We start from the raw sequence: 126,317 nt of genomic DNA on the forward strand, positions 1-126,317 counted from the left end.
AGGTATTTTATTCTTTTTGGTACAATTGTAAGTGGAATTGTTTTCTTCTTTTCTCTTTCTGCTACTTCATTATTAGTGTATAGAAATGCAAGAGATTTCTTCTTTTCAAATACTAACACTTACTTTACAAATATTTCTTTTTGAGAGAGAGAGAGTGCATGAGTGGGGGGAGGGCAGAGAGAAAGAGTAACAGGGGATCTGAAGCAGCCTCTGTGCTGACAGCATCAAGCCCAATGTGGGGCTCAAACTCATGAACCATGAGTTCATGACCTGAGCTGAAGTTGGATACTCAACCGACTGAGCCACCCAGGTGCCCTGCAAGATATTTCTGTATATTAATTTAGTATCCTGCAACTTTACTGGCTTTATTTATTATTTCAAATATTTTCTATGGTGGAGTCCTTAGGATTTTCTATGTATAGTATCATGTCTTATGCAAATAGTGACAGTTTTATTTCTTCCTTACCAATTTGAATGCCTTTTATTTATTTTCCTTGTCTGACTGATACAGCTAAGACTTCTAGATTATGTTGAATAAAGGTGGCAAGAGTGGACACCCTTATCTTGTTCCTGATCTTAGAGGAAAAGCTTTCGGTTTTTCACCATTGAGTATGATAGCAGCTGTGGGTTTTCAATATAAGGCCTTTATTATGTTGATGTATGTTCCCTCTAAACCCATTTTGTTGAGAGTTTTTATTACAAATGGATGTTGAATTTCGTTGAATGCTTTTTCTGCATCTATGGAGATGATCATTTGATTTTTATTCTTCATTTTGTTTATGTGGTGCATCACAGTGATTGATTTATGGAGATTGAACCATTCTTGCATTCCCAGAATGAGTCCCATTGATTATGGTGAATGATACTTTTAATGTATTGTTCAATGCAATTTGCTAATATTTTGTTGAGGGTTTTTACATCTATGGTCATCAGGATATTCACCTGTAGTTTTCTATTTTTATAGTGTGTTAGATTTGAGTAGTAGGGTAATGTTGGCCTTAAAGAATGCTTTGGAAGCTTTCCTTCCTCTTCTACATTTTTGGAATAATTTGAGGAGAATCAGTGTTAATTCTTCCTTATATGTTTCATACAATCCACCTGCCTGCAAATCCTTCTGGTCCTGGGCTTTTGTTTGTTGAGAGTTTTTTGATTACCAATTTTGTTACCAGCAATCAGTCTGTTCAAATTTTCTATTTCTTCCTTATTAGGTTTTAAAAGATTCTATGTTTCTAGAAATTTATCCATTTCTTCTAGGTTGTCCAATTTGTTGGCATGTAATTTTTCATAGTACTTTCATAATCTTTTGTATTTCTGTGGTGTCTGTCGGTTGTTACTTCTCTTTCATTTCTGATTGTATTTATTTGGGTTCACTCTAACTAAGCTTTCCATTGACTAAATTAACTAATTTGACTAAGGCTTTTTGTTTTGGGAAGAGAGACCAGAGCAGAGCAAGTAGAAACATGGAAAGTCACCCACAAAAAGTCATGTCACCAAAGATGTTGGCCTTTTACCTTCACCAAGACATCTATCAGGCTGGCATGGATGTTTGGCTTTAGCCACACCCATGTAAGCTACAAATATTCAGCCTGTGTTCTAGCCTGCATCAGTAACTACTTGCTGACATATAAGTGTCCCAAATATGTCTCATCAAGCATCTTATTAATGGACATCCAACCAGTTATCCAGCACATGCATTGCCACCAAACAGCAGTGGTCTCAAAGTGCCATGCCATACTAGCCAAGGCTTTTTTAGCTTTCCTAATTACAGTCCTGTTGTCTGTAGCACCTGGCATTACCAGAATTCAAACTGAATTTCCCTGGTTCAGTTGCCTGAACTTACAGTACATAGAAATATTTCTGGAGCTATAAATACCAAACTGCTTATAGTATTATCTCATGAGGTAGAGATTGGGAGCTTAAAAGGGATCTTTCCCATTTTAGTTTATACTATGTTTGTACTGTTGAAAATTTGACAACAAGTATGCATGTCTTTTGTAATTTAAAATAACTTACTCTGTGAATGTAGAATTGGTGCCAGTTTAAACTGTTGAAGAAGGAAGATAGGCTTAGACCATAAGACATCTGAGAGGGAGAGGTGCCAAGAGCACTTAAATTTCTGAACTAGGGATTCGTGTGGTCAGCCTGAAGCAAAGCAATGAGGACTCTTCCCAGGTTGGGCTGGGTCTAGGAGTTGCAGCTGACTCCTAGGAGCACTGATGGACTTGTTTCACCATCACCAACATACTCCCACCATCTCCAGAAACAAGAAAATCAAAGCAATGAGTGGTTGAGACAGAGTTGCAATGGGTTGAACTGTAAGCAAAGAGAATGAGGAAATCTATCTCCCGCCCCTTTTCCCCTAGCTCAAAACCTACACTTAAAGCTATTTTATACTCAGAGGACTTAAGGGGCAGAAGACTCTTTAAATGTTCTTTTTTTCTCTCTTATTTATTCAAAAGGCAGCCTCAGCTACTACCCACCACCCACCCTCTCTGCCACCCCACTCCCCACTGCCTTTAAAAGCTCAGGATCCTTCTGGCAGCATGGACTGGTCACTCTCATCTGAAGCATTAGCCAATGACTGTGCAGTCAATTCATTTGAAAGTTTGGGGGAAAGCAGATTTGTTTTCATATTTCACCAAAGTAACCATGCCAGCTTGCGATCCCTAAAGGCATGCCCAGGTGATGAATGGAAAATGAATAAGAATCTTTGTATATACAGACTATAGCACCTTTCACATAAATTTAATTCAGGGACTTCATCAACAGCTTGTTGTTTAGCTGTATTGGATTTGGGTTTGGGTGGGTAGACACCCACCTGGAGGACACTGAGATATCTAGTGACTTCTGATGACTCGTTCAGTGTATGCCCATGACAAGCCACAGGAGGGTGGAACAAGATGCCAGGAAAGAGTTGAACTGCTTACTTCCTTGAGTCTAGTCATTATAGGCCATCTAAAAGACTGATGACTGGGGCGCCTGGGTGGCGCAGTCGGTTAAGCGTCCGACTTCAGTCAGGTCATGATCTCGTGGTCCGTGAGTTCAAGCCCCGCGTCAGGCTCTGGGCTGATGGCTTAGAGCCTGGAGCCTGTTTCCGATTCTGTGTCTCCCTCTCTCTCTGCCCCTCCCCCGTTCATGCTCTGTCTCTCTCTGTCCCAAAAAAATAAATAAAAAACGTTGAAAAAAAATTAAAAAAAAATAAAATAAAATAAAAGACTGATGACTGACCAAATTCTGAAGGATTAAGGGGTGTCTAGCCTGGTTCATGAGATGGCTGAACTGAATATGTCCTTGCTTTCAATACCTGTTTCAAATATGCAACTCACTCTAAGGGCCAGTGAAAGTTTTGGCAAAGAGAATCAATTTGGATTCTGACTTCAGTTAGACTGGTCTTTTTGGCCTTTGGGCATGCTCTTTTAAGGATTACGGCCAACTAGCCCCATTAACTAGTAGCTTATTTGCCCCAGGGTCTTATCTTCATTTAGAAATATGAGAAGACAACACGATGTTTGCATGAGATGGAACCAGTGAAAATGGCTTCTGCTGCAGAACACCTGACCTCGATAGTCTGGAAAGAAACATGCACATATCTCATAGCTTCTATTTTTCCAAGGACTTCCATATATATTATTTCTTTTGAATCTCATAACATCTCCATTAATGAGATAAAGAAGAAACAAATAATCTCATTTGCATAGTGAGTAAACTAAAGTCCAGAAAGGTAACATGATTTGTCCCAGACTGCAACAAGCTAATAACAGAGTTTAGACTAAATCTCAAGTTTTCTAAATCTAGAGTTATATTCTTTGGACTGTGCCATATTATCTTATGTAATGTTTCCTTTTTTTCCAAATATTTATTAAACACCTACCACATGCCAGGCACTATATTAAGAACTAGGGATAAGGCAGTGAGCAAAACAGTCTTTGCTCTCATGGAACTGACATTCCAGTGGGGGAAAACAATCAGTAAACAATTAAACAAAGGTATAACTTGTCAAATGATGTTGGACGTTATAAAAAATTTAAAAGATGTTTAAAGTGTTATGGGTGATGTTTTTGATAAGATAATCATGGAAAACATTCTCCATTAAGGTGATATTTGAGCAGACACCTGAAAAAGGGAAGAGCAAATTATGTGAAGGCAATGTATTCCAGGCAGAGGGAATGGCATGTGTCATAGCTAAAACTGAGGCAAGAATATACATGGTGTGTTTGAAGAACAGTAAGAAGGTCAGTGCATATTTTATAATGACATCCACAGACATTCTATTGTGTATGAAAGCAGACAACAGTCTTCCACCTTAGTCTATTGCTTATGCTTTCAGAATTTGGGTGGGTTTATGGGTAATATGACCCAGGAAGCAACACAGGAGTTACTCAGTTAAGACAGAGCTGAGCTCTCCAAACAGAGCAGGGCTCTAACTCTGGAAGCTCAGTGGCATCATCAATCAAGAACTGAAATTGACTGGATTACAAATATATCAATTCAATTCAAATTTAATATTAAGATTATTTTGAAGTTCTGTGTTATTTTGGGTTAAATCACTTTAGAAAATGCCCAACATTGGGTCTAGTTTGAATCAATTCATCATATGTTAGGAAAACAACAATAACACAGTTTGTTTTTTTAAGTTTTAATTTTTACTCCAGTTAGTTAACATACCATGCTATATTAGTTTCAGGTACCATATAGTAATTTAACACTTCTATTCATCACCTTGTACTCATTGCAACAATTGCACTCCTTAATCCCTGTCACCTATTTAACCCATCCCCCCACCCACTTCCCTTCTGGTAACCATAAGTTTGTTCTCTATAGTTAAGAGTCTGTTTCTTGGTTTGACTCTTTTTTTTTTCACCTATGTTCATTTGTTTAGTTTCTTAAATTCCACATATAAGTGAAATGATATGGTATTTGTCTTTTGCTGACTTATTTCGCTTAGCATAATACTCTCTAGCTCCATCTACGTCATTGCAAATGGCAAAAATTCATTCTTTTTGATGCTGAGTAATATTCCATTGCATATCTCTATATACCACATCTTCCTTATCCATTCATCAGTCAATGGACACTTGGGTTGTTTCCATAGTTGGGCTATTGTAGATAATGTTACTATAAAGATCAGGGTGGATGCATCCCTTTGAATTTGTATTTTTGTATTCTTTGGGTAGATACCTAGCAGTGCAATTGCTAGATCATAGGGTAGTTCTATTTTTAACTTTTTGAGGAACCTCCATACTGTTTTCTAGAGTGGCTACACCAGTTAGCATTCCCAATGACAGTGCAAGAGGATTCCCCTTTCTCCACATCCTTGCCAACACCTGTTGTTTCTTGTGCTGTTGATTTTAGCCATTGTGACTGGTGTGAGGTGATATCTCGTTGTAGTTTTTATTTGTATTTCCCTACTGATCAGTGATGTTGAGAATTTTTTCATGTGTTTATTGGCCACCTGTATGTCTTCCTTGGAAAAAAGCCTATTGATGTCTTCTTCCCATTTTTTAATTGGATCATTCATTTTTTGGGTGTTGAGTTTTATAAGTTCTTTATAGATTTTGGATACTAACCCTTTGTCAGATATGTCATTTGCAAATATCTTCTCCCATTCAGTAGGTTGCCTTTTACTTTTGTTGATTGTTTCCTTCTCTGTGCAGAAGCTTTCTATTTTGATGAAGTCTAGTAGTTTATTTTTGCTTTTATTTCCCTTGTCTAAAGAGACATATATAGATAGAAGTTGCTATAGCCTATGTCAAAGAGATTACTGCCTATGCTCTTCTCTAAGGTTTTGATGGTTTAGGTCTTTAATCCATTTTGAATTTATTTTTGTGTTTGGTGTAAGAAAGTGGTCCAGTTTCACTCTTTTGGATAAACAACACACCTCAGTTCAGATTACAGTTCAGTGAGAATATTTGGCTTCAATTGGTAAAGTGCAGCTTAGCAAATGGGTATGGCAAGTCCTAGCATTTTGTTTTTGGTTTGGTTCTATCCAAATTCCAGTATTCAATATCCATCAGAGACCCCTTCTGTAAGCAGAGGTAGAGCTTCTTGAAGCTTCTTGAAGCTTCTACACCCAACTTGGGGCTCACAACCCCAAGATCAAAGAGCACATGCTTTCCTGTCTGAGCTAGCCAGGCACCTCTATATGACAGGGGTTTTTTTAATGGTTCAGTAAACAGTTTTTCCTAGGTTAAATGTTTTGAAACAATACATCTACGAGGCTGGAACTTCAGGTAACAACAATGTGATTTAATGGTTTGTATTTGCCTTTTTCATTTCACACTTTGGGGAAACTTATTTCCACTTACCTGGCCAGACAGAACCCAGGGAGCACACACTCTGACTCTGGTTTGCCTAATATACTTGCTCCCCCCCCCCATGTTCTCCAGTATCTGCCTCATCCATCAAGTGTCTGTTGAATTAAGCCTCAAAGCTAGGAAACTGTTCCCTCAAGTGGGGGTAAAAATTCCCAGAATTTAGAATTCCGAGTAGTTTAGTGCCTTGCAAAGTCTGCAGTGAAAATGTTATTTTGGTCTCCTTGGATAATTTCACATCATGTGAGTACAATAGAATGTGAATGGGCTTTGGAATCAAGATGAACTGGTTTTGATTTTGCTTGCCACTTATGTTTGTGGCCTTGGGTAATATGCTTAACACTTCTGAGCCTCAGTTTCTTCATTTGTAAATAATAGTTAAGGGGCGCCTGGGTGGCGCAGTCGGTTGAGCGTCCGACTTCAGCCAGGTCACGATCTCGCGGTCCGTGAGTTCGAGCCCCGCGTCGGGCTCTGGGCTGATGGCTCAGAGCCTGGAGCCTGTTTCCCATTCTGTGTCTCCCTCTCTCTCTGCCCCTCCCCCGTTCATGCTCTGTCTCTCTCTGTCCCAAAAATAAATAAACGTTGAAAAAAAAATATTTAAAAAAAATAGTTAATTTGTTAATAATAGTACCTGCTTCCCAGGACCATTGTGAGGACCGGAAAAGATCATGTGTATACAGTTTCTAGCACACAGTAGGTACATAGTGATAGTGCTAATGACAGTGATAAGATTTTCTGCTAAAAGGAATAGATTAGCAATTTCTGGATTTGAAAATGGTATGTTGTTAACTGGCTCTTCAGTAAACTAATGATGCCTGGAATTAATAGCCACAGTTGATGTTTACTCCAAGGATGATGAGCTTGAAAATTCCATAGTGACTCGATTTCTCATAAATAGACAGCCCAGATCATTTCAGCATCCCTACCACAAACAAAAATCCACTTTGGAGACCATTTATCTGGTTTGGCTGCTTCTGTGGTTCTGATTAAAAGGTTATTTGCCAGATTTATTTGCCATATTTGTCAAGCTTACCTTGATTCTTTGGCTCAGAAATGGATTGGAAGAGAAGCAGAAAAGACACTACAACTATTACCCATTTGGCACTACCTCTTTGACACTGTAATAAAAAATGACTGGAGGAACTTCCAAGCACATGCCCAGGATTGCCAGGCTGTATGAATACCCAGCTGATGTCACAAGATGTAGATTAACCAATGAGTTACTTTAATGAAGACGACCTTGGACAGACTCTAGAAGACAGCTTATCCAAATTGTTCCATGGTAATCAGGTATATGGATAGTATATGAGACTTCTCAGTAATAGTCTGTTTCACCAATTAACATTCAACATATTAAATTGTCCTTTGGAAACTAAGTTTATCTCTATGTCACTGACCAGAGAGAGGGACAGGGAGGACAAGCCAGAATTGCAGTTCCACTGAACTTAATGTTACCACTGCCTACAACTGACTTTGAATAAATTCAATTCTCTTTTTCCCAAGATAGAGAATATCACTCTAGTGAGTGTCATAAATAGCTGAATTAGCATTCACTAGCATACGTACAAGACAGAATTTTAAAATCAGTTAACTTACCATCACAAAAGCATTATTTTAAGAAGTTAGTCTGAAAAACTGTTACCTAGATCTGGCATCTGTTAGCAGATTCTTATTCTAGTTGTAATTCTAGTTGTATTCTAGTGAAAAGTCACAGTCAGAAGATTTGGGTGAGAGGATTTGGAAACTAACCAGTTGACATGTGATCCTAAACTGATCCATAGATTGGCAATTTCAAATCTTTCTCCCATGGTGGGGAAAAAAGCTGAATAAATGTATTATTCACATAAGCATGATTTACTTCCTTGTAAAGTCTAAAGACTAAGTCCATTTAGAAAGTATAAGTCAGGAAATTCTTACGAGTGTAGACTAAATAATCAAAAGTCGAGGCTTTTCCTTTCTACTGATGTGATATAACTAACCAACTGAACTCGTCCAAAAAATAGTTTGTGTAGCTTTTTCAGTCAGTGCCAAAGAGGAAGACAGAAAATGCAAGATCATGGAGCATACTAGAAATTATATTGCAACACAAAGACCTAATCAATTGCTAATGATTCATTGGCTTCATAATGAAAGGGATCAGAATTAATTTATTTTTTAAATACAATTTACTGTCAAATTGGTTTCCATACAACACCCTGTACTCATCCCAACAAGTGCCCTCCTCAATGCCCATCACCCACTTTCCCCTCTCCCCCACCCCCCATCTACCCTTAGTTTACTGCCAGTCATTAAGAGTCTCTTATGGCTTGCCTCTCTCCCTCTGTGTAACCATTTTTCCCCCTTACCCTCTCCCATGGTCTTCTGTTAAGTTTCTCAAGATCCACGTGTGAATGAAAACATATGGTATTTGTCTTTCTCTGACTGACTTATTTCACTTAGCATAATACCCCCCAGTTCCATCCACATTGCTGCAAATGGCATGATTTCATTCTTTCTCGTTGCCAAGTACTATTCCATTGTTTATATAAACCACATCTTCTTTATCCATTCATCAGTTGATGGACATTTAGGCTCTTTCCATAATTTGGCTATTGTTGAGAGTGATGCTATAAACATTGGGGTACAAGTGCCCATATGCATCAGCCCTCCTGTATCCCTTGAGTAAATTCCTAGCAGTACTATTGCTGGGTTGTAGGGTAGTTCTATTTTTAATTTTCTGAGGAATCTCCACTCTGTTTTTCAGAGTGGCTGTACCAGTTTGCGTTCCCACCAGCAGTCCAAGAGGTTCCCGTTTCTCCACATCCTCTCCAGCATCTAGAGTCTCCTGATTTGTTCATTTTGGCCACTCTGACTGGCGTGAGGTGGTATGTCATTGTGGTTTTGATTTGTATTTCCCTGATGATGAGTGACGCTGAGCATCTTTTCATGTGTCTGTTGGCCATCTGGATGTCTTCTTTGGAAAAGTGTCTATTCATGTCTTCTGCCCATTTCTTCACTGGATTATTTGCTTTTCTGGTGTGGAGTTTGGTGAGTTCTTTATAGATTTTGGATACTAGCCCTTTATCCTATATGTCTTTTGCAAATATCTTTTCCCATTCCATCGGTTGCCTTTCAGTTTTGTTGCTGTTTCCTTTGCAGTGCAGAAGCTCAGAATTTATTGAACTGAAGCACAGAAGTTATTATGGACACTTAGTGCCTTTCAATAGCATATACTCTGCTGATAGCCAATGTTTGAATTTAATAGTAACTATGCACCTGAAGCAGAAAGGAAGTTCTAGTCCCAGCTTTGCCACTAACCAGCTGTGCAAATTTGGAGAAGATAATTTCTTCTCTGGAATTAGTTTTCCAGTCTGTGAAATAAGAAAGTTGAACTAAATGATATTTGAGGTCCCTTTACAGCTTTAAAATTCTATAAATCTATTTATTGGGAACACAAAAAGGAATAAGAAGATGCAAAAACTGTCTATTTGGGGTCCTGTAGGTGGTATATTTAGGTAGATGATAAAGAATGTATATCATTGTCACCAACCATCAAGCTTGACCTGCATTTTTATTAATGCATGTGAAAGCCTTTGCTAAGCTCTTGAGACATTGTGTCAACACTGCCATGAATCATTGAGTTATTCTCATTGCTATGTTTATGCCAACTACTACTTTCATATGTATAATCAGACTGCAAATCCTATCTGCTATCAAAATCCCATGACTTACATGAGATAGTAAGGTTAGAAAGACCACTGAAATGATTTACCTTGTTAATCTGTGAGAATCTTGGAGAGATCTAGAAATTTAGACACACTAAATTTAGCCTTTACCTTTTCTATAATCTATAGAAACTGGCATTTCTTTTTTTTAAGTTTATTTATTTTGAGAGAGACAGATAGGGCGAGTGGGGGAGGAGCAGAGAGAGAGGGAGAGAAAGAATTCAATGCAGGCTCCATGCTGCCAGCACAGAGCCTGATGTGGGGCTTGAACTCACAAACTGTGAGATCATGACCTGAGCCAAAACCAAGAGTCAGACGCTCAACCAACTGAGCCACCCAAGCACCCCAGAAGCTGACATTTCTTTACTTCTACAGGTAGTGTTAAGGCCATAAATGAGAGGATAAAGATGTTTTCTTCATGCCTTTAAAGTGTTTTTATTTCAATTTTCTATCTCTTAGCCAAAATTTGTGTCAATAGAGAAGAATGGTAAGATTGGTTACTGAAATATTTACATTTGGCTTTAGAATTTGGGGTTGGATTTTGTTTTAAGAGGTATTCCTCATGCTTAGGGACTTCACACCACAAGCCAAATATTGAAGCTGCATGCAAAGGGCAGATGTAGAAAGCACTGGGAAGTTTAGCCAGCCCCTCTTTGCTCCTATGTATGCTGAAGATGGCATCTCTCAGAATGATGTATAGAACTAGTCCAAGAAGGGCTTCAGCCTTCTGCCAGCCTTACTGCCTTTCCTGACCATATCCACCAGCAGGTTTTGCTATAACTATTGTTTCCAAATGTTTTTTTCCAACTCTTGTGGGAAAGTCTATTCTATAAGTTGGAGTAGAAAGGAGAGAGATTGGCTTAATAACAAAAGGGAGTGAAATTGATTCTGGTAATCTATTTGTCCGTAATGGAGAATTGACTAAACTTCCATATCATGGTGTAATGGGATGAAAATATTAACTTAAAAAATTAAGGAGAATTAATTAATTAATTAGTTAATAATTATATATGTTAACAACTTTCTCCATGTCTCAGTGCATCAAGGAGAGGTTGGTTTTTGTTTTCTTAGATTTTTACCACTCCAAACTCTTCTTCCTGTGTTTGGAAAATTGATTTTTGGCCTTTTGTGATGAAGAATCAAGAAGAGAGACAGCAGGAATACAGGAGAGACAGGAGGAAAGGATTTAGGCTGACTTCTAAGTCAATGTACGTAATAAAGTGCTTGGAGGAAGGGGAATATTGAGAAAAGATAATTGTTCTGCCTGAAGGTCCAGAAAAAGTTGGAGGGGGTGATGAATTAAAGAGAAAGACCCTACATACCTGTGGAATATGATGGGAAAAAAACACAGGAGAAAAAGTGGGATTTCAATGAGTTTCTCTGAATCCCCTTCGTGGTTTTTGATTAGTGTGAGAATATGAATTATTCTGAAATTACTGTTGTTTGCTAGACTCTGTCTTTGACCAAGACACTACTCTGACACTGGTCAACACGGGTCTTTACTCCATAAAAGTTTCATTAATTTCATAAAATCATCTTTCTCTGACGTTGAATGCCTTGCCCCTGTAGATATGCAATGACACTTCATAGCAGATCTGACAAATTGGCTATTCCCAGTAGCTAACCATCAAAGCCCTCCCTGAGGCCTAGGCCCTCGTGAGATGCAGTCTGATAGCAATAGCATTATCCCTCATCCCTGACATTTGGTTAGAAATTGTAACTTTGCACAGTGCTTTGACATCAATTTTCTCTTCTTCCATCTTCACGGCATCCCTATGAGGTAGGTAGGACCAGGATGCATATCTCTACTGTCCTTTGCCAGCAAGTAACTGGCAGAGACCACAAATCCTTAGGCTCCTAGTCTCTATTTTTTTTTTAATACCTTCCTCAGGGAATTTAACAATAAATTGTCTGCAATCCAAAGGATAACTTGATACAGGAGATACTTGAGAGCAGATAAAGATCATGTTAACTGTCCATTCTTTTAGGTTCTCTGTGCCAGGTCTCTATATTAAGCCTAATCAACAGAAAGCAATTTATCTTAACTATAACATCTTAGCTTTCTGAGGGAAAAAGACTCTTACTGGCTTAAGAAGTGACATTTTACGGTCTTTTTTTTCCTTTTTCTTTCGAAGGGGAAGGAAAGACATTTTCATTTGAAGATTATACCTATATCTCTTGTAAAACCATATTGCCCGTTATAATAAACATTACCTATTATACAAGGAATTACATGATAAATTCCTTCTAGAATTCAGTGGCAGGGAAAAAAATCTGTCTAGGCAGATGAACTCATAGGTGTTTTTCTTTTTTGCTTAATAGGCAATCATGTGACTCAATTTTGTTGTTTTCCTCCCTTTTTACCTTAACTGCCAAGAAACTCAGGAGTAAAATTTCATGGTCAAGTACAGTGATTTATCATGGGGCTATCTCAAGCTTTTAATTCTGTTTTTTTTTTAAGTTTATTTATTTATTTTGAGAAAGAGACAGTGTGCATGCACGAGCGGGTGAGGGGCAGAGAGAGGAGGGAGAGAATCCCAAGGAGGCTCCTCACTGTAGCCCAACGCCGAGCTCAATCCCACGACCATGAAATCATGACCTAAGCTGATATCAAGAGTCAGATACTTAACTGACTGAGTCACCCAGGCGCCCCTCTAATTCTGTTTATTATAACTCCTTGTCTACTTTTAACTTGAATTAATCTGATCTGTTTTTATGTGTTCTTAACATTTGAAAATTGCTTAAGTCTATCTTAAGGAGGCATGTTAGGAAATCATAGAACCAAAGACTTGAGTGGGAAGGAATCTCAAAAGATCATTTATCCCAATCCTCCATACAATGGTAGAAATATCAGCTACTCTTCCCCAGAACATGACCATTCAGCCTCTGTTTGAATACCCCCAGTAACAGAGAACTCACTATCTTTGAGATCCAAACATTCATTTTTGGACATTTTTGATTACTAGAGTTGTTCCTTATGTTGACCTTAGGCTTCCAGCTTCCATCATTTGATCCAGATTCTATCTCTGGAGGCCACATAAAACAAAGTGAAACCCTGCTCCCCATGGTATCTTTTCACAGATATCAAGAAAACGATCATGGCCCCTCTTAGTCCCTTAGTCTTAGTATGCAGAGAGGCATAGAAACATTCATTTATTTATTCAACAAATATTGAGTGCCTTCTATATGTGTCAAGCATTTTTCAGAGTACAAAGATGACTCAAACATGATTCCTGCTCTCAAGAGGCTTGTAACATGTATTATTTTCTCCAGACCAAAGTATAACAGAGACAAGTACACAAACGGCTATAAAACAAATTAATATTATATAAACATTAAAGAAGTATAGGTAAAATTATTATAGAAATTCAGAAATATGGACATATCACTAGAGAGAACAAGGAAATCTTAATGGATGAAGCAGTATTTGACTAGAGTTTCAAGGAAGGGTTGAATTTGGGCCTCTGGTGGTGGGAAGCAGGGGAGCAATTTCAGGTAGAGGGAAAAGTACAAAAAAGGCATGGCATCCGGAAAGGTCAGGGGAAAGAACAAATAATAGGCTTGGGCTAGAGCATAAACTGTAAGAAGGATAGAGAAAGTTAGATTGGAACCTAACTAAGGAATTTATAAAAGTGTAGAAACATTAAAACTTTTAGAACAGGAAAATTATAAGTCCTGAACTTTAATCACAGAAAAGTGCACTGCAATACAGAGATACAAACAGGGGAAAAAATAACTTCCCAGAAGTAACAAAACCATTTTATCACACTCTTTTGGAATACTATCACTATAAACCATTCAAATAATATTGTATGTTCAAATTATAGGCATAAATGAGGATATTCCATATTAATGTTTGTCCTGTGGGGTCAGTACCTAAGCCAACCCAAATCTGACCAATGGGGCAGGTTCTACAGACTCACAATCATCTCAAGAAATTGACTCTAGATTGCTCCTGGACCGAGGAATACCCAAAAGAACAAGTATGTCTTGCTTCTTAACCACACTAAAAATGTCCCTCATGAAGTTAATATACTGCCATTTATAAAGAACTTAACTCCATCAGCTAGCCCCCTAAACAGCTCCCAGAAATTGCTTGGAGCAACTGCTTTTCCTTTGATTTCTCATTCTCGGAAGGCATAGTCATGGGAAGTTTACCTTGGACTATTCCACATGATGGGCTCAGTTACCCCTGAAAACAGCTGAAGTCAGTGAACACAGGAGCAAAGTACCTATCTAGCTATCCTATACTCACTGGGTATACAACTGTCCCCACAACTCAGATTTCATGGCTCTGGAGGATAAAGGTGGTGTCAACAATAGTAATCTAAATTAGTTCTAAATTCTAATCTTGCTTTGAAGTTTGTGAGCTTAGTTCTCCTCTGACTTCTCTCACTATATACTGGAGCTCTTATTTGGATGATGGGCAACAGTGAAAATATTCTTAAGATATCCTCTGAAGTTAGGCCTCTTCTCAGGTATTTCTGAGACTAAATTGATAAATGGAACTAAGACCATGTGTTATAAACTATAAGTGAATCCATAAGCCTGGGAATAATTGGAGGTTTGTTTTCCATACATTTGGGCTAAATCAACTTGGGAATATTTATAGCTATGGATAAGATCCTGTTTGGTAGAGGTGATCTAGTGACCAAGGAACCTGCAATCTTTTCTCTCTCTCTCTGGATTGTGATGTCACAGTCACCTAGCTCAAAACACTGTAAACCAAAATATGCCTGCCAAGCTTGTGCCCACATGCATGGTTAGAGGTCTTATCCCAGGATCTCTAAGAAGAAGTGTTCCTAGGTGTCAGGGGTTGTCCTTGATAATTCAGATCTCTTTTTGACTTTGGTAAGAGCAGTTCCTCTTCTAACTAGATGGTGATCATAAGAAGATGACTTCTCTTCTCTGGACCCCAATACCCTACCTTTCAACAGGGTTGATGATCTCCAAGCCCTTCCAGCTCTATGATTCTATGTGCAGATTTATTTGCTTGGAATTAGATCACCTTTGAAAAATTCTTAATGGCATCTGGAGCCACTCTAATTTGCAGTGAGGCAAAGTGAGAATATAAATTAATGGCCACCTCTATTCTCAATGCCTCTTTGGAAAAGGTCCATTACTGCTTGCTTGCAGTAAATCTGAACTGGAAAAGAGGTGAGATAGCAGTGTTTTTTACAAACCACTCCAGAGAAACCCAAGCAATACACAAACAACAGATATATGATGTATTATTTAAGGTAACTTATGTCTGTGTCTGTGGTCTACTTATCAATTATCTTGACCTGAAAAGATGGCACAGACCAGAGAAGGGGTAAGAGAGAAATCTATTACAGAGTTTCCACTATTTTAATGGGCCAGAAGCAACCAACCAGATGGGAAATGTGCTTGATTAGGTCAACCAGCTTTAACTGGAAAATAAAATGGTCAATCCATTGTGGCCTTTCATCTAATTAATGCTTACTTGATTCAACCAGGTTTTTAAGTTACATCCAATTGTTTGATGTCACATAGATGTGACCTCCCAGTGCATGAAGTATTACCATTTGGCTGTTTGCCACATCCCACTCCTTGCAAGTTGATTCCACTTGGATTAGAGACAGGAATGTGGTGAGATGAGTAGCTTGGTAATAAAGTTGTTTATACTAAGACTAAGACAAGGTAGACAGAATGGGAGTCCTTGGAACAACACTTTTTGGTAGAGTAGCTTTATGTAGTAAACCAAGTTATGGCTCTCTGATGAGGTAGAACCATCTGCTATCTCCTCCTACTTACCTATGCCAAGTGAAATAAGGAACAAGTGGATCACTGAAAGCTGCCCAAATTTGAAACTGATTCAGCCTCTACACCAAAAGTATGGATTAACAAGGCCAGCAATAAAAGTATAATGGACTAATTTGAGAATCAGCTGACTTAAGGTATCATTTGGCTGAGTGGATGTTATAACATGCAGTAATGTATGAAGTTGAGCCCAAACAAGGAAAAATTAGAATAAAAGAGCTAAAGAGAATTTGAGCAATTTAAATTTCCTATAAACCTTTCTGTGTTTTCTAAATTTTCTGCAATGAACCTGTATTGCCATTGAGATCAGGAAGAAAAAAATCTAAAGGGACTTAAACAATGCCTCATGGGATGATCAAATTGTTAAATTACATGGTAAAGTACAGAAAAACCTCAAATAAGCACAACCCAGTTTGCAATTCATTAGCATTTGTCTTTCTTTTTCCAATAATCTATTTTGAAAAGCGGAAAATCACAAGAAAACGAGATATAATGAAACAAATTCAAATCTGTTTCAAAAAATACATTGTTTAAATTGTTTTCTAAATATTTTGTTTTGTACAAGGAATATAAGCTAGAAAAGAGCTGTGAGGGAAAAAATCATTTAGGTCCCTCTTAACCACCAACTCAAGCCATTGTGCTAGTAGCAACAGGTGAAGAGAGAAATAATCAGTAGTATATAAGAAGTAGGCTTGACTCCACTAAGTCAAATGGATCATGGGAGTAGAGAGTGTTTATCTTCTCCACAGATAATTAAAATGCTAAGGCAGATTAAAGGAAGCTTAGTTTTGGTCAATGCAGAAGGCTTTAATGAAACAGAATCTGGGAAAGGATGGAGTGGTTTTAGATAGGGGTTCATGACAGAATCAAACAAAGGAAGACGTGATTGTGCATGAGACAGGATTAGTAGGCTATAAAAGGTAGGTTTGGTTGACACACCGGACTTGTGAAATACCAAAGAGGGAAATAGGGGACAGGATCAGAGAGCTAATGGATCACCCTCAGTGGGTCTTGTTGCTCAATATTTTGCAGGCCTAGGCCTGGGACTATAGTTCCTGGGCTAAAGGATTGGACTGTGTTTGGGAGAATCCTGATCCTTGAAGCCTATACGTGCAGCCCCATTCCCCTCCCTCATCCTCAATGATCCTTCTATTCATACTAGAGGGCAGTGCCACCTCCTCTAAGAGAAGTGAAGTCCTGTTTTTGAGTTGGTATTTTTCTTGGAAACTTCCCTTAGACCTTGTCTCTCTAAAATCCTTAAATGCTCAGCCTTTGACTGAGACCTTTGCCACAGGTAGAGGATGATATTTCAGGTCTCCCTCTGCCATGTCTAGAAAAAGGAATTAGAAACTCTGATCAAGGAAGCTGAAAGGCACCTTCAGCCTTTTCTGCATCCTTTTGAACAGCTTTAGCATAGTAAATAGACTACCTTAGGGTGAGAGAGGTTAAGCTCCTGTGAAGAGTCCAAGGGTGCTTTGACTGAAAGTGGAGGGGAAACTGCTGGGAAGAACTTTTGACTTTAAGCCTAGATTCAGGGTGAGTTGATAATGGAAAAAATTAAATATGAGTGAGAAAGGTATCAAATTATACCTCAGGCATTTCTTAAAAAAAGGCTTGTTCTAAAAGAATTAACTGCTTTACTGGCTGATATGTTTGAGTTCAGCTGTTTTAATAGATTATTTTTTACAATAAAAGGGAGGAAAAGTTTGCTTAACTATTTTAAACATGCCTGTGACTTAAGTCTTATTGCTTTGGTCCATGTGATTGTGGCAAGCCATTGCCAATAACCCCTTGAAAGTAGAATTTGGAAAACTAAAAGCACAAAGTAAAAACAAATGTTCAAAGGGATTTATTTTAGGGGCCAGGGTAGGGGCTTGAAAGGCAGGGTGGACAGGGGAAGGGAGAAAAAGAACAAAACAAACGGAATTGCTCAATTCAATCCACTACTTCTATATCTTTCATCCTGACAATATCTCCTACATCTCTTCCTTTCACATTCAGAATATAACCCTGAGGCCCAGTAAGATGCTCACCTATCTAGCAAGGACAATTCAATTATGTTCCTTAAACTCCCCTTACTTAGACAGGAAAAGAGACCATGACAATTGTGGAAAGAGTTTGAATAATAAGCAATAAGAAAACAAAAGAACTTCTTCTTAGCCCTGAATTATTCAAACAACACAATTAACCAGACTCTTCTCCTCCCCCCTATTCCCTAGGCATTCCAGTCAACTGAGGTCACAGTAGACTGTGGATTCAGATGTATGTTTGCTGGAAGATTTTTTTTTCCTGGCACTAATCTCATAGTATCCGAGTTATAAATTATGCTCATTAAATACTTTCTAGAGATTCGAATGAAATGAAAAAGAAAACAAAGTGCCTCCTACTTTTTTTTCTGTGAAAATAGAGACCTTCTTATCTTAGTCCAAGTTGGGCCTGTTATTTTGGAATGACTAAACTTGGAGGTAGGTGGTTCTCTCCCCTTCCTTAAGGTTCACATCCATTGCAGTTTACATTCAAGTGGCCTTTTTGGTGATAGCTGTGTAATGAACAAAACTTATTAAATTTACTTCCCAGGAGCCCCCCCTCACACTGGAGTTAGGCTTAAATAACCCTGTAGACTGGTCATCCTCAGAGATATAGTCATTCACTAATTTCTTGCCCAGGAAGAACAATTTGTTGAACTGGAGTGAGCTCTTCCATTGCCTCACCAAGAGAAGATTCTAATCTTGCAGCCCATCACTTCTGGGTGGGAGAAAGAGAAAACAGTAAGTATACCTTCTCCATCCTAGGCCTTTCACAGGATTTCAATATGAATGATTCTAAGCCACACAACGCCACTCTACAAGAAGAGCTTACAAATTGCTAAACTTTCCTGGATCACTGAAAAAATAAACATTATTATATTTGTCAGGTTTGCCTAACTAGATGTTGCTATTTATAAGGGTTTTTTTTTTTTTTTACAAATTTAACAAAAAAAGGGGGCATGTTAATATATAAGTAATCTTCAACTTACTGATGAGATGTGTCCTGAACATTTATAAGTCAATGGTTTGGAACTTGGAATGCCTTGCTCCATAGAAACTGTGTTATATATGTGGTGGTCAAGTTTCTGGGCCAGTCTACAAAGGCTGATTTAACCCACATGGAGCAGTTACATTAGAGCTCTGGCAGAGGTCCTAGATCCTGAGAGCAGAAGGAAAAGCATGCTTTCTTCCTATTATTTGGGTCCAAAGAAAACCCAGAGCAAAGGTTTAAAAGTGGGGTAATCTAAACTGACTTTTCCACTCTCATACTTGTTTTCACTCTTCTCCCATCTCCCAGGGATCCATTGCTCTTGTCCCAAAACCTCCACTATGACCTTCCTTCTTTTCTTCATAACTGCCAAACTTCCTCATTTCTCCTGGTCCCAACCAAAATGAAAGTTCCAAGTTCTCCTGAACATCCAGCTCAGTTCACTTCCACTCTGATATGAGTGATTAGTCCTCCCTTGCCCTCCAAAAGGTACATCTATGATTGAAAGACTCATTAACCCCAAATGAAGCCCAGTTGGTGAAATTTTAGGGAAAGTAACCAGATGAAGTGATAACCTTTAGGAAGGTTTGGAAAGTGGTGGATATTTGGGGACATGAGGAAGGAGATACTGGGTAGACATCAGGGCCCTGCCTGAGAGGCAGCCACTGCAGTCAGTTCACCAAAGCTGTGTCCCTGTCACAGCATCTCTTTTTCCTTCCTGTATGACCCCAGAGGGCTCTCTAAAGGTTTCAAATTTTCCCCTAACAGCTCCCATGACAGCAACAGCATATGAGAGATAGTCATTGGTGTTGTGGGTCTTTCGCAAGTTGGATCTGTCTCATTATGAGTCAGCCTAAAAATTCATAGAACATTAGCAACATTGTGGAATAGGTGATGTTACTGGATGACATCAACATAGGACATTTAATGAGAGATGTGAGATGTCTGAGAGCTCTTGGAATTAGGGCAAGCCTTCTGAAATTTTCAAGGGTACTCTTCTTGAGGATTTTTGCGATTTGCAAAGCCTGCCAAGGCCACTGTGGTCAATTAACATGTTGATTAAAGTATAAGTGCTAATGAGGCTAAGACCAGAGGTCAAATCCACTTTGGGGCCAATTGGCTTCAATCTGTTCCATATACTCACAGTCCACAGAAGCTTGCCCTCTGTCAAGGGGGTCCAGATGAGTGTGTATAAATTGCCTAAGTCACATCCATCTGCAGTGCTGGGGAAGCATTAGAAAGCACACAGCCAATGATGGTGAGTCAGCTGCAGTGTCTTCTGCAAATTCCAACACATTCTTAGGAATGGATAGGTTCTTACACAGTACTTGCAATGCCTATGCCACCCTACCAAAGGGGAAACTCTTCAAGAGCTTCCAAAAATTCGCCTGCTGTGAGAGAAAGATAGAAAGACAGAGAAAGAGACTGTGTGTCTATGTGTATTTGTGTGTTTCCTTCCCTACAGGAAAGAACGTTCCTGGAAATTAGGTGAATGTGTGTCCCAGCTGCCTATCTACTTGTATTTACCAATAGGAAAAAATAGAGCCAAGCTCCAGGATTGCAGGATTGCAGGATCCTCTATTTTGCAGGATTGCAAGGGGTGTTACAGGGAGCTTCAGGGGAGCCACATACTCAGTACAGAAGCCTTTCTGGAGCATTATGACTTATAGAGGGTACCTGCGATAGTTGCAGAAATGAAGATGCACTGGGTTTCCTTGGGAGAGAAAGAGTTATAGAGATCTGACAAAGTCAATAGAGGCTAATGGGAAAATAGGAGGTATGTGGATGCATTTGGTAGTTGCTGCTACAATTGTGATTATTCTGAAACATGCTAAGAAACAAGGGAGCAGGAATGTGTGGAGATGCCCTAATGTTTACTTTAGAAGCTTGTGATTTCCAAAAATATGTGGAGGGAGAAATGAGTACTAGGGTCAAAGTCTCCATAAAAGAGAAAATAAGAAAGAACGATAGAGAAGGGATGCTGATAGGAGCCCCAGAAGGCAACAGATTCCTCAAAGATAAATATATGGGGAGAATTCTTGATAATTAGTCTGTTGTTGCTACTGGAATCATACCGTTCTAGTAGGGGAGGAGGGATGGGGGAAATAGTCCTGAATTCAAGCCAGGCAGTCAAGGTGTAACCAGTCTTATTTTGGTTGGCAATGCCAACCTCAGAAGCGCTCAAGCATGCCACCAGAGGAAATGACATAACATCCCTTCAAAGATGGCCTCGCCAATGGATCCTGGGGAAATAAGATCATCATAATATTGCTGTGTTGCTTAGATAGATGTGAATCTACAAAGACCTGAAGTGGCTCATCATGTGGTCCAGGTACTCAACAATGAAACAGACAGGTGCACCTGCCTGATTAACTGGATAACAAGGCCAGCCTTGTTTGACATTCAAATGTGTTATCAGTGCGGGAGGCAAAGGTCTCTGTCAGGAACAGGGCAGCTGACCTCCCTCAGATGCAGCTTGCTCTGCAACAGGCCTCCCGACTAGGTTTTTGCTCAACTCAGTGGAGCTTGGAAATTCACCAACTCCATCACACTCTGCCAACCGAGTGTAGGCTGAGACTGGCACCCATGCCAAAGGGAGCCCCAGCGTTGAAAATTTGGCAAGCTCCCGTGCTCTGTTTTCCTGCTGGCCATTACCTTATGGCTTGTTTCTCACCAGCTGCCTTTCTGCTTTTCTTCTTTGGAAGGCTGCAATCTCCACTGGTTGCAGGCCATGGCCTACTTGCCTGTGGGGCAGGAGAGACACAAAAATAGTGAAGAGAGTGAAGCAGAGCCAGCATGGGAAGACTCTAATTAAGCCAAAACTCTACTTACCCATCTTTGCCCACTGGTGGGGGAACAGGAAGAGGTTTTGTGAAGCCTTTTTTTCCAACCAGCCAGAAGGTCTCTTCTGTGCCTTTGCCCTTATTATAGAAAATACACAAAATCTTAAACACACTATAACTGATTTTCCTAAAGATGTCCTTATAGTCAATGGGGTAGAAGCACTTAGTTTGGCTCAGAAATTGCCTCTGCTTTCCCCTGTCACCACTCCCTGGAGTCTTCCTTCCTACACAGCTTCCTTGCTATTTATACCTGAGGCTCAGGCATGCTCCATAAGCTGACAGAGCATGCAGGTGAAAAGTGAACACCACTACAAGCTGTCATCCAGATGTTTTGTCTACCCACTGCCACATAGCTCCATCTTTGGGATGTGTGGCTCTTTGGCTTCATAGTAACCAAACTTCTGAATGCTGAATTCACGATTTTGTTTCTCATTTCTGCCATTATGTTTTGGCATTAGGCATCCTGTTGTCTTTCATATCTAGAGTATGTATACTCAGAGTCTACCTCCCCAAAGTACTCGCCATCCAAAGGCTCTCACAAAACCCCAAAAATGGAATAGAAATGGAAAGCAGGATGTGCAACTTTAAAGACCAGGGCATCCTGGCTGCTATGAGAAGTCTACATTTCTGTAGTGTTCTTTTCTTGCGAAAGCATTCTTACAGGTAGAGAGAGACCCCAGGGAGGCTTCCATCTACAGCCCAATTCCTTGGTTGTCAAGAACCATGGGTCTGAGAAGAGAAAGAGAGTGTAAACTCCAGCTGATCACCCGAGAGCCTATGTGATGACCTCAGAGGAGCCAAATTTTCTGCCTCTGCTTTGCCCTCTCCTCTTTCCAATAAACCCTCCTCTCTGTGTTTCACTCTCCTCCTTTCAATTCTCTTTTGTCTGTTTTCTCATTGCCTCCAATCCATAAGAAAAAAAATGTGTTTACTAAGACTGAGAAAAGTAATGGGATGTGTTTCCAACTCATTAATCTGAAATATGGTCTCACTCTTGGCTGATCTCATTTGGCACAGTTCTAAATTGTTTAACTTAGAAATTCCAATTAAGTTTTCCCCCCTTTAAATATCAAATCCATTGTTCTCTATTTTACATCACATATATTCATTCCTTAACAATAATGACAACAACCATAATAATAATAAGCATGTTAATGGGAGAATCTCAAAGCATTTTGGAGATATTTGGTTCAAGGCTCTGAACAAGGTCAGTATAGGAAAGTAGGAAGAGAATACCACAACAGTCCAAGTTGGCAACCAACTCACCCTAAACCTCAAACAATTGGGCTGTTTGGAGCCACTCTGTTTTCAGAAGAAATGAACAACTTTAAAATATACTCATATCACTCATTCTTACATTTATTCCATCCTTACTGTACCAGGTCTGGAAATACAGAGATGGGTCTGTCCTTCAGGAGCTCACAGTGTAGTTAAAAACACTGTCAGGTCATGCTGTGGGCTCTAAATACAAGCCCAACTCTTCTGCCTCCTAAGCTGTCTTCCTCACAGTACCTAGTACAGTGTCTCATACAGAATAGTTGCTCAGTAAATAGACTGTTCAATTAACTAAAAAACTCAACCCTTGAGCACTTGGAATACTCAAGGTGTCATTTGACCTCTTTGAGCTAAAGCATGCTTTTAAAGCTCAAACTTGAGGATCCCAACCCCCAAGCATATTTGGCTGTTTTTCTTGAGATCTAGAGGCTATCAGGACAGCATGCCAATCCCCAAGGGAGCTTTGTAGATGCCAGGATCATCCAGATATTTGGGTGAGTCCTGCGACACACTGGGATGCCAAAACTAATGCTTGCAAAAGAGAATGGGAGTGTTATGGACTCAGGCAAGCTTCCAAATGAAAGAGTATGCAGTGGAGCCCCAGGGGCTCTCTGAGGTTTTGGAGCCCATCCAGGAAAATTCTTAGAATCCTAGCTCTGTTTACCCACCCTACTTCCAAAATTCTGCTGAAGAGAGAGAAAGGTGGGGGACAGGGGACAAGTATGCAACAACCAAAACCTAAAGAAAACCCTTTGACTTGGTATCAATCCCTAGGCAGTCACAGAGACCCTGTCTCCTAAATAATAGCATCTTATTTTTGGCCTGACACCTTTAAGACACTGTGGCATCTCCTGTGTTTTTTTAATTCTTACAAAAACTCTGGAAGGTGGGTTTATTATTAACCTCATTCTGCAAATAAGGACACTAAGTTTTGTGGAAATTGAATGACTTGTCAATAAGTAAACATAGGTAGAACTTGAAACCAATTTTACTAGACTCCAAGTTTTATTTATTTTCTTTTTACTACTACTTAGCTATTTTTTATTGAGGTATAAATGACACATAACATTATACTAGTTTCAGGTGCACAATATGATTCAATATTATAAAATGATCATCGCAGTAAGTCTAGTTAACGTCTTAGACTCCAAATTTTAAGTGCTCTTCCTTCTATACCATAGAGCTTTTCCAACACACTGGAGTCAAGGGACAGGTCTAGAGGCCAAAAAGCAACCGTTAGGAATTTTAAACCTTGTGATTAATGAGCTTCCCGATAATCACACACAAAAAAGAGGCCTCTATGTGAAGAAATGAAAGCACAGAGAAGATAAAGTCCAATGTCACACATTGAGTCATTGATGGGACAAGAATTACAGCCCAGACCTTCTGACCTTTGTGACTATGTCAATACAATCTCATTACTTCTTAGCTTGATGGCTGGTGTGTGTGTGTGTGTGTGTGTGTGTACGTATATGTGTGCATGTGCTTACACATGTGTATACTTGTGTATGTGTGTGTAAGGGGTTGAGGGTGGGGTGAAAGAGGTTGGGGGGAAAAAAAGAAATCACAAGTAAAACAAGACTACTGCTTAGGGGTCTGAGAATCAAATACTATTTAGCCCCAGAATTCAGAGACAAGGTCACAGGTGTCCACCTCCAGCAAGGACAAACTGGCTGAGAACAACCATTTGGGAAAGTCTTTTTAGAATGTAAATCTACTTAAGAAGCCCTAGTAAACACATCTGATAAGTCTAGATATATACAAGGTCTCAGCAAGAAGCTTCCAACTTGTCAGAAAAATGGTAACTGAAACAGGAATCATGTAAGAAAAGAGGTAATAAGATGACATATCACCAGGCCATTAGGAGAGAAATATTGAAAAAGCAGAATTGGCCAGTTAAGCACTCATGATTTGTTGCCAGTACAGGACTAGAGGGAGTTGGAGTGGGCAGTAAGACAACTCCCCAGAAAGGCTGAGCTTGTCACCTCTAAATGAGTCCTCCCCCAATCTACCTCAGTTTCCTCATTCTGACAGCTTTCTTTGTAACCCCCACCCACCGAATTGCTCAACTATACTATGTTTTCTTCTCTCACCCAATCCAATCTACACCTTTGATTCTACTAAGGGAAACAACTTAAAGTGTCATCATTCCAATGAAGGAGATGGAATGGGAAAAGAGTGTTGTTGATCCAATCCTTGAGCCCAAGAGAAGAGGCTCTGATGGAAGAATTTCAAACTTCAACCAGCTGGAAGGAGAGGATGCTTTCAGCCATCATCTTTGCCATCACACCTGGTGGTCTATCAAGTGTGGTCCTTCTGACCCATGTACTAAAGCATTCCTTGCTTTCCAGCAACACAGACTGAATGAGGGATGGAAATATTGGCGCAGAATTTGTGAAGTGTGCTGGTGATATGGTCTTATTGGGGATATATTGCATACCCCCAAGGGACAAGGAATCTCCTGTCCCCCAGTCCCTACTATGTAATGTCCAATACCTGCCTCTGGTGGGGGACCGGGGTACAGAGGCAGAAAGGAGCTCCCATTTTCTCCCTTCCTTCTTTGGGTCTTACTTCCTATTCTCTTCTTTCTTCTCATTGTTCCTTCCTTTCCCCTGGGGCCCTCTCTCTTCTCTCTTAGTATCTCCCTCTCAATCAGGAAGCCTCTACCACCTTAATAAGCAAGACCTGACATGGCCTTAGGGGAAGTCTCTCCCTGCCTCTTCCTCCAACTTGCTGTGGTACATTCCCAAATTCCCTGGGCTAAGGGAAAATATGGAGCTAGAAAGGGCCCTTTTGACGTAGTCTTGCTTTTGTACTCAAAACACCCAGTGATGCAATTATTTCTGACTGGAATTTGGGGTACAATAAAAACCATAAAGGTGGGGGTATATTTTTTCTTTTCAGTTGCAAAAGTGTTACCTCTTCAGCTCTTCAGCTTTTAAATGAGGGAATCTTTTCCCAGCAATACAGAGAGGAAAGTGCCACAGGAGATAAAGCTGCCTTTGTCCTCCTCTACTGAGAAATGACAATATATAGAGGGATCACAAAAGCCTTGGGTGATTTGATTCACTGTTCAAGTAATATTGCCACTCCTATCCTCTCACTGAGTTCTCTGCAGAAGTGGGAAAGGAACCTCTGTCCCCTCATAAATGACCTGCTAGAAGATATTAGGATCTATTGGAGGAGACAAACTAGAACTAGCCAGAAAAGGAATTGATCAACTAGAATCAAGCCTTCCAACCTTTAACTTCTGAAATCCTTTCACATGTAAATCGCTGCCATTTGAGGAAGGCATGCCAATGACAGAAACAAATTGTGCATCACTCAGGACCCAGGTGTGGCTTTGCCCAAATATAATCATTGAGAAAATAATTTTCCTGTGCAATGGTATCATAGAAAGGGTACTGAGTGGGAATTCAGGCTTCCTGGGTTTTGGCCTGATTCTGCCATCAAATGACTGTGTGACCCTGATCAAATTACTTCACCTCTCTGGGCCTTGATTCTTCAGCTCAAAATGAAGAAGTTAGATGATCAGATATATACAGTCTCTTATAAATGGGGCAGCCAGGGGCTCTGGGGTTATCCAGAGGAAGATGAAAAGAATCCAGTGGAGATGGGATGGGAAAGAAAGAAAGAAAGAAAGAAAGAAAGAAAGAAAGAAAGAAAGAGGAAGGAAGGAAGGAAGGAAGGAAGGAAGGAAGGAAGGAAGGAAAATGGAGGGAGGGAGGGAAGGAAAATGGGAGGGAAGGCGGATGGAAGAAAGGGAGGAAGGAGGGGGGAAATTATTCTAATCCTGAATCCCAGATCAATTGATAGTCCTAACAGAGAGAAAATGTGCTACAAAATGTTTGTCTTTCATAGGAACTGACTTTATTCCTCCTGGTCCTTGGGGAAAGTCATAAAGCCTCTCTGTAAATGGAAGGTTAATGGTGTGAATGAAAAATTAGAAAGGGTGGCCACTGAGAAGGCAAATAGAAAGCCCAAACTCACTAATAACTTTAGCTTATTGAACAATGTCTAGAACTGCCAAAGAATAAACAAAATGGAAGTTAGAAAATGTAAATAATAGTGCAGATCATTGAAAAACCAAATTCAAGGCAATTCTTTAAGAGAGAAAGATACAGCTCATAGTCTGAAAAATTCAGGAGTCTTAATCCCCATTATTGTAGCCATACTTAAAGAGAAGAAAACCGAGGAAAAAAGGAACAATCTCTTGGGAACTGAAAATAGGGCTGGATATTCTACCCAAATTATAGCTCTAAGTCTCAGACATCCAGGTAAACTCTTTCAGCAGACCATGACCTCTCCAGAAGCAGGTGTGTCCAAGTGGTTTGATTTTAAAAAAACAAAAGGACATTATACCCTGAGCTCTGTCCTTCCTCGAAGCTCCACTTCATAGCCCTCACTTAGAGCTTGAAGAATTGTCACGGTGCTGTGACTGACATGAATGCGATAAGCTGTAAAAAGAAAGACAGAAATGACTCTGGATCCTTTCAGGTAAAATCAATGAGAAAAATATTAATGTAATAAATACCCCTGCTTCTAAATGAATGAGACCCTAAGAAAAGTGCCTGAGAGAGAGCTTCAGTTAGGGTTTCACAGGAGGAGGAACAAGGAGTGATGGCCTTCCTCAACAAACCCAGATAAGGTGTTAGGTGTAGCACCTATCAGCCTCCTGCACACTATCTGAGATGAAAGGTCATGCAATAGAAAGGTGTTAATTTAATTCGAGGGTTGTGATTGAGAAACCAGCTACCACTACTGTTCTCCCAGCTGAAACGTGACCTCCTCAGAGGGAAGTTCGGCTTCAGCAGCTTCTTTCACAGGCTGCTGCTAAAGCAGAGCTCCCAAGGTCTACATATCCTACTTAAGAGACAAAAAGGTGTCTTTCTTCATACACATCTATACAACTATCTTTCAGTATTGCTGCACTTAAAATAAAACATCACTGAAAAATGTCCCAAGACCTCTGTCAACATTCTGTGGCAATTGTGCATTTATAGCTTTCCTTTGGATGGATACATCTAACTGTGTATACACACAAATGTATTATTTTCCAATTAATGAGTCCAACCTGGGATAAGAGTGTTCTACATGGAGAATTACAACTAAAAATTTTATGTAGAAACCAAGTATAATTCTTTGGTGACGAACAATCATTTATAAACTGAGGTAGAATCCTTGACTTTCCTGAAAACTATTATCCTATGAAGTAAAACCTTGTTCAAGTTGGGTCTTAAATAAAAGCCCAAGACATTCACAAACACACTTGAGAAAATAATTCATTTAGAAGCTGAGAGCAATCAAAGCCGGAAGGCATGGCTAGAAAGAACTGCAAGAAATTTCTGCTTTGTGTACTTAAAATAATTTTCCTTCTTTTGACAGTTCAGTATTGTTTGTGTCTTCCTCACTAACTCATGGTCACCCAAAACCTCTGCTCAAAAAGGGTCCCTAAAAGCCACATGTTCATCTGGGTGTCCCTAGCCAGCACTATGTGTGCCATTCAACTAGCATCTGGTCGTCAGTCATAATCCTACTAGTGGGGAATACCCAGGTCAAAAGAGAGAGATAGCTCATTCCAACAAGCATCCAGTTGTGTGGCAAGGAGAATCACACCATGACTGGGTCACTAGTTACTTCCATTCCAGAGCCAGTTAATTCAACTGGGCATAAAGGAGACGTTGATGAAATTAATTTTTCAATAGACCTATGACATGTCCTGATCTCATATCCAACATGAAGCTACCTCTTTATAAATCTTCAATCAGGTGTGGAGCTTACTGCCATATTTCACAGCTCCTTTAATACTGTGACTACATGTATATGTTTCTTTGTAACCCTCACAATGTCTTCCTTGCACAGTCAGTGCTTAATAAACACCTGCTATGCATAATTCACTCCATTTTCTTCTTTCTAGCTGATCACTGGACAAGGTGCTGCTTAAATCTGAAAATTTAATTTCTTCTCTCAGCTCTGTATTTCCAATGTGTAATGAGTGGAGTCTCCCTGGTGCAGACCAGAATATGACTTCAGTCTTCTAGAAGCTTACATCAGTCCAGAATACCGTGCCAAATCTGCATTGAGGTTCCATGATCAATTTCACTTCATCTTGGGTTGCACTTCAAGAACAAAGTCATATGCATGCAGCGTTTCCTGGATGACTACTTCCATGGCTTCTGCCATGTCTGTGGAGTTCGAAGACTTTCCCAGATGCCAGAAAATTTATTCTGACAACAGCTTCTAAGTTCCGTGCTGCCTCCTTAATCATGGCTGCACAGGCTAGATTGACTAAGACTGGACCCATTGTGCAAACCTGTTTCTGAACATGAGTGATGAGGAGTGGGGTCAGACAGGGCACCACCCACTGTGATATAGGCCACCATATCATCAGGGACTAGTTTGTGTATACTGCTGGAGTTTGGGAAGAGCTTGTCTTGCCCAGTAGCAGCCAGAGCCAGGGTTGCTAAGAGCTTAAGTGCTTTTAAAACATATAATCCATGTAAACTGTATATAGAACCTATTATTGTTTTCTACACTTTTCCTATATTAGCATAAACAAATTGCTTTGCTCAACCATGATAAAGTTAAAAGCACATTGTGATTCTGACATTGCCTTAGTAGTGGCAGTAAATAACCAATAAAGAGGCACCAGCAACAGACAGATGGCATAATGGTTTGTACAGTTTTATTCCCAAAGAAGGGGGGAAGAAATGGTATCTTTGATACCATGCCTGTTTTAATAGAAACTAAAGGTTTCATATATAGGCAAATTGGAATTAATTATTTCAGATTTCCACATTCCTTAGGTTGAGGGATTATTGCTAGCTCAATTCAAGGGGAGGGGGCGCTATTTGATAAAATCAGAACTCCTGGGATCCTGACTAGTTCAGAAAGAGGACTAGAGCATCAAACAACGGCACTGTAGGAGGCAGCTTAGTCTGGGTATGTCTCCACAAACTAGTTGAAAAACTAAAAACCCCAGTCCCTTACTTATTTCTCTTTTCAACATGACTTCCCCAAACCCACCCGGCTGGCCAATTTTTTTCTTTACCCAAAGGACACTTTTAGTTGCTTTGAGAAAATTGACTATTTCAGTGTCACTTAGCTACAGCTTCATTTCTAGAACAAGAAAGGTACATGTTTAATCCAACATCACCCCCTACTGGCTTGCGATTAGAGACCAGGAAATATGTGTATAGAATCTCCTTAATCTTCTCAAATTATGTTTTATTAAAAAAAAAAAAAAACATTAAAATCCCAAGTACCCTGCTCTCCTTCCCCCTCTCAAAGAATAATCACTTTTCCAATCCGATCCCATCACTTAGGTACTCACGTAACCCTGTTGATTCCATCCGAGAAGCTGTGTTCACAGTGTCTCCAAACAGGCAGTATCTGGGCATGGTGAGACCCACCACTCCTGCAACAACGGGCCCTGTAGAGTAGCAGTCGGTTGGGGTTACAGTCAACAGGTATACATCCAGTGTTAATAGAGGAACACTGCCAAGGGAAGGAATGCTGCTGCATAAAAGAACAAAGTTGCCGCCAAATAGCTCTGGGAATCTGAAGGAAGTGCTATAATGAGTACTAAACCCTTTGCCCTACAAGAAAGCACATTTATAATGATGCAAACATGACTACCTTTCTGATTTACGCTCTTGTTCCAAATAACAGTTACACCCAAGGTGCTTGTATCTGTCAACAGGGACAAAAAAGCATAAAACCCAAGCCAGAAAGGCCTGGGCAGGGACTTGGGATCCAAGCATGTTTGTTACAATGAAAAAATGTAACCCTTTCATATGTCTTAGGATTAGAAGGAGGGATCTCATGGGGCTTATTTCCCAAGAGAATTATTGTTAAGACAATTGGAAAATCTAAAAAGAAGTAGAATTGACTTTCAATCATTTGTATTAGGGGCATAGACAAGCAGTATATATAGATAATCCAAGAATATTTTCTATTTGTCCTTAGAATGTTTTTATTTATACCTCTCAATATGCCCATATTAGGTATTCAGATAGTGAACATTACGTGAAAAAAAGCCCAGCCACCATACTGAAGTCCTAATTCAGGAGTATCTAAAAAGTTCTCCATACTTACTTTTCTGGCCTGTGCTCTGTTTCTATTTAAAATTGTTCAGTATAGGGGTGCCTGGGTGCCTGAGTTGTTGGGTGACCAACTGTTGGTTTTGGCTCATGTCATGATCTCATGGTTTGTGAGATCAAGCCCTGTGTTGGGCTCAGCACTGACAGCACAGAGTCTGCTTGGGATTCTCTCTCTCTCTCTCTCTCTCTCTCTCTCTCTCCCCCTCTCTCCCTCAAAATAAATAAATAAATAAACTTTAAAAATAAAATAAAATTATTCAGCATTACCTTTTTGCTATTTCCTTAATTAAATAAAGTAATTTTTTTTTGCTTCAAAGAGTTCTTTCTTTAATTTATAAGGATAAAAATCAGTAAGAACTACAAAACTTACATCTTTCATTTTAATTCATTTCTCACCCATTCATATACATTCACTGAGCACTGAGCTAGGCACCAAGGGGAATAAAAAAATAAATGTAACACATGGTCTCTGTTCTTTAGGAGTTTATATCTAATTGAAGAGAAAAAGCTACTGAACAAGAAGGAATTAAGCAACAACCCAAAACAATGTATGGTTGAGGTAAGATAAATGGTACAGGCAAAAATACTATAATAGTTTAGAAAATGGGAGGGGGGATGCTTTGGGGGACATGGTTCAGTCAAGAAGGGTCTAATGGAGAAGGTAGGATTTTATTTGGCTCTTGATGGGTAGGTAGGATTTGAATAGGAAAAAAGGGACATGAATCACTGGTCTGTGGTTTGGATTGAGCATGGAATTTTGGGAAGTTCTTTGAGAAAACAATCTGCCTAGTTCAGGGGGTAGGGAAAAACTGGAGACAAGATTGAATATTGGGTTGTTCAAGATGGAGGAACTTGAACCACTAGAAAATTTTGAGCAGAGTATTACATGATGAAAATGACTTTTCTTTTTTATTCTCAGATCAGTGTACAGAATGCACTGAAAGGGGAAAAATCACGAAAACCTGTTAGGCGGCTATTGCTGTAATGCAAGCAAAAGGTTATGAGTACTGGAAAGGAGGAGATGATGGGGAGGCAGAAAGGGGAGATAAAAGAGAGATGTTATGAAAGGAGAACCAACAGACTTGCTGGCTGTCTGACAACCATGAGGAAATTGGCATGGGCTTATGGTTTGTGGAAAAAGACGACTTGAGGGGCACCTGGGTGGCTCAGTCGGTTAAGCATCAACTTTGGCTCAGGTCATGATCTCGTGGTTCATGAGTTCAAGCTCCATGTCAGGCTCTGTGCTGTCAGCTCGGAGCCTGGAGCCTGCTTCGGATTCTGTGTCTCCCTCTCCCTCTGCCCTTCCCCCACTTGCACTCTGTCTCTCTCTCAAAAATGAATAAAACAGTAAAAAATTTTTTAAAAAATAAAAAAAGATGACTTAAAGCTTTAGATATGTTGAATTCAGAATAATGGTGAATCATCTAAGAAGAGATGTGCTAAGGAGGGTTGGAGATATGAAACTGAAGCACAGATGAGAGATGAGGGCTTTTCTTTAAAAGAAAAATACTGAACACTTGCTGTGTGCTAAGCATTCAGGATGCAAACATGAGTAAGATATGGTTCCTGCCATCAAAAAGCTTATAGCGTAGGGGCACCTGGTTGGCTCCATCAGTAGAGCATGTGATCTCAGGGTCATGAGTTCAGGCCCCATATTGGGTGTAGAGATTAATGTAAAAAATTTTTTTAAAGAAATGAATAGTCTAATGGAAGGTGAGACAAGTCAACACAGATTATACTGATGACTACGAGAAGGATGGATAGAAAGAAGCAAGAGTACAAGCAAGGAAATGTTACTGCAGTGACTCAGATAAGAGATGCTTGTGGCCTAGACTTGAGCAGTGAGAGTTGAGTAGAGACAAGACAGATTCAAGAAATATTTAAAAGGTAAATTGCACTACTAGGTATTTATCCAAGGGATACAGGTATGCTGTTTCAAAGGGGCACATGCACCCCAATGTTTATAGCAGCACTAACTACAATAACCAAAGTATGGAAAGAGCCCAAATGTCCATCAGTGGATGAATGGATAAAGAAGATGTGGCATATATATATAATGGAGTATTACTCGGCAATCAAAAAGGATGAAATCTTGCCATTTGCAATTATATGGATGGAACTAGAGGGTATCATGCTAACCTTAATCAGCCAGAGAAAGACAAATATCATATGACTTCACTCATATGAGGACTTTAAGAGACAAAACAGATGAACATAAGGGAAGGGAAACAAAAATAATATAAAAACAGGGAGGGGGACAAAGCATAAGAGACTCTTAAATATGGAGAACAGAGGGTTACTGGAGGGGTTGTGGGAGGGGGGATGGGTAAGAGGCATTAAGGAATCTACTCCTGAAACCATTGTTGCACTATATGCTAACTAACTTGGATGTAAATTTAAAAATAAATTAAATAAAATTTTTTAATACACACACACACATAAAAATAAAAGGTAAACTGCCCAAGACTTGGTAAATGGTTGAATGGTGAAAGTCAGGGTGAGGGAGGAGTCAAGGAGGATCACTCCCAAGGCTAACTGGAATAACTAGGTGAGTGATAGTACCACCAACTGAAATAGAGAATAAATACCAGAAGAGGAGGAAGCTTATGTAGGAAGAAAGCGATTCTGTTTTGGATTTGAGTCTAATGTCCATGGAAAGGATTTCCATGGGACATTCAGGAGGAGATTTCAGCAGCAAGCTTGAAAGACAAAACTGAAGCTTAAGAGGGAACACTTGTGCTGAAGGTGTGGGGCCAGAAGCCATCAGTGTACAAGTGGTAGTTAAGTCATAGACGTGAATGAGAAAAGAGTACGTGAGGAGAGAAAAACAGTGGATGAAAGACCGAACCTTGAGGAATATCAACATTTAAGGAACAGAAAGAGACGGAAGAGATTATCAGACAATGGTAGGAAATGAAAGCCAGGTTGGAGTGGGTTGCAAAACTGAAATCAAGATGTTCAGAGAGCAAGGAGACCACAACTCAGAACACTGCAGAAAATGGGGGAGCAGCCACAATTAGAGAGCAGGAATTCCTAAAAGAACCAGTAAATCACAAGGAGAAAAGGCATTCAGTGAGGAGTATGTCATAAAAGTGAATTGAGGGAAGTGTTAGGCATAAAGTAATCAGGGGTGTACTACCCTTTTTCTAATCTTCCCTTGTGGTACATAGGAAATGTTGGCTCTAACAAGAACGGTAGACTGAAAGGGTTTGGGACCTAGGACAAGGACTGCTGCCCACTGGGATAGTGCAGGTGCTGGCGAGAGAGTAAAACTTGGGTAGGCATAAAGAAACTATGCAGCGCTAGATACATGGGTAAACCAGCTGCTAGTAATCAAGGAAGCAATACCCTCCCCCACCTTTCTACCCTTCTCTTGAAGCACATGGGAATGTCTTTTCTTACTTTAGCTGGCTGTTACCTGAATGCAGGCCTATTCGAATCCGGACTGGGACCTCTGGCATGTGTCGCATCTTGAAGGTACCGACGGAGCTCAGGATATCTAGGGACATGTTTGCAATCTCAGCTGCATGCCTACTGCCATTCCTCTTTGGGAGGCCTGAGGCCACCATGTAAGCATCTCCAATGGTCTCTACCTGGGAATTATGGGAAATAGAATTAGCAGGCAAATAACGTGTGTGTTGTATGCATGTGTGTGTACACACATGTGGATGTGTCTATGTTTCACAGAGCTTAAAGAATATGATGGAGGCCTACTTCTTGTAAAGGGAGGAAGACAGAGCAAGGCTTTCAGTGGTTCAAGGTCTGGCTGCACATTAGAATCATTTAAGGAGCTTTATGGGAAAAAAGTACTGATGTATAGGTCCCACACCCAGAGATTCTAAAATAGGTGCAGCTACTTTGCAGATTCCTGCCATTCCTAGAGAACTATCAGTCTCCAAGTAATTCCTGGAGAAAGGGGAAGGGAAGATTTCTGGGACCTCCCATGGGTTTCCATGGAAGAGACCCCTAGCTGAAAGTGCATATGGCACTCTTCTAACAAAGCATTTCTCTAGATGATTTCAGGTAAATGAGCTGGGGCAGCCTTAAGGCAAATATAGAGAAAGGGAGAGGAAGGAGGTAGAAGAGATTGTCCCTTCTGCTTTGCCTTGGGTCTGAGAACTGGGTCTTTTTCCACCAGCTACCTCCTCCTCTCCTGGTGCTACCTATCTAAGGAGGAGCAGTACGTGCCCTCAACTGCTTTTCAGGGGGCAGTTAGAGCTGGATACTTGTAAAGAAAGGCAATCTATGTTCCTCATCTTCCCAACAGAACTGTCCTCACTCTTAGGTGACTAGTAAATTGAAGCTTTTCAAGTAAATCCAAAAGATAAGTAAGCTGAAAGGATTTCCATGAAATGTGCCAGTCAGGCTCTGCTAGGATAAGTTTGGATCAAGTTAAAATCCATGTTCTTCTAGACAACTGCACTCACAGAGTGCAATAGTTAAGACCATGAAATTCTGATGTCATACCACCTTGGTTAGAATCCCAGATACACCATTTACAGACTGCATGGCTTTGGGAAGCCACTTAACTTCTCTGTGCTTTAGTATCCTTATTTGTAAAATAGGATAATGGCAGTACCTACCTTACAGAGTTTTCTAAGGACTAAATAACTTAATATATGCCAAAGCACTTAAAACCTGTCTGGTAGATGATAAGGGCAAGCTATCAGCAGCAGCAGCCATCATCATCATCATCATCATCACCAAACTGATATGTCTTGACATAAACCATGGGATGGTGGCTATGACTCAGCTCCAGAGAAAGTTTAGTAATCAGCAATAGGCCCTCATCATGCCTTTCTATATAGGCAATAACAATAATGCTTTGAATCCATGGGACTTTGTACCTCACCATGCTTCCATCCAGGGCCTCCCTTACCTGGTGCAATTTGAGAAGAGGATCCTTGCCCTCAAATATGTATGCCTGCCTGCACAGAAGAAGGCAATGGTTATGATGCAAATGTTACATGGGAGGGAGAGACTCACTGGCTGGCCATTATCAAAGAATAGTGGTTGACTCTTCCCCCAAATGATTCAGTCACCCAGGGGTCCCCACCAGTATGGATGAAGATATTAGAAGGCAGGGAGCATGGGCACTGCCTAGTCTTGGTGTGAGACTGCTGTGGGGAATTGTGGGTGGTGTATGCCAGCATAAGAACACACAAAAAAGCAGAGGATGTATAGAAGGAGGTCTGGTTGAGATTGGGTGGTGGCAGGACAATTGAAACTGTAAACAAAGCACCAACTTCATAATTCTGAAGTAACCTTCTTACTTTCATTTCAGATTATCAAGTGCCAGGGGAGGTGATTCCAATTTTATAGGTAAAGAAAATGAAAACACAAACAGGTTTGGTGAGTCACTTCTGGTTTAATTTTTATTTACTTCGCACTGTTGCTTTTAATAAACAGCAGTGAAAGGTTAGATTTCATTTTTGTATTTGTATAGCCCTGTTTTTTCCTGGAAACAGCCTACTAACTCCCTTCTGCAGCCATAAAGTACCAAAAGATCTTATGGCCTCAGCCCTAAGACTTCCAACAATTGTCTGAACAGTATCAGCTTCATTGATTAAACCAGTGGCTGTGTTACTGCCCATACTGAATTATCTTTGATTTTAGTTTCAATTGAATTAGCTTTTGGTGATTTGTTTTTCTCTTCAAGCTGCTTGAGCTGAACAAGTTAAGACAGGTAGTCTGATTCCATGGATTTTTCCTGCACTGTGGTTTCCATGTGTGCTTCTTGATTAGTTTGTACTCCTGCTGATTGACAGGTATGATGTCTATTTCTGAGCCCTATTTAGGTAGCGTGGCCTACCCCTCAGGCTCCGTACCTGACCTGAAAGGGCCCTGCCTAATCTGAGATAAACACACTGCCCTGTGTGTGATTTGAGAGTTGGAACATTTCAGACTAATGTGAAGGATCCAATGAATGGAGGTACTCATTCCACAGCTCTACCTTGGTTCCTGAGACAGAGGAACTGTCTGAAGTTTGGGATGCCTGGGGCATATTTCTCCATCAATAAGACAAGTATCCATGTTGCAGACAACATGGAAATGGCATTGCACAGCTGTAAGATTTTTAGTCATTTTCTGCCTCAATAAAGACACATAAAATCAAGGGTAAGGAAGCATGGCACCTGAAATGAGTGAATGTAGTCATCTGTTCTCTGCTCATCTTCTGCAACCTTGATAGGAAGAGTGGAAATTGACAGCTGGAGGGGCGGGGGGGGGGGGGAGGAAGGTGGGGGCAGGTGTTTGCAACCTCACAATTAATGACTTCCCTAGACCTCAGACTACTAAATAGGCTCTTGGTTACCCAGTAGCAATCCCAAAGAGCCTCAGGTCTAATAGTTCTTTGACATATGTAATGCCAGAGTTCCCCCCTGTATAAAAACATTACCTAAGGGAGGAAACCAAATTTTAGCAGCATGTATTACATCTACACAAGCTTTACCAAGAGGAACTCTGTAGCAGTCATCAACTAGGGGCAAAACATCAATGCTTCTTCCCCTTCCCCTTCAGTACCTAGCATGATAGTGCCTACAGTGTGGTTACTTAGCCACTGAAACACAATAAGCCTTTTTTGCTCTTCTTAGTCTCAGTTCTAGAAAATAGCTCAAAGGAAATCTAACTAGCAATCTCTTGCTGGGTTCATACTGTTACTTTGTAAAGTGTGAAATTGTATGCATTCTATCCGGCCTTCATTTCTAATAAGGTACCAATGGAAGTGGTATACTATTTAAATTTTACTTCCTAACTAACCACATTCAGTAAAATCCTACCTTTTAGTTTTGGAATGCATACCAATAAGCCTCATACAAAAATTTTCTTTCTAGAATATATATGTCTCTGCTAAGTAACTTACCTTGTAGACATCATGACTGCCAATGATGGCATCAAAGAGTGTGTACAGGTCATTGAGAAGATCCACCACCTCAATGGGCTCACTCATGGCGGAAATGGTGGTGAAGCCCACAATGTCACTGAAGTACAAGGTGACCAAGTCAAAGCCCTCAGGTTCAACCGTGCAGCCCTTTTTGAGGGATTCAGCAACTGACCTGAAAAGCAGACACAACTATTCCTCAGAGAATATAGGCCTCCCTGCATGTCACACACACATCTGCTAGAGCACAGTTTCTCCAAAAATCACTGCCAAGTAAATGATGAGTAAGTAGATGTCATCTGGATGAAAACATTAATTATTTAATTTATTCTATAAATATATATTGAGTGTTTATGATGTGCCAGGCACTGTTCCAGATGCTGGAATACAGCACTGAACAGACAGCCTTTGTCTGTGTTTTTGTGTTTTTTCAGCAAGCTATCCTTCTTCCTCAGATGTCCCTTCACTCGGGGAATGTTCCTAGGTGGCTGCTTTGCATGAGACTAGTTTCCCCTATTGTCTCCTAGAAGATTACCTTATGACATGATAAGGTGCCTTGGAAATTTTGGAAACTGTATCAACAGATAAGGCTGTGAACTAAGGAAGAAAAAACCTAGAAGAACAACTCTGCTACTTTCTTCTAGGAGCTCAAAGAACTGCCTCCTTTTAATTGGTCAACTTCCAGGCAAAGTCATGAAGTGACACATAGAAAAACTGAAGCACCAAAAACTTAAATGACCAGCATGATCCACAGGTAGTGGGAAATTAGGAAGTGTGCTCTTCTCCCTTGGTTTCCAATTCATCTTTGATTTGAAGGTGTGACTCAAACCTACTGGGAGTAAAGAGGGTACGGGACAGGGGGAGGGAGCAGTTAGTTGATGGGTAATTTTTTTTCTATTTTTAATAGAACACACTGTTACAAGGATTCACACTCCTCAGGTGTTCACACATACGGTGGTAGCATCTGTGTTAGAAGCTTTTCCGTTTTCTGTTTTTCAATTTCCAGCTCTTCAGTCCGTTCCCGGATCAAATCTTCCAAGTTGCTAGAATATTGTTCCAACATCCGAAGCATGGAATCAATGATATTGGTCTTCTTCCCTTTATTGAAAGTTTTAAACTGGAGGTAAAACAGAAAAAGGAGCCAGGGAATTCTTAACCCACAAACTCAGAGATGATGGCTAGGACACCTTATCAAAAATCCCTTCCTCCAAAATGCCAGGGCATGAGAAGTAAACCTAGGTATAAGTAGGAAAAGTCACCACTCAACTTCATTGTTACCTGGCCCATTCACAAGACTCTTTTCCCCTGAGCACTTCTTCCCCTACCCTTCTGGTTCTTTGAAATCTGAGCAAAGGTGTTCTGGGAAGGATTCTTCAGTTCCCAGATGCTGTCACATGAATAGTAGCCACTTCAAAGACAATAGGATCTGGTCTTGAGCTCTGGCCATTTGTGAGTGGGATAAGAGGAAAGAGAGAAGGAAGCACAGTTTTACCCTTCTAGATAATCAGCCTATGAAATCATCCTTACTTCTAATGCCACTGTGTTATCAGTTCTTGGACAGAGGGAGGTTCCTTGACCTCTTAAGTATGACCCAAGAGCTACATGGTAAAATCTACCCCTATTTCTTACCATGGGGTCCAGGAATAATGATGTGCCCTACCACCTGCCCTTCATGTCAGTCAGGGTCATGTAGAAATTCAACTGGTCTTGAGCCATTCTATGCCCTGATCCTTTAGAGGTGGGTGCATGCCGCAGCTTTTTCATGAGCCCTCCTGAGACTCTGTCCATCTACAGAGACAGGGAGAGTGGCATAGCATTGGAATCACAAGAGTGTAGCCCCTCCTTGCTGATGTGGTCAGCATGCACAAGGCTGTGTTTACAATAAAAGACTGGTGGTAGTTTTGCTGAGCAGACGTCTAGGAACCTATCCCAATGAACCCTTTTTATGCAGCTGGGCCACACATGCTCCCCTTAGCACTCAGTGTCCCAAGGCTGATACTAGGAGTCCCTTTCTGAGCCTGGTCCACATCTACATGTCTACCAAAGTCCTACAGGTAATCTCAGTAGCCAGTTCAATTGTTTAAGTGCCCCCCCCCTTGCCTAACCCAGGGAGCCTCCCTCTCTTCCTCTTTCCATTTAAGTTTTATTAGCTGCAGGAAGTTGGCAGGCTATCCTTGTCTTTCAGTACCGAAGCATTTCAGTAAAGGCAGTCCCACCAATGTCTTGTTTGAAGGCCGTATGATGTGCACTCCTTCTATCATCAGCTTCTCTGCTGCCTTCTGAAATAACATCTGTAGCATCAACACAAGAGCAAATGCTTTTCTCCTGCCTCATGGTAAGTTTTCAGAAATGTGACCTTCATGGTCCTTTGCCTTTTCCATACTATTGAACACATGTTTGAGTGTCCTCAGGAAACCCAGCCAGGCTAATGGAGGCATTGTTAGCTGGGGACATGGATGACTTCATATGCAGGGCCCCTCAGGCTTTCCATCCAACTCTTTCTTTTTTCTGCCTCAGATACCTGCCACTCACAAAGCATCTCAGTGCTGTACTCCAGCCAGGCTCAAAAGCTTCTCCACCAGAGCTGACACAGCACTCACAGAAAGCACCCTCAGTTTCGGTATCCTGTAGTTTCAACAAAGCCCTAAGCAGCATGTTCCTACATAGGAACTGCACTTTAACTCCCTTAGCAGGGCTTTCTCTGTCCTTACCTCATTTCCCCTTTTTCATCCCCAACTATAGGAAAAGAATCAAACTCTTTAGAAATTCAATATCTTAAGGAGAGAAGTTATCATTTTCCGTGCACTCTATTGCCTCAAGGAGTTCCCTAGGAACCTAAAAAGGCTTTACTACTCCCCATTTGTACTTTCTTCCATCATGAGCACACTTTCAAACACCATTTATCTTTTCTGACCCTCCAAAACCATCTGGCATCACTTAAATGGTATACTCAGCAGAGTTCTCTGGGATCTCCAAAGCAAACATAGCTCTATGAAGGTCCACATCTCTTCCATGATACCCATCTTTTAACAGTCTCAATGCCATTGCCTTGCAAATGCCCAGTGGTTCAATTTTATTTCTGAAAGGTTGGTTAGGTCAGATTGTGGATGGTCTGGAACAGAGGTTCATATACCAAAGAACATTAAAACCAACCATTGCTCTCTTGGAGGATGTGCTAGGAATGCTCCAGGATCAAAAGCCTCCAACTAGCCACCCCATGCTACTTCCCCAAGAGGAGTGATTTTCTCTCTTGCAAGAGATTCCTTTCACAATATGATGAGAACCCAAATACTTAGTTTTGGGTAGGCCAGCTTTGGGATAACTTCTGGGCAATGCTAAGATTCAGAGAGTACTTACCTGATTAAATATTTCATCAAAAGTTGGTCGCTGTTCTGCAGCTTCAGCCCAGCACTGCTTCATTAGCTGGAGACATTCTGCAGGGGCATACTCAGGAGGAACCACTGGTCTGTACACAGGAGGAGGCTTCTTAAGTCTGTCTATGATTTCTGTCCAGAAACAAGAACAAAAAGTCTTAGAAATCGTAGAAAAAGCACTAGGATTTGGCAAAGATCAGAGTTTTAGCCAAGAAAGGGGTTAATCAGGAAAAATCACAGAAAGCCATCTCCTTTGCTTTCTCCTTAGGTGGCTTGAATATAAATTGTATCTGAGCAAAGGATGTGTCATTCAATTGATGAGGGGACAAGAAAATAATCAGTTGGGCTATTAGTATCATTTAGGTACAGCTTTATCCTGCTTCTACTAGGTTTTAGATGTGGCCTATCTGACATTGATTCTAACACTACACACCTCCAATGATCTGGCTCCCTTCACTCACCACCAAATCATCTAAACTTTTCAGTCTCCACAGTAGACCCACTTAGCCCTCCCTGAAGGCCCAGGCCCAGCCCAGATCCATGCTGTGAGCCCTGCCTGGCCCCTAGGGAAAGAGGATTAAGAACTCCAGTCAATAGTTCAAGACCTCATCTGGATCCTCCTGACTGCTTGTCCTTAAACTTCACTTTCAGTGGAAAATTTACTACATATCAGACTATGGACTAACCACACTGAATGCATTCTTTCATTAGATTCTGACTACAAACAGATGAGGTAGGAATCCTTATTTTTATTTTACAGAAGGAGAAAATGAGGGACAGAAAGGAAGTAAATTGCTCAAAGTCACAAGGCTAGTAAGTAACAGAATTTGAATTTGACCCCAGGCAGTCTTGCTTCCAAATGCCTCAGACTTCAAGTAGGAGTTCCAAAACTCCCTGTTCAAGACCCAAAAACCATTAGTGAGCAAAGATCTAGATCAGGGAGACTGAAAGAACTCCCTGGAAGTAGGAGAAAATAGCCTCCAATGTCCTCAGCAACCCACACTCAAACTGGACCAGCCTAGCCTTCTGCCAAACATTCTTAAAACACGAATCTGGCCATGTCACTTTCTTGCTTAAAACCCTTTCACGACTTCTCATAACGCAGAGGGTAAAATCCAAGCCCTATCTCTTGAGCTCATTTCTTATCCCTAAATACCTCCCAACACCCCCAACTCCAATATTCTTATCATGAACCAAACCTTGCTTGCCCCACCAGTGTGCCCTCCCCACCCTTACATTGGCTATAACACTCCAACAGTGTTGCTTCATACCATAGTAAGTGTCCCCTTGTTTCTATGAAAGAATTTCAGCTGTTGCCTCTGACTTCTCAGTGCCTTGTCACATCACACTTCTGCTCCTTTAGCCCAGGTTGGCCTATACCAGGAATAGTTTCTCTACTGCAGCACCCTGCCCTCAGTGTAATAGATTCCATGTGAACCAATCCCTTGGGGTGTGACTGCCCTCATCTGCTCTCTGGTAAAGGGAGTCCTTATCCTTTTACCAGAATACCACTGAGTTGAATGGGTTACCTCTCTGCTGAGGTTCAGCATAATTCATACCCTTCAGGACTTAATAGTCCAATTGAGGAAATAAACAATGACCAATAATATAAGCCTTCTAGCAGACATATACACAGGGATGCACAGAGGGGGCACCTCGCCCACACGAAAGAAGTTATAAAAGGTTTTCCAGGGCAGATGGTAAAAATTGGATGATGCAAAGTGGGGAGGTGAGGGCATTCCAGGGACTGTGAACAGCACTCTTGAAGGCACAAAGATAAGAGACCAAGGTGCATCCAGTCATGTGGTTTCGCTGGTGTGCAGGGGGTGACAGAAGACAAGCTTAGATACGTGGCTAGGGGCCAGATTATGAAGAGCCTTGTATGTCATGTGAGGAATCTGGGCTTCATTTGACAAATGATGGGAAACACTTAGAGAGTTTTGAGTAGAGGAATGATATGGGACTCTGAGTAGGGCAAAGGATAGTTAAGTACTTGGGGTTTCTTTGTTTTGTTTTATTTGCATTTTTTAATTTTTATCTTGAAATGAATTTAGACTTCCAGGAAAGTTGTAAAAGTAGTATAATAATTCCCTGTATACCCTTCACTCAGCTTCCCTAATGTTAATAGCTTATATAACCATAGTACAAAGGAAATGAACATTTGGTACAATACTAATACTACTGTTCTAGTCTTTATTTGAATTTCATCGATTTTATTCCTAATATCCCTTCTCTATCCCACAATCTTGAATCCAATTCAAGATCCCAATCTGCAGTTAATTATTGTGTCTCAGTCTCCTTCAATCCATGATGGTTCCTTATTCTGTCACTGTTTCATGACTTTTGATGAGTATTGGACAGTTATTTTGCAGAATGTCTCTCACTTAGGGGTGTGTCTGATGTTTTCTCATGGTTAGATTCAGGTTATGCATTTTTTGCAAAAATTCCACAAGGGTGATATTGTGCCCTTCTTGGTGTATCACTTCAAGGGGTACATGAGGTCAACATGCCTTGATCACTTGGTTAAGGTAGTGTCTGCAGGATCCTCTGTTAGTAAACGTATTATTTTTCCACCTGTAATTTGTAAGTATCTAGAGGGTTTACACTCTTAGAATATGCAAATATCCTGTTTCCCCTCAAACTTTTGCCCACTGATTTTACCATTCATTGATGGATTGTGCCTGGTAGTCAAACATTTTCATGAAAGATGAGGATGAAAGCCTATGGTATGAAAATATGGAAGGACCTTGCCTTTCACCAGCATCATGAGGGGTACTGAAATACCTGGCATGGAGTGTCTCAAAGTAGAGGAGGCTCCTAAAAAGAAAAAAAAAAAAAAAAAGGACCAACATAGGTCCTGTAGGTCCTTGGCTTGCATCGCAGTTTGGGAAAATCCAGCTTCTTGGGTTACGGAATTTCTTCCAAATGCCTAAATCTGTTTGGCTCCAAGTCCCACCTGTACACAACTCGAGTTATTTGCAGACTAGCAGGCAGTTAGCACAGACAGATAAGAGTGTTCACTCTTGTGGCAAATTACAACAGCCTGGGTTAGGCTGATGATCTGGGTCATGGTGGCCCCCAGTGCCCTTTTCTCACCTCTTGCTTACCTTTGGCAGGCAGATCCACCATGCAGAATGGGGTGCCCCGGACCATCACTTCTTGCATGATGATGGCAAAGCTATAGACATCTCCTGCAAAAGAACCTAACCTGCTGCCCTTTGGAGCTCTCAACAGTTCAGGGGCCGTCCATAGCAACTCTGAAAAGAAAGCATTGTGTAATAAATGCAGGAAGGATTAACTGACAGCATCTGCAATGCCCTCAAGGGTTCCAAGGGTGCTGTTTCATTGACTGCTTTATATTTTTATTAGATAGAATGGCATGCTAGTGCCCCCCAGGGTCCAAATCTATGAATCTAAGAAATTACGCACAGAGAAAGCATACTACTCTCCCCACTCCAGGACCATGCAGGCAGACACAGCAGAGGTGTGGGGAAGGGCAGAGAAGCTCAAAGTAGCAAAACTATCTGGCACTTTCTTTTTTGCTCTCTTGAACCTGCAAGTAGCAATTGGCAGGCTGCCAGGGAAAGGCAAGTGCACAACCACTCTAGTTGCCATGGATTTGCTGTTTGCTGAGATCTATATGTGCCTGGTAATTTGATTGTGTTGGAGCTCAGGGATTCACAAGTTGCTTTCTCCAGGTCTTCTCTAAGAGGATTAGAGGATCTCCAGGCTCCCTCTATTCCTCACAGAGCAAAAAGGTGCAACAGTCCCTTCAAGTCAGTTCTACAACTATTTATTGAGGGTCTACTATGTACGAGGCACTATGCTAGGTACAGGGATGGTGCCAGAGATGAATTTGACCTTGCCTCTGCCCTTGTAGAGTTCACAGACCAGTGGGCAAGACAGACCTGTGAACCCCTGACTGCAATACACGGCAGGGCCACTTAAGTAATGTAGAAAGAAATACACATTAATAATATAAATGGACTAGTCAAAAGTTGGAGGCAGCCTTTTACATTGAATCATATGAAATTGCCATTTCTGTGGGTCAAAAATGGTTGAATATTGGCAATTCCATGAAGTTCAAACTAGAAAAAGAGAAAACAGCTGGTCAAATTAATCCAGGAAGGCTTCCTGGAAAAAGTTAAATCTTAAAGGAGTTTGTTCAAAAGGTCAGGATGCAGTTTCCTAGAGCTGAGAGGGTAAGGGCTTTGCAGGGAGAAATAACAGTACGTGCAAAAGAATGAGAAGTAGAAAGGAGCAAATTGCAGATGGGGGTGGTGGTAAGCAGATTAGCTTGGCTGAAGAGAAGGGCTCTGTTAAGGAATAATGAGAAATGAGAAATGGGCTTGATGAAGTGGGGGAGGGAGAGTGGCTGGAAGAATGAGGGCAGAAGGTGAGAGGCCCTGAGAGCCAAATGAAGGCATTTGGAGTGAATACAAAAGGCAGTAGGGGTGCGGGAGCTGGAAAGGGATTTGATGAAAGCTGTGTTTGGAAGATTAATCTGGCAACCTGCACAAACTGGATTGAAGAAGGAGAGAGGCTGGAGTCAGGGAGACCAGCTAGGAAGTTATTACAGTAAGAGCCGGAGGCGAGGGGAAGGGGGCCTGAATGGGGGATGGGGGATGGGGGCAGCAGCAGCAGGACAGGGAACCAGATACACAGGAAGGCTATAACGAAGGTAGTGACTGGGCTGGAGATGGGATTCATGTGCTCCTTGGAGGGGAGATGTTTGGAGTAAACAAGGGGTTGAAGTCCAGGAAGGCAGACTGGAGAAGAGTGTCTGCTGAGGGTGAGGGTGAGTGCAGGGGGAAAGTGCTGGCTAACTTTTCATCTCTATAAATTTGGGGTATTGGGAAGGGATCCCATGGGACTAGCCCATGGGAAGCAGGCCGGAGGATGGAAAGGTCAGAGGTTATTTTGATTTGTTAGTGAAACCCGGGAAAGAGAAACTCGCCCTGGAAATTCCTATTTTGAGCCAATCCTGATCAAAATGGTGGAACAGGGAATTCTAGCCTCACCCCCAATCATGTACTCACTTTCTCCCTTTGTCTCCCAGATGTCCCCAGCCTTTGTCCCACACCCCTACATTCTCCCACCCTCATGACATTCTCTGATATTTTTACTATAATGATTTTACCATTATATCTTCTTGTCTAGGAGGATTTGTATTTGCAAATAACCAAAAGATTGAACATTACTTTGGTGAAAAGAATACATTTCTGACTGTGGGATTTCAGGAATACATTTCTGATATGGTTTGGAGGGGCGGTGGGGGGTGTATCTTGGAGCAAGAAAAACGCAGCTGCTTCTTCTGTTACCCTCTCTCCTGCACATTTAAAAGCACAAGAAGGGAAAAGAGGGCAAAACTCTCTGGTAAAAAGCGGGGTGATTAAATACAATCATTACCAAATAGTATTTTCAAAGAGCACTTACATGTATGTTGTTAATGGCTAAAATGAGGCTTTATCTGCACTATACTTACATAATTGAAAGTGGACAGTAATGAATACACTTACAACCTACCCCCATTTCCCCATCCCCACTCCAGAGCCAAGTAAGAGCCACTACCTGCCATTAGACTTGAACTCTCAGGAAAACTAGAAAAATTACTTTGGCTTGTTTTGTATCTGCTGATGCCAGTACTAACTCTGAGCCTTGCTATGGTGATAAAAATCAACTGTGGAGAGCCAGCGTGGTGAAGTGCAAAAGAAAGTAGAGCTGAAAGTCAAGAGACAGGGGTTCACAATCTTAGCTTGGTCACCTTACCAAACCTCAGCTTCCCCATCTGTAAAATGGAAGTTGAGCCAGATGATTTGCAAGGGCCTCCTAATTATAAGATTCTATTAGCCCTGTCATCTAAGAGGGAAGCAGTAAGGTTCATTATTTCATTTTATTCGATCAATTCACTGATTCAACAAACATTTGTTTTGCCAGATGCTGTGAAAGGCACTGAGGGAGGCAAGCCTGTTTCTTGCCTTTGCAGAGCTTATAGGTTGGGAAGGGAGAGAAGACAGCATGCCATATCAACAAAGTATGATATTACAACTGGAACACCTGGGTGGCTCAGTCAGTTGAGCGTCCGACTTTGGCTCAGGTCAGGATCTCACAGTTTGTGAGTTCGAGCCGCGTGTTGGGCTCTGTGCTGACAGCTCAGAGCCTGGAGCCTGTTTCAGATTCTGTGTCTCCCTCTCTCTGCCCCTTCCCCGCTCATGCTGTGTCTCTCAAAAATGAATAAACATTTTTAAAAAATGTTTTTAAAGTATGCTATTACAACAAAGTTCAGGGGCACCTGCTTGGTTCAGGGTTAAGCATCTGACTTCGGTTCAGGTCATGATCTCATGGTTCACAAGTTGGAGCCCCACGATGGACTCTATACTGACAGCTCAGAGCCTGGAGCCTGCTTCAGATTCAGTGTCTCCCTCTCTCTTTGCTCCTCCCCTGCTTGCGTTCTGTCTCTCTCCCTCTCAAAAAATAAATAAACATTTTTAAATGTTTAATATAAAAAAACAACAAAGTTTAAAGCCCTAAGGATCATAAAGAGAGGAGCTTAGCTGAGCAAAGGGGGTCATGGAAAGTCTCTTAAATCAGTGGTATTAAAGTTAAGCCCTGAAGAAAGAGTAGAATTTAACCAGACTCAGAGGAGTGTATAACAGACTGGGAAGGGAAGAGTATCCCAAGGAATGGGCACAGCATGTGTGAAGACCTGCAAGTAAGAGAGAGCCTGAGGTAAACAACTGGAAGGAACTCAGTACTGCTAGAGCACAGATGTGGAGAGGGAGTGATTAAGCACAAGAGGTCCACAAGGCCCAAACCACACAGGGCTCATAAGCCATGTAAAGGAATTTGAACTTTATCCTAGGAGCAATGGGAAGCCATTCATGAGTTTTGGCACAGCTGTAACATGATCAGATTTGCAGTTGAGAAAACTCCCCTCTGGCTGCAGTGCGTGAAGAGTGGATTTGAGCATCCAGACTGCCATTGCAATTTGGAGAGTGAAATGAAGCAGTAAGAGGGAGAGACAGCAAGAGACAGACCGGATCCATACACACACACACACACACACACACACACACACACACACGCACTATCCTTTCCCCACTCTAATACCAGAGCTTCTTAAGTTTGCAAGTTGCCAACCTGTGAATTAAGTGGAACTCTGGGAGGCTGGTCATTGTGTTTTATCTTTTATAGATGACTCATAGTGACAGGAAGCTAAGTACTTGCCAATCTGCAGCCGTTGTCCTCAACATCCTCAGCATTAACACCAGGCAACTATTCAAGATTTCAAATTGGAATTAGCCAAACAATAACCATAAGACTAAGTTGGCAACAAGAACAGGTCCACAGAAAGGGGGTGGAGGGCGGAGAGAGAAAGAGAGAATATCACATGGTTTTTACTGTGATTACCAGGAGCTTCAAGTCCTCCAAAGTATGGATGGGCAGAGAAAGGAAAATGTTATTATAAGCCATAATTTAGCTAGATGTAGGGGCCAGTCTTCCAAAAACCTGAATTGAATTCCTGGCACTGCTGCTAAGTAGCTGCAGGACTTGGGCAAACCTTGAGTCTCAGTGATCTCATCTGTAAAATGAGAAATTTGGACTAGATGCTCCCTAAAGTTCAGTATTCCATAAGTTTTATAGAGCACGAAGATGATGCCACTGATGGCTGAGCTGTCTGTCTGTCTGTCTGTATGCATGTGTCCTCCCTGTGTCTTTCAGTTTTCGTTTCTCTTATGTAGTAAAATCTGCAGTGTGAAAAGTTCCAATGCCACAGAGTCTTAAGAATATGAGTATATGTTGTAATCTTGATATGTCCCTCTGTCTGCCTTTTTGGGGTTGTCGGTTTCTCTGTGTTTTTATGTCACTCTCTTCTTCACCCTTGCAGTGCTGGTCAAAACCTTTAATGCCCAAGTTTCCTATATGTATTTAACTCAGTTCATTCTCTCCTTCTCTACTCTTTCTCTTTCTTCCTTCTTCTCTTCCATCAGTACATTCCCTCCTATTTTTCACTCACCCACTCCCAATTCCCCATCTCAGATTTCTCCTTTTTCTTTGATCTGTTATGACCCCTACAGGCATTGTTTGGTGCTGCCACCGGGGCCCTAAACAGAAGACAAAAACACAAAACGGGAGTTTACAGGCATGCCTACTTATTTACTAGAAGGCCATACTTCTGTCTGAAGCCATCCCACACAACCCACAGGTATTTACTTGTTAGGAGCCCCCTCCTTGCTTCTTTCTCTCAGACTGAGACAGAGGGTAGGCTCTAGTGACATCCCATTCCAGCATGTGCTTCGTGGGGGTCCAGCTACCAAATTACCTTCCATTCAACTTGACAGGTATTTATTGAGCACCTACTGTGTGCCTATAGCTCAGCAAGTTCCTCCAGAGACTCCTGGGGTCTCCAAACAATACCGCCTAATCCTGCCACAGCAGGAACTCAACATTATTGCACTGGCTTTGTTCTGAAGGGTAGGCTGTGCTGAGATTACAGCCGGCAGACTTCATTCAACTCCTTTGGCTTGGAAATGAGGCTGAATTTTCAACAAAAGTGGGTAGTTGAATCCGCCTGAGGCTTTAATTCAGTGCGTATTCTCATTTGAATTTTGGAGTTACCTTGTATGCATCAGAAGGGCATAATACATTGCTTACCTTCTGCAGAAGGTTCCTCTTGGGAGAGTCTTAGTGTTTCCAAGATATCATTAAAGCCGTAATCTGTCACTTTTAGTACAAAACGCCCATCAACCACACAGTTCCGAGACTTCAGCCTCCCATGAGCAAACTCTCTGTGGTGTAAGTACTTCATGCCCTGCAGATGATACAAACAGGATTTATTTAGTAACTAATTTAACTATTTTGTGCTTTTAGAAGCCAGTGTCTGAGCTTGTTAATGGTATGAGCTATTATAGTCAAGAATTCAGCCCTTTTTTCTTATATGCAGGCAAAGCAAAATTTTGACAAGAATTATTTCCAGGTCCCTTCCAGCTCTAAAATTTTATGCTTTGATGAATAAATGTATCTTGTATGTATAGAGAAGTGTCTGTTATTGGGAGATTTATTGACATTTCAAACATAGGATAGATCCATGCATACATAATTTCCAAGAATTGAAAGATTCTGATTTCCCCCCAAAAGGTCTAGCCCAACTTTCATCCGCCATTGGCAGGAATGAAAATTGGTTCACCTTTTTGGTGGGCAATTTGGCAACAGGTATCAAAATTGAAAGCATGCATACCCTGTGACCTAAGGATTCTGCTTCTCCTCTAAAGAAATGCTTGTACATCTGCACAAGGAGACATACACCAGAATGCTCAAGGCAGCTCTGCTTTATAATATTATATCATTAAAACTATAGTAAATATGTATCAAGAAGGAACTGTCCAAATTGTGGTGCATCCCAACTGTGGAATATTCTCCAGCAGTTAACAGCAATAAAATAGATCCGTATGTATGAACAGGGAATCATCTCTAAGCCATAAAGTAAGTGAAAAATACTAAGATGCAAAACTATGTGACAGCATATATTTTTAAAAACAACCAAATCTATAATGTATGTAAATACACATGAAATGAATTGCAAGGTTAATCATCAAATTGTCATCAGTGGTTAACTTTGGGGGAAGATGTGAAAGAGGGTTGAGTAAATGTCAATGTATTCCCATATATATTTATATCATGTGATTTTAAATTTCATTTAATACGGTATTTTTGTAATTAAAAATATAACATGAAAGCTGAATACTGCTGATTTTTGCAGCTTGCTGGGCAACTTTATATGACATTCAAATGTAATCCACCAGGACTCTATCAGATGGGTTTATTCATTCACATATAAATGCAATTCATATTCTAGTGCAATCATCTCAGAACTGTTTATGCTGAGCCCTTTTAAGTACGTTGCTCTATTTTGTGGCCTGACACTCCTTTGTATTTGTATGCTTTACATCCTGTGCCCTCAGAAAATCTGCAGTCCCCAGTACTTCCAAGCCAAGTCTGCAGTGGGTGAGATTTCCCCCAGGGTTGTCTAATGCTTGGCTTTCATTTATCATGGGCCTGAGAGGACCATCATTTAGAAGATTCTCCCTTAACTCACGGGACCTTGCTTATAGGATGAGTGGAAAGAGTACTAGAATTGAAATCAGGAGATTTGGATTCTATTATCAGCTCTGCCACTTAATAGTTGGCTGATAAATATTTATTGAGCACTTACTATGTATGGCAGACACTATATAACAAAGTATACCTCATTTAGCTTCTCTGAACCTCCGTAAAAGGAGGCTAATCACACTTATTTTATGGACAATTGGAATGCGATAATGTCTATAAAACTACCTTGAAAAAGGTTAGGCCACAATAGAAAGATCAAGACTAGTCAATATGCAGGAAGCTCAACAAATCATTGATTAAGCAGTTCAGCTCCATAAAAATGCATGTAGATAAAATTTGCATATTATTCCAAGGAGTTTAAGGACTGCACTAAAGCCAATACATAGACCCATCCATGAACCCCCTTAGCTGTCAATAGTCCTTGCCTCAGAGAATGGAGTTGCTGCCCAATAGACCCTATGGTCTTTTGGCTTTCTGGTCATGCTGAGTTTTATATTTACACCAATGGTATGTAAAGACCTGTCACCTACTTCTAGACTGAAGCACCTTTTAGAAGGCGAACCAGGAGATGAAGCTAAGCAGCACCAAAGGATCTGGGAATGAGTACTTTTCCACATCCAGAATGCAGAGAAACAGGATGGAAGAAAGTATTGCTTAAGGCAAAGAGTGCTCAATGGCAACAGGAAGTAAAGACAAATCTGGCCCTCAAATTGAGGAACAGGGGTGGGAAGAGTAAAGCTTTTCTATATCAGTACCTTATAATAGATATGGACAAAGGGACTACGAGAAGGGATGGGGGCAGACCATGGGTAGGAAGGTGGAAGAGTGAGATCATCACAATGACCCAAGGAAAATAAAACATCCCCAAAACATTTAAATTCTAATCTCTAGGGAAAATCTAAAATTTCCTCAGTCTTTCCATTAACCTTGATGAGATCCAACAGAAGTGATGATTTAAACATCCAATCAAGTTTCACATCCTGATTTGTCAATATGTCTTCTAGGCTCCTTCTGGAACAGAATTCTGTCACAATGGCAAACATTCCTGAATCATAGAAGAAGCCCAATAAAGGGTTAATATTTTCATGACGTAGGTCCTTCATCTGGAAACAGAGGGAGAGAGAAAAGTCACAACTGTCCTGTCACAACTGGGGACTAGAGTTTAGAGCACATACCCTTCTCTTCATTCTTCCTATGACTGGTTGCTGTGATAAGCTGAATTTTGGCCCCCATTATCTCCAATCTCTGATTTTAGTCCTGTGATTGTTATGTTATATTGCAAAAAGTAGGCCTAATCTGATTATATGAGTCCTTCAAACCAGAAGAGGAGGGAGGAGCAAGAGTCAGAGAGATTCAAAGTGTGAGGACTCAACACTCCATTGTTGACTTTGAAAATGGAGGAAGGAGGCTACAAATCAGGGAATATGGGCAGCCTCTGGAAGCTGCAGACAGCTCTCAGCTGACACCCAGCAAGGAAATAGGGACTTCAGTCTTACAACTGTACAGAACTAAATTCTGCTGACAATCTGACTGAGCCTAGAAGTGATTTACCCCCAGACTCCAAATAAGGGTCCAGCGTGACTGACACCTTAACTTCAGCCTTGTGTGATACTAAGTGGAGCACCCAGCTGAGTACACATAGACTTCTGATCTACAGAACATTGAGATAATAAATGGGTGTTGTATTAAGCCACTAAGTCTGTGCTATTTTGGTATGGCCATAAAGGTTCTGCTCGCCAATTCCACTGTGTCTGTTGGGGAAAGGGGCTTCCCACATAACCAAGCAATTATTCAACACCAGCTGGGTGTCCTATAATTCAATTCTGACAATACCTGCCTGGAGATAGCATCAGATACCACAAGCTAAGGGTTCAGTTCTACAAAATTGCTCCCATACACACACACTTCAGACACCAGTGACAAATCCAGGTCACCTGGGCTTCTGACAAACCAGGAATAGACTGGAGGTTCCAATAATTTGCTAGAGTGATTCGCAAAATTCACAGAAACATTTTACTTACTAGGTTACCAGTTTATTATAAAAGGATATAATTCAGGAACAGCTAGATGGAAGAGATGCATAGGGCAAGGTATAGGGGAAAGGTGTGGAACTTTCATGCCCTCTCCAAGCATGTGCCACTCTCCCCAAATCTCCACATGTTCACCAACCTAGAAGCTCTCCAAACCCTGTCCCTTGAAGTTTTTATGAAGGCTTCATTACATAGACATGATTGATTAAATCATGGGCCATTCATGATTCATTCAACCTTCAGCCCCTCTCCCTTCCCCAATTGTCAAGGGGGTGGGACTGAAAGCCTCAACCTTCTAATCACGTGGTTGGTTCCCCTGGCAACCAGCTACCATCCTTAGATGTACTCCAAACATCTCGTTAACATAATAAATTTTTTTTTTATTTACCATTCTCCTCACTTAGGGAATTCCAAATGTTTTAGGAGCTGTGTGCTAGAAATAAGGAGGAAAACAATATATATATATATATAATATATGTAGTATATATGTAGTATATATATATATATATATATATATATATATATACAGTATCATAGGCAGTGATAGAAAATTAACGCAATGGTCAGAGGGAGATTTTAGAGAGAGATCTATCTTAGCATATTCTAAGTGAATATTAGGTCTGTGGCCTTCTTCCTGATTCGTTGAGGACTCTGGAATGGAGCTCAGTGAGCCAGGAGAACTAAAGAAGTTTAATACAATAACAGATTGTCTATTTGTGGATATTCATCTCTCCAGTGTCTATTAAAATAAATAGCCTACATAAACATCAGGCCAAACTCTATAAAACTTGTTTCAGAAGAAACATCTAGAATTTTTACCACATTTTCCCTTTGCATCATTAATTTTTTCACTAATGCGAAAAGCATTCAGTGTGTGCCCACATGTCCAAGGCACTGGACTACATACATGCTAGAGATGCAGAGATACACAAAATGAAAAGAGCTTACATTCAAAGAGGGGTGATAGACAAGCTGACAGCTGTATTTTACTGTGAAATGTATTCTTACAGAATGTTGCATGGCATGCTGGGGGAGCTCAGATGTTAATTCAGCCTGAAGGATCAGAGAAGCCTTCCGTGAGGAGGTAATGTCTTGACTGCCAGGAAGGACAAAAACGGGTTGACCAGATGAAGGTGACAGGGTGGGAGGGGCTGAGAGTAGGAGCATGTTATGTTGAGGAAATTGAAACAGGTTTAGGGTGGCCAGAACAGAGTGTAAGGGAAAGAATATGAGACAAAAGACTGGAGAGAGAGAGACAGGAACCACATTCCATGGGTCTTTGACAACCTTGATACGGTATTTGAAATTTATATTATGGGCACTCAATAATTGCTATCTACTATTCTTACTATTTAAAGGGGATGAGAGGTAAAAGGGCTCCATGATCACTTCCAGATTTCTACCTGGATTCCTGGGCAGATAGCAGTTCTATATATTGATATAGGGGACTCAGGGATGGTGTAGTAATGGATATGTTGGTGTCCCACCCATTTCCCCTTTACTGTACATCACTCGGCTGCTGTGAATGTTGGATGATAACTCACAGCTGTTCCATTCTCAGGAAAATTGTCCTAGGGTCCAAGCCAAATGGAAGCCAACTTACCTTAAAGGTTTTGTCCCACCCACAGACCTTAGCCAATGATTGACTCCCTGGGAATGGTACAAAAGTCCAACTCCCTGGCCTCAAGGTGGGACTCCTGATATAACTTGCACTCCAGCATTTTCCCCATGAGATCACACTGAAGCTAGTCTCCAACTGAGATCACATACTTGCTGAACTATTACTTCTGTCCTATGCTGCTTCCCTCACTCCCTTTCTCTTGAAGCAATGAGTAATTTGAACAAGAATCTCCTCTCAGGCTCAACTTTTAGAGAATCTGACCTAAAATAGATGAAAAAACAAAATTTTGGTGATGAGGAAGGCCAATTAATTCAGCTTGGGAATTGTTAAGAATGAGGTGCCTGTGGGACATCAAGGTGGAACTATTCCAAAGACAGTTGGATATTCAGGGTTTGGAGCTCAGGAAAGAAGTCTGATCTAGATGGATAAATAAACTCAGGAACTGTAAACATGCAAAGCATGGTATATGAAATTAATGGGAGTGGCTAAGATAGCCCAAGGAAAGCATACAGAACAAAAAGAGAACAGGAAAATATCAACATTTAAAAAATGGTAAAAGGAAGAACATCCTACATAGACTTAGAAATAAGGCCAGGGAAGTGGAGAAAAGACTGTTTAGAACAATATTATGAACACCACAGGAAGAGTTTCAGGAAACTGAGGTAAATGACAGAAAGAATTTCAGGAAAATGTTATAAATACCAGAGAAGTCAGATGAAGATGAAGACAGAAAAGTAGCTGATGAATTTGACCATCAATAAATTATTAATAATAGAAACTTACCCTATTAATATGTTTACACAGATATACAAAGATATATATATTCTACATATATTTCATAAATTGTACCTACATTTCATGTGGGAAATAAAAGGATTAAATCACAAATTATTCTATGTTGAGCATTGAGACTACAGTGGGACATTTATTGAGATGGAGTACACTGGCTTAGAATATGAGTCTACTTCTCCAACAGGGTGATGTAAGCTGAGGTTAAATTATCCCTAGTGGAAATGGCAGCTATTATTAACCATTAAAGGTGCCTTTTAAGCATAAAAGCCTGGCACCCATGACAAGTCATTTGGTACTAATGCAGCTTAAACCAGCTAAGACAGACATGGAAATTCAGCCCACACTAGTAAAGTGGGCACTTTCTATTAAAGTTTTATTGTACCATCTCTTATGGAGCAAGCAGCCAATACTATATGTTCTAAACCTCTTTTAGAAGACAGAATACAAAGTGTCTATGTCTGCCAGCTATTCAACACAAATCTATTTCCTTTTCTTATTCGAAAAACATGTAGTCCACATTTTATAGCCTCCCCTGGAGCTAACTGTAGCCATATGACTGAATTTTAAGGAGTGAAATGTAAGAGGAAGTGACATGTGCCATTTCTAGGCTAAGGCTTTTAAGAAGTAAATATATGCCTTTCATGTTATTTTTCACTTGTATAGATGAATGCAGATGATGGCAGTGTCCTAGAAGAAGACAGAGGCATAAGATGGTCATATCTTATGATATGGGTCCCCAAATCCCTATATTGGAAAGAAGTCACCTGCCAACAAAGAACACCTGCATTGTACTGTTATTTGGATTAGAATTAAACTTCTTCTATGTTTGAGACATTAAATATTTGGGGGTCTATTTGTCACAGCATCTAGCTTTACACTAGGAGCCTTAGCATGGAAAAAGTTCAGGCCTGGGTTTTCCCTAGATCTTTACAGTCATATGTCCTCAGCTACAACCAATAGAGAAGAGCCCACATAGGACCCAGGTAGATACTTACATGCAGTCATGTCCTACTGATATTCTGGACAGCCCAAGGAAGCAAAGAATCTTTGGAACACCTTTTTTTTTTTTTTAGCAAGATGGTCATCTCAACATTTCCTGGGTAATCATGTACCTCACCCCTTCAATAATATGTCCCTAAGTGGTTGCCATCAAATGTTCAAGACTTCAATTGTCCTGTCTCCCAAGATGTTTGTTAGTACTGCACCTACATAAAAACTTTAAGCATTCAATCACCAGAAAAAAACTGGTCCTGAGTCAAGCATTAGCTTAAGTCGTCTTAAAGATAGCTTTAACTGCTTGAAAATGTTTCTGGGACATAGTAACATCAGCATAATTCCTACTTGCACTGCAGCTGCAATACCACATCAGTACCTGCCATTGCTATATCAGCCATTGCTACATGTTTTGGCAATAAGGTTTTCTACCTCCATGGACTAAATGGCTGCTTATGTCTGTTTCCTCTGTTTCATTTTGTTTTGTTTTGATGTAGAGAGCTATTGTTCAAGACCTCCTACCCTTGTACCAACCTATTCACTCTTTACCACCTAGAGGTCAATGGTTGTGTAGAACATATTAACCAGGTATTAGTAGATTTCTGATGCTATGTTTCCTGCTGGTAACACTTTATTAATTTAAAAAGCATGTGTTGAGTACCTTATTATATGTTAGGCACTGAGTTAGCCAGCTTAGGGATGGTGACAAATGGTGAACAAAATATTATATGGCCCCTGACCTCTTAAATAGTTACATGAATAAATGTAAATGTGCAACTCTGACAAGTCTTATAAAGGGGAGATACATAACGTAAGTGTGCATAAGTGGGGCTTTGACTAATCAGAGAGGTTGAGGGAGGGTTCCTGGAAAGTGACAATTGAGTTGGGAGTTAAAAGATCAGTGGAATTAACCAGACAAAGAAAAGAGAGAAAAGTGTTCCAGAGACTGAAATAGCATGTGAAAAGGCTCTGTGCTAGGAGCATATCAATCCAGGGATTGAAAAAAAGTCAGTGTGGCTGACACAGAGAGGACAAGGGAAATATTGTGGTATGAGATAAGGATGAAGAGGCAAGGCAGAACCAGACCATGGAGGATCTAATAGACCATTTTAAATAGCTTTTTCTTTATATTAATAGCAATTAGAGGGACTTCTATACCATGTAGGATGTAGTAAGTCATGTCAGACTACCATTCCTGATACCATAACATTAAAAAGCCAGATAAATTGCAAAAATATCATATTTTAAAAGACCGTGAGGATATGTAGAAGCAAAAAAAAAAAATAGGACCTAAAATTGAGGGGGGCAGGAGCCCTTCTGAGATAAGGAGACTGCTGCCAGCCATTTTCTTCCTTGGGGACATTTGCTAATCCTTAGCACAGGCTGAAGATCAGGTTTAGCCTACCAGAACGGTTTTTCTGAGAAAAAGAAAATCAGCAAAGTTTCAGCAATTGTGGAGTACTGGCATGACAATTAATAAACTTCAGGAGACCTAAATGTGAGCTGGCTCCCCCGCACACACAGTATATATTCTGAGTTTGGAGGCTATATAGAAGACTAGGAAGCTTCTATAAGGTGGGCTGAAACCTCCTTTAGTCTCCTAATATTTAAGACACAAAGTTGCCACAAACACATGGCTGGTGTTTTCCTCAAGATATTTGCCAAATGTAGAAGCATCATGGGGTAAGGGTAGAGGCCAAAGAGTAAAGACCAAAGGATACGAAGCATAGTCTGAACATACTAATCTTTCAAAGTGAAGAATACAGAGCTCTGCAGGCTTTTCAAGGGACAAGCCTGGGAAACATAACAGGACTAGAGGTGTATTGAGTCTAATTAAAACTACAACACACCTTCGATTCAGCTCAGTCTCTGATTAAATTAATGTGATTACTCCCTCACCTTACCCACCTAACAGATGAAAAGAAAAAACCCTCATTGGTAGAACATATTACCTGGAGCCTCTACAGTGTCTTTATATAAAATATCTACCCACATAATAAAAAAAAAATTACTAGATATTTGAAGAGACAGCAACAATGGAAGAGAGAAGACAATGGAACATGTCTTTAAATAATTCATAGACAAGAAAAACCTGATAAAATATGGAACAGTATTTTTAAAACCATGAAAGCAGTAGAGAGTGAACAAGAGCATAAATGGAGGTAAAATTAAACCCGAAAAGCACACTAAAATAGGTAAAATTGTGTTTGCATTTGTGTTTGTTTTGTTTTGTTTTGTTTTTATGATTTTACATGCACCTCAAACTGCACATGAGTTAAGGGCAGAAACTGCATCCTGGCAGGTTTGAGGTGTAAGAAGGCAAAGTTTTGAGCCAACAGGACGCCTAGAAAGTCAGGGAAGAATACCTGGAAGGTGATGTGCTATAGAGCAAGTTCAATCCCAAAATATACATATAAAATTTATTCAAAACTACATTTATCATTGTGAGCATTTAATAAAGTATATAATTGTGAATCTTTATGTTGTACACCTGAAATTAATATAATATTGTATGTCAATTCTACTTCAATGCAAGTTTTTTTTTTTAATCTTCCCAAATCTTTGGCTGAATGTTAATCTTTGCATGCTTAGGGAAAGTCCCAGGGACCCTATAAAAAGGCAACAACTGAACCTGCAAGTATGGACCAGAGATTTTAGTTACTGCATACCACATGGGAGAAGAAGTTGAAAACTGAGTCTAGCCAAGATAACTGCTTGCAAAAAAAAAAAAATCATTCTTCAGAGCAATATAACAGAATCCAGAGTTTCTAAAATGTATCATTCATTATATTCAGCAATCAACCAACAAGTCTTAGATATGCAAAGAAGCAGGGAAATGTGACCTATACTCAAAAAAATAAAAGCAATCAGTAGAAATCAACCCTGAGATGATAGAGATGTTGCAACTAACATAAAAAAAACTTTAAAGCAGATATTACAAAAATAGTTGAGGACTTAAAAGACAACATATGCAAAATAAATATACAGATAGAGAACATCACAGAGAAACAGAAACTATAAATATGAATCAAATGGAAATTCTATAGCTGGAAAATATAATAACTGAGGTTAAAAAAATTCACTAGATTGGCTTAGGAGATGACAGAAAAGTCAATAAACTTGAAGAGAGATCAATCAAAAATACACTAATCTGAAAAACAGAGAAAAAAGGATTGGGGATAAAATGAATAGAGTCGCAGGGATCTGTGTGATAATATCAAGCAGCCTAGCACATACGTAACTTCAGTTTCAGATGCATACAAGAGAGAATGAAAAAGAAAAGAAAAAAGAAATAGTAGCCCCAAATTTCTTGAATTTGTTGAAAGACTTCCATTTAAATATCCAAGAATATCTTCATTGAACCCCAAACAGAAGAAATACAACCTAGGAACATCACACTCAAACTCCTGCCATTTGAAAATCAACTTAAACATCTAAGAAGCTCAGTGAACCCTAAACAGATTAAACACAAAGAAAACTACACGTATACCCATCATAGTCAAACTCTTGAAATCTAAAAATAAACTTTTAAAGACAGAGAATATATTTTTAAAAAATCTTCATGATTAAAACAAAATTTCACAGAAAATCAGAAATAGGGACATGTGTGAAAAAACCTTCAGGTAACATCAAACCCAAGAGTAAAACATTAAATCATTTTCCTCTCGGGCAAAGACCAAGGCATGGATGTCTTTCTTCATCATTTCTACTCAATACAGTGTGAAAGCATCAAAACACTGATGAGAAAAATTAAGAAAATGTAAATAAATGAAGATCTATACCACGTTAATGGACTGGAAAATTCAATATTGTTAAGATGTCCATCATTCCTAAGTTGATTTACAGATTCATACACTTCCTATCAAAAGTTCCAGAAGGTTTTGCTTAAGTAATAGAAGCTGATTCTAGGATTTATTGAAAATTAAAATGAACTACACTATCCAAACAATCTTGAAAAAGAACAAGTTGGAGGAGTTTACACCACTTGACTTTAGGACTTACTCTAGAGCTCTGGTAATTAAGTAGTGTGATATTGGCAGTAGAGTACATTAATGAGTTAATATAACAGAGTAGAGAGTCCAAAAATATACCTACACATATATAGTCAGTTAATTTTTACCAAATTGAAAAGTTAACTCAATGGAGAAAGGAAAGCTTTTTTAAAGCAGTTGTTAAGGAACATTGGATATCTCTATGGAAAAGCAATGAACCTTGATCATTTTCTCAGTCCATACACAAAAAAGTAATTCAAGATGGGTCATAGTCCTAAATCTAGACTCTTGGAATAGGCAAGGATTTCTGGGCAATAAAATAAAATAATAAACTGAACGTCTTCAAAATTGAAAATTTTGCTCATCAAGAAATGCCACTAAGAAAACAAATAAGCCACAGACTTAGAAAAAATAGTGTAAAACATATATCTGACCAAAGGTTTATATCTAGGATACATGAAGAATGTCTCTGAATCAAAAATTAAAAGACCAAAAAAAAAACAAAACCCCAGCAATTTTGTATTAAATGGCAAAAAGTTGAATGGGCAATTCACAAAAGAAGATACACAAATAAATTATAAACATATGAAAAGGTGTTTCACAACTTTAGCCACCAACAAAATGCAAATTAAAACCACAATAAGATACCACTTCACACACACCAGAAAGGCAAATATCAAAGATAGGTGCTGCTGAGAATTTAGAGCAAATGGAACATCCATATGCTTCTGCACGGAGTGTAAAATATTATAACCAATTAATTAGATGAACTGTTTGGATGTTTCATATAAAGTTACATTTGTCTCTGCTCTACAACTCATCTAGTCTATTTTTTTTAAGATTTTATTTTCATAAGTGATCTCTACCCCCAACATAGGGCTCACACTCACAACCCTGAGATCAAGAGTCACACGCTCTACAGACTCAGCCAGGTGCCCCTCAGTTAGTCCATTCTTAAGTATTTACCCAAGAGGAATGAAAATATATGTTAACAAAAATACTTATAAAATATTTATAGTTGCCTATTAAAAGATGTTCAATATCACTAATCATCAGAGAAGCAGAAATCAAAACAACAATGATATATCATGTCAGGCCCACTAGGGTGGCTACTATTAAAAAAAAAAGCAAAAAAAAAAAAAAAAAAAACAAAACCAGAAAATAACAAGCATTGGCAAGGCAATGGAGAAATTGGAATCCTTGTGTACTATTGATAGGATTGTAACTAAATGGTGCAACCACTATGGAAAATTGTATGAAGATTCCTCAAAAAATTAAAAATAGAGCTGCTATATGAATCAGTAATCCTACTTCTGGGTATATATCCAAAGAATTGAAAGCAGGGTGTCAGAGATATATTTGCACATCCATATTCATAGCAGCACTATTCACAGTAGCCAAGAAGGGGAGCCAACCAAAGTGTCCACCAAGAAATAAGTGAATAACATACAATGGTGTATTATTCAGCCCTAAGAAGGAAGGAAATCCAGTCACATATTACCACAAGGATGAACCTCGAAGACATTATGCTGCATGGAATAAACCAGTCACAAAAAGACAAATGCTATGTGATTCCTCTTATATAAGGTTTCTAGAGTAGTCAGATGCACAGAAACAGAAAACAGAATGGTGGTCAGCAGGATTTGGGGGGAGGGGAAAAAGAGAGTTGTTGCTTAATGGGTACAGAGTTTCAGATTTGCAAGATTAAAAAGTTCTGGAGATCTATTTCACAACAATGTGAAAATATACTTAACAGGCCTGAACTGTGTATTTAAAAATAGTTAAGGAGGCACTTGTAATGAGCACTGGGTGTTTTATGTAAGTGATGAATCACTAAATTCTATACCTGAAACTGAAACTAAAGTTGATTCATCATAAAAAAAGTTAAAATGGTGATTTTGCGTTTTTTCACAATTAAAAAGAGTATAGTTGCCTTATACATTACACCAAAAAAACTAGAAAGTAGCCATATGTTCATCAACAGGAGAATGATAAACTGTGATATATTTATAAAATGAAATACTACTCAGCAATTTTAGAAAATGAACTACTATTACCTTCAAAAACATGAATGAATCTTAAAAGCCACTATGTTGAGAGAGAAAAACCAGGCACATAATAGTACGTGCTGTATTATCCTATTTATATGAAATCAAAGAACAGAAAAAAATACTAATTTATGATGATAGAAATCAGAAAAGTGGTTGTCTCTGGGGTAGGAGCAATGACTGACAAGGGAAACAAGGAAACTTTCTAGGATGATGGACACACTCTACATTTTGTTTTGGGGAGTGGTTGCACAGATATATGCAACTGTCAAAATTCATTGAGTAGAACATCTAATTAAACCTGAATAAAAAATATATTTTAAAAACACAATGATACTATGTGAAATAAGCTGGCCACAAAAAGACAAAGGCTGTATGATTCCACTTACATGAGATAGCTAAATTCACAGAGACAGAAAATAGAATAGTGGTTACAAGGAGTTACAAGGAGGGAGTGGGTAAGGGGAGTTGTTTAATGGATACAGAGTTTCAGACTTGTGAGATGAAAAAGTTGTGATAATCTGTTGCAAAGTAACGTAAACATACTTAACACTACTGAACTATATACTTAGAAATGGTACACTGTGTTATCTTTTTATCATAATTAAAAATAAATATTAAAAAACAAAACAATGAGGGGGCACCTGGCTGGCTCAGTTGGTAGAACATGTTGACTCTTGATCTCAGGGTCATGAGCTTATAGCCCTACCTTCCGCATAGAGATTACTTAATAAAATAAAATTTAAAAAACAACATTGAGATACCCCTATAAATCCAGTAGAATGGCTAAAACTATGAAGACTGACAGTAACAAATATTGCTGATGATGTAGAGCAAAGGGAACTCTTACGACTTGCATGCAGGAAATCAAAATGAGAAAAAGTTTGATAGTGTCTTACAAACTTAACTGTACACTATACGTTAACATAGAAATTCCACTCCTAGGTGTTTAACCAAGAGAAATTAAAATGTGTCCATAAAAAGACTTGTAAAATAAAAGAGAGACGTGCGTAAAGCATATTTATAGCAGCTACATTCACAATAGTCAAAATTGGAATCTGCCAAAATGCCCACCAATAGGAAAATGCATAGTTAAATTGTGCTATAATCATACAATTGAATACTACTCATCAATGAGAGGAACAAGCTATTTATACACTCACAATAACGTTGATTAATATCAGTTGGTATGTTGTATGATACTACTTCTATGAGGTTACAGAATAAGCAAAATTAATGTAAGATAGGAAAAATACCTGGAACACTGGGTCCCTCTTTGGGGGGGGGGGAGTGGCACAAATTTACTGAAGAACACAAAGGAAATTTCTAGAGAAAAAAGAAATGTTTTTAAACTTTTTTTAAGTTTTATTTATTTATTTTTTAAAGAGAGAGAGACAGAGAGAGATTACTAAGTAGCCAGGGTATTAGATGGTACAGAGAATATGCCAATGGGGAAGAACATGAGCCTGGGAGATATGGCCTGATTTTTCTACATATACTTCTGCAGAAATCGGGGCCCTAAAAGGTGTTGAAAGTTATCAGTCCTTTGGCCTTCTGACTCCAGCTGTTGGTCTTTCAAGAACATCTGTCTCATTGTACACGGCTCTTTTCTATAGCTGGCTCCCCAAGATCTGCTTTCAAGTCTGGTTCCTGGTATCCAGTCCCAAAATTTTAAGATCATGAAGGCACATAAGTAGTCAAGGCAGTGTTGGATGCATAGTGATAGCACAGTCAGATCTGCCTCCTGCCCCATAGAAGCACTAGAAAGGAATTAGGGCCTCTCACATGGTAAATTCTGGAAAACTCTGGCCTTCTCCCTAGAACTGAGTTGCTATCTGTACCTGACATGGCCACACAAGTCAGTAAGGGCACACATAAAAAGACGTCATGAGAATAATAGGAACCAGTTTTCTCATTATTAAAGAACAGAGTTACAATATGGAAAGGGGAAAGGACAAAATGAACTCTGTGGCATTCAATAATAATTAGAAGTATTAATATGAACTCATGGTTTTAGATAAATGATACATAGATAGGAATACAATTAAAACCCATACATGCACACTGATATAAATATATGAACAAATAAATAAATGGTAGAGAAGGTAAGGCTCTTTCTTACAATACAATACCAACCAATAAACATAAAAAGAACACTGGAATTAGGAAACTAGTGGGCAAAAGTTTGAAGAAAAACAAGATATTTACACAAACTTAAAGTATCTGTTTACAGATTATGTATGAATTACAGTGGGGAAAAAACCCAGTAACTCTATAGTGGAGAAATCTAGTAGATTTTGAAACTACCTAAACTAAGTAATCAAAATTAACATCACCAATAATGGGACAACTGATATTGTGTGCCTCCTAATAAAAAGCACTTTGAAAAGGACAATGCATCACTTCTGTAGTCTTCTGGTTGAAGATGCATAACCTAAATCAAACCATGAGGAACACGGGATAAACCCAAATTGAGGGACCATCTATCAAATAACTGACCTGAAGTCTTCAAAAATATCAAGGTGAAGGGGCACCTGGGTGGCTCAGTAGGTTAAGCATCCAACTTTGGCTCAGGTCATCATCTCACAGTTTAGGAGGTTGAGCCCTGCAACGGGTGAGCTTGAGCCCCATTATGGGCTCTGTACTCTCTCTCTCTCCCTCTGTCTCTGAACCTCGTGGGATTCTCTCTGTCTCCCTTTCTCTCTCCCCTTCAGTCACTCATGTGCTCTCTCTCAAAAATAAATAAAATGAAATAATAAATAAATAAATAAATAAATAAATAAATATATTTTTTTTAAAATAAAAAATATCAGGAGCCTGGGTGGCTCAGTCAGTTGAGCATCTGACTTTGGCCCAGGTCATGATCTCACGATCCGTGAGTTCGAGCCCCACATTGGGCTCTGTGCTGACAGCTCAGAGCCTGGAGCCTGCTTCAGATTCTGTGTCTCCCTCTCTCTTGGCCCCTCCCCCACTAATGCTCTGTCTCTCTCTCTCTGTCAAAAATAAATAAACATTAAAAAAAATTTTTAATAAAAATAGAATAAAAAATATCAAGGTGTAGACAAAAACAGAGAAAGGCTGAGAAACTGTTCCAGATAAAAGGCAACTAAAGAGGCATGACAACTAACCACAATATGTGAACCTGGATTGGAAACTGGTCTGGGAAAAATTAGCTATAATATATTTTTAACCATTGATAAAATTAAAATATGGATACTAGTTACATAACATTGTATCAATATTCAATTTTCTAATTTTGATAATTATACCATAGTTATGTACAAGAATGCCTTTTTTAAGGAAATACACACTGATATATTTACAAGTAGAAGGGCAGATGTCTACACCTTACTCTCAAATGATTCAGAAAAAATAATACATAAATGTATAAGTAGAGAATGAAAAACAATTAGACAAATGTAAACACTTGCTTAATCTGGATAGGGTATACAGGAATTCCTTTAATTATTCTTGCACCTTTTCTGTAGATTTGAAATTATATCAAAAGTAAAAATTACCCAAAAATCACAGACACACTGTACCTTGGGCCAATACCTATTGTTTTCTTTCCATACTTCTAGTTAATCAGCTCCCCCAAGTTTGGCCCTGTTTGGCTCCAGACTTTGAATGTAGCTCTCTATTTAGCATCCTGGATCATCAAATGAGTGTGGAATTTCCTATTCTAGCCTGACTTTGGTCCCCCTTCTAGATTTATCTCTCATTATTTTACCTTCAGCTCCAGACATCAAAACCACATGTAAGAGAAATACCAAACCATAACATCTCATCTGACCCCTGGGGTTCATTCCATCTACCATGGGCCACATATCTTCTATTTCCCCATTTTCTTTGTTTTTTCACTTGTACAGTATTCTGGATGTGCATCATTCATACCTCTTGGATTGATTTGAACTTACCTGCTTCATAAATGTGAAGAAATCTATCATTACTTTCTAAAACTCCCACTCTCATGAGTCTGAAGGAACCAGAAACAGTCTCTGTAAATCTTTATGGACTCACAGTTCAAGGAGGTGTCAAGATTTTAAATGGTTTGGGAGGAGCTGGGGTGCCTGGGTGGCTCAGTTGGTTGAGCATTGGACTCTTGATTTTGGCTCAGATCATGATCCCAGGGTCATGAGATGAAGCCCCAAGTTGAGCTCCATGCTGAGTACAGAGCCTGCTTCAGATTCTCTCTCTCTCTGTCTCTCTCTTTCCCTCCTCCTCTCTCTCTCTCTCTCTCAAATAAATTTTTAAAAAATGTTTGGGAGGAATCATCATCACCCCTGACATAGCTACACACTGCTTCCTTAAACAAACCATCTAAGGACTCTTTAAACATAATTAGTGGGACTGGGGAAATCATTTTTCTTATGCAAGAAATAATCACAAAATGACTTTTCCAGGCCTGGCAACTGAAGATTTTGAATAATTGTGGGTTGTCTACTTAATCATAATAGCTACTATCTTACAAAGAAGCTATATGTCAGGAAATGTGCAAGATTCTTTATGTGTATTCTCCCTTTTAATCCTCACGCCAACACTTGGGAAGTAAACATTAATATACTTTTTTTTTTACAAACAAGGAAAGTAAGGCCCAGGGAATGTAGGTGACTTGCCCAAGTTAAAACAGCTCTGAACTGGTAGAGCTAAGAATTGAATCCTTCATGTCCCTTTCACTTCAGAGCCCATACATTCTTCCTTCACAGCATCACCCAGTTATATCAAGCCAATAGCAATCCTGCAGTTTCCCTGCACTGATTTGTTAAGGGGACTTCCTAACAGCTGGTGTTCGTTGCTCTGGAAAAAGGATTGGTTTGAGTAGGTAAATGAGGGTTTCTCATACCATTTCAAACATATTACTTGCACGTGCTTTGATGGACTTAATGTCTCCAAAACCTCCAGAGGGGAACTTCTTCAGCCACACCCAATCACCCTGGAAAGAAAAGGAAGAGGGGGTGATAAGACTTAGTTGCCAGCACCTTCAGAGCAAAGGCTCTTCCATACACAGGGTTTTTAATCTGACCATCAACTCAAACATGCTTTGTTCCTCCCCCATAACCCTCCACCACACGGACACTCTGTGAGGTAAAAATGAGGCCATGCGGAGAAGTTAAATGTAAGCTCCAACTAACTAAAGACAGGGAAACCATTGCAGGTATGCAGACCCCAGAAAAGCAATGATACCTCTCTCCACAATGCCTCCCTTCAATAACTGCAGGAAGCGCTAGGTCATTTCCTTTATTCATAGCTAAGTGATGTAGCACCAGGTTTTCTGCGATTAATGGTGATGGTTGTGATTCTTACTGCCTCGAGGCATCTGTGTTGGGAGATGTAGGGCAGGAGACAGAATGCAGCGAATGTTGTCTGCATTTACCTTGATCCATTTTTCTCTCATGGGACAGGCCATTTTGGGGGAACTCTCATGCTTCCATCACAAACCAGTTGGCTTAAATGTACCTTAAACATTTCTTATCTGGATGCACACATGTACCACCATGGTAATAGGAGTAATCTAGACTCTTCCAGAAGTCCTTTTGACTTTTGAACCACAAAGCAGCTATTGCTAAGGCTGCGGTCAAGTCAAAAACCAACAATTATCTTATTGTCTTCACTTTAACACCAGGGCCTGATAGATAACTTTCCTCTACGTGCATAGCCTCAAGGATTCATCAGTCATCAAGCCCTATTTAGTTTCTGTCCGACCCAAATTTTTTGAAAAAGCAATACAAATATAGATCCCTTTTTCTCCATAATAATAATAATGCCTTACATTTGCACAGCGCTCTTTACTCTTCGAAGGGCTTTCACATCTATTACCTATAGCCTGGAGATTCCATTTCAGGCTGCACCAATTTGTCATCTAGTAGAGATAATAAAGCAGAGAGCTCTGTGCAGTCAAAGTCCAAGAATAAGAGAGTGTAACCACTCTCTTATTAAGGAATGTATCCAGCTGTGGTACTGCATCTGGAGACCTGCCAGAGGCAAAGGCTAATAATGGGAGCTGCAGGCATCTGAGTTACTCGCCCGCACTTTGTGTTACAGGGCATCTTTTAGCCAAGGAGCTTGAAACCCTTTAACTAGAGGCCTTCAGCCACTGGGCAAAACTGTGCCAGCCAGGCTCAGCACCCACAGAGTCTAGCAAGGCAGTCCAGGATCAACGTCTGTCTGCGGCAGAATGGTCGAGCGTGAAAGGCAGCCTTCCTAGACTCTTGCTCAGAAATTCCGTGAGTGCGGCCCCAGACCAGCTGCCTCGTGATCAGCTGGAAACCGGTTAGAAAGGCCAATTCTCAAGCTCCACCCCACACTTACTTAAAGTTTATTTATTTATTTTGAGAGAGAGAGAAAGAGAGTGCACAAGTAGGGGAAAGGCAGAGAGAGAGAATCCCAAGCAGGCTCTGCACCACCAGTGCAGAGCCCCACACAGGGCTCAAACTCACAAACCCTGAGATCATGACCTGAGCCGAAGTCAGATGCCTGACTGAGCCACTCAGCACCACCATACTTACTTATTTAATCATAGAAGTCATGAGGGCCAGACATGAGCTCTAAGTTGTAGCCTTCAGAGGACTTTGCCCTTTAGAAGGATCAAAGCCAAAGTTTAAGCTGAAAGAAAAAAATTCTAAGCTGAAAGAAAAAAATTCTAATTGGGAATTCACAAAATCAGCAAATGTGTAGGATATACCAGTGGACAATAAAGCTTCCCACCATCTTTGCAACTATATTACTTGGGCCATGGTCACTATTAGTTGTTATTGCACCTTTGTGCTAATTAGAAAGGGTGCTTTCAGGGCACCTGGGTGACTCAGTCAGTTAAGTGTCTGACTTTGGCTCAGGTCATGATTTCACGGTTCATTGGTTCGAGCCCCACATCAGGCTCTGTACGGACAGCTCTGAACCTGGAGCCTGCTTAGCTCAGAGTCTGCTTCGGATTCTGTCTCCCTCTCTCTCTGCCTCTCCCCCACTCACGCTCTGTCTCTCTTTCTCTCTCAAAAATAAAGATAAACAGTAAAAAAAAAAAAAAAAGAAAGGGTGCTTTCCCTCAAGTAAAAAAATAGATAGATATGTGAGAATATTCTTTTACAGCCTGTGGCAGCCCTGTGATGTTGGGCAGGAGCCCTGGCTGTATACCTACACGCACGTGCCACACTCTTGTTTACTCATACATTCTCCAGATACCAGGGAACACATTCCACTAGCAGCATGGATACCCTGCATACCACCAAGCCCCAGAGCCTCTTTGTCAGGTTTGGAGTCAAGCTGTAAGGGTGGAGGTGAGAAGCTGAAATTGGACTTCCAAAGCTATTGGGCAGGAGACAGGAATGACCTGAAGAAACTCCTAGGGAATAGTCAAGATAGCATATAATCAGGTGCACATATGTTTACCAGTGATTACGTATGTTCATAGTCAAGTGTGCTAGTATAAATGTAGGTACAAGAAGTTCCCACCCCCCACCCACCTCGTTCCAGAGCCAGGCTAGGAGACCAGGGCCTCTTTGCCCATTCCTTCACCACTCTCATATAACTTAGTATACATCTATAATGTGAATAGCACCCTCTTAGACATGATGCCCTTGTTCAGTGCACAACCTGAACATCAGTACTGAGACTCTGCCAAAACCCAGTACCTGATACCTTCTTCCTGGAGTCAGCCATATTATAGACATCGGTTAGCCTTCTCTCTGACTTATTAGCTTTTAGAGAGAGTTAAGTAGAGCTTTTTTCCCAGCCAAATCACCAAATTTGAGAGCTGGAAAGGGTCTTGGATATCCCTATTCTAATCCATCCATATTTTGATAAAGAAACTAAAGTCCAAAGAGATTAAATGACTTGCCCAAGGTCAGAAGGCTAGGTAGTAACAGGACCAAGGTCTTCCACTTTCCACTTGATTGCTCTTTTCTCTCATGGGCTTTCTTTGGTTTGGGGGATTTGTGTGTGTTTGCTTTAAGATTTGAATAATTCTCACAAACTTTATAAGCAAATTTTTATTGAGACTCTGTGTGTCGTACTTCATGAATAATGAGGAAACAGAAGGAAATGGGCAGGTTTTATCTTCACCACACATACACTATTTGTTTTGTTTTGTTTTTGTTTTAAGAGAAAGAATGATAAAATAGTTCATTCATCATTCACTTTTTCATTAAGAAGAAAAAACATCAAACTCTACCCACTAAAGTTTTTGGAAGTAATTTAAAGTCCATCAGTTTTGCACTAAGGCCATGGAGCATTAACTAAGAGTCAAGAGAACAAGGTCCTGGGACACCTGTGTGGCTCAGTCGGTTAAGCACCTGACTTCAGCTCAGGTCATGATCTCATAGTTCATGGGTTTGAGCCCCGCATCGGGCTTTATGCTGACACCTGGAGCCTGGAACCTGTATCAGATTCTGTGTCTCCCTCTCTCTCTGCCCCTCCCCTGCTCGTGCTCTCTCTCCATCTCTCAAAAATGAATAAATGTTAATAAAGAAAAAAGTTAAAAAAGAGAATGAGGTCCTAGACCTGGCTCTGCCTCAAACTCAGGGGTGACCTTAGGGCAGCCACTTAATCAGCCTGAGCCCCAGTTTTCTTATTGAAAGAGCTGGACAATTCTGTGATGAGAGAGATGGTTGGTGGAAAGGAGAGGGGGGTGGGAGAGAGAGGTATAAGCGATATAGAAGAAAGTGTGAAGGCCTCTTGGGTGGCTCAGTTGGTTAAGCATCCAGCTCTTGATTTAGGCTCAAGTCATGACCTCACGGTTTGTGGATTCAAGCTCCGAGTTGGGCTCTGTGCTAACAGTGTGGAGCCTGCTTGGGATTCTCTCTCTCTCCCTCTCTGTCTCTGCTTTCCTCTGATCTCTCTCTCTCTCTCTCTCTCTCTCAAAATGAATAAACTTTTAAAAGAAGGTGGGAAAATAGAAGAAAAGAGGCTCTGGGAAAGGAAGATGCATGGGGAGGGTGTGCAGTGGAGAGACAGAAATGAGACAAGGAGGAAAACACAGGGAGAGGCTGAGAGGCAGAACGAGTTGGAGATGAATGGGGAGGATAAGTTCAATAGATTCTCGCCTAGTGTATCAGGGTTGCATTAATGCCTGCCTCACCCCTCTCCCCTACACTGTGGGGGCTATTAGAGCGGATCATGACATGTTCCCACTGTATCTGCGATTCACATTCTCTCTCCCCAGCAGGCTGCTCATCTGGCTTTCCTCTCTTATCTCAAAGAGGATCTATGAAATAAGGGCTGATTTTCTGGTGCAGTTCCTAAGATTGTGCATCTCTGTGTGTAATCCAAGTGCAAATTTGTGTCAGTGTCGCACAATGTTATGGCACATCCTAGAGAAGGCTGCCCTTTGCTAGTATTAGTTGTCTGCTACTCCAGGCACATTATCTGGAACGTGCAGATCTTCCAATAACAATTCTTTTGAAAACCTGATTTATTTTAAATAGAAACTAGATAACGAATCTTCTTTAAAATACTCCTAATAGAGGACCATTTCAGAAGACACACTGAACCGCTTTGTTTGATCTGTTGATTCAATTAACTTACACTCCCTCCCAGAGTCTTCTTCAGCCTTTGCCAGGCAGTTTTCCAGCTTCCGCTGTCTTCCTTCGCACCCTGCCATCAGCCTAATCTTGACTGCATCGTGTGGTATTATTCTCACTAACAACCTCCTTTTGTGCAGATAAAGGCCCCCTTTGGCCTATACAGTTCAGAAATACTCATGATCTGACCGACCAACAGTCATTTATGGGAACTAACTCAACTTTCTGCCTCTTTCCGAAATGGGGAAATATCTGACAGATTCTTAAAGGCCAGTTACCTCCAGAGGTTTATTTTTTCCCTTCTCAATTCTACCCTATAACCTTCCATCTCCACTAAATAAAACATACCACAATTCAACACATAAATTCTTCTACAAAATCAGGGAATCATAGCATATCTGAGCCAGAAGAGGCCTTAGAGATCTCTTAGTCCAGCAATTCCCAGCCCTGGCTGCACACAGGGAACCTTTAAAAATATACCAATGCCAGAGGTGCCTGGGTGGCTCAGTTGGTTAAGCTTCCAACTTCTGCTCAGGTCATGATCTCACGGCTTGTGAGTTCAAGCCCCGCATAAGACTTTGTGTTGACAGCTCAGAGCCTGGAGTCTGCTTTGGATTCTGTGTTTCCCTCTTTCTCTCCACCCCTCCCCTGCTTGCACTCTGTCTCTCTCTCTCTCTCTCTCTCTCTCTCTCTCTCTCAAAAATAAACATTAAAGATTTTTAAAAAGAAAGAAAGAAAGAAAAATATACCAATGCCTGAGCTTACCCCATAGAATCAGAGTCACTAAAGATGAAGCCTAGGCACAGGTACATTTTTCAGTTTCACATGGAGATTCTAATGAGTAGCCAAGATTAAGAATTTAGTTCCATCCCTCATTTTACAGATGAAAAACCTAGATACCACTTTAGATTATTGAGCATTATTTCAGAATGTTAAAGGTGTCAATATCTTCATAAAGCCATCAGCTCACTGAATTTGACATTCAAAAGCTATGTAGGGGTGCCTGGATGGCTCAGTCAGTTAGGCATCTGACTCTTGATTTTGGCTCAGGTCATGGTCTCATGGTTTATGAGATTGAGCCCGGCATCAGGCTCTGCACTGACAGCACGGAGCCTACTTGGTATTCTCCCTCTCCCTCTCTCTGCCTCTCTCTTTCTCTTTCTCTTTCTCTCTCTCAAAATAAATAAACATTTTTTTAAATCTATGTAATTATCTTGGTTTTGGTCTTTGAGAGAGTAGAGCTGTCAATTCCATAATACCGCAAGCTTACATCTGAAGCAAATCTCCTCTTTGATTAAATTAGCTTCAAGGCCAGATCCAGAGGATTCCTGCTACAAATTTAAGTCAAAGTACTCAGGTACACTGAGCAAATATACATCATGCCGATCTTGGTGTTTTAGGCCTCTGTCAATTATTTAGCCAATGGAGGGGAGCACTCACTTGGAAATTTCAATATGTTGGACTATCTAAAAACTAATTCTGTCCTGTTTTGGACTTTCTTTGTAATTACTATTGAAGTTGAAAGTGTTTGCTGCTTTTGGGAGTATCTTCAAACAAAACAAGGAAACCACACTGGGAAGGCATCACTTAGGAGGGACTAGTTTCCCTTTTACCCCCTGCTTAACTCTTTCCTGCTGAGAAGAAACAGTTCATCTCTCCAACTGATGCAAGATATGTTCTGGTTGCCAAATTCCAGTATCTTAGAACAAGGGGTCAGGGGTGGCCTCTTAAAGCTTGAAAGACAGAAACTTAAGTGAAAATTTTCAAAAAAGATTTCCATTTCACACAGCAGAAGGTAACCCATTACTCCAGAAGGCAGCACAGGCTGAGAAAAAGAAATAAATAAATGATTTTTAAAAGATTTCAGTAATAGCCAAAGATGACAGGCATCAGAAGAACAACTAGAATTTGAAGCGTAGGGTTTGCCCAAAACTCTACTCTACACAAACATGTTTCTAGACACTCCATTGCAAACCATTGACTGAGGAAGCCATTTCTTCTATTATTACACCCATATCTCCTAGAATGAGTGACATGGTTAAGTATTTAAATCCACCATTTGTTCACACGCACAGTAAATAGGTGGACTCGAAAGATTGATGAAGTTATATAAGTAACTAGATTAGTTGCTGAGGAAAATCGTTGTCCAAAATGTAAGCCAAACAAGTCCAAAAGTGGATAACAAACCAAACACTGGAAAGACTTACCAAAAGCCTCAATATTTTCACCCAAAGACTAAGTCGTAAATCACTGTCTCGTTTTAAAACCGAAGAAGGCAGCAGATTAGATAGCTCTTGGATATCCTACCTCATAAATTGCTATGTTGGAGTTTTCATAGGTAGCTGGAGTTAGACTCCCTGAAGAAAAGGAGAGCCTCGGGGACCACCCACTTTGGACTTCTGAGGTGACCTGGAAGCTTACACTGGCACGACTTCCTCGCTGTGAAAGGAGTAGGAAAAAAAGGTTATATGATTTAGGACAAAACATTAAGCTATGGTATAGATACTGTGCTTATCTGGCATTTCCTTTTCTTTTTTATTCCTCAGAAAGTAACTATATGAGTTGAACTCTGTAAACATAAGATTAATTTTTCCTATCCCCCACACAAATTTTTTTTTGGCTAGGATTGCTACCATGTTCACCTCCATATACCACAAAAGAAAGGTAAATGTTTACAGGCACTTCCATCTCCTAGAGAGGATTAGAATCATAGATTTAGGGGGCAAGAAAGAGTGGTAGACACAATTTAATCTGGGACCCTCATTTTATAGACAAAAATAAGAAGAAGATAAACATCTCACATTTTGAAAAAAAATCAGTAGCAGAACTAGGACATAATCCCATCCTTCTGGCTCTCAGGCCTGGCTCTTTTTGCTATACCATCTTGAATGGCATCCTTCTTTGTACAGGCAAGATTAATGGCAGAAGGTATCCCAGAAGGCAATAAGATGGTAGAGAGTGAGTAGATCATCTGCCCATGATTTATAAGTCTGATGCCTAAAGAGACCAGATTCCTTATTCCTTGATTTGTTAACTTGTCCATATAAGTCTGGTAAGAGAGGACTAGGAAGTACACAGTCGAATGACATGAGGAAGAGTTATCTGCAATCTGTGTTAACCTTTAAAATTGAACATCTTTGTCCTCACCTAAACCATCAGACTTATTTCACATGAAGAAATAATAAATCAACAGGTTCCTCCTTTTCTCCATGTGTCCAAATGTGCCTTCCTTAGAATGACAGCAATTCAGAGATAGCAGTTATATTTGGTATTGTCTAGGCTAGTGACCGCCTCCAACTCTAATACCCTCATTCTGCAAGGAAACAGAGACCTAGTGAGGGATATAGGGACTGGAAGAAGAATGTGATGTTATAATTCCTGATCTCGTGTTTTTTTCTAACACATCGTGCTTCACATCTAACACTCTTGCTTGCCAATACAAATTAATCTTAAGTACTTTCACATACTCTGCTCCTAATGGTCTTTGATTAACTGAAGATCGCCGGTTGATTTAGCCCTGGTTTAAGTTAGTTCTATCAAGATGGGACTATCACAAAGGTCCAAGGTAATAGCAAACTATACCCAGCCCCTAATGTGTTGAAATCCCAACAGCTTGCGATTTAGACAAGATGTAAAACTTGACTCTTCACATAACCCTTGCATAAACCTGAACTCTCGTCAACAGAGCAAGGCCAGGGAGAAATCTACTTCTCTTTCATTCTTTATTTTCATATCTCAGCAGGAGCACCTAGATCTGTATATTGAGACGTAGACCTCTCCATGAAGGGGCAAAGGAGAAAGCAAGAGTATCTGCCAAAATCCACATACATTTGGGCTTCAGCTTTACTTTCTTCTAAAAACTTCCTTTCCTGACCTGACTTCTACTGACCTGCCAATTTTTCTAGACTGAATTAATTTTATATTCACCAAGAGTTTACACTTTCAGACATTCCATTTGGATGGAATTCTTGGCTTGGCTTTGTGACTGATTAGACACAGCCAGCTGCAAGTTTGTGACTACACAGCAATTAAGGAAAATGTATGCTTCCCCTACCTTTTCCCACCAGAAAGTCTGATACAAGCCAAATGCCAAAAGGGATCTGGAGGCCAAGAGCTGTGTTCTAGGATAATGCCATCCTTTTCCACTTGGACCAAAATAGTGTAAAATAAAAGAAGCATTCCCAGAGTGCCTGGGTGGCTCAGTCAGTCAAGCATCCGACTTCAGTTCAGGTCATAATCTCTTGGTTCCTGGGTTCAAACCCCTCCTCAGGCTCTGTGCTGACAGTGCAGAACCTTGTTGAGATTCTTTCTTTCTCCCTCTCTCTCTCTGCCCTCCCCGACTTGTGCTTTTTCTCTCTCAAAGTAAATAAATAAAACTTTTTAAAAAAGAATCTCTTAAAAAAAAGAAGAAGAAGCATTCCCTATGAGGCTATCAACCCCTGTTGCTATTCATTTTTCTCACTCATATGGTGAAAAGTGGTGATGATTGGGTGTGGTTTTTTTTTTACTCTCATTATATCAAAATTTATGCACAAGTAGAAAGAAAAGATCTATCATAATGAACAAAATTTTTAAAACTTAAGCATTTTGTTCATCTGAAGGTAGTACTATTCTGTTAATTATGGTGATTTTGTGAGAACTGGCATGAAACCCAAATATGTTTTGTGTCTTAGTAGGAAAGAGAGAAGGCACAAGTGGAGATTTTATAGACTTTGCTGGACTACTGAAAGGCCTATACAAAGAGGAGGCTAATTCAGCCAAAATTGATTTGTGTTTGTTGTTCTAACACTTGAAAGCCAAAACATGTAGGCAATTGACATGAACTGTCATTCTGACATGGATACCACCAAAGAAGGAGGAATTTTAAAAATAGGTTTTTTGCTTTTGACCATAACTTTGGTACATTGGCTACATTTGAACAATGACTTCTCATCATCTGCTTTTACTACTGATTCCCCACTTCTGGACAAAATATTTTGTCTTAGAATTGAATACTTGTTTCCTTAGTATGGGGCTATCTATTGGGATTGCTTCAGAACTGGCACTTTTGGCATCTACCCTTTCTAATTAAGGTGGGAAATTTCATACAAGGCATATTGAGAATGGCACATCCAGACAAATTTGAGTGTCATGAGTCCCAGGGTCCTCTGGTGGCTTCAAAAATAGAGACTAACATCAATGCATTTTTATGACATGAGGATGGAATGTACCTTTCAGCCACAGTGATAATGTTGGCTTTCACTAATACATTTCCAGGAACATGATATCAACCTTACAAAAAAAATTGGATCATTTAAACAAGTAAGAGTTAGGGTTGTAACTGAGAATTAAACTAAACAGCTGAATGTTTCATCTGATCCCAGCTACACAGCCAACTAGTTAGAGCACACCCTTCAGTGTCACATTTAGGCAAATGATCAGTTTGGTCACAGAAATAATTATTCTCTTATCTGGTACACTGGTTTAGCTAAAGTTAATAAATAGCACATGGGGACAATATGATGTGTTCACATTCTCTCCTCACATCCTGCTACCACAATACTAGAATTTGAGAAAACTAATGTCTTCATTTTAGCCACATAGACTGGGCACAAAGAGGCATACTTTACCATCACTAGATATAGTTGACAAAATTCTTCCCTACACATTCTCTTTTTCCAAGCTTTGGTTGATGCTGTTTTCTCTGCCTAGGATGCCTACAGGGGCCAGGAAGGTAACTATAAATTGATGAAATAGGCTGAGTAGAAGATCATAGACAGTGATGGAAACTGTGACAAGTTGCAGAGAGCATGCTTCTTCCAAAAAGGTCACTGGGCCTTTTGGCTAAGGTCAAGTGTAGTATCTGTTCTTATCAATTTAATGTCTGATACGTCTTCTATTGAAAAAGGGCAACTACTACTGAGTTCCAGCTAATTGTCACAATGATACCCAAGGTTAACAGATCTTCCAACCTTTAAAACCACCCAGGGGCGCCTCGGAGGCTCAGTCAGTTGAGTGTCTGACTTTGGCTCAGATCATGATCTCACAGTTTGTGAGTTCAAGTCCTGCATCCAGCTCTGTGCTGACAGCTTGGAGCCTGGAGTCTGCTTCAGATCTGTGTCTCCCTCTCTCTCTGCTCCTACCACCCCCCTTCTCAAAAATAAATAAACATTTAAAAAACACCCAGAAATCCAGATTTTTATTCCTAATCCCACAATATCAAGATACTGGCTACTATTGTTTATGACTATAAGGGTCAAACAAAACTGGTTACCCATTTGTGACCTGTGACTTAGACAAGTCCTATCCATCCTTGTTGAAGATCCAGCACCAAAGCTGGTCTCTAAAACAACCTTCATCCATTGATATGTCTCCTCTGAAGTTTGCCATATTTCTAGTGTCTTTTTGTGCAATATGGCAGCTATCAACTCTCTTGTGAGGTATAATTTGTCTCTGACTTCGTAATTTCTTTGAAGGCAGGGACCACATGCCATCTCTCACAAAGCCTAGCCCAGGGCCAGAACATAGTAATGGACATTCAGTGAAGAGGGCTAGTTAGAACACAATCCCGAACATAACAGAACCCTCCACGATTCTCCATTGTCTTTCGCTAGTTGATTCATTCACCAGACTTTTACAAGTACCTATTATGCTATCAGCATATATGTCGGGTGCTATGGATGAACATTAAGAAAACATGTACCTCTGCCCTTGAGGAACTAGCAACCAAATGTTGAGCTCAGATATACAAAGAAGGGCTATACGAAATCAAAACTACACTATTGCTCAAAGTGCACTGCATCACTTCCACAAAACTGTTCTAAGATAGCACTATCCAGTAGAAATGTAACCTGAGCCACATATATAATTTTAAGCTTTCCAGTAGTCACATTTAAAAACATGGCAATGTGGGGCACCTGGGTGGCTCAATTGGTTAAGCATCCAACTTCAGCTCAGGTCATGATCTCATGGTTCGTAGGTTCGAGCCCTGTGTAGGGCTCAGTGCTGACGGTGCACAGCCTGCTTAATATTCTCACTCTCTCCTCTCTCTCTTCCCCTCCCCCACTCACACTTTCCCTGTTTTTCATAATAAATAAAATAAACTTAAAAAAAGTAAAACAAAACAGGTGAGATTAATTTTAATGATATGCTTTATTTAACCCAATATATCCCAAAGTATTATCATTCTGATGTGTAATTAATATATGCTTTTCATTTAATGAGATATTTCACAGGTTTTTGTACTAACTCTTCTAAATCCAGTGTGTAGTTTCCTCTTATAGCACATCTCAATTCAGACTAGCCACACGTTCAGTGCTCCATAGTCATTTGTGGCTTGTGGATACCACATTAGTGCATCAAGAGAAAGGGATGCTCCTTACCTTACTGCCAAAGTGGGGATTGATAAATGTCACATCCTCCAAAGTCAGTAGAATTCTGTTGGGTCCTTTAATCAACTGGATCTTATTTATACGACGCCTGAAATAAGCATAAAATCAGAGGGTCAGAGGGGGCTGAATATTTTTTTGAAAACCCAGGATAAATTTGCCCCATGATAGAAATTTTAGAAATATATAAGATCATGGAGAGAATAACCACACGTAGATCTTTCCCTTACTACCCACAGGAAAGAGAAACTGCAACCCTGTTTCTCACAACTTGCGGAGTTACAAAGAGCGAAAGAGAGAAACGAAAATGGTATTGAAAAGGCATCAAAAGGGGAAGGTGAGGATGATGCATGGAAATGGTAGGTCAGACTAATAAAATGGTGATCCCTCATCAAGAGCACATTCAAAACAACACCTCGTAATACTTGTATAGAGCCCAATACCCTTTCTCATATGCCATAGTATATATCCTAATAATACCCAATCCAAGAATCATTCATCTCCATTTTATAGACTCAAAAACACATTAAAGAAACAAAACAAAATTAGGCAAATTGTGAGATCCCCTAGCCTGAGGCAGCACTGGGACTCACTCAAGTCCTTGGTCCCTGGCTGTGGGCCCAGATTTCTGCCCATAAGACCACTTGTCTTGCAAAGTTGCATCTATGCGTTGCCAAAGCAACAGGTTGAAAAGTGGAAAAATGCAATCAGTCGGTTGCTTTGTCTACATGATTCCAAACAAGTGGGCTGACTGGGTTTTTTTTCTCTTTTACTGAACTGGTCTCTTGTCTGAGCATTACACAGACACAGTTTAAACCTGATTCTCTTCAAACATGCCCATTAATTTGCAGCAAATGTAATTATTTCCTACAAATCAATTACTAGACACATAAGAGTTTATGATGCCTTACCCACACATCCAGGTAGGTCATCTCAGTTGAGCTGACCCGGCAACTCAAGGACCCAGAGGGTACCTTGGATTTAGTCTGTGTGGTTGTTTTCTTCTGTTTTGTCTTGGGGGCTCTGACAGCAACAGTTTGGCTTCGCTTTTTCCGCAACCCCTTAATGGTCACCCTGTGGAATGTTTTAAAGCTAGCTCCAGAGTGGGGAAAACAACCACTGAATCAAAATGCTTTGTCAAGTTGCTCTAAAAAACTCTGCAATGTCACTGTAGCTGTAAGCACCAGCAACGCGGTTTTTCTCAGCAATTCCACTGGTTTGTAAACAAACAATTAATGTGTTTCTAATTGCCTGCCAACAAATATGTCCCTTGTCACTCTGGGAGCTTCTACCCTGCAGAGAAAATTAAAAGAGCCCTGTAGTGAATTCTTGGGTAGAGCACATGAATCTTTTGGCAAAGTAAAACATCGCTCCCTAACTTATCTATTTCATATGTGTAGTGAATTGTCTTAAGGCAGGCACACCTGTAAAAATAACCATGCTCCAGAGCACACTCCAGTAGAAAGAGAACTGGACTCCCAGTCCACAGACCTGGGGTGTAGTGCAGATTCTGTCATTAATAAGCCAGATGACCTTAGATAAATAATTTAACCTCTTCATGCCCCTGTGTCTTCATCTGTCTAGCAGGATAATAGTTCTGCATTACCCGCGTTTTAGAGTTGTTTTGAAAATCAAATGAGATAATGTATGTGAAAGTGCTCTGAAAAGCATGAAGCACCATGAAAGTAGAAGAGCTCATTATTATCATTATCATCATAAGTATTACAAAGCACTGGAGAGCTTTATAGAAAGGCGAGGCAATCTGGTTCAGAGCAGGGAGAAAGGAGAAGTTCAAAGAATGCTTTGTTTTGGGGTGGTTGGGTTCTTTGCATGTCTTTCCTTCTGAAAAAGAAAAAAACTTAAACAATCAAAACACACAGAAAGGGAAGGAACAGAGAGTCACTCTCCTGCAAGTAATCACCATCTATTACAGAAACTCATCAGACGCTCAGCTCTTCTGATTGCAGCCGTGGTGGGCAGAGAGAGGGAGGAAGGCAGCAAAGAGAGGGCATCTTTTGTCCTTTGTTAGCTGAAGAACCACCGACCAAGTGGCTCTGGCAAATGATGTGTCTCTCTCCCATCTCTGAGTTTTCTGTGACCACTTGAAGTACCAATTGTCTCAAACTCATTTTCCTCTCCAATCATGTCCCTCTCCAATCATGTCCCTCTCCAATCATTTTCCACTCTAGTCTTCTTGGCCCTTCAGCCCACAAGCTCCAAGCAACACCCCTCATGGTTTTTTAGACTTGTTTTTCTTGCTTTCCAAAGAATTGCAGATTGAGCTCATTATTCTAAGCCCAAAGAACCAGTTCATTCCATGGGAAAGACCAGGGAGACCAGTCATGGAGGGTAAGGTGGGAGGTTGACTGACAAGTAACATAAGCAACTGAGTGACTCCATTTTCCACCTTGCCATGGGATGTTTTGGCATTAGGTAACCAGAGCCCATTACTCTTCAAATCTCCCTAGAGAGAGGAGCTTTTAGATTGGATGGCATTTATTTTCACTAAGCATCTAAGGATGTTAATTCAATCCTTTAGTCTTTGGCAGCAGCTAAATTCAATACATTAAATTTCTGTTCTGAGCAGGGATATTTCACAGTCACAGAAATTAAAAGAAAAACTTCCTTTGAACTAATGTCTTTAGCAAATATGTTTTAACAATTTATAAGCTACATATCACTCTGTATGGTTTTATCAAGTTTCTAATATGAGGAGATTGAATAATGGTTTTTCACAGTGATGCCAACATACTAAACACTAAGAGTTAACACCTGTTAGAGTTTCAGTCCAGGATTTCACAGAGTCATTAGAACATCAGAGCTGGAAGGGCTCTTAAAGATCACTTAATCCAATCCCTTCATTTTACAAATGAGAAAATTCTGGCCAAGAAAGGTTTAGTGTCTTGTCCAAATTTCCACAGCTTCTTAGTACACTCTAGACATTTTTTTTTCTTGGAACCTGCTAAAATAGCTCCACTCTGTTCCCTACCAAATTCATGTCATATTTTTGTCAGGACCACTCTTGCAAAGACATAACAAAGGTGTGGTTAGTAGGATGGAAAGGGTAAAATGGGAGAGTTGTGGTTGATTTCATTTTTTACTTTCCCCAAATCATCTTAATATGGGGAGCGTTCATCTGTTAAAATGTGAAGGTTATAAGAAAGGAGTGATGTATGAAGCCATCTTCAACCATTTACCCCTGATCCAGAATTAGTTCATCAGAGTAGTTGCTCGCCTATCACGGGATCTCAGGGAGGAAGACAAAGACTTGATAATGATGGTGTTGATGATCCGCTAGGATAGCTTTTGTCCAAGGAAGAAGGACAGTACAAACCTGGAATGTGACACCCTGAGCAAAAGGCATGAGTGGCAAGGTGAGGATTCTGGGCTCCCAACAATCAGCAGGAGAATCCATGCACCTGGGAAGGAGGGGAGACTTGACCACTTGCTGAGCATCCACTATGAGTCAGGTATTATTCCAGGTGTTTTACTTACTTGGGTTTATTGAATCTCTGCTAAGATCCTGGGAGTTAGGACCATTATTCTGAACTCCTGGATTCTAGCCAAAGTCTGAGCAATTCTTAGAGCTGGTTAAAACATCCCAATTCTGTTTTCTATTTGTCCATACATTTGGGGGAAGGAGATGGGTATAGGAGACTCTGCCAGTGGAAAAGGAAGCACAGCTAGGTAGTAAACCAGCTCTAAAATACTAATTCTCTTATTTCACAATAGTGTTGAGAATTAGATCTCCTCACAGGCAACAACACTGACAACACAGCTGAGGAAGTTATTCTTGGCACCATGAAAACACTTCACTCTAAATGGGGCCAGTAGGGATGGTAAATCACCATGGAAAAAAGGAAAATCAGTGAGTCATGTAATGAGGAAATTGTACTGAAATATGACTTCCAGGAAATAAATATTACCAAAGCCATTATGGTCTTGTACTTTCATATACAAAAAGAACAAAAATGTACCTTATGAAGTAAGCAAATCCATTAATAGACAACAGGGCTATAAGCAAAGCGAGACAGACCATCACGGCAAAGGCAGGGTCGATGCCTGTAGAGAACAAGAGGAAGAATGGCATTATCGCAGAAAGGCTGTAAATAAAGGGCACCACGAAGCAACTCCTCATGCTTTCTGGTGACTCTAAAATCAAACCACATCTACCTAACTTAATTCCACTTTTCTACAGCACAGTATGTCTTGTTGACTTCATGGACACAGAAAGCAATTTCACTGTTCTGAAGCAAAACCACTCACCACTCTGACAATAACAAATCACATGAATTAAGCCTGACCCGGATGTTTCTTTGGAGGAAAAAGTCCACGAATGGAAAACTTTGAGTACCTTAATTTAAGTTGGATGGCAATAGAGTTATTGAGAATAAATATGTTATCTCACATATCTCACATATGAAGAGTAAGTATTATGTTGTCTTCATAAAATAAAAGAACTTTTAAATTCACGGGAGCCCATAGACCTTGTGACTTATAGATGAAAAACATAATAGCACTTGTCCTTCAAGGGTGAGTCTGTTTTTGATCATTAGTGTTTCATTGAGATGTAAATTGGCCTCTAGAAAACCTAAACATTTGGGAGGATTACTAAGATTTCAGAAGGAACTAGATGATGATGCTAATGAAAAGGTATTTGGGTGTGTCATGCTCAAGCAAAAGACAAATTGAAGCCCATTTCAAATAGATGCATTTGGTTTTAGAAGAGTGTGGTGTACACTCACATAGGAATAATATGGGTCCTTCTAAAGTTCCCCCTGGCTCTCAGAGATTTGATGGACTTTCCACTCTTCCTCAAGCTAGAGGAGTTCCATCAGTCAATCAAAGTGCAAGTATTTATTGGATGCTGACTGTGTTGGGTGGTGGGAGAGGCTAAGAATTATTAGCTATGCCCTCCAGGAGCAGTATGTTTGGGAGGGGGAGACACAATCAATACACAAGAAACAATTGAAAAGCAGTTTTGTGCTAAGCTGTGAGGTACAGACTTTTAGTTCAATGAGAGTTCAGAGAGGAGAGGGTATAGAAATAGGATTTCTGTGGAGGGACCTGACTGACAGGATTTGGATGCATCAGGGAAAGGGTAGATAATCTTTCTGGCAGTGGAAACAATCACAGGTCATAGTCAACAACAGACCAAGGAGAAGACTCATGCCTTCCTCCTATTAGAGTAACCTCTTTGGGAGTGCCGATCCTTTGAAAAGGAGTTGGGGGGGGTGGGGTGAGATTTTTAAATCGTGCATGATTATTTGAGGCTACAAAGTACCTCTCATTGTCCTCATTATTTTAAATTGACTACCTGGAATGCCAAGATGTTTATCTGACCTGAATACAAATGACTGATTCTATGAGTGTTCCAATATTAAAATGTGCCTTCACTTAAAGAGGTTCCCTGGTAACCCAAGCTGAGCCAAATTGACTACCAGTGATTTTCCATTCCTTACCTCCTTGACAGATCTTCCCTTCTGCAAACCAGCATTTTGCATCTGCTTGAGGGGGCCTGCCACCAGGGAAGTGAATGGGGGTCCCTCTGAACCGTAGCAGCTCCGTTTCCATGTCCACAGTGTAAGTGCTATAGAGTTCCCATTCTTTCCAGTTGGTGTCCAGGATTACATATTCTGCAATTCCATTTCCATTTGAATCTGTCCTTATCAACTGGTTGAATCCATAGAACTGCATGTTTCTGGAATGCTGAACCAGGCTGGAAGCACTAGCCTGTCCATTTTCTTTCATAGCATTATTCATGGCTTGTGCGATAAAGTAAATTGAATTGTAGATGGTTCCAAACAACGGTGAAACCTATTTTTAAAAATTACAATTATCTTGAGCTCTGGTCACCCTAGAGCAATCTCAGAGTGCATTCCAAGCCTGTGTTCATTATTATGGGCTGCATGTCTGAATGTAGAACTATGAAGACCCAGAGGAAAAAAAACAATTGTTTCAGAGGACTTGCTTGGTTTCTCCCCTGAATTTTTCTGTTATTTTCCCCCAGGCCTTTACATCTTTAAATATATCAAATATGACAATTTTATGAGCAAACCAAGTAATACACAATGTATTTTTATGCTCCTAAACTAAGAAAGTGATATAGAGTTATAAAGGGCACTTAAAAAAAAAAAAGAATGGAATCAGCAAGAGGCATGCACAGGAAATTTACCACGTTAATTACCGGTGCATTATGCATGGTAAAATCATTTTACTGACACTACTAGAGTGGTAGGTGTGTGTGGGAAGACTGTAAATAATGTGTCTCCACAGTCCATGTCTGTGTCCTGTCTTAGTCCAAAGTGGCTATTCTCCTAGACACATGCTCCCCAGAGGAAGTGAACACTAGAATACAGTTTTAAGCACATACCCCCACACATACACATGCAAACATGCATACTGACACATATGCACCCACAAACATAGAGCCAAATGTTGCAGCATATGGAGAATGCGGGTTTTAATCAAGCAACCTTTTCTTCATGTTGGTGTCCAAAGTGGCAAAGCTTTGGTAAGAAGCCACTGTAAAGCATTAAGGCTTCCAAGGTGGACAACATGACTTTGCCTGCTATATAAACATAGTAAAAGCAACAATACTCGTGTACTATGCTCAATGCACTGATAATTAACCTAGTAAAAATTTTTTGGAACAAACTTGTATTTTTATTCCAAAAAGATAGGGAGAAAGAGAGAACAATCCCTCCCTCCTTTCTCCCCCCACCCCACCAGAACATGGCTTCATGGTTTTCCATAACATTTCATTTCTAGGATGGAGTTCAATAAAGCTATGGTCATGCCATTTTACCAAGCTTCAGAGAAAGCTGATACTTGCTACTTTGGTTTCACAAGATCTAGAAAGCTATCCTCCTATAACAACTTTCATTTGAATAAAAGGGTTTAAAATTGAGTGAATCATTTTCATGTTGGAAATACAAGTCAAGATGCAGAGAGGTACAGCAACTAGCGAGACACTGCCGTGCCTTGTTAGTGTAGAGCAGAGGGTTTTCAGTTACCCAAGTAGTGTCAAAAACACCAATGCCAGACCCAACCCGGATCAACAAAATGAGACACGTTAGGCTTGGGACCCAGTAATCACTATTATTAAAAGCTCCCCAGGTATTCTAATATACACAACGGACTTAAAACAACATAGAAGAAGACACACTGGCCTGTGGTTTCTTCCTAATGCCAGGATGTTAGGCAAGTCACTTATCCACTCTCTCTGGGCTTCAGTTTCTTCCTCCCTGAAATGTCTAGAAGCATGAATGTCTAAACCTTGGACATCATTTGGTCTAGCTGTCTTTCTTTTTAGACAGGAAAGGGAGACCCAAGGTAGTTTAGTGATTTGTCCAAGTCACTCACCTGGACATGAAATCAGGACTAGAACCCAGGTTTTCTGTTTCTTAGTTTAGCATTTTTGATTGAAATAGGTGTTACCTGTGTTCTTTTATCGGCATGAACTTCTGTGAAATTTCCTAACACCTGGTCTAGTACAGGGACCAAATTTAGCTTGCAGACATTTTTGCTTGGACTGTACATGTTCTTTTTTTCTTCATCTTCTGATCTTTTAACATTAGAATGTTAAACAGTTCCGTCTTTAGTCCTCTTCCCTATCAACACTCATTCCTTTGGTGATCTCTTCTGGTCTCCTTGCTTTAAGTACCACATCTATACCATATATCTCAGATTTATACTTCCATCTCAGACCTGTTTCCTAAATTCCACACTCAAAAGTCAACTGCTCGCTCCGGTATTTCTACCTGGATGTCAAATTTCAATGTACCCACAATTGAGCTCCTGATTTTCACCTCAAATCTTCCTGCTTCCTCTAGGAGTCTTCCTCCATCTTTGTTAAAAGCTACTCCATTCTGGGGTGCCTGGGTGGCTCAGTTGGTTAAGAGTCCGACTTCATTTCAGGTCATGATCTCATGGCTCATGGGTTTGAGCCCCGCATCAGGCTCTGTGCTGACAGCTCAGAGCTTGGAGCCTGCTTCAGATTCTGTCTCTCTCTCTCTCTCTCTCTCTGCCACTCCCCCACTCGTGTTCTGTCTCTCTCTCTCTCTCTGTCAAAAAACATTACAAAATTTTTTTTAAATAAATAGGCATGGGGAATGGATGGCATGTGCTGCCACCAAGGAATCCACATTTAGTTGCCTAGCACACACTGAGGTCTCTTGAGGGGTTTCCACTAACTCTCCCTTTGACATTCTCAGATGCTCCATTTAATTGTCTTTAGGATTTCTGCAAGACTCACCTGTTTTCTAGGGCTTTGGTAGGTTATGACAATAAGTTCAAGTTGGAAGGTGGGGTATAAAATCAATACTAGTAAAATAAATGAGTAAAATACCACAGGGCAACAAGCCCTGAAAGCAGAGAAAATGCTAGTATTCTGTTTTGAAAGGCACAGAACCTTCTGGGAAGGAGAATGCATCTACCTACAGCCAAAAGCAAAGATTGAAACTATTAAAAATAACACCCTCACCTCTGAGTTGACCCATCTTACAGGATTTTGAGCTGGCCAGGCTATGCTGCCCTTTGTGTTCTTGGATTGACCCCTGTTAGAGCTGACTGACGGCAACTCTCCAAGATGACTGAAACCTGAAGCCTGTTTTTCAGGAGACTCTAGCCTCCATCATCTCTCTCTCTCTTTCTCTCTCTCTCTCTCTCACACACACACACACACACACACACACACACACGCATGCCCACACACCCACAGCCACAAAAGTATGGTAGAGGGAGCTGAAGCTAAAGGAAAAGACATAGGTTAACAATAGCATAACAACAGCATTCAGTTGCAAAAGAACTGTCATGGGCGCCTGGGCGGCTCAGTGGGTTGAGCATCCATCCGACTTGATTTCAGCTCAGGTCATGATCTCACGGTTCATGAGATCAAGCCCCAGGTCAGGTTCTGCACTGACAGTGTGGAGCTTGCTTGGGATTCCCTCTCTCCTTCTCTCTCTGGCCCTCTCTTGCTTTCTTGGCCCCTCTCTCCCTGCTCGTGTGCGCTCTCGCTCTTTCTCTCTCTCTCAAAATAAATAAATAAAAACTTAAAAAAAAAAAGAACAGTCACAATGGCCCACTCTCACTGTGAGGGCTTAGATTTGTGTTCCAGCTGGTCTGTGTTGCTGTTTGATCCACTGAGCCCTTCGGCAGTAGAAATGGCCCCTTCCCATAAGTCAGACTCACAGTCTGTTAGCATTGGTCACAAAAGGTCTCCAGCTGCAGCTGCTGCAAATAATGAGAAAAAGAAGAGGTAGAAGATGGGACAGGGGAAGAAAGGACACTACCCACAACCTCTGTCTTGGCTTCTGACTACAGCGCCAAAGAAGCAAGACAGGATTGGCAGGAGCTTCTGTCAGGCACATGGCCTTGTTGACATCACAGCCCAGAATGGTGAAACAATTCATGACTCAGTCTATTGGTTTTGCCTGTTGTATAGACCTGAACCTGATTGAATTATGAATAAATGAAAGACAATAGAAACTTACCCTTGACTGTTTTTCAGTGACATTAGCTAGCTCTACCCTAGGCTTTTTGGAGTGTAGTATCCCAGAGAACAAGGTCTGGGTCAGGAGCATTGATTTTCAAATTTGTTCAATTTGTTCAATGCTGTTGTTGACTATCATCAGTTCAGATTTACTGTGCTTGAAAGACACAAAACTGGCTTCCAAGGCATTTTGTCCTTAGAAGCATACATTGAAACATACCTGGGTTGGAAAATATCATTTGAAGGACAAAATGGCAACATCACTTTTTTTTTCTACATCACTTTTGAACAAAAATCGAGGCACATGCAGAGAGCAAGGAACCAAATGGTAATTGAGTTCCTGTTATTAAAGGTAGTACCTCCAACAATGAATGATTTCAATCCTTGGACTTTGCCAAGAGATGGCAAATAACCCAATCTGTTTGCTATGATACTCATGAACACATTACCTTTATTTTTTATTGAATGATGCACAAAGACGATTGTAGCCAATGTAAGCTGCAGACAACAGTTTCTGACAGCTGTCTCGTGGGCCCTATCCTGGAATGCTTCATTCAGTCCTAACCACATCACCTTCAGCCAACCATCCCCATGCCAGGCATCTTTATTTAAACTAATAGAAAACAATCAGTGCAGGAGTGTAAGGTCCCCCCCTGGGCTTGCTGAGAAATCCAGAGGATTTCCTTTGCTTAGTCAAATGAGGCCACATTTGGAAAAATTATCCAAAATGTGTGTTCCAGCAATATGTATTTATAGCCAATAGAAGTTTACTGAACACAAGCATGCAGCAAAATAAAGGATGCAGGCACTAAAACTATACTTCAGAAGTCTATTTTGTGCCGAAGCTTAAAGGTACAAAGTGACAATCCTTGCCCAATCATCCTGAGACTAATTTAGGAAATTTGTCACTGGCTTCCCACCCTCAATCTCTCCATTCTGATTTATTGTTCTGTTTCCATGAGTCCTGGTAGAGCCCTATCACCTCCTATGTTAGAGGAAAAGAATCTTAAAACCCCATTCAAATCAAAGTATTAGTCACTTAGTAATATTACTGTGAGTAAATCATTAGACATGGGACACGGTGAAAGGCTAACGTGTGGTTAAATGGTCAGGTTCCAGTAGCAGATTATTGTCGAAATCCCAGCTCTGCCACTTGCCAGTTGTATGACCTTGAGCAGGTTACCCTGAGCCTCAGTTTCATCATCCATAAAATAGAGATAATAATACCTAATTTGAAGGCTTGATCTGAGGATTTGATGAGACCATTTTTGTTAACTAGCGGGTGCAAAGCAAGCATTGAATGCATGATCGCTGCTATTGTTTGCATTTCAGAAGAGGAGCACAGAACTCTGGTAATATCATCCCGGAAATGTAGTGTTCAAGTACGTCATCCCACTCTTGAATTGTGACCAATAAGTAAATGTCCCAATTTTATTTTTTTTAAGATTTTTTATTTGTAAGTAATCTCAATACCCAACGCAGGGCTCAAACGACCCCAAGATCGAGTGTCACATGCTCCACTGACAGAGCCAGCGAGGTGCACCTAAAAGTACCAATTTTATTTATTTTTTAAGTTAATTTATTTATTTTGAGAGAGAGAGAGAGAGAGTGCTTAAGCAGGGGAGGGAGGAGAGAGAGAGAGAGAGAGAGAGAGAGAGAGAGAGAATCCCAAGCAGGCTCTGCACTGTCAGTGTGGAGCCCAATGTGGGACTCGAACTCATGAACCATGAGATCATGATGGGAGCTCAAATCAAGAGTCTGACACTTAACCAACTGAGCCCCCCAGGCACCCCTAAAAATCCCAAATTTAGACCCAGTGTTCTTAGCAACCTGAAATGACAAAACTGTTCCCCTTTATTGGGGGAAGACCTTATTTCTGTTTTGTTCTCTATGATATCACCTGCAGAGTGCCTAGCCCACAATAATAATAAAAAGAACAACATTCATACCGGTAATAATAAACACATTTATTGAGAGATTACTAGGTGCCAGGCAAGCTCTTTGTGTGTATTAACTCATTTAATCCTCACAACAACTCTATGAGGTAGCTACTATTATTATTTCCAATCTGAAATAATGAAAAGGTGGGGCGCCTGGGTGGCTCAGTCGGTTGGGCGTCCAATTTCAGCTCAGGTCATGATGTCACGGTCCATGGGTTCGAGCCCCGCATCAGGCTCTGTGCTAATCGCTCAGAGCCTGGAGCTTGCTTCGGATTCTGTGTCTCCCTCTCTCTTTGCCTTTCTTCTGCTCTCACTCTGTCTCTCAAAAATAAATAAATGTTAAAAAAAGAAATAAAATAAAATAATGAAAAAAAGATATAGAGAACTTATGTAAATGTACAGCACTCTGCCTTCAAAGCCCATGCTCCTAACTACCATGGCATATCTGAGCTTAATAAATACTTGCTAAATTAATGAATTGACTGTGGTAGATCCACCAGTAACGTTTTTGGGACTTCTTTTATCTTTCATGACTTCCTGATTACAGATACTGAAATCAAGATTTTTTTCTTCACTCTCTTCCTCCTCCCAAATATCACTCCCAAACAAGGAGGACAAGGAACAGAAACAGTAACCCTCCATATTTGTTAGTAATAGGAGTCATCAGTAACTCCAAACCACAGAATATGAAGACAGAAAGTGGTAACTGATTTAGCAGAGTAGAGGGCGATTAAACCTGAGTACCTGAAGAGGGGAATATCGGTAAGCAACAAGCAGATTTTCCCCCTGAGAGTCCCAGAAAGGCTTAGGAATTAGAGGCACCAAGTACTATAGAATTGGGAGTGAGGCAGAACTCTAAAGGAGGGATAGCTGTGTGAATAGCTGTATAAGAAGTAGTTCGACATCCACCATCCCCACTTCTATTGAGGAAAGCCAGATTCCTGCAGAAAACAGGTTAAATTGATTCAGAGCAGCTCCAGAACTGGGACACTTACTCCAAAGGAAGGTAGACATTACATGGGCCACCAAAAGGAATGATAAAGTTAATGTCTTTATACTTAATAATGAGAGTCCCAGTCTCCTTCCCCTAACATGACTCCTAGAATAGAGACAGCCAGGATTATGACTCCCAAGGCGACTGGAGTATTCTTCTGTTAAAAAAAGTGTAACCCAAGAGGCAAGATCTACATATATTGACAAACAACCCCAGCTGGGTAGCCAATTTCCCTACGCTGAAGCCCATTGGCCAACAAACATGTAATGTACATACAACTTCAAATCTGTTGTTTAGAGCTTCAATATTTTTTTAATCTTTTTCAATGTTTATTAATTTTTGAGAGGGAGAGAGAGAGAAACAGAGCTTGAGCAAGGGAGGGTCAGAGAGAGAGGGAAACACAGAATCTGAAGCAGGCTCCAGGCTCTGAGCTGTCAGCACAGAGCCCGACGTGGGGCTCAAACTCATGAAGCAAGATCATGACCTGAGCCGAAGTTGAACAGTCGACCGACTGAGCCACCCAGGTGCCCCGAGCATGTTTTTAAAATATAAAAATTTAAGTATCACTGCTTTTAAAAATAATTATAAAAATCATTGCTTATTAAGAGTTTTGAAGATCTGAAGTGTTTCTGGAATTCTAAAGGATAATGTGACATTCAGGAGAAGTAGAGACCTCTTTCCAAGAACTGCCACCATGTGGAAAATAAAGATGAAGAGGCTAGAAGTAGACTCCATATCTTTGCTTAGAATTTGTTAAGAAGGCACCTAGCGTCATAACCAGATAAAGAGACTACCGTACTCCTGTTAGAGTTTTCTCCCAGTCTTCCATTTGTTGGTTTTTAGGTGGCCAAAAGCAAGCATTCAAGTAGAAATTTGTTGTCTTTCCCCTGCAGTGTTTGGAACACAATGTTACCCATCATATGGCCCAAAGGAAGCCCTTTCTGGTGCTAAAGCCTACTTGGGTAGGAAGGCTGAGTTTGACACTGGCAGCTTGCTTGCTGTCTGAGAGCACAACCCAGGCGCCCCTAGAGCTTCATTCTTAAATATGGACAGCCAAGATCGCCAGAGAATTAAGGAAAGCTTCCAACATGAAATAGAAAGACCAAAACAAAGAAGCATGAAAAATTAGAAGTGAAGAAAAACACAGAAAACAGGAAAAAAAAAAAAACTTCAAAGAAAGTACAATGAGTATCTGACAAGAAATAAGACAAAATACTATATTTACAAAACAAAAGCAGGACGCCATGAAAATAGAATAATCAATCAACAAGGATCAACGCTTGGAAATTAACAGTTTGATAGCAAAAAGATTTTTTTTTTTAATCAGCAAAAGAGAACGCAAAGTTGAGGCACTCTTTTAAGAAGAATAACTAACAACAAAACAATGGATGATACAAGAGAAATAATCAGACAATTAAAAAATCAACCCAGACAATCTTATAAACAACTAATAGTGTTTCCAGAGAGAACAAACACAATGTTGTTAAGGAAATTATCAAATAAATAATATACAAAAATTTCTCATGTGGAATGAGACTTAAAGGCCTCACAATAGATATTGCATAATATATGTCAAAGATCCAAATATCATCATGAAATTTCATAACATCAGGAATAAAGAGATAATCTTTAAAGCTTATGGGGGAGATGAGGAGGAGCAAAAACAGGTTGCATCAAAGATTCAGTAATAACAATGGCATTGGAGTTATCAATGCCAACAACGGAAATTAGAAGACAAAGTGCCATGTCTTTAAAGTGCTAAGGGATAATGATTTATTTGATTTTATTTATTTATTTAAAGTAATCTCTACACCCAATGAGAGGCTCAAACTCATGACCCCAAGATCAAGAGTCACATGTTTCTCCAACTGAGCCAGCCAGGCACCCCAGGGAAAATGATTTTTTAACCTAAATTTATATACTCAAACTATCAATCAATAATGAGGTTGGAATAATGACTTTCAGACATGCAAAATTTCAAAAATTTACCTTCTGTGTACCTTCCTCACTAGAGAATGTGCTCCACCAAAACAAGAGAGTGAACAAAAAAAAAAAAAAAAAAAAAAAAAGGGAGTCCCGAGATTCATGAAATAGTGGTGCAGTACAGAAAAAAAAAGGAGAAAGGGACCTTCCAGGGTGATGAAAAGGGAGATCTTAGCATAATAGTTGTGCAGAAGCTTTAGGGAACAGTAAGTTTAGATCGAACAGGAAGACAGAGAGCCTCAGAAAAAAAACAAATGAAATTGATAAGGGGTTTTACGATACATAAAATTTGTTCTGCAAGAATCCTACAGCTTTATCAGCCAGTGTGGAAAGACTTTCAAATTCAAATTAAGGTAAACAAATTTAAGAATAAAGCAATTATTGGGGCACCTGGGTGGCTCAGTCGGTTAAGCGTCGGACTTCGGCCCAGGTCATGATCTCACGTCCGTGAGTTCGAGCCCCGCGTCGGGTTCTGTGCTGACAGTGCAGAGCCTGGAGCCTGTTTCAGATTCTGTGTCTCCCTCTCTCTCTCTGACCCTCCCACATTCATGCTCTGTGTCTCTCTGTCTCAAAAATAAATAAACGTTAAAAAAAATTTAAAAAAAAAGAATAAAGCAATTATTAACCTCAGTAAAATTCAAAAGTTACATGTGAAATGAATGGTTACCTAGTATACTACATGGATCAGCAACGAATGATACTTCGATAGGTATAATATTAGAAATACCAAATATGAATTTAACTAAAAATTGTGACAGAATTATATTGAAAGTTCGAAGGAGGGTAAGGAAGTATATAAGAGCTAAAAATCCTCAACTGTAACAGAAAGTCAACAACCCAGAGGTAAATACCAGAATAAAGAGCAAAAAGACAAGAAAGTGGTTGTTCCTGATGAAAGGTGGGAGGGAGGCCTAGGGACTGCTTCGTTGTTGACACAAACTTTTTAGGATTTCTTGACCTTTAAAACTATGTGCACATACCACTTTGACAGTCTTTGTTTTTACTTTTTAAAGAAGTAAGGGCATAAATTAAAGAGATTGCAAACCTGCTATAGGCAATATAGTCCATCCATAGAAATTTCAATTCCATTGGAAGTTATTGGCAAGAGAGAAATACAGCCATGTTTTTCATATATTTGTTTATTCATTTCCTAACTGTCTTTTTCACAAGAATTTAAGCCCCGTAAGATCAGGAATAAGTGATGGACTAGTAAATGTTTAACTCTATGAGAAGTAAAAAAATATTCTTGTATCATTTACCTATTTCTGTGGTGTAAATATTCCCAGTGCCTGATTTCTAGCTATCAACATGATGTCACTAAAAAGAGAATTGGGAAAAGATGCACAAAGTCAGCTTCTGTAAACTGGCTCCAACACACCACGAACAAAAATCTTGCTTACTATTCTATCTGGAGTTCAACATAGTGCATGACATGGCAGGTGCCCAGTAAATAATTGTTGATCTGTTGAGTGAACACAGGAAAAATAACAGGAGCCAGGGACAAGCAAACAATGAACTACATAATTTGATCTAAGAAAATTGAAAGCAAAAATCATCTCAAAAGCTGAGAATATTGAGAATGAGCTCAAGTCAGATTATAACTTGGATAATAAGTCACCATGAATTAATAAGGTCATTCTGGCCCCAGGGAAGAAAAAGTGGAAAGGAAGGTAGCTGTGAGCCAGACATTTAGATAGTTACTTTACAAGTGTGACTTTGTTTAATCTTTGCAATAATCTTAGAAGATGTAGATCACTAACCCATTTTACAGATGGGAAAACTGAGACTCAAAAAAGTGTAAGTAATTTGCCCAAGGACACACAGCTAGCAGGAGAGCTGGGATTCAAACCCATGTTTGTCTAACTCCTTATCATATGCTCTTTCTGCTATACCAGCTGTCTTCAAAAATTTAGGAAAATAATTTAAGGAAAAGGAGGTTTTGTTTATCAGAAATGTGAAGATAATTGTCTCATCCTTCTATCAATCTTTGATTATGAAGGTATAGCATAGGCACCTGCAAGGTGGGGGTGGAAACGCTTCCAAAACAATCTGTTAGATAAGATCTAGATTCAAAACAAGCTGTTTTGTAAGATCTAGATTCTTTGTTCTAGCTCTCTTTATTTTCTTGTCTAAAGCAGAGTAGAGGCTGCCTAGCAACCAAGATAATGGTGTCTCTTTTTTTTTGCCTTAATTATCTTATGCTTTCCACAACCTCAAAGATATTGGATCAAATATTAAGAGAAGAAGATCTGAGTTTTTGTATCAAAATATCTGTTCATATACATGTACAATGCACACACACACACACACACACACACACACCTTTCGCCTTCCCTCAATTTTGTGATTAAATTAAAAAAACAGTCTGTATCTATGTGGTGCCATACCACTGGCTAAAAAGTATAAAAATTCACCATTTCAGGGCACCTGGGTGGCTCAGTCGGTTAAGCATCTGACTTTGGCCTAGGTCATGATCTCACAGTTCTTAAGTTCAAGCCCCACGTTGGGGTCTGTGCTGACAGCTCGGAGCCTGGAGCCTGCTTCAGATTCTGTGTCTCCCTCTCTCTGCCCCCCTGCTTGCTCTCTCTCTCTCTCTCTCTTCTCTCTCAAAAATATCAGTCAGAGAAAGAAAAATATCATATGACTTCACTCATATGAGGACTTTAAGAAACAAAACAGATGAACATAAGGGAAGGGATACAAAAATAATATAAAAACAGGGAGGGGGACAAAACGTAAGAGACTCTTAAATATGGAGAACAGACAGAGGGTTACTGGAGGGGTTGTGGGAGGGGGGATGGGCTAAATAGGTAAGGGGCATTAAGGAATCTACTCCTGAATTCATTGTTGCACTATATGCTAATTTGGATGTAAATTTAAGAAAAATAAAATTTTTAAAAAATGGGAATAAATAAATAAATAAATAAAACATTTTTAAAAATTAAGAAAAAAATTCACCATCTCTTTGCTTGTTGATAAATATACCAAACAAATGGTTTGGGCAACCATTCTTAGCAATTTGAGGGATTCTTGCAATTCTTGACCAAACTGACCATTTGTTTTTAAATACATGTGTCTCCTAAAAGAAATATTTATTATAAACATATCAGTAGCAATAAAGTTGAAAATCAGTACTGTTAATATCTCCACTACTTTATTTTATTAGAACAAAAATTGGCAACATCTTCGTTATCAATACTTAAACTAAACCTAAATTTTATCTAAATCATTTGTTCAGAGAGACAAGCAGTCCACAGGATAAAGAAAAGGGGTGGATAAAAAGGAGAATATCATGGAGAATGTCAGTGTTAGACACAATCAGATGCCTGCCTGACAGCCTTCTTCCCTACTAACAGAATCTCAATTCTGTTCACATTTTTCTGGCAGCCATAGGGTCAATCATGATGGTCTTGTTCCTCTTTCTAAATTATTGACTTAGGTATGCATATGAGGCACGAATATGATCAGGAAAGTATGGAGAGAAGTCTGCATGAGGAGCTTCTGGGAAAGATTTCCTCACTCTTAGAGGCACAAGAAAGGAACATTCCCCATTTTTATCTGTAGACAGTTCCACCTATAATAAGTGATGTCTGGAACTGTGGCAGCCATCATGGGACCATGAGACCAACCAAATCATGGTGTCAAGATAGCACTCTATAGCTCATAAAGAGGAAGGATGAGTAGAGCCTGGTTCATTGATAACATCATTGAGCTGATGAATTAACTGACTCTTGAGCTCCCATAGCTTCAAATTTTGAAAAAAAATATTACTGGCCATTTTGTGTTGAACAGTCTATTTCTTGCAGCCAGAGGCTTTGTAACTGATACAGTATACTAGCCAATGCTAGAACTTTTAATCCTACTTGTGTTTTCTTCTAAATACTTCTGAAAATAACTACCTTCTCTTACATCTGGCCTCCAACCTATAACAACCCTCTCTGTATTTTTTCAAATCTAAGTGATAGCTTTGGCCTCCCCATCTTCTCATATTCCTTGTCTTCTTTGTATGTTTCTTCTTTGTTTTTGTCTTTGCTCCCCATTCCTTTCGCTTTCTTCCCCTGTCCACTTCCTTTTTTTTTTTTTTTTTGAGATTTTAAGTTTATTTATTTATTTTGAGAGAGAGATCACACACAAGCAGTGGAGGGGCCGAGAGAGAGGGAGAGAGAGAGAGAGAGAGAGAGAATCTCAAGCAGGCTCTGTGCTGTCAGAACCCAATGAGGGGCTTGAGATCATGACCTGAGCCAAAAGCAAGAGTCGGATGCTTAACTGACTGAGCCACCCAGGCACCCCAGTCCCCTCTCCACTTCTTTACCTTCTTCTAGCTCTTAAGTGTTTGTGATTTGAACATGAAATATGTTTATACATATATTCATTTATACATGTGTAAATATTATGCCTTGCATACTAGAAAGGAGGAATTCTTCCCCAATCCAAATAATTCCTTTCATACAGAGATAGCTCTGCTAGAAAAAAGAAAAAAAGAAAAAAAGAAAAAAAACACCTGACCTCTCTTTAACCCTTACTCATTCCTTCCCACAAAGGAGGAGTGACTTAATCTGACTGGTTAATTTGAAAGGAAAACTAAGCATGTGTAGCCCAGCCTGTCCTAGTTTCTTTCTCTTGGGAGCCAGCTACCTATAGGAAACACTCACCATGCTCCTCCAGGCTGTACATTTTACAGAAAGCATGCCCTCGTGGTGCAGGAATATATGGTGGTCCTGCAATGCTGGTGACTAGATGGAAAAGTCTGGGTAATCCTCAGATTCTGTATTGGGAAGCTCAAATTCTTCCAAGAAGACAGAAGCCACATTCTCAAATACCAGTTCTATTAGTAATAAACTTAGTAGAGTCTCATTATACCAGCTGTCTTGTCTTACTTTGAATAGATTCAAAACTATTCAAAATAGTTGAACTTGGGTCAGAAATAAGACTTCTTCTTTCTAGCCCCCTTGAACAGCACTAGTATATATGAAAGCTTTGTTTCCCTGTTTTGAAGTATATTTTCTTTATTCTTCATAGTTGCATGCTGTCATTGTGGGCGGTGTGACAATAAAAAATATTCTCCAGCATTGTGTCTTTGTTTTATAAATGTTTTCTGCAAACAAAAGATGTTTTTAATTTGGGTGTGGCTGCTTGTTCTTGATGGAGCTTCCTATGGAATAGAGGCTCTTTTTTTTTTTAATTTTTTTTTTAAACATTTATTTTTGAGACAGAGAGAGACAGAGCATGAATGGGGGAGGGGCAGAGAGAGAGGGAGACACAGAATTGGAAGCAGGCTCCAGGCTCTGAGCCATCAGCCCAGAGCCCGACGCGGGGCTCGAACTCACGGACCGTGAGATCGTGACCTGAGCTGAAGTCGGACGCTTAACCGACTGCGCCACCCAGGCGCCCCTAGAGGCTCTTGATAGAAACAATATTTACCTTCCAGATTTTTGAGGGCCTCTGCTTATAGCTTGTGAATCTGCACTTACTTGATCTGAGTCCAGCTTCTCAGGAACTTCATGTGTAGCTGCTGCCTCAGTATAGGCTTGGTAGAAGGTCTTTTCTTGGGACTCCACTGTAATGGTCAACACAGCATCATAGGCTTCCCGGAGTTTTGGGTTGTTCCTCAGGACCTGGTAGGGTGTATGCTTATAAGGTAAACTGTAGAGCAGGGCATCATAAGGAACAAAGACATAGGTTCCATCAGTCATTTTCAGATCATGAGCCCATTCCAAGAGATGCATCTGAGTCTCTCCCCCAATCAAGGCCGAATGCATACACATGATGATTACTGAAACCAACAAAGCAGGGAGGTTATGGCAGTAATAGGTTAGTAAAATACACTTCCAAAAACCACAGACCAGGGGAAATAAATAAATGTGTTACAACCAATTGCTAAATTATTTTTATCGTATGCCTCTAAGATGATCAAGATGTTGAAGCCCTGAGCTAAGGCTTTGTTCAGGGACTCTGGATTAGGCATAGGGACAATACAGATATGTCTACAGCCTGCAGAGCCCAATACTAGACAGGAACAAGAACAACTATAGCAAATGAGAGGTAGCATAATGAAGAGGCTATGGGATCGGAAGACTCAGGCTTATACCTTAACATCACTAGTTATTGTTAGCTGTCTACCCTTAGCTAAATCGCTTTACCTCTCTCCCTGCCTCATTTATAAAATGGAGATCAAAAATATGTACTTTATGGGGTGGTAGTGATGATTGAAGGGCAATTCGTATAATAGGCTTGGCACATGACACTCAAAAAATCGCAGCTATTATTATACCTAAGAATAAGAAGGCTAGAGGGAGAGGATAGGAGAGACTCTCATAGCCACTGTTGCTGTTTATTGCCCAGCTCTGGCAAACATACATTCCAATAGATTTTGTACAACTGTTTCCACCCTTACTATGGCCAGTATAGGCAGTGAATGGCACTAACTCACACTCTCCTGTAAATGATAATAATATTGTGGGTGATAGGCTCAAGTTTTAAAAATCTAACTTCCCTATAATTGGAATTACTTTGCACTCTTCTTTAATTCTCCCCTGACTTATGAAGCTATGTTGTTTGGCAGAGCTATGCTAGAATAGAGTGCATTAGAGGCAGCCACGGTTGAAGAATGGCAAGCAAGATCATGAGACTGAAAGCCTTCTATCCAATTTCGCCCTTGGCATGCTAAATGAGTTTAGTTTAAGCCCACTTGTGCTTCAGTGCGCACATCTTTAAAATGCAGAGTCCAAAGCATTTCACAGGTGCGTTGAGTAGTTTAATTAGATAATGCCTGGCAAGTATTCAGAGCTCTTGGCAGAAAGGGCCAAGGTCCTATTGCTATTGGTAAATATTAATTATACGTGCTTACACGGAACCTTTAATCTCAGGAACTGAGTATGCTTAACTACATTCAGTGACTGGTTTTTGCATTTATATATTTCATCATCTATTTTCAGAAATCTTTTTTACACTGGTTAAATACCCCCAGAAAATTTCCCATTTGACCTACAGCTGATACCTTTCAGTGTTTTAAGGTATAACTAGCAAGTTATGAAGATGATTTAAATCACACACACACACACACACACACACATACACACACACAGTAACCTGAGTTTTCAAATGACCATTAGTTCCCTCAATATAATGTCCCTAAGAGGTTTTACATGTATTATGATGCTCACATCTTCCTTCCAATACTCTGGGATATCTTTGGAGCGAGTTCATGAGCCACACTAGGAATTCAGCCTCCTTCGTTCATAACCACACGTTGCATAATGGGGAAATGGAGTGCGAAAGAGGCTTGACAAGGCAAGAGCTGGATTTAGAAGAACAAACTAGAACCAAAGACATCTAACTCCCTAAATTTGGCTATACCATTAAATGTGAATCCGTTTGGTCAGATTAGTCCACTAACAAACTCATTGAGGGGGGAAAATGAGTTAAGTGAGGCCCTTTAAGTAGTTGGCCAATTCATCCACCAGTATCCTTAGCAAGTTACTCGGTATTAGCATCTTTCTTCTACAAAAACAGAGATTAGGTGACTTGGCCAAGATTACCAAAAGAGATAAAATTTCATTTGCTGTATTTCAAAGAATATTAGCATTACTTCACTAGATGGAATGTGTTAAATGGAATTAAGTGACTTGTTTTGGTTGAAATACAGCAAATACTATAACATACACCGCGTGCATTGGGTGCTGTGGTGTACCACCCAGATGCACCCTTCATGACTGAAGCACTGGTTCTCCTAGCTGCTGGGGGTGGGGGTTAGAAGATGATAGCTAACATCTCTCTGAGAATTGCCCTCAGCTGATGAGAGCCACCTCTCACAAGGTCACACCTTCTCAGAAGTGTGCTAGAGCTGGCTTGTGCTAGTTCCCAAGAGCCTGTGGTTAAATTTTGGGGGGTTTTGTGCACCAGTTAGTTTCAGACTGGCAGCTTGAAATTGAGCATGGTGGGAGTGATTATGGAAATCACTCCATGGAAATCAGCAAATGTTACCAATCAGGACTACTTTCCCCCTGACAAGCTGGCTGTCAAACTATTATTATCACATTGTACCCCTCTCTCTGCATCAGCCTGTATCCAATGACTGGTCAACATGGGGGCATAGAGGCTAAAACTCCTTCCTCATCTCAATTCTGGACAATTCTGAAGGGCCATCCCAGCTCCAGAGTCCCCACTGGGACTGGCTGAGGCCTTTGTTGTGATGACATGACCATTCAGTTCCTCTCTCTGCCTCATTCTACTGCTTTCTCTCCCTCACAAATGTTGTTCTTGAAAGCATTCCCACAATAAGCTTCCTGCACACAAATCTCCATCTGACAGAATTTTTTTCCAGGACACTGACTTGTCACACTGGTGGAGAGCCCTGTCATACCCTGAACTGACTTCTACCATGGCACTTACAAGATTTATTGCCCTTATTTATTTATGTCAACCTCTACTACGAAACTGTGAGCTCCTTGAGGTCAAGGACTGTGTCTTATTTATCTCTGTATCCCGGTACATATGATGAACCCAAAGAACATTGTTTAAACGAACGCCTGAAAAATTCAGAAAGTTTGTACCCTTGGATATCATTTGTGGGTTCCTTGAGGTGTGAGGCATGGACATATTTGGATTGTTAGTATGGAGGGAGGATTTGAAGTGATATTTGCTGGGCAAGTAAATTCTACCATACTTGTCCTTAATGCTTAGAGTCATTAACTATGCTCAAGACCTTACCCTCTACCTTAATCTCTTGTTGTGATTTTTTTTTCCATTGGCACACTAAGGACACTTCAGACAAAGAGTCAGAATTTTTATAGCTGGAAAGACTCTTTGAGACCTTCTACTTCCTCTTATTCCCCCATTATTTTCCAGAGGAGAAAATGGAATCCTTGAGAAGGTATGATCACAGGCTCCTCCATTTGCTGCATGGCAAGACCTTGCCATTGAACATGACTAAAGTAGAAAGCATCAATACTGAATTCAAACAACAGCAATTTAATTTAATGGATTGAGTGCTTTGTGAAAGGGATTTGTGGATGCATCTGTTCTACATGATGGTTTTACTAAATAGTTTTATTATCTCAAAATTACATTCATTAAAATGGGGTTTTACCTGTAAGTTGTTGTCAGGAAAGGATTAGTAGACAGAAACCTTAAATCCTAGACAAGGCCTGGGTCAATGAGTGATCACTGAATAATGCTAATTTGTAAGTTTCCATCCTGATTGTTAACAGTCAGCCACTAGATAGCCAACACAAGGACCAGGAGATACATCCACCTGAGATACCATCTCACTAAGATATAATCTTAGCACTTTCTCTGGGCTTCCTGAGCCTCACTCAAGCCATCTAGCAGCTATGGGACCCCTGTGTGGCTCAATTGGTTAAGCGTCCAACTCTTGATTTTGGCTCAGGCCCTGATCTCACAACTTGTGAGATCAAGCCCTGCATCGGGCTCTGCAATGACAACATGGAGCCTGCATGAGATTTTCTCTCTCCCTGTCTCTCTGCCCCGCCCTCCCCCCGTGTGCACATGCACTTGCTCTCTCGCTCTCTCTCCCTCTCTCCATCTCTGTCTTTGTCCCTCTCAAAATAAATAAATAAATAAATAAATAAATAAATAAATAAACATTTTTTAGAAAGACATCCAGCAGCTATGTCTTCATACGGTAGTATCCATTATGGCAGGCTGTCCAGGATCAATCATCTCTTTCACCTTCAACAATAGCAGAAAGAAACATTATGAAACTCCAGGAAAAGCCAATTACTAAGTTGCTCAACTCCTCCTTTTGAGGAAGGAAATTGAAATTCTCATATTGAAATATTCTGTCTGATATTTCCTTGAGATAGAGGATCTGTGTTTCTCAAAAGGCAACGTTCACTTTTTTTCTTTCTCACAGATTACTGGCTATAGAGTCCTTAGTGGAGGAAACTGGGTGCACTCTCATACCTTGTGAAATGGAAATAGTTCTACTAGCTAGCGTTGAAGAAGTCCTTAGGAGTCATATTCACATTGTGACCCTGCAGTATTGCTCCCAATCCACAGAAACACCCCACCACTTCAACGGTTCTTTATCTTCATTTTAGTCCTTTTGTGACATTTCCCATTACTGACATTTATTTTAACCTATTTCGTTTTAACAAATGTTGAGAGAGGGGGAAGCATACTCTGCGATTTATCCCAAGTCTCATATTCCCCCAGGAGTCAGCCATCTGGCCATACAGTGAAAGAAGTACATTCAGACCCTCTTCCTCTCCACTTTCTTCCAAGGCTAGTCTATAAAATGGATCCATAAGAAGAGTGTAGGAGGCTCTGGAATCTGCAGGTTTCCCAGTTCTGCCCCCTCACCCGATGTGACTCAGTGCAGAAGGCCTTGAAAGCACAACTTAAGAACACTGCACTAGGCGATGTGTGACCGTTTGTATCAGCTGAGGACACCCACCCACACGCATTTTTGTCTCTAAGTCCACAGACCACTTAAGTACCTGCCACCAGTGTTGAACCAGTGCAAGAAGCTCTGCATGATGGGAGACACACATTACCTTTAATGGCCATTCCACCCACATCAGACCGTGTTTTCTCACACCCAATAAAACCCTGCACATTGCCGCCCAGCTTGAGATAAGTTGTTATTTTTCTACACCTTGCAACATATGTTTTCTTCAACGTTTTCAAACTGCTGTCCAGATAAGGCCTCTTAAATGTTGGAAACCTCTTTAGAGATTTCCTCTTATGCTGGGTCTTCAATCATTTTATCTGATATTAGGCCCATTCATGAAAGCAAGTTGTCCTTTTACCATTTACATTTACTTACATTTATCTATACCAAATCCTATACCAAATTCCCTAACAACAGTAAGGTTCTTGGCCATAGTATTATCAGCATCACTGTTGTTATTAGTGTAGGAAAATCAGGCCAACACCTGCTACCTTTGAGGCACTTTAAGGAATTTCATCAGTGAGCCCAAAAATTAAGAAAGAAAAATGGAAGAGCTGAATTATACACCCTCCATGGCACCCAGGATCTCAAGTGAGTATGCTTTAGGGACATACCTCAAGGAGACAGGAGGTAATAGAGTGTAAGTCTTTCATGAGACCAGTGTTTCTCAAAGAATGATCCCTGGACCAACAGCACCAGCACCACTGTGAACTGGCTAAAAATGCAAATTCTGGGGCCCTTCCCGAGCTCTCCTTCCTGAATCAGCAACTCTGGAGAAGGAATCCTGCAATCCATGTTTTAACAAGCCCTCCAGGGGATTCTGGTAAAACACCAAGGTTTGAGAGGTCTGCTTTAGACCAACCTGCTTGTATGTGGCCTGGCTTTCCCATTCACTAGCTGTGTGACATTAGGCAAGTTACTTAACCTCTTTTGCCCTCCGAAGAGTCATCCATAAAGTGTGTTCAATAATAGTTAGCCTTACTATATAGGGATGTTGCAAGAATTGAACGAGATGGTCTATACAAAGCTCTTGCAAAATGACTAGCACACAAGAAACTCTCAGTAAATATTAACTATTACCAAAGTTGCTATTCTTTTTTTGTCTTTTTTATGTACAATAATCTTCAATAGATGGGAAGAGGCTAGCCAGATCCCTGGCAGTAACATAGTAACAAGGTATTTCATTTTGGACAAAAAAGGGAAGACCACTCGGTGTCCTATTTACTAAATATCATATTGTAATAAGCATTCCCAATTTGAAAGGATTTAAATGAATCCCCTAGGGCTCCACAACCTGGTAAGCCCAAATTGAAAGGATTTCACAATCAGCCAGGCATTGATAGGCAAAAAGGTGAGGAGAGGAGAGGAGGGCTTGAAATAGCCATTTGAAAAGTTCTCTAAAGAACTTTTTAGCGAGGCCTCCTGCTAGCCTTTGTGAGAATTAGCAAAAGCACCTCTTCTGGGAAATTGCCATCCAACAGGTGCTGTGCCCTGTTGAGTGAGTGGACGCTCTTTTATGCCATTGGATCAAAACTTCCACCAGGGCTCGTGGTTTCAGTAGAGAAGGAACTGGATTTGGGCCCTCATGCCCACTCAGCTAGATCTTCTTGTGCAGGGCACAACCTACCTAACCACGTACAGAGCCCTGACTGTAAATCGAGGCCTTAGTCTTTGATTACGATCGATCTCTCCTATTTGACTTCGTCAGAAACAAAGGTTATTGGTAATTGCTTTTGAAGCTTAAAGGAAATGAGCTGAGAATCTGGGAGAGGCTGAATCCCCCCTTCCCTGGGCCTTCATTTACCCCATTCTTTGTTGTTAATAATGCCTACACCTACCTACTTGTTATGTGAGACCCACAGGTGTTGTAAAACTTGAAAGGAAATACCTATCTTCTGGGTAATCCTGAGGATGGAATGAGATTATCTATATGCAAATACCTTGTAAACTGTAGAGAGCTGTTCACATGTAAAGTGGTATTATGATTGCTTTCATTGTCTCTATGGCAGCATCTAATAACACCCCTGCTGTTTCTCCTCCAAAGGGCCCCCACAACTTTCATTATTGTTATTATCATCTTTACTAGTAAATTTTATCATTGTCTCAGTCTTGTGTAAGCACAATTTAGACCTGTTTCTGAGAAAGACATTTCTTCTGACTCCAGTAAGGTGCCAGCAATACTTCTTAATTGGAAACATAAATTTACAAAAAACGAGAAGTGACACGCCAGCCAGTAGTAGACTAGCTTTCTCTCCCCTTCCACACACACCCCCACCAGCACAATTCCTCACTACCACCCCCACATGGGGTTGTAGTCACTGTTACTGTGAGCAGATCAGACAAAACCCACCTCTCAACTATTTTTTTTATCCCTGCCACCATATTTTGTACATCACAAAAGGTCCTCTTCTGAAGGTTCACCAGGGGTCCACAGTGTAAGAAGTAGCCTCGTGTCCAGCAGAATAGGGAAGAGGTTCAGCTGAGGTCACACAAGAAAGCTTAGTGCCTTTCCAATCAAGATGAATCACAGCTACGAATACTTTAGCAGTCTCAGTCCGACCAGATGAGAGGGGCTAGAGAATCAGCCAGAGATTTGATCTGGTGTATTCTGTGCTTGGTGTGCTGTAAACTTCCTCACTGCCCTGCTGTCCCAGTCCATACTCACTGGCCTCTGGCTTGGTTTCTCACCAGATCTCCCACTTTTTTTGAGAGAGAGAGAGAAAGAGAGGGGGCACAAGTGACAGAGGGCAGAGAGAGAGAGACAATCCCACAAGGGGCAGAGAGAGAGAGAAGTGGGGCTCACCCGGACCCTGTGCTCACCCAATGTGGAACTCAAACTCACAAATTGTGAGATCACGACCTGAGCCGAAGTCAGATGCTTAACGACTGAGCCACCCAGGTGCCCCAGCTCTCCCACTTTCTGATGGGACAGGAGAGGTGCCCTGTACCCCAGGCAGCTTGCTTCAAGTCCTGATAGTCCATTTATGTTCATACCCTGGATCCTGCTTCTCATGTTTCTGCTGGCTGAGACACTTCTCTCACCAGGCGACAAGACTACCTTACTTTGAGTCACTGCCCTTCTGCAACTCCTGCTGTCATACCCCACCCGCTGTGGCATGCCTCAGATGCCAACAGCTGGCTATACCAAACGTGAGTGCCACACACATCTTTGAATACTCCCCACTGTCAGAGGTCATATGCAGCAGGCTCAGTTGCCGTGCCCTCCTCCCCCACTCGCATTCGGTCTCTTGTCACTGAGGTCTCAGCATGCCCCCTCTGAGTCTGCCCCTGCTTTGCCAGAAACCAGAAGCAAAATCCTGCTGTGCAGAGCTTTGTCTTTGCTCCCTTTTATCTCCCTTTCTGAGTCCCTACTTCACTTCCTGTTGCTGTCCTGTCAGCCCAGGGTGGGCCTCTGCTCCACAACCACAAACCTTCCTCTCTAGGCTTCCCTGCCCACCACCCCCGCGACCCAGCAATCTTAAAATTTCCATTCCTTCAGTAGGCTGATCCATACTGTTACAAAAAAAAACAATCTGATTAAACATAGCTATATTAAGACAAAAATGGCAATCTAAAGTAAGGAACATTTATTTGCAGTTTCATTAACTTAAAGCAGGTGGTTCTTAACCCTGGCTGCATTTTCCATGCATCTGAGAAGCTACTGAAAATGCCTTTACTGGTGCCCCACTGCAGACCTCCAGAACCTCTGGAAGTGGCTTTCTGGCACCAGTCATTTTGAAAAGACATCCAGGTAATTCTGGTGTGCAGTCAGAGTAAGAACCATCGACCTAAAGGAACACATCTCAAATAGCAGAGCAAGACGATGTACATTTGCTACCTCTCCACCTCAAAGGACTTGTGGGTGGTGAGCACTCAGTCCTAACTTCTCTCAGTCTGACAGCCTGAAGAGCTTCAGCGCCTGGATTTATTTAACATTTCATGGTAGAGGCCAAAATGTCATTTCAAAGAGCATACTATTTAGAAATGGGTGGGATGTGAAACACTCATGCAATGTAAACTTGCAGGAGACACTGGGCTTCCGTGAAGATTTGTAACATATTATAAAGTTATGATACTAAATATGTCAGCCTGTTACTGGCATGACTCCTCCCTGGAAATGGTTTTAGATCTTTAAAAAATAACTCTGTGCTCTGCTTTGAAAGTATCAAGCTCTATTATGAAGTAATCGGAGCCACGCTGATTGCTTAACATTATAGGATCTTGTAGAAGGGAGCTGGAGACAGACTACTGTAGTTCCTGGAACGAAAACTTCTTGCCCCTATCTTCCCATAATGATCATAATTACGGTCCAATCCGGGGGGACACTTGGAACTTAAAATGGGCTTCTGTTTACAGGCCGGGCTAATCTGGACCATTCTCTAACAAACCCATCGTTATGGTAAGGAAATGCCTGGGACTAAGACTAATCCTAGCAGTAATCAATTTAACAAGTAGTTGCTGAACTGTCCAATTTAAAGTGGCAGAGTGGCTGCAATAGAGAAATGAGCAGTGTTCCCACAAATCGCTGCCACTTTCCAGAGAAAGGTAAAGTGGAGATTGGCAAGTTGGAATAGAAGAGCGCCTGGCTGGCTCTGTCAGTGGAGCATGCGACTCTTGATCTGGGGGTTGTGTGTTTGAGCCACACACAGGTCGGGTGTAGAGATTACTTAAAAATAAAATCTTCAAGGGGCGCCTGGGTGGCTCAGTCGGTTAAGCGTCCAACTTTGGCTCAGGTCATGATCTCAGGGCTCCTTAGTTCAAGCCCTGCATCGGGGCTCCGTGCTGACAGCTCACAGCTGGGAACCTGGAGCCTGTTTCAGATTCTGTCTCTGTCTCTCTGCCCCTCCAGTGCTCTCTCTCTCTCAAATATAAATAAGCATTAAAAAAATAAAATAATCTGCAAAAAAAAGTTGGAATAGAAAATATCAAAACCAAGTGTCACAAGGGCTTGCCATCAGTATCAGTAAGAGACATCTGATTCAAGAGGACTAGGAAGGACTCCTCTTCCCCCAAATCTACCCAACTCGCTCTGCTGATGGCAGGTTCACTGGGTCATTCCTTTGCTTGACACTTTGTCCATTACCTCTGCAAGAATCACCTTTGAACATAAACCTTCTCTTGGAAGAGGAAAGGTGAAAATGTAGGCAGTCTCCTCATTTTAATATGTTCCTATTTATCAGCTAGGTCCCTCCAAATCAGCTAGTTGTGTGCTGCAAAGAGATAAGCCCTGTTTTTTTTTGGGGGGGGGGGAAGCAGAGGACAGAAGGAAGATGCATATGTGAAATGTGATGAAATAGGTAACAAGATCAGACAAAAATGGAGCCATAAGAGCAACCCTCTTTGGCTGATCTGAAACTACTGGGGTTCTAAGGGCATAGAGGGTGTGCAGCTACAGTCACTCTTACAGTCTTCCCCCTACCCAGGTGCTGAGAGTAGGCACTGGAACCCAAGGGCATCTTAACCACCAAGTTCTCTGCACCTTTATTTAGTTCATAAGATGGACTCTGTTGAAACGGGACGGTCTTTGAGCCTGAGTGTGAGTAAAAGAGGGCAAATGCATGAAAAACTGGGGAGTGATGTGCTATCCCGGGGTGCGAGGGTAGAAAACCTTTTGGAGATGGTCGTATTTTTTTTTCCTGGAGCCACGTTTAAACGTCAGCCAGGAGAAAGCACTCACTGCGAATTCTGTCAGCCTGGCGAATCTGCTGGAGAGCTTCCCGAATGCTTTGGCTGTCTCGTCCTGTGCTCAGGACGACCCCTACAGGTAGGCCCCGGCTCTGAAGAGCACTTGCGACTCGATTGGCTGTGTGCACCCAAATGTCTTCATCTGAGGAAATGACTCCAGCGTGAGCCAACTGGAAATACTTCATGACGGTTACCAGCACACGGATGGGAGAAGGGAGTGTCCGAGAAAAGGTCGGATAGCTATGTTTATTGTCTAATTCATAATTCACACAGGCCCAAGAGAAAATCCCTTTGTCCCAGCTGTTTCCCAAGAGCGAGGCTGCCTCGCAGTAGCCGGGATTGGCAGGTCCAATAAATCCTGAGGCCATCTGGTGGTGAGAAATGAAACTGGCAAGGGCTCCGGAAGTCTGGCAGTCTTCATTGAGAATCACGTATTCAAAAGAGTAACCCAGGTCAAATGATGGGTCCCTGTTGATCCGCTCAGTGGCTAATCGAGCAGCAACCTCAGGCAGAGCTTTTGAGAACAACGGATCACAAGCCCAAGGGCCCACCACCCCTATCTTGTAAGGGGGTCCGCACACCTGTTGCGGGATGGACGTGAGGGCCAGGAGGCACACACACCGCAGGAGCTTGAAAGTTACAAGGCCATGGTGTCTTCGCTGTCTTCTGGGAGCCGCAAACCAGAGCATAAGGTGAAGGAAAGGCCAAGGTCCCAAGAACATAGCCGTCCCGCTTCTAGCAAGCTAGTGAAGAGATGTTGGGAGGTTAGTCTGCTTTCCTGAGATGGACAGTGGTGTTCCCAAATGCCTGTCAATCAGAAAAAAAATCATTGCATTATTCCTAAGGCTTCTGGAAATATTTGTTATAAAAGAATGGCAAAGGAATGGCAGTCCCCAAACTGAAAGCTTCTTTCCCCTACCCTGACCCAAACTCTTCTTCCAATATATCCTATATTCCTTATCTCAGTAGATGGCACCTCCATCCACTGTTTGCCCACTTGCTCCAATCAGAAGCCTGGTAATCAGCTGTTATTCTTCCTTCTTCTCTGTCCTCACATTCAATCTATCACCGAGTCCCGTTGATTGAACTTCAGCAATAGCTGCCCACCTCACAGTGTTGCAAGGATTGATTACATGGATTAACATCCAGCAAGTGACTATAACAGGGTCTGGCATGTGGTTAGCATTATATTAGTGATATTATTACGATTATTATAGGTTTAAATATGCCCATTTTTCTCCATCATACTGCCTCTTGGAGAGAGACACAGAGGTAAACAAATAATGGCAACACAGAGTAAAAAAAAAAAAAAAAGTATGATTGGAGTAGTTCAGCAGGGGAAGATAGAGAGGATCATCCTCCAAACTCAGATTTCATGGGAGGTGAGGAGGGAGGAGAAGGGACTGTGTCTCTCACTCAAGTATTAAAAGGAAAGTTAGCCAGGTAAATAGGGTTATGAGGGAATTGGTGCTAAGTGCCTTCCAGGCAGGAGGAACAACGTACAGTAAGACCCAGAGGTTTTTTTTTTTTTTCTTTTTTAATGTTGTTCAAGAAAAGGATATGTTAGATTCTCAGAATTCCAAGGCATTTGTTCTGCTTAGATCTATGATATCAGCCAAGGCAAGAGCCAGATAACCAACAGTCCTATATGCCATTCATAGGTTTTTAGATTTAATCCCGTAGACAATAGTTTTAATCAGAGAAATGGTATAATCAGATTTCCATTTTTAAAAGATTGCTCAAGTAGCCGTGTGGTGAGCAGGTTGGAAGGGGGTAAGACTGGAAGCAGGGAAACCAGGTTGGAAGCTGTTGTAGTAATTCCACCTGAGAAATGATGATAGACCAAGAGAGTGGTTGTGAAGTTGTAGAAGAATGGAGATGAAATCCACCAAGCTTTAAAAAAAAATATCAAAGAGATTAAGAAAGTAGAGCCAACAACAACTTGGTGACTGACAAGATGGAGAAGGTAAGGAAAAAAAGGACTCCAAGATGATTTTGATGCTTTCAGACCTAGGCAACTGGTTGGAAAATGATATAAGTCTCTTGAGATAGGGAACATGGAAGGAAGGGGTGGACAATATAATGCATTCTATTAGACATGTTGAACTGGCAACGCCTGTAGAATATACAAGTGGCAATAACCAGTGGACAATTTGATACACTGGATCTCATAACAGAAAGCTGAGCTAAAGATATAAATTTGAGTGTAATCAATTGATACAGGATAATTGAAGACACGTGGAAAACTGACAAAAGAAAGTTGTGAAGTAACGAAAGAAGACAGAGGACAAAACCCTGAAAATCCACTTCACTTAAAGGTCAGGCAGAGGGAAAGGAGGTCATAATGAAAACTTACATGAGAAGTCCAGAGAAACAGCAAAATCCAACAGATGGCATGATATCTTACAATCCAAGGAAGATGAAGCTTTGAGGATGAAATGTGTTTATCACATCTCACACTCCACTGAGAAGTCAAGTAAGCTAAACAGAGAAAAGAATCTGCCCATTGGGTTTGGACCCAGAGTAAAGCTGCAAGTTAAGGGACTACAGTGAGTCAAACATGAATGGGAACTATTGAAATGGAGTCAGTAAATGTAGAGAACTCTCAAGATGATGCATGCAAAGCCTTTCTCCATCTAGTCCTTGCCTTTATACCCCCATGTCCCACTATTTTCACTTGATGCTATAGTAAATTTCTTGCAGTTCTACAGACTTATATCACATAGCCTATCAAGCATAGGATTTGGAAGATGCCATTCCTTCTGCCTGGAATTCCCTCCTCCCACACTCTACTTCTGGCTTCTGATGAACTTTACCTTCAAGACCCAACTGAAGTGTTCCCTACTCTGTGAAGTCTTGATTAACACCCTCAGACCAAGTTTATTGGTTTTTCCATCTGTGTCTCATATTCATACTTCTACCCATTAGAGAAGGTGTCACTCTGATTTATAAACTGTCCCTATTTGGGTCTATATTGTGACACAGATATTGTTCTATATCTCTTATATTTATAGGACCCCATACTTTCAACCACAAGGGATGAGCAACAATGAAAGCAACTCCATATGGGAAACAGAGCCCACTGGATTGGGAGCTCCTAGCGGTCTTCTTCATAGTTCTAATGCCTAAGCAAGTTCCCAGCATAGTAGCTATGAGATAAATGTTTGTGAAATGAATTAATAAAACATTAAGTTTGCTCCAAGGTCAGAAATAACCTCAGCAGCCATAAGAAGAATCATTTCCTTGGGGGAGATATTAATGAGGAAATTTCTTAGCAAATTTTAATTCCATCCAAAGATCAAAACAATGGCATGGCTTTCTTCAGGGCTGATAATCAGTGCTGGTGTGTACCAGTCAAGCTCAACTGGTTGCTTGTTACCAGCAACAATTCTGCCTGTGCCAGGCCTGTTGGTTATGATTCTTGAGTCTCATTCCTAATTTTATGAGAAAGCCTGACTCCGTAAGAGACTGTCAGGGACACACTTGCAGGATCTTAAAGACCTACTGCAATAGTATACCCCAAAATTTGTAAATAGGTGAAAGTGCATTAAAATGAGGGTCAAGAAAGACTTAGGAAGGAAATGTCTCCCCAAACACCATGAGCCAGAGATGAAAGGCATATATGATGGAGAGGCAAAACTTCCAACTTTGCTTCCAGGGTGGTGGAAAGGTTCTGGGCTGATTATATCCATAAGGACCTCCAATCTATTCCTAGACCTTCAAAATAATCTAGCCCAATCTCCATCCCCCAAAACAGATTTATTCTGTGTGCTATGTGGAAGGCATGAGTGTGAGATTCACAGTGGACGGGGTATGAAATGTAGACTTGGTCTTCAAAGAGCTCCCAGCCTGGCATGACAAGCTGGGCAATACTGTTCCCACCCTCCCTCAATTCCAATCTTTTATCTATCATGGCAAACCTTGGGAGCCAGGGCACTCTCTGGATAGCATGGGAGAGGTTGATATTTCTGGTCTGTATTGTGACAAGGATATTGAACTAGATGGTATCTTTGTCCTTAGAGCACCTCACTCTTTCAACCACTAGGAGTGGACAACAGAGAATGTAACTCTATATGGGGAAGAGAGTCCTGTTCACAGCAACAGAGCAACAAGGCCCAACCAACTGCTTCTTCTTCCCCAGACATACCCAGTTTGGTGAGTTCTCTCCCAGAAGTGGTACCTTTGAGCCAGAAATTAGCAATTGGATAGCAAAGTCTAAGATTTACTGAGTTCTTGCTATGTATCCAGCACTGGGCTAAACTCATATATTATCTTATTGTAAAAACTCAATCAAAAAAAAATCACTACAGCCCTTTGAGGCAGGTATGATGATTGCATTTACAGATGATGAGAAAGAAGCTCAGAAATGGTAACTTTCCTGAGGGCACACCGCTGTAGAATGGGGATTTGCAACCCAGTTGATTAAGCACTACAGTAGAGAGACTGTTGACAGCCCCTCATCCGTGGAATCACTGAGACCACTATTATTATACCTTCTATGCTACCCATACTGAGTTTGAATAATTCCTTTGTGGTGTTAAAAAATTCCCTTAGTCCCCCATTACATAATGTGGGGCAGAGGCAGAGTAAACTGGAAGGAGAAAACACATTCATTATCCAGCCAGAAGGAATTTACCTGTACTGTTCAAGCCCAGTCTTGGGACAGCTCTCTTACCCCTCAGTCAGGGTTCAGTGTTGCACCACTGGGGGTGGAGGGCACCGGCCACACTGTATTGTATATATAGCTAATCTTAGTGTTTGAGAATGGAGGTCTTGGGAGTACAACCTTTGGAATGTTACTTCTGATTCTCAATTTCCTCATCTGGAAAATGGAGGTAAATTTAATTTAATGCTTTTGAAGTAAAGGATTAAATAAGGTAGAATGCTGAGCACACAATTGTCTTTCTTTTTTAAAATTATTTTTGAGAGAGAGAGTGCAAGCAGGGGAGGGGCAGGGAGAGGGGGACAGAGGATCTGAAGTAGGCTCCAGGCTATGAGCTGACAGCAGCGAGCCTGATGTGGGTTGAGACCCGCATCAGGCTCTTGAACTCACTAACTGTGAGATCATGACCTGAGCCAAACTCGGACACTCAACTGACCAAGCCACCCAGGCGCCCCCACAATTGTCTTTCAATACATACTAGTTCTTCCTTGCTGTTTAAAGACAGGACTGCACTGGGAATCAGAAGGCCTGGGTCCTGACCCCAGTTCTGCTACTGACTTGCCATGTGATATTGAACATATCATTCCTCCTTTCTAGATCTTTCTTTTTTCCCCTCAGCTGGACTAGAGGATCTGCAAGTCCCTTTCTTCTTAGATATACACTGATCCTGGGACTCTGTACTTCCAGGCAGTGACTTTATTAAACCTCTGCACTGTTAACCTGCTTTCTGAATTCACTCAACATTCTCTAGCCTTTGCTGTACTAATTAATTTTTTACTAGTGTCATATTCCCACAAGTGGTTTGTACTTACTTCTATCTGGCAGATCCAGTTCCTGATTGTTTTATAACTCTGGTCTAGAATCCTCTATCAAAATACCTACAATATGAAGTGTGACTGCCCCCCCCAATGTTGGAGTTATGCTACACTGAAAATCTGGGTTCCTAAAGCCATTCATTATCTTATTGTCATTATTAACAAGTGTACATCACGAACCTGGTTTGTGCCAAGCCTGAAACCACAAAATTGGGAAAATATATGGCCTGAAATTTCACTAAGAAATGCAACTGGGTGGGGGGTGCCTGGGTGGCTCAGTCGGTTGAGTGTCCAACTTCAGCTCAGGTCATGATCTCGCGGTTTGTGAGTTTGAGCCCTGCATCGGGCTCTGTGCTGACAGCTCAAAGCCTAAAGCCTGCTTCAGATTCTGTGTCTCCCTCTCTCTCTGCACCTCCCTTGCTCATGCTCTGTCTTTCTCTGTCTCTCAAAAATGAATAAATGTTAAAAAAAATTAAGAAATACAGCTAGGTAGGTACATCAGAAGTAAGGGGGCAATAATGTTCACCAATGTGGCTCTCTCTCAAAAATAATTAAATCTTAAAAAAAGAAAGACAACTGTGTGCTCAGAATTCTACCTTATTTAATCCCTTACTTCAAAAGCATTAAATTAAATTTACCCCCATTTTCCTGGTGAGGAAGAGAAATAGATTACAAATGAAATGTTTTATGTCTTGAATAGGTTCTAATTTAGGCCTTGGTCAGGAACCACCTTTGGGAAAATTATCTAGTAGGTAAAGTTTGTCTTCAGACTCCTTGTCCAGCTCTCCAACCTGTCTATTAATGGAAAGAAAAATAACTCTGGGAAAAGAAGCTTTTTACATAATTTCTGCTAATATGTAAAAGATTAATAATATGTGAAAATTTCCCATATTCCTCCCCAACCAATGGTGTTTCTTTTTTTTTTAAGTTTATTTATTTATTTTGAGACAGAGAAAGAGAGTGCGAGTAGGGGAGTGGCAGAGAGAAAGGGAGAAAGAATCCCAAGCAGTCTCTACGCTGTCAGCACAGAGCCTGGTATGGGGCCTGAACCCATGAACTGTGAGATCATTACCTGAGCTAACATCAAGAGTCAGACACTTAACTGACTGAGCCACCCTGGTGCCCTGGTGTTTCTTTTTTAGTGGGGGAGTCAAGAAAAGTTTATGCCAAAGGAATTAATCTCTAATGTTATAACTTCAATTTCAAGCATCAGTTGCAGTTAGGCAAAGGGGAGAGACCACTCTGAGTAGAAAAATGAAGGGACTTTGGTGCTCCTCAGATCAAAGCAACTAGCCATCTATTCTAGGTGTAAGACTGGCATTTTTATGTTATAATCCAGGTCATTCCTCCTAAGCACAATGCCTACCCATCTCCAGTTCTAAAAAGTTTGATTTTCAACACCACATTAAAAGGATCATACACCATGATCAAGGGACATTTATCCCTGGGATGCAGGGATGGTTCAAAATACATAAATCAATAAATGTGACACACTACATTAATGATAAAAATGAATGAATGATAAAAATCACATGACCATCTCAATAGATTCAGAAAAGTCATTTGACAAAATTCAAAATCCTTTAATGATTAAAAACTCTCAACAAACTAGGTGTAGAAGGAATGTACTCAATATGATAAAGGCCATATATGACAAGCCCACAGCTAACAACAGACACAATCATAAAAAACTGAAAGCTTTCCCTCTAAGATCAGGAACAAGACAGTGATGCCTGTCTTCACCCCTCCTATCCAACATAGTACTGGAACTCCTAGCCAGAGAGGTCAGGCAAGAAAAAGAAATAAAAGGCATCCAAATTGGAAAAGAAGAATTAAAATTATGTTGGCTTCGAGATTGTCTGACCTTTTACATAGAAAACTTATAAAGACTTATAAAGACTACACACATACACACACACACACTAGAATTGATTAGCAAACTTAATAAAGTTGCAGGAAAAAAATCAACATACAAAAATCAGTTGTATTTCTATATACTAATGATGAAATCCAAAATGAAATTAAGAAAATCCCATTTACAAAGTATCAAAAATAAAATACTTAGGAACAAATTTAACCAAAGAGGCAAAAGACTCATACACTGAAAGCCACAAAATGCCAATGAAAGAAAATAAGAAGACACAAATAAATGGAAAGACATCCCCAGCTCATGGATTTAAAGACTTAATATTGTCAAAATGTCCATCATGCTACCCGAAGAAATCTGTAGATTTGGTATTATCCTCATCAAAATCCCAATGGCATTTTTTTACAGAAATAGAAAAAAAATACCTGAAATTCATATGGAACCACAGAAGACCCTGAATAGACAAACATCCCTGAGGAAGAAGGACAAGCTGGAGGTATCATACTTCCTGGTATCAAAGTATATCACAAAGCTACAGTAATCAAAAACACTCTGGTACTGGCATTAGAACAGACATATAAACCAATGGAACAGAATAAAGGACATAGAAATAAACACACACACCTACAGTCAACTGATCTTCAACAAGGGAGCCAAGAATACACAGTGGGGAAAAGACAGTCTCATCAAAAAATGGTGTTGGGAAAACTGGACATCCACAAGAAAAAGGATGAAATTGGACCTTTATCTTACACTATAAACAAAAATTAACTCAAAATGGATCAAAGATCTAAATGGGTAAGAGCTAAGACTATAAAATTCCTAGAAGACAATAGGGAAAAATCTTCTTGGCATTAGTCTTGGCAATGATTTCTTGGATACAACACCAAAAATGTAATCAACAAGGCAAAAATAAACAAATGGGACTACATCAAACTAAAAAGCTCTGCAAGGCAAAAGAAACAATCAACAGAGTGAAAAGACACCCTGCAGAATGGGAGAAAATATTTCCAAGCCCTACATGAGGTAAGGGGCTAATATTCAAAATATATATGAAAATTCTACAACTCGGGCACCTGGGTGTCTCAGTCAGTTGAACATCTGACTTTGGCTCAGGACATGATCTCATGGTTTGTGGGTTTGAGCCCCACGTTGAGCTCTTTGCTGACAGCTCAGAGCCTGGAGCCTGCTACGGATTCTGTGTCTCCCTCTCTATCTCTGTTCCTCCCCTGCTCATGCTCTGTCTCCACTCAAAAATAAACATTAAAAAAATAAACATTAAGAAAAAGAAATTTCTACAACTCCATAGCAATAAAAAAAATAACCCAATTAAAAAATTGGCAAAGGACTTGAATAGATGTTTCTCTGGCGAAGACATACAAATGGCCAGTAAGTATAAGAAAAAGTGCTCAACATCAGTAATTGTCAGGGAAACACAACTCAAAACCACAGTGGGATAGCACCTCACACCTCTTAGGATGGCTATTATCAAAAAACAAAAAGAAATCAAGTGTTGGCAAGGATGTAGAGAAACTGGAAACTTTTGCACACTGTTGGTGGGAATGTAAAATGATACAATAGTTGTGGAAAATAGTGTGGATATTCCTCAAAGTATTCAAAGTAGAATTACCATATAATCCAGTAATCCAACTTCTGGGTATATATCCAAAAGAACTGGAATCAGCATCTCAAAGAGATGTGTGCACATTTATGTGTTTTTGTTGAAGTTTTTATTTTAATTCCAGTTAGTTAACATACAGCTTTTGTGTTAGTTTCAGGTGTACAATTTAGTGATTCAACACTTCCATACACCACCCTGTGCTCATCATGACAAGTGCCCTTTTTAATCCCCATCACCTACTTCACCCCCCACCCCCCCCCAGTAACCATCAGTTTGTTCTCTCTCTCTCTCTCTCTCTCTCATTTTTCCCTTTGCTTGTGTGCACGTTTACGTTCATTGCAGCACTATTCACAATAGCCAAGATAAGAAAACAACCCAAACGTACACCGATGGATGAATGGATAAAGAAAATATGGTACATACATCAAATAGAATAGTATTAAGCCTCAAAAAGAAGGAAACCCTGCCATAGGCAACAACATGGATGAACCTGGAGGACATTATGCAAAGTGAAGTAAGCCAGTCACAGAAGGACAAATACTGCACCATTCCACTTAAACGAGATATCTAAAATAGCCAAACTCACAGAAGCAGAGAGAATAGTGGTTGCCAAGGGCTATGGAGAGGAAATGGGAAGTCGTTCAATGGGTTTCAGTCAAGCAAGTTTCAGTCAAGCAAGATGACTAGATTCTAGAGATCTGCTGTACAACATAGTGCAGATAGTTAACAATGCTGTATTGTGCACTCAAACATTTGTTGAGGGTAGACATCATGTTGAGTCTTCCTACCACAATAAAAAAATAACTAAATAAAAATTGTGCTGTCTAAAATAACATTTTCCAAGTTAACACATTTATAACATGGGTTTTTCCTCAAGTCACATACTTTCTAACACATGACTTTTTGTTCTCGGTTTGCTGACAGTTTGTCCCTCCATTTTTTTCTGGGCTCTATTTCATGCATTGGGTGGTATTTCCAATTCTGGTAGGACTCCCTGTAGAACCAGAAAGTTCTATATCTCTCTAGGATTTAGTCATGTTCCTGATCCCAAGATTTTGCAGAAGGAAACTTATTGTTTAAAAAAAAAAATAGGAAACAGAGAAGAAAGGAAGACAGAGAAAGAAGACAGAGAAAAAAGGAAGAATGGAAGGAAGGGAGGGTATGAGGAAGGAAGGGAGGAAGGAAGGAAGGGAGGAAGGAAGGGAGGAAGGAGAGAGATGCCCTGTGCATTCACCTGCTGATTTGAACTTAAAATTATAAAGCTATTTGTAAAAGACACTGTTTTCAAAACCAGCAGGCTGAAGCCTCCCCTGGGGCTAATGGGAAATGTGGACTTAAGTAAAAGCTTGGAGGTACGAAAATTTGGAGATAGCATACTACTGACCCACAGCTCTTCCGGGGCTGTTGCCTAGGTAACGCAGATTCAACACCTGCATGGAATCAGGCTTCCATGGAAAGTAGCTAGAGCATAGGGATACATCATTTCATTTCAGGTGGCTTTCAAAATCTGGTGGGAAAGCTGATTTCACAAAGCTGTTCTTTAAACATATACAAAGAAAGACTATGAAAAATAGCTCTGAGGAAAATGGTTCCTCAGCCTAGCTTGTCAAGCCGAGGACTTCTATAGATGATTGATCTTTACCGTGACAGCCTGAATCAGGTTAACAGCTCGTGTAAGATAACATCAGGAAGAAATAAAAAAGAATCATGAGTGAATCTAAATGAAACCTTGAGTGAGAACCTTTGAGCCCAAATCTTGATTTAAAGTGCTGAAAGTTATTCCCCCCTTTCTTTCCTTCTTTCTTTTTCTCTTTTATTCTTTCTTTTGCTTCATTTATTTTTATAACATATTGCAGTAAAACTGATATATCTCAGTCAAAAGTCTGAGCTCCCACATGGGCTGTGTTTCTTCCCCATTACGATTTTTCTAATAAACAAGAGCTGTCAACTACTCACCATGTAAGTAACTGCTCAAATGTCTTCAATTTCCCTCCTGCGCATGCAAATCTCTGGCATGGCTACCCAGTGTGTTCATTTCAGTGCATCCTCTGTTCGCTCATAATCCTGCCAAGGACTCCAGGCTGTTGATAAATTCCATTAATGGGGTAAATAATTGAGAGGGATAGTAAACCTTCTTGTAAATCACTCTTCAGCATCCCCAGACCAAGACCGGGATTAGGATTTAGACAGACACTTCTAATCCTTTAAATTGATCCCACCTGTAGCAGAGTTAGTGCTGACCTAAATCCATTGACCCAGAGATTAACAAACAATTAGAGTCCTCTAGATAAACTCATTCTCCACGGACTACTGCCTTTTCTGCCTTTCAAAATGAGACTTACGTACCCTCGGATTTGCCTCTGTTTTCTTCCTTTTTCCCTTCTGTGGAATAGCCACACGTCGCCCCTTCTCCAGGACAGCTTAAATGCCAGAACATTCATCAGCTGTAATTTCAGCCCAGGATATGAAAGATGATCCAGGCAGGCTCCCTGAAAAATTCAAAGTAGGTGAAGTTTGTCTCCTTCTAGTTCCTTCAAATGTCTTCACTGCCTTTCCTTCCAATTTACCCCATACCTCGGCGAACTTCCCATACTTTAGATCTATCCTTTCTTCCTGAGCATTCCTTCTGTTGAGGGTACCATTCATTCAGGGCCCTGTTCTAGATTCCTAAGGCAAGAGCTGAGGGATTGGTAGCTGAAAACTACTTGTATTAAATTAGGGCTGCTATATGGCAGACACCTTATTTTTTTAATGTTTATTTATTTATTTTGAGAGAGAGAGAAAGAGAGAGAGCAGGGGAGGGGCAGAGAGAGTGGGAGAGAGAGAGAATCCCAAGCAGGCTCTGCACTATCACTGCAGAGCCCGATGTGGGATTCAAACTCACAAGCCATGAGATCATGACCTGAGCTGAAATCAAGAGTCCGATGCTTAACCGACTGAGTCACACAGGCATCCTGCAAACATTAAAAAAATAAAAGTAATAGCTTAATTGAGATGTAATTCACATACCACAAAATTTACTCTTTTAAAGTATACCATTCAGTGTTGTAAAATATATTCACAAGGCTGTACAACTGTCACCAACTATCCAGTTCCAGAACATTTTTATTACCCCCACAAAGAAATCCTGTAACCATTCTCCCCTCCCCACAGCTACTTGGCATCCACTGATCTAATTTTTGTCTCTATGAATTTGTCTATTATGGGCATTTTATATAAATGTAAACACAATATGTAGTCATTTATCACTGGTTTCTTTCACTTAGCATGTTTTTTTAACGTTTATTCATTTTTGAGAGACAGAGAGAGAGTGAGAATTGGGGAGGGGCTGAGAGGGACACACACAGAATCCAAAGCAGTCTCCAGGCTCTGAGCTGTCAGCACAGAGCCTGACTGGGGCTCAAACCCACGGACCATGATATCATGACCTGAGCCAAAGTCGGATGCTTAACCGGCTGAGCCACCCAGGCGCCCCTCACTTATAGCATGTTTTCAAGGGTCATGTGTGTTGCAGCACGTGTCAGTATACCATTCCTTTTTATGGCTGAATAATATTCCATTTTATGGGATACACCACTTTTTTTCATTTGTTTCTCAATGGATGGACATCTGGATGGTTTGCACTTTTCATCTATTATGGATAATGCTTCTGTGAACATTGTGTATACATTTTTGTGCAGGCATATGTTTTCAATTCTCCTAGGTATCTGCCTAAAACTGGAATTGCTAGGTTATATGATAACTCTGTTGAACTTTTTGATGAACTACCAAACTGTTTGCTAAAGAGGCTGTACCATCCTACACTCCCACTAGCAATATATGTGAGGGTTCTTCGTTCTCCACGTCCTTGCCAACATTCACTGTTTTCTTTTCTTTATTTTTTAGTATGGTCGGCATTTTTACATGTACATCACCTCATTTTCTGTTCACAACAACCATGAAGATAGATATAATTTTCCCCATTTTGTAAATGAGGATACCAAGACCCAGATAAATAAGGCAATGATATTTATTGAATGCTGATGATGTGACAGGCATTCTTAGAAGCCCTATCTCCTTTAATCTGCACAGTGATCCCATGAGGTGGATGCTATGTGAATTCCAGATGTGCAGAGAGGTTAAAGTAACTTACCTAAAGTCACATAGCCACCAGGCAGTGGAGCCAGTATTTAAGCCCAGACAGTCTGATTCGGGGTCCGTGGTGCAGTCATAATTCAAACCCAAGGCCATTTGGCTCCAACGAAGCCCATGCTTATCCTTGCTACATTCCACTAATGCAGCTCTTATACTAATTCTCCAAGGCTGCTTGCTCTTTAGCAAGGGCTCCAGGAAAACAAGGTGACCACCCAAAGTAAATAATCCCTAATTGTAGAATTTGGGGTGACGTGATCAAAAATGTTCATGGAAGTGAGGGGCCATCTAGCCTTCTTCATCTATCAGTGCCATGAATAGCCCCCAGAAGACACTCCACAGGAGAGTTCTGATGGGGATCCAGATGTTCAAGGAGCCATCATTCAAGGAATGCTCCCAAATCCTGAACAGACATGAAATTCCAAATTTACAGGTAGAAGTAGCTGTGAATTCACACATAAAAAATTTCTGAAGTGATTTTTGTAAAATTAAGAGCTCCATCAACACTTGTGTCTCTCTGTAAATATTAATAGCTAACACCTATTGAGCGTTCACTATGTGCTAGGCAATGCTCTATGCACTCTACATATACTAAATAATTGAATCATTACAATAGTCCCGTAGGGTTCGTATTATTATCATTCATGTTTTATAGATGAGGAAACTGAAACACAGAGAGTTCAAGTAACTTTCCAAGGACACACAGCTAGTATGTGGTGGAGCCAGATTGTGAAAAAAAAAAAAAAGTGGTTTAGATTTAGAGTCAAGGCCCTTAACCACTGCCTCATAAAAGAAATCACAGGGTGGGCCCATTGGGTTTAGCTATAGGCTCAAAAATACCCATTGGATCTCTAGACTTCAGTGACAGTATAATTAATGATAATTTTAGAACAACTGCTTGGGTTCCTTGTGAGTCTAAAAATATGCAATAACTCCAAATGCATGAGTACAATCAGGGATCATTCCTACAGAACTTTTAAAACCACTGTGTCAGAAACCTCAGTTACACTGTCTGGTTACATATTGCCCCATGGGGGGTCTTGTTGACCTAAAGCACCAGAATGTTAATAGGATCCTACTGGATTTTATGGAAACACATCCGTTCCTGTTCTACATTCCCAATACTGAAGCCTAACAATTTACAGAATTCAGTTATCTCTGAATGATCTTCCTAAAAAGCCATGGAATGAAAGCATCCAAATGACACACTCTCTTGCCCCACAAGACTAATTGTGAAATCAGACACATCTCTCTAGTTTCCCTCTTAACTTTAGTTGCAGAGACAAAAACATAGTCCCTTCACATTTAATGGGTTATTTTTTTTTTTACTGCTAAACACTACAGGGAACCCCCAATTATATACATCATGGGAAAGTGGCTTTCTGGGGCATTAGCCTTGGATCTATGTATTCCTTTTGAGACTGAGACACAAATTGAATAGCTCTGCAGGGCTGGGGCATGGACTATAAAAAAATAGGTCCAGAATGATGTACTCCTAGTTAATCATCCAGAACAAGGCTTGGACAAGTAGCTCCTTGCAGTCAGGAAGTCACGTGAGAACCTGGGGAGCAAGGGAGCTGGGGGAAGACGAATGACAGTAGGAGAAGGAAAACTACAAGAAAGGATGTTAGACAAATGTCCACACTTTGCCACGAGGGCTTCCGTGTCACATATAACCCCCCTGGGGAAAAGGAGGGAAACAAAAGCTGTGAGGTCTACGTGCCAATCATGGTGTACCAGCATGAAAGGCACCCTCTCATGTCAATCGTCACAAAAAACTATGATGCATGTAATAGTATTTTCCTCATTTTAGATAAATGAGGCTTAGGCAGAGTCGGTAACCTGCCCAGGCCAGATTCAAAGTCGGATCTGCATGATTCCAGTGAAGGCTCTGAACTGCAATCCTCAACCTCTCTTTAAAATGTTGCATATAAATCCTACCCCACTGAAAGTTCTTTGGTGAATTCAACAGTAATAACAAATTTTTCTCTCTGCTTATGGTGCTCAACAAAATACGTATATATTGGTTCTTAAAAGAAAGATAGTTGGGGATAGGAAGCAATATAATAATTGCCAATTACTTCCTCTCAAGTGGAGCTATCAGTATATTTTTTTTCATTTATTTCTCATAACACCCCTAAACGGTGAGGACGATTCTTACTCTCACTTTAGGTGTGGAGAAAAAGATAACATCCAGAGAGGTTATAGAACTTGGGCAGTTCACACAGCTAGTAAATGGTGGAGTCAAGGATCAAATTTAGGCAGCATGGTGCCAGGGCTCAGAGCTTCATAACTTCGCTATATTATTGCTTCAGAGTGCAAAGAAGCTATTTGAGAGTACTTCGTTTATCAATCGATCTATTTATCTATAGATTTATTATGGCAGTTTTGAGGGGAGAGGTGGAATCTTGACCCAACTTTCTGCCACATTCAGCCCAGAAAACTTGACCAGAACAAAGCCCAGTGCTGCCCTCTAGTAGTCACTTCCAGAATTGAAATTACATTAATTTAACGACTACTTCTGTAATGATCCCTTGTAGCCACGGGATGTCACTATTATACAAGCATTCGCAAACCCCAATTTTTAAAAAGTTAATGTTACACGACTTTTGTAAAAATATTTTTAGAAAATGCCAAACAGTAAAAGTCAGAAAAAATATTTTATTTTCAACGAATACTGTGTTATTTCTAACATTGTAATTAAGCCATGTCAACAATTTTGTAAGCTTTTTTTGTTTTGTTTTGTTTTTGTTTCTGTTTTTACTTTGATGCTATAACATATGTCTGTCAGGGCTCAGGGCTCAATCCTAAGGGCTCAGGATTTGGAGTCAAAACCACTTGCCTACAAACAAACTTCAGCTCCACCCTTCCCAGACATGTGACCTTGGGCCAATTGCTTAAGTTTGCTGACACCTAAGTTTCTTCTTATATAAAAAAAATTATAATAAGCAGAACTAACCC

At 40.4% G+C, this 126,317-nt stretch overlaps 1 protein-coding gene and 1 pseudogene across 3 annotated transcripts; one reads left to right on the forward strand and one right to left on the reverse strand.

Annotated features, from left to right (window-relative positions):
• Positions 1-9,387: 9,387 nt before the first annotated feature.
• GUCY2F (guanylate cyclase 2F, retinal) lies at positions 9,388-121,407 on the reverse strand. 3 transcript variants are annotated; one of them, XM_045471101.1, is made up of 20 exons: positions 121,182-121,407; positions 110,252-111,066; positions 99,632-99,933; positions 85,213-85,567; positions 83,728-83,812; positions 79,745-79,841; positions 74,691-74,822; positions 67,715-67,804; positions 52,322-52,498; positions 49,941-50,097; positions 44,393-44,542; positions 41,269-41,417; positions 38,865-39,028; positions 37,894-38,086; positions 34,450-34,624; positions 30,263-30,361; positions 27,292-27,386; positions 21,644-21,732; positions 21,467-21,555; positions 9,388-9,661 (listed from the first exon to the last, which is right to left on the reverse strand). In XM_045471101.1, exons 2-19 carry the CDS (start codon positions 110,979-110,981, stop codon positions 21,468-21,470), a joined length of 3,327 nt encoding a protein of 1,108 aa, XP_045327057.1. In that variant the 5' UTR covers positions 110,982-111,066; positions 121,182-121,407; the 3' UTR covers positions 9,388-9,661; position 21,467. The 3 variants fall into 3 exon arrangements, with proteins under 3 accessions (XP_045327057.1, XP_045327058.1, XP_045327056.1); XM_045471102.1 differs by lacking the exon at positions 9,388-9,661 and adding an exon at positions 13,158-18,541; XM_045471100.1 differs by lacking the exon at positions 9,388-9,661 and having other exon boundaries at positions 13,158-21,555.
• LOC123595577 lies at positions 78,186-78,280 on the forward strand (annotated as a pseudogene).
• Positions 121,408-126,317: the final 4,910 nt, after the last annotated feature.

This window comes from Leopardus geoffroyi, chromosome X, assembly GCF_018350155.1.
Source record: "Leopardus geoffroyi isolate Oge1 chromosome X, O.geoffroyi_Oge1_pat1.0, whole genome shotgun sequence".
In the NCBI taxonomy this organism is placed as follows: domain Eukaryota; kingdom Metazoa; phylum Chordata; class Mammalia; order Carnivora; family Felidae; genus Leopardus; species Leopardus geoffroyi.

Bases quoted from the DNA above. Each gene is read 5' to 3' on its own strand.
- GUCY2F (XM_045471101.1), bottom strand. From the start codon at position 110,981: ATGTTCTTGGGACCTTGGCCTTTCCTTCACCTTATGCTCTGGTTTGCG. The intron at 52,499-67,714 runs GTATGAGAAACC...CTCTGTTTCCAG, and splicing joins CAAGTAATATGTTTGAAATG to ATGAAGGACCTACGTCATGA. The intron at 21,733-27,291 runs GTATAATGTCCT...TTCTATAATAAG, and splicing joins GAGGAAGGACAGAGCTCAGG to GGCAAAGGCACAGAAGAGAC.